Source organism: Engystomops pustulosus, chromosome 1 (assembly GCF_040894005.1).
Source record: "Engystomops pustulosus chromosome 1, aEngPut4.maternal, whole genome shotgun sequence".
Classification (NCBI taxonomy): domain Eukaryota; kingdom Metazoa; phylum Chordata; class Amphibia; order Anura; family Leptodactylidae; genus Engystomops; species Engystomops pustulosus.
The window spans coordinates 276,202,444-276,346,622 of NC_092411.1; the positions used below are offsets into that span (position 1 = coordinate 276,202,444).

The window sequence follows — 144,179 nt, forward strand, 5'->3', positions numbered from 1 at the left end:
CAAAGTTCCTCTGGTTCAACTTCGCTTGAAGACCGTTGAAGGCCAGGAGACCACATCAAAGGCCTTCTCTGTCTCAAAGCATAACAGCATGGAGACCTGCCCTTTGTTCTCCACTCCACCCACCAAATGTTTTTAGTCGCATGGCGCTCCTTTCTGGATACTGCCCGGGTTGGGTGTAATATATGAGGTAAGATTGATTGCAGACGAGAAGCTGAAATGGATGTCATGAGTTTATAATCATTATTGAGCAAAATCATAGGGCGATAGGAGTTAAGAGAGTCGGGGTCTTTGTTAGGTTTCAGTAAGAGTATAGTCCTTGCCTCTGTGAATCTATCCGCCATGATACCCTCCTCATATGTCAAATTCAATTGCTCAGTTAGTAGCGGGATTACTTCAGGGACTAATATTTTAAGGTATTCTGCTGATAGGCCATCTGGCCCTGGCTCCATGCATGATCCCGAAATAGAAGCATTGACCTCCTCCTCTGTTAAGGGGGCTCCCAGTACTTCCCTCTGTGCCTTTGCACCCTTGGTAAAAAGAGAGAATCAAGGAATGCCTTGATACTGGCTGTGTCTGTAGGTGCAGCTCGATAAAGGTCCTCAAAATAGTTATGTAACTAGCTGCCCTTAAGTGGATCTCTTGTTGTGCCTGCACCAAGAGGTGTGAAATATCTCAAATTTCTATAGTTCTACTCTGCGCTTGTGTGCTACAAAGGCTGTCATGTGGCCTTGTGTGCCTGAAATCTGGTGCTTCCCTTCTTTGTAGGCAGTTTTCAAAAAGCAGAAGGTGATTTGGGGTTGCTGCAGATGAGTCTTTGATACAGTTTGAGGTGCATAGAGACACAAAGAGAGTTATACAAAATTACAGACATGGTTGTAGGGACTGATGAGGGATGTTCTGCCTTACTATTCTTTGCAGGAGACTTCTGCATCCACAGATCTGCACAGAGGAAGCTCTTCAGCTAGCTACTTACAGAGATCATTGTATGACTTTCACTCCTTCCTTTCAGAGTGAGCAGGGAGCAGTAGACCCCACCCCTCTGTATAACTGTATCTGAATCCTTTGTGAAACAAGGTACAATTTTACAGGGATAAGCAGCACAGCCAAGGGAGGCAACTACTGCAAGAATAGACTAAACTGAGGAGGATAGCAAAGAAACTGCTGGACATGGTTAATGAAAGTAATTTTCAAAGCTGTCCTATATAACAAGACCTAATGATTTGTGTGTGTGTGTGTGGGGGGGTGGGGGGATATGGGAGTTGCACTTTAAAGGAAATTTACCATTTGTTTTTATGCATTGTGAACCAAACATACATTGATGCTGTAGCTACACTGATGCAGAAACATATCTTGTTTAATCCCTGAACTGAGTGGTTTTGCTAGAAAAACAATTATAAAATTCAGGACCTTGCTGCCGTACATAAACACATTACACCAAGCTTCCTGAATGGTCCAGACAGGACTAATCAACCTGCGCTGGATTGGTTCCAGCAGCTGGGGGATTACTTCTGCCTGTCAGGGAAAACACAGTGATGATGTATTCTCAGCTTATGCTGGGCGGGACAAGGCTGGAGCAGCGCATAATTAGGGTCATGAGAAGTGCAGGGGCAGCCACAGGAGCGACAGATCATCATTATCATAATTGTATAATTGTTTTTTAAGGGATTAAACACAATGGGGCAGATTTACTTCCCCGGTCCTGTCGCCATCCCGCGGTGCATTGTTCAACGAGGATTCGCGTTCGGTGCGATTCACCATGGTCGCGCGTCCAATTTCCTGCAGGTGTCGCTGCTGCGCTGAGGTCCGCAGGAGTTCACCTTCGTCTTCCTGATGCATGTGAGTGCGTGATCTTGCGACACATTTTGTTTTTTAAATTCCGCAGTTTTTCCGAATCCGTCGGGTTGTCCGATGGCCACGCCCCCCGCTTTGTGTTGCATGCATGCCGACGCCGATGCGCCACAATCCGATCACGTGCGCCAAAATCCCGGGGGAATTCACCGCAAAGCGGAAACCCGAATCGTGGACCCTTAGTAAATGTGCCCCAATATATTTCTGCATCAGTGTAGCTGCAGCATTTTCAAGGTATGTTTAGTTCATAATGCATAAAAGCCAAATGGTAGATTTCCTTTAATATATTTTGTTTCATAGATTCCTGTAACCTATTATCATAGAAAGATAAGCAGCCTATGCATAACAGAGATCTATGGATAACGGAGATCCTAGTGATCCATAGGTTCCAGAAACCCAAATAATGGTCCTTCTCAGAGATTCGAACATTTGTCCCAGAGACCTCAGTATTCTGCTCTATTAATCCTAGATATGGTCTACATGATGACATAATGCGCCTCGGCCAATGCTCCAGTCATTTGATCCCAGACCTACGTGTCGATGCTGATAGCTAACGCCGGTTAACGTTGGATAATTGCATATTATCTCCTCCATTATCTGTCCAATGTGTAAATTACTTCGGAAATCTGACTCGCTAACACAAAGCAAATATGGCCCCGGCTGCCCTGGACACAACTAATGACTCCCTATGGGTGCAGCTTATTACTTGACCTGTGCACATTACAGCACAATCATTAAATATACCGCCCCCCTGTGTGTAGTCACATCTTCCTACAGGATACTTTACTGTCCCAATTAATTGCTGCTCGTGCGGCTCATAAAGTGTCATTCCAGGGGATGGAGCGGGAGGAATTCCCAGCGCGACATTACACATCATCCAAAGCAAAGCCTTCAGACTGAGCTGAATATAAGGTCACAGTAGCAATGTCATACAGAAGGACAGCTCGTAAAGGGTGAACCGCGTGACCTCAATATGAAGCCTGCGGAAGAGGTTTGTAGGTTTTGGGAATATACAACCAATTATTTTTTTTGGACTAAACCAGAGATGAAATGTATCACTTTATTTTATTTTTATTTTTTCTTTTGTCTTATCCTTTTAAGATATCCTTGCCTTATCAATAGTAACTGCATCTAGAGAAATATTTTTAAAGGAAATCTACCACCAGGATGAAGAATTATAAAATCTGTGACATCATCTATTGTCAGTAGTGATGCAATGATGGGTCAGTGTTATCTATATAGAGGTCATTGTACAGGGAGGGGGGTGGAGATAAGCTGTGACATCATCTATTGTCAGTAGTGATGTAATGATGGGTCAGTGTTATCTATATAGAGGTTATTGTACAGGAAGAGGAGGAGGAGATAAGCTGTGACATCATCTATTGTCAGTAGTGATGTGATGATGGGTCAGTGTTATCTATATAGAGGTCATTGTACAGGGAGGGGGAGGAGATAAGCTGTGACATCATCTATTGTCAGTAATGATGTAATGGTGGGTCAGTGTTATCTATATAGAGGTCATTGTACAGGGAGGGGGAGGAGATAAGCTGTGACATCATCTATTGTCAGTATTGATGTAATGATCGGTCAGTGTTATCTATATAGAGGTCATTGTACAGGGAGGGGGAGGAGATAAGCTGTGACATCATCTATTGTCAGTAGTGATGTAATGATGGGTCAGTGTTATCTATATAGTGGACATTGTACAGGGAGGAGGAGGAGATAAGCTGTGACATCATCTATTGTCAGTAGTGATGTAATGATGGGTCAGTGTTATCTATATAGAGGTCATTGTACAGGGAGGGGGAGGAGATAAGCTGTGACATCATCTATTGTCAGTAGTGATGTAATGATGGGTCAGTGTTATCTATATAGTGGACATTGTACAGGGAGGGGAGGAGATAAGCTGTGACATCATCTATTGTCAGTAGTGATGTAATGATGGGTCAGTGTTACCTATATAGAGGTCATTGTACAGGGAGGGGGAGGAGATAAGCTGTGACATCATCTATTGTCAGTAATGATGTAATGGTGGGTCAGTGTTATCTATATAGAGGTCATTGTACAGGGAGGGGGAGGAGATAAGCTGTGAAATCATCTATTGTCAGTAGTGATGTAATGATGGGTCAGTGTTACCTATATAGAGGTCATTGTACAGGAGGGGGAGGAGATAAGCTGTGACATCATCTATTGTCAGTAGTGATGTAATGATGGGTCAGTGTTATCTATATAGAGGCCATTGTACAGGGAGGGGGAATAGATAAGCTGTGACATTATCTATTGTCAGTAGTGATGTATTGATGGGTCAGTGTTATCTATATAGAGGTCATTGTACAGGGAGGGGGAGGAGATAAGCTGTGACATCATCTATTGTCAGTAGTGATGTAATGATGGGTCAGTGTTATCCATATAGAGGACATTGTACAGGGAGGAGGAGGAGATAAGCTGTGACATCATCTATTGTCAGTATTGATGTAATGATCGGTCAGTGTTATCTATATAGAGGACATTGTACAGGGAGGGGGAGGAGATAAGCTGTGACATCATCTATTGTCAGTAGTGATGTAATGACGGGTCAGTGTTATCTATATAGAGGTCATTGTACAGGGAGGAGGAGGAGATAAGCTGTGACATCATCTATTGTCAGTAGTGAGGTAATGATGGGTCAGTGTTATCTATATAGAGGTCATTGTACAGGGAGGGGGAGGAGATAAGCTGTGACATCATCTATTGTCAGTAGTGATGTAATGATGGGTCAGTGTTATCTATATAGAGGTCATTGTACAGGGAGGGGGAGGAGATAAGCTATGACATAATCTATTGTCAGTAGTGATGTAATGATGGGTCAGTGTTATCTATATAGAGGTCATTGTACAGGGAGGGGGAGGAGATAAGCTGTGACATCATCTATTGTCACTAGTGATGTAATGATGGGTCAGTTTTATCTATATAGAGGTCATTGTACAGGGAGGGGGAGGAGATAAGCTGTGACATCATCTATTGTCAGTAGTGATGTATTGATGGGTCAGTGTTATCTATATAGAGGTCATGTACAGTGAGGGGGAGGAGATAAGCTGTGACATCATCTATTGTCAGTAGTGATGTAATGATGGGTCAGTGTTATCTATATAGAGGTCATTGTACAGGGAGGAGGAGGAGATAAGCTGTGACATCATCTATTGTCAGTAGTGATGTAATGATGGGTCAGTGTTATCTATATAGAGGTCATTGTACAGGGAGGGGGAGTAGATAAGCTGTGACAACATCTATTGTCAGTAGTGATGTAATGATGGGTCAGTGTTCTCTATATAGAGGTCATTGTACAGGGAGGGGAAGGAGATAAGCTGTGACATCATCTATTGTCAGTAGTGATGTAATGATGGGTCACTGTTATCTATATAGAGGTCATTGTACAGGGAGGAGGAGGAGATAAGCTGTGACATCATCTATTGTCAGTAGTGATGTAATGATGGGTCAGTGTTCTCTATATAGAGGTCATTGTACAGGGAGGGGGAGGAGATAAGCTGTGACATCATCTATTGCCAGTAGTGATGTAATGATGGGTCAGTGTTATCTATATAGAGGTCATTGTACAGGGAGGGGGAGGAGATAAGCTGTGACATCATCTATTGTCAGCAGTGATGTAATGATGGGTCAGTGTTATCTATATAGAGGTCATTGTACAGGGAGGGGGAGGAGATAAGCTGTGACAACATCTATTGTCAGTAGTGGTGTAATGATCGGTCAGTGTTATCTATATAGAGGTCATTGTACAGGGAGGGGGAGGAGATAAGCTGTGACATCATCTATTGTCAGTAGTGATGTAATGATGGGTCAGTGTTATCCATATAGAGGACATTGTACAGGGAGGAGGAGGAGATAAGCTGTGACATCATCTATTGTCAGTATTGATGTAATGATCGGTCAGTGTTATCTATATAGTGGACATTGTACAGGGAGGGGAGGAGATAAGCTGTGACATTATCTATTGTCAGTAGTGATGTAATGATGGGTCAGTGTTATCTATATAGAGGTCATTGTACAGGGAGGGGGAGGAGATAAGCTGTGACATAATCTATTGTCAGTAGTGATGTAATGATGGGTCAGTGTTATCTATATAGAGGTCATTGTACAGGGAGGGAGAGGAGATAAGCTGTGACATCATCTATTGTCAGTAGTGATGTAATGATGGGTCAGTGTTATCTATATAGAGGTCATTATACAGGGAGGGGGAGGAGATAAGCTGTGACAACATCTATTGTCAGTAGTGATGTAATGAGGGGTCAGTGTTATCTATATAGAGGTCATTGTACAGGGAGGGGGAGGAGATAAGCTGTGACATAATCTATTGTCAGTAGTGATGTAATGATGGGTCAGTGTTACCCATATAGAGGTCATTGTACAGGGAGGGGGAGGAGATAAACTGTGACATCATCTATTGTCAGTAGTGATGTAATGATGGGTCAGTGTTATCTATATAGAGGTCATTGTACAGGAAGGAGGAGATAAGCTGTGACATCATCTATTGTCAGTAGTGATGTAATGATGGGTCAGTGTTATCTATATAGAGGTCATTGTACAGGGAGGGGAAGGAGATAAGCTGTGACATCATCTATTGTCAGTAGTGATGTAATGATGGGTCAGTGTTATCTATATAGAGGTCATTGTACAGGGAGGAGGAGGAGATAAGCTGTGACAACATCTATTGTCAGTAGTGGTGTAATGATGGGTCAGTGTTATCTATATAGAGGTCATTGTACAGGGAGGGGGAGGAGATAAGCTGTGACATCATCTATTGTCAGTAGTGATGTAATGATGGGTCAGTGATATCTATATAGAGGTCATTGTACAGGGAGGGGGAGGAGATAAGCTATGACATAATCTATTGTCAGTAGTGATGTAATGATGGGTCAGTGTTATCTATATAGAGGTCATTGTACAGGGAGGGGGAGGAGATAAGCTGTGACATCATCTATTGTCAGTAGTGATGTAATGATGGGTCAGTTTTATCTATATAGAGGTCATTGTACAGGGAGGGGGAGGAGATAAGCTGTGACATCATCTATTGTCAGTAGTGATGTATTGATGGGTCAGTGTTATCTATATAGAGGTCATGTACAGTGAGGGGGAGGAGATAAGCTGTGACATCATCTATTGTCAGTAGTGATGTAATGATGGGTCAGTGTTATCTATATAGAGGTCATTGTACAGGGAGGAGGAGGAGATAAGCTGTGACATCATCTATTGTCAGTAGTGATGTAATGATGGGTCAGTGTTATCTATATAGAGGTCATTGTACAGGCAGGGGGAGTAGATAAGCTGTGACAACATCTATTGTCAGTAGTGATGTAATGATGGGTCAGTGTTCTCTATATAGAGGTCATTGTACAGGGAGGGAAAAGAGATAAGCTGTGACATCATCTATTGTCAGTAGTGATGTAATGATGGGTCACTGTTATCTATATAGAGGTCATTGTACAGGGAGGAGGAGGAGATAAGCTGTGACATCATCTATTGTCAGTAGTGATGTAATGATGGGTCAGTGTTCTCTATATAGAGGTCATTGTACAGGGAGGGGGAGGAGATAAGCTGTGACATCATCTATTGCCAGTAGTGATGTAATGATGGGTCAGTGTTATCTATATAGAGGTCATTGTACAGGGAGGGGGAGGAGATAAGCTGTGACATCATCTATTGTCAGCAGTGATGTAATGATGGGTCAGTGTTATCTATATAGAGGTCATTGTACAGGGAGGGGGAGGAGATAAGCTGTGACAACATCTATTGTCAGTAGTGGTGTAATGATGGGTCAGTGTTATCTATATAGAGGTCATTGTACAGGGAGGGGGAGGAGATAAGCTGTGACATCATCTATTGTCAGTAGTGATGTAATGATGGGTCAGTGTTATCCATATAGAGGACATTGTACAGGGAGGAGGAGGAGATAAGCTGTGACATCATCTATTGTCAGTATTGATGTAATGATCGGTCAGTGTTATCTATATAGTGGACATTGTACAGGGAGGGGAGGAGATAAGCTGTGACATCATCTATTGTCAGTAGTGATGTAATGATGGGTCAGTGTTATCTATATAGAGGTCATTGTACAGGGAGGGGGAGGAGATAAGCTGTGACATAATCTATTGTCAGTAGTGATGTAATGATGGGTCAGTGTTATCTATATAGAGGTCATTGTACAGGGAGGGAGAGGAGATAAGCTGTGACATCATCTATTGTCAGTAGTGATGTAATGATGGGTCAGTGTTATCTATATAGAGGTCATTATACAGGGAGGGGGAGGAGATAAGCTGTGACAACATCTATTGTCAGTAGTGATGTAATGAGGGGTCAGTGTTATCTATATAGAGGTCATTGTACAGGGAGGGGGAGGAGATAAGCTATGACATAATCTATTGTTAGTAGTGATGTAATGATGGGTCAGTGTTACCCATATAGAGGTCATTGTACAGGGAGGGGGAGGAGATAAACTGTGACATCATCTATTGTCAGTAGTGATGTAATGATGGGTCAGTGTTATCTATATAGAGGTCATTGTACAGGAAGGAGGAGATAAGCTGTGACATCATCTATTGTCAGTAGTGATGTAATGATGGGTCAGTGTTATCTATATAGAGGTCATTGTACAGGGAGGGGAAGGAGATAAGCTGTGACATCATCTATTGTCAGTAGTGATGTAATGATGGGTCACTGTTATCTATATAGAGGTCATTGTACAGGGAGGAGGAGGAGATAAGCTGTGACAACATCTATTGTCAGTAGTGGTGTAATGATGGGTCAGTGTTATCTATATAGAGGTCATTGTACAGGGAGGGGGAGGAGATAAGCTGTGACATCATCTATTTTCAGTAGTGATGTAATGATGGGTCAGTGTTATCCATATAGAGGACATTGTACAGGGAGGAGGAGGAGATAAGCTGTGACATCATCTATTGTCAGTATTGATGTAATGATCGGTCAGTGTTATCTATATAGTGGACATTGTACAGGGAGGGGAGGAGATAAGCTGTGACATCATCTATTGTCAGTAGTGATGTAATGATGGGTCAGTGTTATCTATATAGAGGTCATTGTACAGGGAGGGAGAGGAGATAAGCTGTGACATCATCTATTGTCAGTAGTGATGTAATGATGGGTCAGTGTTATCTATATAGAGGACATTGTACAGGGAGGGGGAGGAGATAAGCTGTGAAATCATCTATTGTCAGTAGTGATGTAATGATGGGTCAGTGTTATCTATATAGAGGTCATTGTACAGGGAGGGGGAGGAGATAAGCTGTGACATCATATATTGTCAGTGGTGATGTAATGATGGGTCAGTGTTATCTATATAGAGGTCATTGTACAGGGAGGGGGGAGGAGATAAGCTGTGAAATCATCTATTGTCAGTAGTGATGTAATGATGGGTCAGTGTTATCTATATAGAGGTCATTGTACAGGGAGGGGGAGTAGATAAGCTGTGACATCATCTATTGTCCGTAGTGATGTATTGATGGGTCAGTTCTATCTATATAGAGGTCATTGTACAGGGGGAGGAGATAAGCTGTGACATCATCTATTGTCAGTAGTGATGTAATGATGGGTCAGTGTTATCCATATAGAGGTCATTGTACAGGGAGGAGGAGGAGATAAGCTGTGACATCATCTATTGTCAGTAGTGATGTAATGATGGGTCAGTGTTATCTATATAGAGGTCATTATACAGGGAGGGGGAGGAGATAAGCTGTGACATCATCTATTGTCAGTAGTGATGTATTGATGGGCCAGTGTTATCTATATAGAGGTCATTGTACAGGGAGGGGGAGGAGATAAGCTGTGATATCATCTATTGTCAGTAGTGATGTAATGATGGGTCAGTGTTATCTATATAGAGGTCATTGTACAGGGAGGAGGAGGAGATAAGCTATGACATCATCTATTGTCAGTAGTGATGTAATGATGGGTCAGTGTTATCTATATAGAGGTCATTGTACAGGGAGGGGGAGGAGATAAGCTGTGACATCATCTATTGTCAGTAGTGATGTATTGATGGGTCAGTGTTATCTATATAGAGGTCATGTACAGCGAGGGGGAGGAGATAAGCTGTGACATCATCTATTGTCAGTAGTGATGTAATGATGGGTCAGTGTTATCTATATAGAGGTCATTATACAGGGAGGGGGAGGAGATAAGCTGTGACATCATCTATTGTCGGTAGTGATGTAATGATGGGTCAGTGTTATCTATATAGTGTACATTGTACAGGGAGGGGGGAGGAGATAAGCTGTGACATCATCTATTGTCAGTAGTGATGTAATGATGGGTCAGTGCTATCTATATAGAGGTCATTGTACAGGGAGGAGGAGGAGATAAGCTGTGACATCATCTATTGTCAGTAGTGATGTAATGATGGGTCAGTGTTATCTATATAGAGGTCATTGTACAGGGAGGGGGAGGAGATAAGCTGTGACATCATCTATTGTCAGTAGTGATGTATTGATGGGTCAGTGTTATCTATATAGAGGTCATTATACAGGGAGGGGGAGGAGATAAGCTGTGACATCATCTATTGTCGGTAGTGATGTAATGATGGGTCAGTGTTATCTATATAGTGTACATTGTACAGGGAGGGGGGAGGAGATAAGCTGTGACATCATCTATTGTCAGTAGTGATGTCATAATAGTCCACCTTCTTGCATGAATTGAAAAGCTGAATTGCAGGGAGCCATTTATCACTTAGACAACTCTCTAAAGTCAAAGTCAATCTAATGTGAAGATACTTTGGGACAGCATCAGCCCCTCTGTAGCCTATTTCCTAGTAAGTGATGCTTTTTGTAGCCCCTCTCACTAATATACGAGGGTCCTTCCTCCAGTAACTGAGAATGACATGATGATTACTGATAAGTCATAAAAAGCGGAAAATCTCCAGTGGATCAAGTCCTATAAAATACCAAAAAATAAAAAGGGAAGGAAACGTCTGGGAAACTCAGTGACAGTAATTGTATTTGTGATAGAGGAGCCGCGGGATAAGCCTCTTAAAGTTGGATTTATTGCACATTTCCAGAGAATTACAAAGTAAACCATGGGAACAATAGGAAGGAGCATTAGTATTCAGCTCGTGTGCGGCGGTCAGTGGCAGCACTCATGTCCCGGGGATTTGTGTAGATACAATCTCAGGGCACATCACAGGTAAAGTGCGGAGGTCACAAAGTCATGAAAACCCACCACAATGTCAGGGAGGTAGGAGGAAGTCTGTGCATCCGGCATTCCCACAGGATACCAGTCTATATACTGTCATAAGTGCCATGACACTAATAACAGTATATAGTATCCCGGGCACTATATACTGTATATAGACTGGAATAACCTCTGTCCCTGGCACTGATGACAGTATATAGACTGGTATAGCCTCAGTCCATGGTGCTGATGACAGTATATGGACTGGTATAGCCTCAGTCCATGGTGCTGATGACAGTATATGGACTGGTATAGCCTCAGTCCATGGTGCTGATGACAGTATATAGACTGGTATAGCCTCAGTCCATGGTGCTGATGACAGTATATGGACTGGTATAGCCTCTGTCCATGGTGCTGATGACAGTATATAGACTGGTATAGCCTCAGTCCATGGTGCTGATGACAGTATATAGACTGGTATTGCCTCAGTCCATGGTGCTGATGACAGTATATAGACTGGTATAGCCTCAGTCCATGGTGCTGATGACAGTATATAGACTGGTATAGCCTCAGTCCATGGTGCTGATGACAGTATATGGACTGGTATAGCCTCAGTCCATGGTGCTGATGACAGTATATAGACTGGTATAGCCTCAGTCCATGGTGCTGATGACAGTATATAGACTGGTATAGCCTCAGCCCATGGTGCTGATGACAGTATATGGACTGGTATAGCCTCAGTCCATGGTGCTGATGACAGTATATAGACTGGTATAGCCTCTGTCCATGGTACTGATGATAGTATATATACAGGTATAGCTTCTGTCATGGTACTGATGACAGTATATAGACTGGTATAGCCTCTGTCCATGGTGCTGATGACAGTATATGGACTGGTAGAGCCTCAGTCCATGGTGCTGATGACAGTATATAGACTGGTATAGCCTCTGTCCATGGTACTGATGACAGTATATGGACTGGTATAGCCTCAGTCCATGGTGCTGATGACAGTATATAGACTGGTATAGCCTCAGTCCATGGTGCTGATGACAGTATATAGACTGGTATAGCCTCAGCCCATGGTGCTGATGACAGTATATGGACTGGTATAGCCTCAGTCCATGGTGCTGATGACAGTATATAGACTGGTATAGCCTCTGTCCATGGTACTGATGATAGTATATATACAGGTATAGCTTCTGTCATGGTACTGATGACAGTATATAGACTGGTATAGCCTCTGTCCATGGTGCTGATGACAGTATATGGACTGGTATAGCCTCAGTCCATGGTGCTGATGACAGTATATAGACTGGTATAGCCTCAGTCCATGGTACTGATGACAGTATATAGACTGGTATAGCCTCTGTCCATGGTACTGATGACAGTATATGGACTGGTATAGCCTCTGTCCATGGTGCTGATGACAGTATATGGACTGGTATAGCCTCAGTCCATGGTGCTGATGACAGTATATAGACTGGTATAGCCTCAGTCCATGGTGCTGATGACAGTATATAGACTGATATAGCCTCAGCCCATGGTGCTGATGACAGTATATAGACTGGTATAGCCTCTCTCCATGGTACTGATGATAGTATATATACAGGTATAGCTTCTGTCATGGTACTGATGACAGTATATAGACTGGTATAGCCTCTGTCCATGGTGCTGATGACAGTATATAGACTGGTATAGCCTCTGTCCATGGTGCTGATGACAGTATATAGACTGGTATTGCCTCTGTCTCAAGCACTAATGACAGTATATAGACTGGTATAGACTCAGTCCATGCTACTGATGACTGTATATAGACCGGTAAAGCCTCTGTCCCAAGCACTAATGACAGTATGTAGACCGGTATAGCCTCTGTCTATGGTGCTGATGACTGTATATAGACCGGTAAAGCCTCTGTCCCAAGCACTAATGACAGTATGTAGACCGGTATAGCCTCAGTCTATGGTACTGATGACAGTATATAGACCGGTAAAGCCTCTGTCTATGGTGCTGATGACAGTATATAGACTGGAATAACCTCTGTCCCTGGCACTGATGACAGTATATAGACTGGTATAGCCTCTGTCCCTGGTCCTGATGACAGTATATAGACTGGTATAGCCTCTGTCCAGACTGGCATCTTTGCTGATATGATATATGCTTATGGTTTATTACTATTAATAGCCTGAAAAATCCATTTAACCACAGTAAATGTGCCCTAACCCGCCACCTCCCTGCAATGAAGCGGCTCAGTCAGTGATAAAATCTATTCCAGTTCCTCCACAGCTGGCCCACTGCCTCCCTGCTGCTCTCCATCTCTGCTGTGTATACAGGGGATAATGCTTTCTATACAAAGAACTAAACTATAATAGGAGTCCCACTGACTGCAGATATTTCCATGGCCTATTATTATCACAGCACATAATATCCTATTTCTCCATATATGTGCAGGTGTGGGTGAGCTGAGCCCATCATGGGGGGGCTTACATATATTTTGGGGGGGGGGGACAAAATAATAAAGTCTATGATGGATGTAAATTGAGATCCCTGACACATATATATCCCATATAGCCAGACCATGCTCCTATGCTCCCAGTGACTGCCAGCTCTCTAAGAATGAATGCCAGTAATATTATGTAAGCAGCAGCTGCTGTGGGGGATGTGACGCCCTCTTGTGGCCATATGTGCTATTGCTCCTCTGTGTGTTCCAGGAATGAGCCTGTGATGATGTTACTGCACAGGATCCTGCAGATTCTCTACCTATTTCCCAGTCACCAGCTGCTACCATAGCCTGCAGGGTGGCATCTTCCCCAGGTCCAGCCTTCAGCCTGTATGATCAGAGGATTGCCCCTGCTGCCTGCTGCCCCTGCTGCCCCTGCTGCCCCTGCTGCTGCTTCCTCTCTTCACATTTTTATCAATGGACTGGAAGTGCTGGAGCTGGCACTGCTCCATGTGTGCCCCTGTCACCCTGGCAGCCTGGCTGGAGTTGGAGTCTTTTCTTCTGGCATCATGAATGGAGGAGCTGACCCTAAAGAAGGCTGCAGGTGATGATGCCAGCTCTGCCCCTGCTTCACCCTGACTGTCTACTTACCCCCTACTGCCTGCCAGGTAGGTAGCAGATGTCATCTCTATGCTGGTTGTGTCCTTGAACTGTCTCTCTGTGCAGCAGGGTGGCAGTGTGACTTATAGGAGTTTACCTGCAGTCCTATGTAAAGCACAGAGATAATCGTGATAGCATAATCACAAACTCAGCTCTGCTACATAAGTGTACATTATACCTGTTCTGAGAAATCTGCTTATTTACTTTCCAAGGGGGGATGTTACTACATATTTGGGGTCTCCCCCCTTTCCCCTTTCTATTCTCTATGTAGCAAAATGTTTTTATAGCTGGGGGAACAGGGGAGACCAGCAGTCCCATGTAAATATGATTTACTATGAAACATCAGTATAAGTTTTGGGCAGCATAATGTACTTAAGAGATTTTTAACAACTGAATGGATTGTCTGAAATGTACAATGTAATGACACAACAATAATGATGACGAGTATAAATGAATAAATGGAAAAATGAATAATAGTGAAAATAATAATAAAAATAATCATATAATAATATTGATAATAATAATATGAATGATAATATCAATCATAATATTAACAATAAAATATAACCAATTATAAAACAACAATTTGTAATAATAATAATGTAGAAAAAAATAATAATAGCAATAATAATAATAATAATAATAATAATATTTAAATAATTAAATATGGAAAATAAATAAAATTAACAAATAATGTCGAACATAAAATATGAAAAGTAAATTTGACTACTTATAATACTAATAATATAAATTAATTATAAAAAATAAAATATATATTTTGAATTATTGTCATTATTACTACCATTATGATTGTTAATAATAATAATAATAATAATGATAATGATAATAATGGTAACCATAGTAATAAAAGGTAGAACAATAGCTTTCTTTCTACTATACATTCCATGTTATGCAGTTCTATGTTACATTTTGTGTGATACCAGGACAGTGGACATTACATCTCAGCTCTGCTACATCTGCATCTTGAATGTAATAAATGATCTATAGAAGAAATACAGGGGGCAGAGGGGTCCGGCTCTTACAAGGGGTCGTCTGTAAGTCGGGTGTCCTTAAGTAGGGGAATGCCTAATAAATAGATGCCTCCTTAAATGGGTGCCCTGACCTGTAGACATGTCCGGCACTGTAAATCCACAGAGCAGGTGACTTCTCCGTTATCCTTATAGACTTTAATTATCACTACAGGCTGGTATATGTAGGGTTAAATGAATACTGTCCATACAATGTGATAACATTATTACCAGGATCCAGTGTCCACATCCACCTCTGTACTTAAACAATCACTTATATGGGATGTGGGTCACACAATCATCTCTGGGGGTTTAATAAAGACAATGACACAAAGTTACATCCAATAATAAACAGTAACTAATGTCCTGATATACAGCTCTGTGTCCTATACATGTACAGCCAATTGGTAAGATCAAAAAAAGTTCTTGATAAGTATTCAGCCCCTGGTGATAAGTATTCAGCCCCTGGTGATAAGTATTCAGCCCCCGGTGGTAAGTATTCAGCCCCCGGTGATAAATATTCAGCCCCAGGTAATAAGTATTCAGCCCCCGGTGGTAAGTATTCAGCCCCTGGGGATAAGTATTCAGCCCCCGGTGATAAGTACTCAGCCCCTGGTGATAAGTATTCAGCCCCCGGTGATAAATATTCAGCCCCAGGTAATAAGTATTCAGCCCCCGGTGATAAGTAATCAGCCCCCGGTGATAAGTATTCAGCCCCTGGTGATAAGCATTTAGGCCCCGGTGATAAGTATTCAGCCCCTGGTGATAAGTATTCAGCACCCGGTGATAAGTATTCAGCCCCCGGTGATAAGTATTCAGCCCCCGGTGATAAGTATTCAGCGCCCGGTGATAAGTATTCAGCGCCCGGTGATAAGTATCAGCCCCCGGTGATAAGTATTCAGCCCCCGGTGATAAGTATTCAGCCCCCGGTGATAAGTATTCAGCCCCCAGTGATGAGTATTCAGCACCCGGTGATAAGTATTCAGCACCCGGTGATAAGTCCTCAGCTCCTGGTGATAAGTATTCAGCCCCCAGTGATAAGTATTCAGCCCCCGGTGGTAAGTATTCAGCCCCTGGTGATAAGTATTCAGCTCCCGGTGATGAGTATTCAGCCCCCAGTGATAAGTATTCAGCCCCCGGTGATAAGTATTCAGCCCCTGGTGATAAGTAATCAGCTCCTGGTGATAAGTATTCAGCCCCTGGTGATAAGTATTCAGCCCCTGGTGATGAGTATTCAGCCCCTGGTGATAAGTATTCAGCCCCCGGTGATAAGTATTCAGCCCCCGGTGGTAAGTATTCAGCCCCCGGTGATAAGTATTCAGCCCCCGGTGGTAAGTATTCAGCCCCCGGTGATAAGTATTCAGCTCCTGGTGATTAGTATTCAGCCCCTGGTGATAAGTAATCAGCTCCTGGTGATAAGTATTCAGCCCCTGGTGATAAGTATTCAGCTCCTGGTGATAAGTATTCAGCCCCGGGTGATAAGTATTCAGCCCCCGGTGATAAGTATTCAGCTCCTGGTGATAAGTATTCAGCCCCTGGTGATGAGTATTCAGCCCCCAGTGATAAGTATTCAGCCCCCGGTGATGAGTATTCAGCCCCCGGTGATAAGTATTCAGCCCCGGGTAATAAGTATTCAGCCCCCGGTGATAAGTATTCAGCCCCTGGTGATAAGTATTCAGCCCCTGGTGATAAGTAATCAGCTCCTGGTGATAAGTATTCAGCCCCTGGTGATAAGTATTCAGCTCCTGGTGATAAGTATTCAGCCCCTGGTGATAAGTATTCAGCCCCCGGTGATAAGTATTCAGCCCCCGGTGATAAGTATTCAGCCCCGGGTAATAAGTATTCAGCCCCTGGTGATAAGTATTCAGCTCCTGGTGATAAGTATTCAGCCCCGGGTGATAAGTATTCAGCCCCTGGTGATGAGTATTCAGCCCCCTGTGATAAGTATTCAGCCCCCGGTGATAAGTATTCAGCCCCCGGTGATAAGTATTCAGCCCCTGGTGATAAGTATTCAGCCCCCGGTGGTAAGTATTCAGCCCCCGGTGATAAATATTCAGCCCCAGGTAATAAGTATTCAGCCCCCGGTGATAAGTATTCAGCCCCTGGTGATAAGTATTCAGCCCCCGGTGATAAGTATTCAGTCCCCGGTGATAAGTATTCAGCCCCCGGTGATAAGTATTCAGCACCCGGTGATAAGTATTCAGCACCCGGTGATAAGTCCTCAGCCCCCGGTGATAAGTATTCAGCTCCTGGTGATAAGTATTCAGCCCCCGGTGGTAAGTATTCAGCCCCCGGTGGTAAGTATTCAGCCCCTGGTGATAAGTATTCAGCCCCTGGTGATGAGTATTCAGCCCCTGGTGATAAGTATTCAGCCCCTGGTGATAAGTATTCAGCCCCTGGTGATAAGTATTCAGCCCCTGGTGATGAGTATTCAGCCCCTGGTGATAAGTATTCAGCTCCTGGTGATAAGTATTCAGCCCCTGGTGATAAGTATTCAGCCCCTGGTGATAAGTATTCAGCTCCTGGTGATAAGTATTCAGCCCCGGGTGATAAGTATTCAGCCCCTGGTGATGAGTATTCAGCCCCCTGTGATAAGTATTCAGCCCCCGGTGATAAGTATTCAGCCCCCGGTGATAAGTATTCAGCCCCCTGTGATAAATATTCAGCCCCCGGTGATAAGTATTCAGCCCCCTGTGATAAGTATTCAGCCCCCGGTGATAAGTATTCAGCCCCTGGTGATAAGTATTCGGCCCCCTGTGATAAATATTCAGCCCCGGTGATAAGTTTTAGGCCCCTGTGATAAGTATTCAGCCCCTGGTGATAAGTATTCAGCTCCTGGTGATAAGTATTCAGCCCCTGGTGATAAGTATTCAGCCCCTGGTGATAAGTTTTCAGCCCCCGGTGATAAGTATTCAGCCCCCGGTGATGAGTATTCAGCCCCCGGTGATAAGTATTCAGCCCCTGGTGATAAGTATTCAGCCCCAGGTGATAAGTATTCAGCCCCTGGTGATAAGTATTCAGCTCCTGGTGATAAGTATTCAGCCCCTGGTGATAAGTATTCAGCCCCCAGTGATAAGTATTCAGCCCCCGGTGATAAGTATTCAGCCCCTGGTGATAAGTATTCAGCCCCCGGTGATAAGTATTCAGCCCCGGGTGATAAGTAATCAGCCCCCGGTGATAAGTATTCAGCCCCCGGTGATAAGTATTCAGCCCCCGGTGATAAGTAATCAGCCCCCGGTGATAAGTATTCAGCCCCCGGTGATGAGTATTCAGCCCCCGGTGATGAGTATTCAGCCCCTGGTGATAAGTATTCAGCCCCTGGTGATAAGTATTTAGCCCCTGGTGATAAGTATTCAGCTCCTGGTGATAAGTATTCAGCCCCCGATGATAAGTATTCAGCCCCCGGTGATAAGTATTCAGCCCCCGGTGATAAGTATTCAGCCCCCGGTGATAAGTATTCAGCCCCCGGTGATAAGTATTCAGCCCCGGGTGATAAGTATTCAGCCCCTGGTGATAAGTATTCAGCCCCTGGTGATAAGTATTCAGCTCCTGGTGATAAGTATTCAGCCCCCGGTGATAAGTATTCAGCCCCTGGTGATAAGTATTCAGCTCCTGGTGATAAGTATTCAGCCCCCGGTGATAAGTATTCAGCCCCGGGTGATAAGTATTCAGCCCCTGGTGATAAGTATTCAGCCCCTGGTGATAAGTATTCAGCCCCTGGTGATAAGTATTCAGCCCCGGGTGATAAGTATTCAGCCCCTGGTGATAAGTATTCAGCCCCTGGTGATAAGTATTCAGCCCCTGGTGATAAGTATTCAGCTCCTGGTGATAAGTATTCAGCCCCGGGTGATAAGTATTCAGCCCCCTGTGATAAATATTCAGCCCCCGGTGATAAGTATTCAGCCCCCTGTGATAAGTATTCAGCCCCCGGTGATAAGTATTCAGCCCCTGGTGATAAGTATTCGGCCCCCTGTGATAAATATTCAGCCCCGGTGATAAGTATTCAGCCCCCAGTGATAAGTATTCAGCCCCTGGTGATAAGTATTCGGCTCCTGGTGATAAGTATTCAGCCCCTGGTGATAAGTATTCAGCCCCCAGTGATAAGTATTCATCCCCCGGTGATAAGTATTCAGCCCCTGTGATAAATATTCAGCCCCGGTGATAAGTATTCAGCCCCCAGTGATAAGTATTCAACCCCTGGTGATAAGTATTCGGCCCCCTGTGATAAATATTCAGCCCCATGTGATAAGTATTCAGCCCCTGGTGATGAGTATTCAGCTCCCAGTGATAAGTATTCAGCCCCCGGTGATAAGTATTCAGCCCCCGGTGATAAGTATTCAGCCCCTGGTGCTAAGTATTCAGTCCCCGGTGATAAGTATTCAGCCCCTGGTGATAAGTATTCATCCCCTGGTGATAAGTATTCAGCCCCCGGTGATAAGTATTCAGCCCCAGGTGATAAGTATTCGGCCCCCTGTGATAAATATTCAGCCCCGGTGATAAGTATTCAGCCCCCAGTGATAAGTATTCAACCCCTGGTGATAAGTATTCGGCCCCCTGTGATAAATATTCAGCCCCATGTGATAAGTATTCAGCCCCTGGTGATGAGTATTCAGCTCCCGGTGATAAGTATTCAGCCCCCGGTGATAAGTATTCAGCCCCCGGTGATAAGTATTCAGCCCCTGGTGCTAAGTATTCAGTCCCCGGTGATAAGTATTCAGCCCCTGGTGATAAGTATTCATCCCCTGGTGATAAGTATTCAGCCCCCGGTGATAAGTATTCAGCCCCAGGTGATAAGTATTCGGCCCCCGGTGATAAGTATTCGGCCCCCGGTGATAAGTATTCGGCCCCCGGTGATAAGTATTCCTCTCCCGGTGATAAGTATTCAGCCCCCGGTGATAAGTATTCAGCCACTGGTGACAAGTATTCAGCCCCCGGTGATAAGTATTCAGCCCCCAGTGATAAGTATTCAGCCCCCGGTGATAAGTATTCAGCTCCTGGTGATAAGTATTCAGTCCCCGGTGATAAGTATTCAGCCCCTGGTGATAAGTATTCGGCCCCCTGTGATAAATATTCAGCCCCAGGTGATAAGTATTCAGCCCCTGGTGATAAGTATTCAGCCCCCGGTGATAAGTATTCAGCCCCCGGTGATAAGTATTCAGCCCCCGGTGATGAGTATTCAGTCTCCGATGATAAGTATTCAGCACCTGGTGGTAAGTATTCATCCCCTGGTGATAAGTATTCAGTCCCCAGTGATAAGTACTCAGTACCCGGTGATAAATATTCAGCCCCCGGTGATAAGTATTCAGCCCCTGGTGATAAGTATTCAGCCCCTGGTGATAAGTATTCAGCCCCCGGTGATAAGTATTCAGCCCCCGGTGATAAGTATTCTGCCCCCAGTGATAAGTATTCAGCCCCTGGTGATAAGTATTCAGCTCCTGGTGATAAGTATTCAGCCCCGGGTGATAAGTATTCAGCCCCTGGTGATGAGTATTCAGCCCCCTGTGATGAGTATTCAGCCCCCTGTGATAAGTATTCAGCCCCCGGTGATAAGTATTCAGCCCCCGCTGATAAGTATTCAGCCCCCGGTGATAAGTATTCAGCCCCCTGTGATAAATATTCAGCCCCCGGTGATAAGTATTCAGCCCCCTGTGATAAGTATTCAGCCCCCGGTGATAAGTATTCAGCCCCTGGTGATAAGTATTCGGCCCCCTGTGATAAATATTCAGCCCCGGTGATAAGTATTCAGCCCCCAGTGATAAGTATTCAGCCCCTGGTGATAAGTATTCGGCTCCTGGTGATAAGTATTCAGCCCCTGGTGATAAGTATTCAGCCCCCAGTGATAAGTATTCAGCCCCCGGTGATAAGTATTCAGCCCCTGGTGATAAGTATTCAGCCCCGGGTGATAAGTATTCAGCCCCTGGTGATAAGTATTCAGCCCCTGGTGATAAGTATTCAGCTCCTGGTGATAAGTATTCAGCTCCTGGTGATAAGTATTCAGCCCCGGGTGATAAGTATTCAGCCCCTGGTGATGAGTATTCAGCCCCCTGTGATAAGTATTCAGCCCCCGGTGATAAGTATTCAGCCTCCGGTGATAAGTATTCAGCCCCCGCTGATAAGTATTCAGCCCCCGGTGATAAGTATTCAGCCCCCTGTGAAAAATATTCAGCCCCCGGTGATAAGTATTCGGCCCCCTGTGATAAGTATTCAGCCCCCGGTGATAAGTATTCGGCCCCCTGTGATAAATATTCAGCCCGGTGATAAGTATTCAGCCCCCAGTGATAAGTATTCAGCCCCTGGTGATAAGTATTCAGCTCCTGGTGATAAGTATTCAGCCCCTGGTGATAAGTATTCAGCCCCTGGTGATAAGTATTCAGCCCCTGGTGATAAGTATTCGGCCCCCTGTGATAAATATTCAGCCCGGTGATAAGTATTCAGCCCCCAGTGATAAGTATTCAACCCCTGGTGTAAAGTATTCGGCCCCCTGTGATAAATATTCAGCCCCAGGTGATAAGTATTCAGCCCCTGGTGATGAGTATTCAGCTCCCGGTGATAAGTATTCAGCCCCGGGTGATAAGTATTCAGCCCCTGGTGATAAGTATTCAGCCCCCGGTGATAAGTATTCAGCCCCTGGTGATAAGTATTCGGCCCCCTGTGATAAATATTCAGCCCCGGTGATAATTATTCAGCCCCCAGTGATAAGTATTCAGCCCCTGGTGATAAGTATTCGGCTCCTGGTGATAAGTATTCAGCCCCTGGTGATAAGTATTCAGCCCCCAGTGATCAGTATTCAGCCCCCGGTGATAAGTATTCAGCCCCTGGTGATAAGTATTCAGCCCCGGGTGATAAGTATTCAGCCCCTGGTGATAAGTATTCAGCTCCTGGTGATAAGTATTCAGCCCCGGGTGATAAGTATTCAGCCCCCGGTGATAAGTATTCAGCCTCCGGTGATAAGTATTCAGCCCCCGCTGATAAGTATTCAGCCCCCGGTGATAAGTATTCAGCCCCCTGTGAAAAATATTCAGCCCCCGGTGATAAGTATTCGGCCCCCTGTGATAAGTATTCAGCCCCCGGTGATAAGTATTCAGCCCCTGGTGATAAGTATTCGGCCCCCTGTGATAAATATTCAGCCCCGGTGATAAGTATTCAGCCTCCAGTGATAAGTATTCAACCCCTGGTGATAAGTATTCGGCCCCCTGTGATAAATATTCAGCCCCAGGTGATAAGTATTCAGCCCCTGGTGATGAGTATTCAGCTCCCGGTGATAAGTATTCAGCCCCCGGTGATAAGTATTCAGCCCCCGGTGATAAGTATTCAGCCCCCGGTGATAAGTATTCAGTCCCCGGTGATAAGTATTCAGCCCCTGGTGATAAGTATTCATCCCCTGGTGATAAGTATTCAGCCCCCGGTGATAAGTATTCAGCCCCAGGTGATAAGTATTCGGCCCCCGGTGATAAGTATTCGGCCCCCGGTGATAAGTATTCGGCCCCCGGTGATAAGTATTCCGCTCCCGGTGATAAGTATTCAGCCCCCGGTGATAAATATTCAGCCCCAGGTGATAAGTATTCAGCCCCAGGTGATAAGTATTCAGCCCCCGTTGATAAGTATTCAGCCCCCTGCTGATAAGTATTCAGCCACCGGTGATAAGTATTCAGCCCCTGGTGATAAGTATTCAGCCCCTGGTGATAAGTATTCAGTCCCCGGTGATAAGTATTCAGCCACTGGTGACAAGTATTCAGCCCCCGGTGATGAGTATTCTGCCCCCGGTGATAAGTATTCAGCCCCGGTGATAAGTATTCATCCCCCGGTGATAAGTATTCAGCCACTGGTGACAAGTATTCAGCCCCCGGTGATAAGTATTCAGCCCCCAGTGATAAGTATTCAGCCCCCGGTGATAAGTATTCAGCTCCTGGTGATAAGTATTCAGTCCCCGGTGATAAGTATTCAGCCCCTGGTGATAAGTATTCGGCCCCCTGTGATAAATATTCAGCCCCAGTTGATAAGTATTCAGCCCCTGGTGATAAGTATTCAGCCCCCGGTGATAAGTATTCAGCCCCCGGTGATAAGTATTCAGCCCCCGGTGATGAGTATTCAGTCTCCGATGATAAGTATTCAGCACCTGGTGGTAAGTATTCATCCCCTGGTGATAAGTATTCAGTCCCCAGTGATAAGTACTCAGTACCCGGTGATAAATATTCAGCCCCCGGTGATAAGTATTCAGCCCCTGGTGATAAGTATTCAGCCCCTGGTGATAAGTATTCAGCCCCCGGTGATAAGTATTCAGCCCCCGGTGATAAGTATTCGGCCCCCAGTGATAAGTATTCAGCCCCTTTGTCCATTGTTTAGTAGAAGCAGCTTTGGAGCTGGTGCATCCAGGAGTCTTCTTGGGAAGATGCGATAAGTCCCCCCCAACCCCCCTGGATTTGGGGATCATCTGCCTCCTCCTTGCAGATCCTCTCCAGTTCCCTCAGGTTGGTGAACATTGTTGGAGGCCATTTTCATGTCTCTTCAGAGATGCTCCATTGGTTTTAGGTCCGGGCTCTGGCTGGGCCAGTCAGGAATGGTCACAGAGATGTTCTGAAGCCTCTGCTGTGTTATTTTAGCTGTGGTCTTAGGGTCATTTTCTTGTTGGAAGGTTCAGCCCAGTCTGAGGTCCAGAGCATCTGGTAAAGGTTTTCCCGGATATCTCTGTACTTGGCCATATTCATCTTTCCTTCCATTACAACCAGTGGTCCTGTCCCTGCCCCTTCGCCCCCCCCCCCCCATAGCATGATGCTGCCCCCACCATGTGTAACTGCTAGGATAAGGAAATGCTGGTAATACACCAATATTGGGGGCACATCTTAATCCCCCTTGGCATAGGGCACACTGTGATTGTAAAAATCGTAATGTGAAGGGAACAAGACATTGGTCATCTCGTACATCACTCATTGTAGAGAAGCAGAAATTATATGATGTATAGGAGGGAGAGATATTCATCGTGTGATTGTCCGTGCCAGGGAGGATGACACTCGCAGAGCTGATAGAAAATCAATGCTCCTGCCAATAACTGTGAGTGGCAGAGCCTGAAAGAGGATTATCTGTGCCGAGACATCTGCATCAATCCCACGGGAGACCTGATCCATCACAGAGATACAATATATATACAGAGGATGCTGACAAGAAGCACAGAGCCCCTCGCTGTACCTGTATGTAATGTAATAAACACATGGTAAACACTAGAGATGAGCGAACATACTCGTCCGAGCTTGATGCTCGTTCGAGCATTAGCGTACTCGAAACTGCTCGTTGCTCGGACGAATACTTCGCCCGCTCAAGAAAATGGCAGCCTATGGCATGACGTGGTACCCTTACACGTCGATAGCAGTGGTTGGCTGGCCAGATCAGGTGACCCTGGGATAGACTAGCCCCTGCCCGCGCTGCTCGGATCATTCTGTGTCTGGATGCCGCTAGGGAGAGAGCTGCTGCTGGTCAGGGAAAGCGTTAGGGTGTTCTATTAGAATAGTGTTAGGCAGGAGTGATTCTACAAGGACCCAACAGCCCTTCTTAGGGCTACAATAACGTTATACTTTTTTTTTTTTTATTTGCAGCTAGTACCATATTGTGAGGAATTTGCAGGGGGACTTGCTACCGTTGTGTTTAGCGCTTAGTGACACACATATCCACCTCAAACACCAAAGTGGGAAAATTTATTAGGGGTTTGATTTCAATTAGGCACAGTCTGCCATTTACTTTTTATTTTACGTTTATTTTTTCATAACTCAGCGTCATCTCATCTGGCATAGTAGTGTGCTTTAATACTTGGCTAGAAAATAGCCATAGGAGAATCCAAACGGCTTACTTACGCCTACAATAGCGTTATATATATTTTATTTCTGGTTGATCTGCTGGTGGCTGTCCTTGCTGCAGTGCATCTACTAGCAAATTGTCAGGAATTTGGAGTGAGACTTGCGACCGCTGTGTTTAGCGCTTAGTGACGCACATATCCATCGCAAAGACCGAAGTGGGAAAATTTATTAGGGGTTGGATTTCAATTAGGCACAGTCTGCCATTTCCTTTTTATTTTACGTTTATTTTTTCATAACTCAGCGTCATCTCATCTGGCATAGCAGTGTGCTTTCATACTTGGCTAGAAAATAGCCATAGCAATAGGATAGCATTGTTTGGCTTTAAAAACTAAAAAACACAAAAAAAAACAAAAAAAACTAAAAAACACAAAAAAAAGTTAAAAAAAAATTAAAGTTATAACTTTCATTTTCAAAATGTTTAACCCGAGGGCTAGGGGTAGAGGACGAGGGCGGGGACGTGGGCGTCCAACTACTGCAGGGGTCAGAGGCCGTGGTCCTGGGCGGGGTGAGACACCACCTGCTGATGAGGGAGCAGGGGAACGCCGCAGAGCTACACTCCCTAGGTTCATGTCTGAAGTTACTGGGACTCGTGGTAGAGCACTGTTGAGGCCAGAACAGTGCGAACAGGTGATGTCGTGGATTGCCGACAATGCTTCGAGCAATTTGTCCACCAGTCAGTCTTCCACGCAGTCCACCCATGTCCCCGAAATCGGCACTCCTCCAGCTCCTGCACCTCAGCCTCCTCCCCCCCAGTCTGCCCCCTCCCAGGAAAATTTGGCATTTGAACCGGCATACTCTGAGGAACTGTTTTCTGGACCCTTCCCACAGTCACAAACCACTTGTCTGGTTGCTGCTGAGCAATTTTCCGATGCCCAGGTTTTCCACCAGTCGCAGTCTGTGGGTGATGATGACCTTCTTGACGTAGGGGAAGAAGTGTGTAAAGAGGTGTCCGACGATGAGGAGACACGGTTGTCAGACAGTGGTGAAGTTGTTGTCAGGGCAGGAAGTCCGAGGGGGGAGCAGACTGAGGGATCGGAGGATGATGAGGTGACAGACCCAAGCTGGGTTGAGAGGCCGGGTGAACACAGTGCTTCTGAGATGGAGGAGAGTCCTCGACCAGAACAGGTTGGAAGAGGCAGTGGTGGGGCCAGACGGAGAGGCAGGGCCAGAGCAGGTGCATCAGCGCCAAATGTGTCACGTAGTGAAGCTCCCGTGGCGAGGGCTCCCGCGGCGAGGGCTAGATTTTCAGAAGTCTGGAGGTTCTTTAAGGAAACACCGGATGACCGACGGACTGTGGTGTGCAACCTTTGCCAAACCAGGATCAGCAGGGGTTCCACCACTACTAGCTTAACTACCACCAGTATGCGCAGGCATATGAATGCTAAACACCCCACTCAGTGGCACCAAGCCCGTTCACCTCCGGCCGTGCACACCACTGCTCCTTCCCCTGTTTCAGCTGATAGTCAGCCCCCTGCCCAGGACCCTGGCACAAAAACCCCATCGTCGCCTCCACGATCCTCCACAGCATCCAGCAGCGTTCAGCTCTCCATACCCCAGATGCTGGAGCAGAAACGCAAATATAGTGCAACCCACCCGCACGCCCAAGCCCTTAATGTCCACATCTCCAGATTGCTTAGCCTGGAGATGCTGCCCTATAGGCTAGTAGAGACCGAGGCCTTTCGCAACCTCATGGCGGCGACCGCCCCTCGGTATTCGGTCCCCAGCCGCCACTACTTTTCCCGATGTGCCGTCCCAGCCCTGCACCAGCACGTGTCAGACAACATCATCCGTGCCCTGACCAACGCCGTTTCTGACAAGGTCCACCTGACCACGGACACGTGGACGAGTGCTGCCGGGCAGGGCCACTATGTATCGCTGACGGCACATTGGGTTAACTTGGTGGAGGCTGGGACCGAGTCTGACCCTGGGGCTGGTCATATACTGCCGACGCAGAGGATTGCGGGGCCTACCTCAGTCCAGGCCTACTATACCTCCTCCTCCTCCCACCCCTCCTCCACCTCCTCCTCCTCCGAATTACCATCCGTGGCCATGGCGCCATCAGTCGGTAGCTCTAGGCACAGCAGCAGTGCCGTCGCTAACGACAGCAGGCGGTGCTCAAACTGCTGAGCCTAGGCGATAAAAGGCACACCGCCCTAGAGCTATTACAGGGCATTCCACATCAAACTTGTTAACTTTGTCGCCACCCTGCTGTGTAATCCCCAAAATATACTGGCAAACTTTTATCATTTACCGATATTATTTCAGCGCTTCTTGCGCATCTGTTTACATTCCCCTCACCTGCCATATCCCAAACTTATAAGAACGCTACTACACTTGATCTTATACAAAAGGTTCTTAGAAGTGCTGTTTGGGGAGTAGCCTAGAGACAGGGGCTTAGATTGGCGAAAGCTCGCCTGGCAGCGGAGCGCCAGCTCCATGCGCATCATGCGCTTCTTGCGCATCTGTTTACATTCCCCTCACCCACCATATCCCAAACTTATAAGAACGCTACTACACTTAACTTGGTGCAGGCTGGGACCGAGTCTGACCCTGGGGCTGGTCATATACTGCCGACGCAGAGGATTGCCGGGCCTACCTCGGTCCAGGTCTCAAAGGCCTACTATACCTCCTCCTCCTCCCACCCCTCCTCCACCTCCTCCTCCTCCGAATTACCATCCGTGGCCATGGCGCCATCAGTCGGTAGCTCTAGGCACAGCAGCAGTGCCGTCGCTAAGCGACAGCAGGCGGTGCTCAAACTGCTGAGCCTAGGCGATAAAAGGCACACCGCCCAAGAGCTATTACAGGGCATTCCACATCAAACTTGTTAACTTTGTCGCCACCCTGCTGTGTAATCCACAAAATATACTGGCAAACTTTTATCATTTACCGATATTATTTCAGCGCTTCTTGCGCATCTGTTTACATTCCCCTCACCCGCCATATCCCAAACTTATAAGAACGCTACTACACTTGATCTTATACAAAAGGTTCTTAGAAGTGCTGTTTGGGGAGTAGCCTAGAGACAGGGGCTTGGATTGGCGAAAGCTCGCCTGGCAGCGGAGTGCCAGCTCCATGCCAAGATCCAACTAACATAGTTTTAACTGCAGCACCTTTAATCTACTACTAGTTCACTGCCTCCATACATGGTCCCCTTATCAAACGAGCTGTGTCAGGCAGAATTTTGGGTTGTTTTCATGGCTTCCATGTTAACTTTGTCGCCACCCTGCTGTGTAATCCACAAAATATACTGGCAAACTTTTATCATGTACCGATATTATTTGAGCGCTTCTTGCTCACCTCCTTTGGTTCCTCTCTGCCACCCATTGGTTTGAAGCCTGAGTCCATTTAGGGTATGTCGCCATGCCACTCTCTAGCCTGCAGCTGCTGCCGCTGCCTCTGCATGCCGTCCCCTATAGTGTCAGGGTCAATTATTGAATTATTGGATGTTTTAGATGCTATCTTGCTTCATTCTGTCACTCTGTCATGGCCATGCTGTTGCCCATATTTTTGGCATAATGGTGCGATTAAGCAGCCTCAGAGGCATCCATGCATGCTGCCCCTGCTGTTTCCTGTCCATTTCCGTGGTGTTTCCATCCTTTTCTGAGGTTTCCAGGTGTTTGGCCAAGCTTCCCTGTGCAGAGCCTTGGTCCCCTTGAAAAATGCTCGAGTCTCCCATTGACTTCAATGGGGCTCGTTATTCGAGACGAGCACTCGAGCATCGGGAAAAGTTCGTCTCGAATAACGAGTACCCGAGCATTTTAGTGCTCGCTCATCTGTAGTAAACACATAAAACCACATTTATCAGGGCTTGTACATCTAAAATCTGGCATATTAGCCCAGAAATTGGCAAAATTATTTGTGCACAACCAGATATTTTCTATTTCTCCCATTACTTCACCTCCAAGTGGACGAGCAGGGGTATTAAGGGGGCGCAACGGGCGATGCAATGGGCTTGTGAAGTGTTCCTGTCTATAGCGTGAACCCGTTCAGGCGCAGGATAAGGAGAAATTCTATGTCAGGTCAGACCTGGAGTAGAAATGCCCCACCAGGAAAGCAGCTGCCTGTCCCAATTCATCAGGAAGCCACAGCCTCCTGAAAGAATCAGCAGGTGCCCTGGGGCGAGAGCGCCATCTAGCACACTGGACACATTAGGGGGCAAAGTTCACGGATTTTCCACCAGTTTTCTGGCAGATTTTTTTTCCCTTTGCTGCGTCTTATTTATGAAGTGTCAGCACCACATAATTTATCCTTTTCCAACACTCACACCAGTTCTTTTTTTGGGCACACAATTTGGGTGCAAATTTGAAAACCCAACACTTTTCCTACTCTTCTAGTTACCCGACACTGGGGGCATTTTTTGGCCCACACCAAAAAGCTGCTCCACCAAGTTCTATTTCATCTTCCTGAATGTGCAGACAGTTCTATCTCTTTGGCGGTCATGTGCCAATTCATTAACCCATTGAGCAACAAGCTAACATCCTGTTGTAAATTATAACTTTATGGGGCACATTTACTTACCCGGTCCTGTCGCGATCCCGTGGTGCGTTGTCCGACGAGGATTCGGGTCTGCCCCGGTTCACTAAGCTTGTGCGCCCGAGTTCCTGCATCCGTCGCTTCTGCGCCGAGGTCCGCCGGAGTTCACCTTCTTCTTCCTGGTGCATGTGAGTGCTTGATCTTGCGACACATTTCGTTTTTTAAATACCGCGGTTTCTCCGAATCCGCCGGGTTGTCTGACGGCCACGCCTCCCGATTTCTGTCACGTGCAAGCTGGTGCCGATATGCCACAATCCAATCGCGTGCGCCAAAAACCCGGGGCAATGCGGCGCAAAAGTGGAAATATTCGGGAAAATCTGACAGAATCGCGGACCGTCAACCCTTAGTAAATGTGCCCCTATATCTCAGGGGTTAGAGCACTGGTCTTGTAAACCAGGGGCCTGAGAATTTGAGAATTCTTTTTGATGGGCAAGCCCTTTTAAGGAAAAACATTCACCCTTGATGTGAGTATTTGCACAATAAAATTTGGGAGACTCAACCTTTTACACGGGTCAGGATGGCCGAGCCGTCTAAGGCACTCCGGTTTTAGCATATACTCAGCGAATACCTCAGGAAAGCTGCCGACGTATATATTTTGAGTATACCCAGTGATACATACTGGCAGACGGAGGCACAGTTATTGCCTCCGTCTACTCAATATATGATGTATCCAGTAAAAAAGACTAAGGAGGCCAGCTGTTTAGACAGCCGCAAAAAAGTGTGCAAGTACTCGCATGGTCTCAGGTGGCAAACTTGGCAGGAAGAAGCAGGATAACCAAATTTTGGGACTTTTAAAAAAAAAACAGGCAGTAATGTTAGACTAACAAGCACAGGTGCAATTTAACACAAGGAGAAATCACCTAAGACAAATTAGACTAAGAAACCAGATAAACGGAACTAGACTGAGAGGAAGACTAGGAAGAGACAAGATAAATCTCCCCCTATATCTTTTTATTCTGCTCCCTCCAGCTGGGCAACATAATACGTTCAGCGTAGGCAACATAAAATTTTGGGGAGTGGATGCTCCCTCCCCCATTCTCTTCTGAGCATATATGTTGCTCAGCAGGAGGGGGGGACCCTGTGAAGTCACTGTCCATATAAGGGCAGTGACATCACTGGGGAAACACCCCTAACATTGGCAGCAGCTACGCATTCTTGGGGAGGGCGAGTCACTGGGCGACGTCTCCCACTGTATAAGTATACAGTAGGATACATCTGTGCCAATTGTTGTACGGACACGTAGGGAATCCGCCGCACCTGTCCTTACAAAGAATGGACAAAACTAGTTGGGAACCCAGCCTAAGGACCTGGGTTCAGGTTACAATCTCTTCGGGGGGGGGGGGGGGTGCGTTCCCCCATCTATTCCACTTTGCTGCCATCTTTAAGTACCCGCCTTTTGTGATGATTTTTACCAAAACCGCCAGTTTCACACCAAGTTTCGAAAGACATGGCCACCACGTAGGTCAGGGTGACCAAACAATCTAGGACGCTGTGTTCAGGTCTCAGTCTCCTCTGCAGGTTTGGATTTATCTCCACTTCTCACAATCCGCTTTTTCTCAAATGGCTTTTTATTTCATGATTTAGTCCCAGTGACAATAAATCTTTTCTATTGTGCGATGTCATTGACCCTATTCATAGAGATTTATTACTTGTGTCTACATTTTTATGGCTGGACTCCATGAGTCGGATTACATCGTACGCACAATAGTATAAAAGACATCCTGATATAGACTAAAGAGGAATATACAAGCCGGGCCTTCACTCCATTGTGACATTCACAGAGCTGCTGTCTCTATTAGAAGATTTCACATTACTATGTGTACTTCATGTCATTGAGATTCCACTATTCAAGGCCTTCACTTTACTATTATATTACTCGCTCTGACACCTCAGGTTACATACAATAGACATTCATTAGACTGATATCTCTGTAATATGTCATTAACGTTCCATTATTATAAGAGATGTATAGAATATATTATTCTAGAAGGAGCATCTCTTGTGTCTGGCGGCTGTCTAGTGGTGACAGGTGCCTTCACATTTAACAATCTCTATATGTAACAGCTCTTGTGTCTGGATTAGGGAGACCCTGGCTGATATACACTTTTCTAAGGTTTTTTATTACCATTCTCCCTGGGACGTAGCTATTTATTTCACAGGAAGTGGCTAGATTACAAGTAATTTATCTCCAGAATGAGCTAAACTTCCCATCTTAAAGAAAGTTATTTGTTCCTTAGACGTAGCTGGCTCCTCCTCCAGAAGATGTTTCATTCTCCTCCAGGAATGTTTAATTTGAGATCCATAGATAGATACTGTAATTTCTCCCCTGGAAGTAAGTTGCAAACTTCTGCCACCGAAGTAGTTGATTATTTCTCCAATAGTTTCTTACTTGTCATCCGGAGGTGGCTTATTTTTTGTGGAAGCACATAATTTCTTCAGTGTAAGTTGCTAACTTCTCCACCTGATGTAACTAACTTCTATTGAAGGAGCTAATCTATCACTTAGAGAAATAGTTATATTCTCCTCTAGAAGTATATAACTTTAAGTATAGATCCTAGAAGTAATTAATTTTCCTCCAGAAGTTTTGAATACTACTCCAACTCCTTTCTCTCCTGGAAGTACCTTATTCGTTATCCAAAAGTTAGTTGACTTTTCTCTTCATGTAACTTCTACTTCCTCCAGAAATTTTTGCAATGGAAGTTGTTGAGGTCTACTTTGTAAGTAGTTAACCTGTTCCTAGAAGTAGATGAATTCTAGTATGAATTAAGTTGAAAAAAAAGCTAGTTACAGCGGTTAGTCATGAATATGGAAAACCCCAAGGATAAGAAAAAGAACACCCACTCCGGGTTCTTGTGTTAATTTTGCACTTCCGGTTTGGTCCCTGCTCCCGACCAGAAGATCCAGCGGTCATTTAATCCAATGAGTGGCCTCCTCTGCCCAGGGGACAAGACAGGAAGTGAAGTCCCTAGAAAATGGAAGTTCCATGTTTGAAGAGGTCACTCAGTGGATGAAGAAGATCCTGTGATGTCCTGGAACTTCTGGTTATATGAAGAGTCCAAAGCCAGAAGTACCAAAGGGACGTGGGAACCAGGACCGAGACTTGGGTAAGTATGTGTTCTATTTCATCCACCAAACCCCAGGAATATATTTTTCCCTTTAATGGAAGCCTTCTATCAGAAATCTACCTATTGAGGTACATTTAATGGTACATTCCTTTTAAATCCTAATCTATAACACTTAGCTGTGGCAATCCAGAAAAATCCATACACACAAGGCATCCTTGAGGGAGATATACAGTATAAAGTCGCTCAATATGCTCATGATCTATTAGTTTATGTCTCCAAGTCACACTCCATTTACTGCTCCAGAAGTTTGAGCCATTGTAAGTCGTAGGTTTGTAAGTCCCACACTTTCCCATTCGGTGACGCGCAAGCTCGATAAAGTATTTCGGTTTACAGATCTCACCTGATCCGGATTCTATTTACTCTCTTAGTTATGTCCCTCTACTCGATTGCATGCTGTTTGACCTCACCACTTGACGAGTAGAGGCTATTGTGTTTTGGGCGGATAAATGTTCTTAAAATGGATATCTTGCCCCGTTTACTTTACTCTACTCCCCAGTAGCCACTCCTGGAAATTAGCACACTAGTTAGATAAAGTTTTGTTTAGCTTAGAAAGTATTATAAGATTAGGTAACAATAAATTAGGGTTTAGAAGGTTACTAGAAACCTGCCAGATCTACTTTTCTTGTTGGATCTCTGATAGTAGGTTTCCTTTAAATTCCCTGCTGAAAGTATCTAACTTCTTTTCCAGTAGCTAATTTGCCATTTTGGACTCTTTTTCTGAAAAATGCTTAGATTTTTTAAAAATGTTCTCCGTATTCTCGGAGGTTGTTGACTACTCCTCCTGAGGGACTCAATTTTTTGGCAGCTTGAAGGCAACTTCTCAGCATGGATCGTGTAAGAAATGGAGTATCCTATCATAAATCCTGAGAATTGTTACATGGTGGTATGTTCCAGTCTCCACAAAACTAAAATGATATACAATATAATACCATGGATTGCAGCAGCGTAAAGCAATTGTCCTGGACTCCAGTGCTAGAAACAAAAGACAGGACGATACAATGGAAACTATTGGACACAAATTGTTTTCAGAAATTCATTCTTGGGTTCTCTGAAGCTGGGAATGTCTCTGCCATATATCCTATCGTCTTCTTGCAGTGTGACATTATGGCGGTGGATCCGTGTAATTTCTGTTCTGTCTGTGATTCCTGTACATTATCAGAACCACAATTATCCTAAACTGAAATGCCAGCGGCGGTGTAGATAATTGCCGTACATCACGCTACAATGCCCATTATATTGTGGCGCCCCACCAATAGACGCTGGAAAGATGTTGTGTGATGCTACGAGCTGCCAAGAAATTATAACACACTGACACGGAAAGTGAAGCAGAGACATTCCGCTATGGCAGACCGGCAGCGCTGTCTCCATGGGAGCGCCGCTTATTACTTGTATAACATATGTTTCACTGAAGCAAAGGGCAAAGCAAATAGGATTCCAAAAAACTTTGAAATGCTCTGGCTTCTAGGGGGAAGTGTGGATAAATCCCTATTTTTCAGATATTTTAGGATATGGCACCCCAAAATCATGGGTCCAGGATACACACTGTATCTGTTTCTCAGAGGTGGAGCAAAGTGTATATCAAGATCCCCTCAATTGCCAAATACTGGTATCTATTAGATATTGTCACGGTCGAGGGCTTACCCGTGCTTCTCTGCCCCTGCAAGCGTCGCCAGCGCTGCTTACCTTCCCCGGCTCCCGGCTCGCTCCCTTCCGCCATGGCCGTGCGCGTGCCCTAGCATTCCCGCCCGCACACGCGGCCACTTCTCAAAATTTAAAGGGCCATTTTGCAAAAATCTATTTAAGCCTGCCTCTTCCTGCACGCACCTGCCGGATCTTCGTGCCTAGCGCCCTAGAGAAAGCTTTTCTGATGCCTTGTGCTCTTCTTGTGAATTCCCGTTGTGACCCTGGTTCCGTTTCTGACTTCGCTCCTTTGCCGCCTGCCCTGACCTGTTGCTACGTCTCTGACTCCGATCCTGTGCTGCCTGTCCTGACCTCCTGCCTGTCCCTGACTACAAGATTGCCTGCCGTTTCTGTACCTCGACCCTCGGACAAGTCACGCCTGTGGAACGACCTGGTGGTACCATGCCGTAGCTTGTCTAACCCGCTTTGCGGCGGGGTCTGGTGAAAACCGGGTACCACTTAGACTCCGGTCCCAGGAAGTGGCTTGTGCCATCGTCCGCAGTGACTCAGAGGATCCACAACCTCTAAGCCTGACAGATATGTTGTAGAGGGGTTGGGTTTCGCTCTAGCTCCAGGGTCCAGTAGCGTCTGTTACCTCTGCACCCCCAATCCAAGTCCAAGTGCAACGTACTCATGAGCTTCTGCTAGATGTCCCCTGTAAAGAAGACTGCCTTTGGCAGAACATAGGGGCAACATGATGCAATTTTGACTCACTGGGGCACATTTACTATTTTGTAGGTATTTGAAACGTGTCTGCGGCGCTATGGTGTTGCACGTGACCCTTTTATGGTGCAGCTGCGCTGGCGTCCATGCGATACAAATTAGGAGGCGTGCCGGTGGTCAGTCCGACTCATCTCTTTTAACTTGTAAATAGTATTGCACGCCTTATGTTAAAGGTGCACCACAAAAAAGTTGGTGAACTCTGTCGGACCAGTGCGGGTAAGCGAATGATTTATGATTTCTGGTGCACCATCTTAATGAATCGGTCACACACAGCATTATACATGGGTAGAGCACTTTAGGGAAGTTTCTGACTTTCTAAGTAAATGTTCATCCCTTTCTCTACTATATCACCATTATTTACCATTGGTATTCTGATCACTGTTATGACTTGTTTCACCATGTACTTAGCTTTACTCCATCTCAGTTCCTGAACTTCTCTGTACTGGACTACTCATAGTTTTATAGAGTAAGGTCTGTAACATTACTCTACATTCTGTATGATTATTTATCTCTGGAACCAGGTGGCTCTGTTTGATTTCTAATAGCCACTTCTAAATTTCTACTACTTCTATCCCTGAACTTCAAAAACATCCACTTCTACTGCTCATCTACTACTTCTGAACCTTTAAAAACCTCTAATTCTGCACTTCTAAAAACGTGTACTTCTGAACTACTAATACATTGGTGTCCAACTTCTATAACTTCTATGTCTGAACTCAAAAACAATCTTGGTTCCGAATTTCTAACTCATCTACTTCTGGACTTCTAATACATCTGCTTCTTCTACTCATCTACTTCTTCTAAACTTTCAACACGAATATTTCTGAACTTGTATTCATCTACTTCTACTGCTCATCAACTACCGGTACTTCTGAACCTTTAAAAACCTGTAATTCTGCACTTCTAAAAATGTGTAATTCTGAACTACTAATACATCCGAACTTCTATAACTTCTACTTCTGAACTTTAAAAAACTCTTGCTTCTGATTTTTTGTTCCTCATCGACTTCTGGACTTCTAATACATCTACTTCTTCTAAACTTTCCAAAATGACTGTTTCTGAACTTTGATACATCTTCTTCTACCACTGCTGCACTTCTAGTACATTGCTCAGAACTTGTACATAAGTTCTAGCATTAGTTCTAATACATTTTCTTCTGATCTTCCTACACATCGGGGGGCATTTATTATTGACTTTCAAGCGGAAAACTGGTGGAAAGTTTGTTTTCTTCCCCCATTTATGAAGTGTAGACACCACAATATTGGTGCTTTTCTAAAACTCACGACTTGTTCTTTTTTTGGGCATAAAATTGTGGCACCTATTGTCAAGTCAACACTTCTGGGAGCATCTAATTTTCCGACTCGTTTTTATGGCGCAATTTGCGGCGCACAATTAGAGTTGCAAAATGCTGCTGGTCTAGGGAGTTCGATTTCACCTTCATGAATGGGGGGGAAAGTTCTAAACCTTTTTGTTTGTTCACCAATTTATCAATCCCTTGCTCCACATCCCAGTGAAAATAATAGCACACGTCCTGCACCGCTCTGCGCCCAAATTGATATATGCCTGCCATCTGCTTATAAACTTATAAAATCTTCTCCTTCTGAACTTCCACTGTGACTCCTCAATTTCTTCTGTACACCAATCACCTCCATTGTAGCAACCTAACATTTGTTGCCATTGCCTATAGCAAAAGAGATTCCAAACAAAACATCCCGGGAATCTTCTGATTATAAGTGGTTGGATAATGGTTGAGCCGTGTGCGGTATTACAAAGCTTTCTGGCTCATACCAGATGAGTTCTGAGCCACAGATCCCCCTCGATGATATTGTCCTAATAGGAAATTGTTTTTGTAAAATGACTGTATTAGAACTGTCTCTAAACTGTCTCTAATCGGCAAAAATTGTGGCACCAGGTTAGAACTTTTCATCAATGATCAGTCTGACTGTATGTCTCAGCATTATGGAAGCAGCGGGGGTATGCACTTCCCTCTGTTTTAGTTGCCCATCTCTTTGATCTGATTGGGTCAGACTGGCTTTTGGTTCCACCTCCTCTCTCTCTCCACTTCCTGTCTGACCAAGGTCTAGCGCCCTCTACTGCACTTTGCAGGTAAATATCATGTTATTACAAAAAGGGGCTGCTACTGGTTGGCTAATGTTAGTGGTACATTGTAGGACAGTATTAATAGGACACTAAAACATTTAAGCCCTGATTTTAGATTTCTGTAGTAATTTCTGTAGACATTTTTTTGAGTTTGATTCTACCACCATCATAATGACCCTCCATCTCTCCAGACATGTCTTTTTAAATGAATAATTATTCGGGAGCACTCCATTCCTGACAATTGGGTGTTTGTTAAACGGGCGGGTCCCTACACAGCACTGATTGGACACGGATTATGACTATGTAGGGACACGCCCCCAACTGGTAACACTTAGTTCCCAGGAGGAATCACAGAAGTGATACATTCTATTCCTCCTAAAATTCTATTCCACCGCTTTGTCCCATCGTTTTTATACATGTGGGGGAAATGCGGATCTGAATATCAATGTATCCACTTACCATGCATGTCACATGTTACATATAAGACACATCATCATGTGAACACAACCTAAGGCCGGCGTGATAGATCTCTACCATTCTGTGATACCAAGTCATGATGAGGTATAAATGTGACTTATCTCTTACACATCGGATCCCATAATCACCTACTATATATGGGAGCCATTAAAGGAGACGGCGAGATAACATGACAGTCCTTCACACATGGCGATGGATAAGTGGAATATAATTAGAAAAGAATCTCTTCCCTGTCATGTAGGCGGCATATGATGTATGACTGCAGGTAAACTGCAGCGAGACATCATTATAGAACATCCACAGTTATTTCCTCAATGTCTCTACTACAGACGCACGTTTGGGGGCACCAGTACAACAGTCAGGTGGGCCGGTAGAGAAATTGGTGCGGACAATGACATGAATCTATATAGGGTTAAGCCATAAATGAGTAATATAGTACAGGGAGGAAAGGATTGTCAGTAGTGGATTATAATACAGACGGTTTGTGCGGTAGCCCGGGGCCCAAACCGTCCAGGGGGCCTGTGACCACCCAAATTTTGATACTAAGAAGGATCTTCACCCATGAAATCCTTATATCTGTTCCTGCTTTCAGTACATATGTACACAAGACAGGCCCGAGTTTAGACTTTTTTGCAAAAATTTAAATGCCCCTCCACCAGAACCCGCCCCTGCCAACCCCCCCCCCCCCCCAGCAGCCAGCCCCTGACCCCCGTCTATATTCGGCTCATCAAAACTTAACGTAAATCTATAAAAAGCATTTACAACCTGATCAGAAGATACTGAGGACATTACTAATAATTGAGAACATCCCCACACAGTGTCACCGGCTCACTGACACTACACAGGCTGACACTGTCTCACACACTGAGGGGAGATTTATCAGGAGAGTCTGAGAAAAAGACTGTTGTAGTTGCCCATGACAACCAATCAGAGCACAGCTTTTATTTTCCCACAGCTGTATGAAAAAATAAAGCTGAGCTCTGATTGGTTTCCAATTCTGTAAAATTTCCCCCCCTAGGCTCCATCAGGAAGAGGACTTCATTACAATTTCTCCTGGCTGTGACTTATCACTGCTGAATTCGCCGGCCAGATGTCTCCAGCTCAGTGCAGCAAACGCAAACCCCCACACTGTGCACCTAAAAATACCACAGTTACTTACAGTATAATTTCACCTGGATAACAGGGCTCCTAAATAATTAATAATTAACACAACCAGCAAATAAAAGATTATATATATAGTCCTGAGAATAAATTAAAGGGTATACAGCACCCAAAATTTATTATATACACCTAACTCCCCCTAATTAATTTAAAGATCTATTTAAAGTCTATACAGCTAGACCCCCCATAGATAGTATATACAGGCAGGACAACCATATAAATAGCATATACTGACAGGAGACCCAAAGATAGTATATACAGGCAGGACCCCCTATACATAGTATATACAGGCAGGACTACCCCATAGATAGTGTATATACAGCCAGAACACCCCCATAAACAGTATATACAGAAATAACACCACCATAGAAAGTATATACAGACATAGCCCTCCATAAACTGTATATATATATATTCTTAACACCCCATAGACTTAGACTGTGTATACAGACATGACCCTCCCCCACTTAGGACAGACAAACAAAAAAACAGGCAGGTGAGTTCTGTTACACAGCCCCGATATAGTGAACTTGGTGGCAACCAAGCTCATAAGGGATCCCACAGACACCTGTCAGAAAAACTTAATTTATCTAGACTCATAAAATTCAAGTATCTTAAATCCTTCACTCTTAATCTGCGCACTGATATTTATGACACCAGCTCCCACATTAGGATTCTCATGAGATTATATATGTCTCATAGAAGTCACAAAAGCCATGTATATGGTATATTTTATAGAGGAGGGAGTACACAGTATAGAACTTTATAAATATTTCCTGTCTCCCAGTGCCAATTGTTGTTTGGATACAAAATTTTCATCTTCTTTAAAGTAGAATTGAAAGGCAAACTGAGAGATCCCTGGGGCGGCGTTCCTATTCAGTAATCTCTGTTCTGCAATGTATCGCTAGGAGCTTTGCCTTTACAATAAGAACCCTACAAAGACTCGCTTCCCTTTGTTGTGCGCCGTCTTCGTCTGAACAGAGGAGCGACTTCATTTACTGGATACTGATTACATAAATATTTATACAGGCAGGACTAGAAATGTGGAGCGGCTCCGCATTATACTGGAGCTCATGTACCTGTATACAGAGAATGAGAAGATGGCTGGGGGGGTATGGAGCATTCATAACATATTCATCTCTATACCGCTCCCTGACTACAAATATCTATTAAATCTCAGTAAATTATCATATAAGTATTATACCTCCATATATGGCTGGCCCTATAAGGGTCTTATATTTGCCCCTGTTAAGGTTCTGTATAAGTGGCCAATTCCTTTACATATTCTCATGAAAAACCATTAAAACTCCATATAACACCATGTACCTCAGATATAACCTCCATATACAACCTTTTATACCATTATATAGAAAGTCAATGGGGTACATTTACTTACCCGTCCCGTTGGCAACGCCGATCCAGGAATGTCCGACGAGGATTTGGAGCTGCCGAGATTCACTAAGATCGTGCGTCCAATTTCCTGCATGTGTCGCTTCCCCCGCTGAGGTCCGCCGGGGTTCACCTTCTTCTTCCCGCTGCATGTATGTGCATATTCTTGCGACACAATTTGGTTTTTAAATTCCGCGGTTTGTCCGAATCCGTCGGGTTGTCCAGCGTCCACGCCCCCGATTTGTGCTGCATACAAGCCGGTGCCGATGTGCCACAATCCAATCGCATGCGCCAAAAACCCCCCATGCAATTCAGGTCTAATCGGAGAAAATCACGAAACCCAACGGACCCTTAGTAAATGTGCCCCAAAGAGTCCTATAACGCAACATCATGAATAAGCAGTCAATGCACAGATCTCAGAGCACAGCAGTGTGAGGACACGTCTCCTGTGCGACTTACAAAAACTACAGCACTAAAATATAAACTTGTTCTCTTTATTGATATTATAGTTGTAACTTTCTGGAACTTTGCTCTTTGATTTCCTGCATGGCTGATGCTGCGCTCATTTCCATAGTATTACCCCAGGAGCGGCTGCGCCTCTGCGCTTACCTGCCGCTCATTGTTTCTGCTTGTTTTGACATAAGCAAACAATTCAGTAAAGCAGCGGGTCATAACGTTGTTTAGAGTGAGAGGCTTCCAGCTGAGATTGTGTATAATAACTGGGTATACATTATCTATAGCATCTCAGCCGCGCTGCTGTGTGCGAATAGTTAATGGAGCGTTCTATCAACCGTAGACGTACATATACCGGCACAGCGCGGAGACAATAGCGTAGGAGGAGGGGTATGACGCCCTACAATATCTCCAGACCTGAACAATATCACATTGATTTTCCCCAAGCTGAGAGAAAACTGCATCTTTACTCCCCTATGAATAAACATCCATCTCATAGTGACAGAAAAGATGCAATTACTGAGCACTTTTATTTATTTTCTACATTTGTAATTTTGACTACAGACAGTGTTATGTAACATCCCCGGAGACCTGTGTGTAACACTTGTGACTACTATAATACTGCCCCCTATGTACAAGAATATAATTACTATAATACTGCCCCCTATGTACAAGAATATAACTATTATAATACCGCCCCCTATGTACAAGAATATAACTACTATAATACTGCCCCCTACGTACAAGAATATAACTACTATAATACTGCCCCCTATGTACAAGAATATAACTACTATAATACTGCCCACTATGTACAAGAATATAACTACTATAATACTGCCCCTATGTACAGGAATATAACTACTATAATACTGCCCCCTATGTACAGGAATATAACTACTATAATACTGCCCCCTATGTACAAGAATATAACTACTATAATACTGCCCCCTATGTACAGGAATATAACTACAATAATACTGCCTCCTATGTACAGGAATATAACCACTATAATACTGCCCCCTATGTACAAGAATATAACTACTATAATACTGCCCCCTATGTACAAGAATATAACTACTATAATACTGCCCCTATGTACAAGAATATAACTACTATAATACTGCTCCCTGTGTACAGGAATATAACTACTATAATACTGCCCCCTATGTACAGGAATATAACTACTATAATACTGCCCCCTATGTATAAGAATATAACTACTATAATACTGCCCCCTATGTATAAGAATATAACTACTATAATACTGCCCCCTATGTACAAGAATATAACTACTATAATACTGCTCTCTATGTTTAAGAATATAACTACTATAATACTGCCCCTATGTACAGGAATATAACTACTATAATACTGCCCCCTATATACAGGAATATAACTACTATAATACTGCCCCCTATGTACAAGAACATAACCGCTATAATACTGCCCCCTATGTACAAGAATATAACTACTATAATACTGCCCCTATGTACAGGAATATAACTACTATAATACTGCCCCCTATGTACAAGAATATAACTACTATAATACTGCCCCTATGTACAGGAATATAACTACTATAATACTGCCCCCTATGTACAAGAATATAACTACTATAATACTGCCCCCTATGTACAAGAATATAACTACTATAATACTACCCCCTATGTACAAGAATATAACTACTATAATACTGCCCCCTATGTACAAGAATATAACTACTATAATACTGCCCCCTATGTACAAGAACATAACCACTATAATACTGCCCCCTATGTACAAGAATATAACTACTATAATACTGCTCCCTATGTACAAGAATTGATAGAATTTACTCACGAAATTCTCTTTTCCTGGAGTCCAAAGGCAGCACAAGAACAATGAGATTATGGTCCCTAGGCATAATCACATAGAGACAGGTTAGCACAGCAATGACTAATCACCATGGGGTGGAGCTAACCCCACCCATATAAGCTCCCATAGGTGCATGGGCACTTTGTAATATTAAACAGCAATAATTTCAAACATATTAAGAAGGGAGGGAGTCTTGTGCTGCCTTTGGACTCCAGGAAAAGAGAATTTCGTGAGTAAATTCTATCATTCCTGATCGTCCTTAAGGCAGCACAAGAACAATGAGACTTACCAGCAATACCTACTGTGAAGGGTGGGTCAAGCACGCCAACTGCAACACTCTTTTGCCAAACTTAGACCCCTCTGCCACTAATGAGTCAAGCCTGTAGTGACGAATAAATGTAGAGGTGTTTGACCAGGTTGCAGCCTTGCAAATGTCATCCAGAGGAATATGGCCCATCTCGGCCCAGGAGGTCGCTGTTGAGCTTGTGGAATGGGCCCTGATCTTCAAGGGAGATGGAAGTTTCGCTAGAAGATAACATTTTTCAATGGCAGATCTAATCCACCTTGCTAGCGTGGCTTTGCTGGCTTTTTGCCCCTTGTTGGGGCCTCTTAGCTGTAAAAAGAGTGCTTCGGACTTACGGAAGAAGTTCGTTCTTTGGATATATATCAGAATTGCTCTTCTGACATCCAGCAGATGACCTTTTTTCTGCTCCTCATCTAGTGGATTTGGAAACAAAACTGGTAGACAGATTTCTTGTGTAATGTTCTTGAAAGATGGAACTTTGGGAAGAAATCCTGGCATGGTTCTTAGGATAAGGCATTCTCCTAAGTCCCTTAGGTATGGATCCCTATGGGACAAGGCTTGTAGCTCGCTAACGCGCCTTGCTGAAGAGATAGCCACTAGGAAGAGAGTTTTCACTGACAACCACTTGATTGGAGCCTTTTGCAAAGGTTCAAATGGTGCACCTACCAGTTGTTCCAGAACCGTGGGTAAGTCCCAGGAAGGGGCTGGAGGATGAGGATTTGGATCCATTCTTGAGAGAGCCTTGAAAAAATTTCTTATCAAGGGGTTACCTGAGAAGATATTCTGCAATTGTGCGTTTATCGCATTAAATTGGACCTTAAGAGTATTGATCTTAAGGCCTTTTTGATATCCTTCTTGCAGGAACTGAAGTACTGAATTCAAGGAATCCGGAGTAGTGGTGTTTTGAGCACACCATGACTTAAACAGAGACCAGACTCTATTGTAGACTTTCACTGTAGAGGGTCTTCTTGATAATAGTAGAGTGTTTATGACTTCCTTTGAAAATCCTAAATTTTTCAAGTTTTCCCTGTCAGTCTCCAAGCCGCTAGTTGAAGCATTCCTGGGTTCGGGTGAACCTGACCTCTCTGCGAGAGTAAGTTGTGGGAAACCGGAAGTTTGATAGGATCTTCTTTCGAAAGCGACCACGCGATTGAGAACCAGGCTCTGCGTGGGCGAAAAGGAAGGATGGCTATGGCTTCCGCCTTGTCTTCTCTGATTTTCGTCAGGACCCTCGGGATGAGAACCACCGGGGGAAATACATATATCAGGTGATGTGACCAACTGATTGAAAGACCGTCCAGAGCCAGGGCTTTCGGGGAGCGAAATATCGTGCAAAAGTGAATGCATTTTGAGTTCTCCTCCGTCGCCATCACATCTATCAGTGGTGTACCCCATCTGCTTGTCAATAGGGAAAAAATCTGATGATTTAATGACCATTCCGCTTGGGGAAGACGATTCCTGCTGAGGCTGTCCGCCAAATGATTCAGACGACCTTTGATGTGGACTGCTGTGATGGACGGGACATTGAGTTGTGCCCAGCTCATGAGCTGGTTGCACTCCTTCATCATGGAGCGACTTCTGGTGCCGCCTTGTTTGTTTATATAATAAACCGTGGCTAGGTTGTCTGACTGCACCAGAATCTTGAAACCGCGTAATATTGGCTGGAAATGTAAGAGGGCCAATCTGACCGCCTTCAGCTCTTTGAGATTCGAGGATAGGTAAGAATCTTTCTTCTACCATTTGGCCCGGAACTGGAGATGATCTACATGGGCACCCCAACCCCAGGAGGATGCATCCTTAGTGAGGACCTTCTGTGGCCGGGGAACCAAGGACACCCCTTTGAGGAGAAAGGACGGCGTCTGCCACCAGGAGAGATCTGTGATCGTCTGTGGAGAGACTGTTAGATATGATTGTAGATCCTTTTTGTTCCGTCGCCAAGCCCTCAAAAGATCTCTTTGGAGGGACCTCATTCATGCTCTGGCCCAAGGCACTGCGTCGATTGTCGAGGTCATCTTCCCCAGGACTTTCATAGCGAATCTGATAGTCACTGTCCGTTGACTTTTGAGATTGGACACTATTTGTTGGCTAGACTGTATTCTTTCTGGAGATAACGTGATTCTCCAGTTGACAGAATCTACGATGAACCCTAGAAACATTATGTTGCGAGAGGGTATGAGGTGAGACTTCCGATGGTTTATGAGAAAACCGTGATCTAGCAGTGTCTGTAAGGTTCTCTGGAGTTGAGACTCCAAAAGAGCTTGGGATGAGGCCTTGACCAGCCAGTCGTCCAGGTATGGGATGATGCATATATTCTGTAGTCTTAAGACTGAAGTTAGCACTATTACCACCTTGGTGAATACTCTCGGAGCCGACGAGATTCCGAAGGGGAGGCACGTGAATTGAAAATGATGAATCCCCAGTCCATCTTTGATGGCAAATCTTAGGTACTTCCTGTGAGGAGGAAAGATAGGAATGTTTAGATATGCATCCCGGAGGTCGATTTTGGCCATGAAATCCCCTTTCTGTAAAGTCGTCATCACTGAACGAATGGTTTCCATGCGAAAGGTCTTCTGGACCAGAAAGCTGTTGAGTAATGACAGGTTGATCACTAGTCTCCATTTGCCTTCTGGCTTTGGAACTGGAAACACACGAGAATAAAAGCCTTGTCCCCTTTGATCGGCGGGGACTGGCTCCAGGGCTGCCTTGTGGATGAACTCTTGGATCAGCTGCCCAAGGACCTGATTGGATCGTGTGTTGTACACAAACCTGTTCGGAGGGAACTGTTTGAACTCCAGTTGATATCCTCTGCGTATCACTGAGGAAACCCAGGCGTCTGACGATGTTTCTGACCATTGACGCCAAAAGTTTCCCAACCTTGCCCCCACCTTCGGTAAGGGACTCCCGGCGTCAAAGGCCCGACTTTGAGGCAAAACCGGCTTTCTTACCCAAGAAGGGTTCCTTTCCCCTTCTGAAGGAGGGTTGCTTAGGAGGAAGTTTCCCTAATTTGGCTTTTGGAGATTTTCTCCTTTGCGAACGGAAGAATCTAGTCGTTTGTTTCTTCTTTTCAGGGAATTTTGCTCCTTTGTTTCCTTCTAGCGATTCCAATATTGTGGATAGCTGAGGACCAAACATCGAAGCCGGCTGAAAGGGTAAATTGCAGAAATTAATCTTAGATACCACATCACCATTCCACATTTTGAGCCACAGGGCTCTTCTAGCTGAGTTTGAGTTTGCCAGGGATCTGGATGAGCACTTGAGGACCTCAAGATGAGCATCAGCAAGAAATTCTACTGCGGATTTCAGTATCGGCATAGTGTCTAATAACACCTCTCTGGGGGTTCCTTCATCAATACTAGTGGTAAGATCACTTAGCCAGACCCTGAGGGCTCTGGCTACTGGAATGGAAGCCAGGGAAGCTTTACAAGCGCCCACTGTAGATGTATATGACTTTTTCAAACTAGAATCTGCCTTGCGGTCCATTGGATCCGACAAGAGAGAAGAATCTTCTGTAGGGAAGATAGCTTTCTTGGATAATTGAGCAACTGCTAAATCCACTTTGGGGATATTCTCCCAATCTTTATATGCAGACTCTTCCAGCTTGTAGAGGCTCTTAAACCTAGGACCTAAGTCCATCCTCTTATCTGGCTTAGCCCAATCCCTTTTCATCCAGTCTGATAGAACGGGGTGACTAGGGAGAACCTTGTTTTTCGACACAGGAAAATAAAACAGTTGTTCCTTTTTGGATTTATGATCTACATTTCTGTCAGATTCAATTGTATCCTTAACGGCTTTAAGCAAAGCTGGGAACTTCTCCTTATTTAATAAGTAAAAGTCCTCTGGATCTTCCGCATCAGAGGAAGATACATTCATATCAGAATCATTATCAGATGAATCATATAAAACAACTGAACCAGAGGGGGATCTCCCCGTTACCTTCTCCCTTTTTGCATCATTGAATGCGTTCGCAAGTTGATGTTTAAACCATGCAAAGAAATCTGCCGATGGGTTATTGGTATGAGGAGGTTGAGGAATACAGCCGTTACACAGATCGCCATCCGTGTCATCTGACAGGGGTTGCTGGCAGTTGGAGCAGAGTCTATGATGAGACTTGCGGGATCTCTTGCGGCTTGTTCCTGAGTTAGAGGCTGAGACTAGGCTCAGGTGAGTTTTTAAACTTACCGCTCCTCCCCTTACTTCCGGTCATGCTGAGCGTGTGGGACGCCGATCCGGAACCTTTCTGCATTGTCTGCAGGGGAACACAAAGGGAGATGCACATACCTGCCAAACCGGAAGTCGCGCGGGGCCGCGTGACGTCACTTCCGGTCTGCCCGGGATACCATCCAGCCTGGCGCCTGAGAGATGCCGAGGTCCCCAGAGGCCAGCCCACACCCGGATTGGTATCAGGACTCCCACGGCATGCGACCACCGCAGCCGGATAAGGGAGGAAAAGGGGGGTATTAACCCGTGTGCCCCTCCGTTGCCCAGGAGGAGCACACCTTCGGAGCGAGGGACGCTACTACACAGCGTATACAATCCGGGTGTTAGGGCTCTGAACCCTTACTGCGTCTTACGTCTTGTCTCTTGGGAGACCTAGAGAAAATAAAATACAAAGTGCCCATGCACCTATGGGAGCTTATATGGGTGGGGTTAGCTCCACCCCATGGTGATTAGTCATTGCTGTGCTAACCTGTCTCTATGTGATTATGCCTAGGGACCATAATCTCATTGTTCTTGTGCTGCCTTAAGGACGATCAGGAAATAACTACTATAATACTGCCCCCTATGTACAGGGATATAACTACTATAATACTGCCCCCTATGTACAGGGATATAACTACTATAATACTGCCCCCTATGTACAAGAATATAACTACTTTAATACTGCCCCCTATGTACAGGGATATAACTACTATAATACTGCCCCCTATGTACAAGAATATAACTACTATAATACTGTCCCCTATGTACAAGAATATAACTACTATAATACTGTCCCCTATGTACAAGAATATAACTACTATAATACAGCCCATATGTACAAGAATATAACTACTATAATACTGCCCCTATGTACAGGGATATAACTACTATAATACTGCCCCCTATGTACAAGAATATAACTACTATAATACTGCCCCCTATGTACAAGAATATAACTACTATAATACTGCCCCCTATGTACAAGAATATAACTACTATAATACTGCTCCCTATGTACAAGAATATAACTACTATAATACTGCTCCCTATGTACAAGAATATAACTACTATAATACTGCCACTATGTACAAGAATATAACTACTATAATACTGCCCCCTATGTACAAGAATATAACTACTATAATACTGCCCCCTATGTACAAGAATATAACTACTATAATACTGCCCCCTATGTACAAGAATATAACTACTATAATACTGCCCCCTATGTACAAGAATATAACTACTATAATACTGCCCCCTATGTACAGGAATATAACTACTATAATACTGCCCCCTATGTACAAGAATATAACTACTATAATACTGCCCCCTATGTACAAGAATATAACTACTATAATACTGCTCCCTATGTACAAGAATATAACTACTATAATACAGCCCATATGTACATATGTATATAACTACCATAGTATGTACAATATTGAATAAAATGACTATACATCCGTAATTTTAATCTTTGAAGGTAACTAGGACACATATGGTTATATCATTCTCTATTTTATCCTCCTCAGAGCATGTGATGAATGTCTATGTAAGACCGGAGTTTATTACCCATTCTCTATCTTTTTGTGTATTCTAGGAACCAAGAGCTGAAAATGCCGATGGACAAAAATGTGTCGCTGACCTCCAACTTCTCGATGATGAGAAGAGATTGGAATAAGACGTCGGAGATCTCTTCTCAGCAGGTGGCGGTCGGGTTGTTACTGACTGTTATCGATCTTGTCACCTTTTTGGGAAACACGGTTGTGTTTATTTGCCCGGCGGTGGAAAAGAGGCTACGGACCGTCACCTATATGTTCATCATGTCCCTGGCTATGGCTGACCTCCTGGTGGCTTGTCTGGTGATGCCGTTTAGGTAATAACTTTGCTTCCATTATTTGAAAGTAATGTTAACTTGTCAAAGAGTAGAAAGAAAATCAGGGTTGTCAAATTTTTGGAAATTTTATTGTTACAAAAATGCCACATTTGCATAAGTTTTCATGCCCTTTTAAAGTGATTACAAGCTTGGTACATCCAGGGACCGAATGAGCATTCTGAAGGCCGGAAGCATTGATGTGTTTCGAGCCCCTTGGTGGTATATGAGTCTTCCTGGTGCTGTTCTCTTCCATCTCCTCTCGGTCTAATTTCTTACCCAATCAGTATCCGGTGGCAAGTAAACTAGACCAAGTGGAGGATCTGGAGGACACCACCACCGAGCACTGGAGCTTTACACCAATAGGGGAACCGAGGCGATGAAGTCCTTCATTCATCTCCTTCCTGGTTCTCTGAAGGTCTGGTGATTTTTTATCCCACCACTGTGTGAAGCCCTTCTGGTCTCCATGGTCCTGTGCAATTACTTGGGATGTTTTATATCCAAATCTGCCTCTTTCTACTTCTATATTTCAGAATTTTCTCCTCTACCTTTTTGAGATTTAAAGAGTATGAAAAACATTGACACCAAGAAGGTTTCGTGTCCTTTTGGAGATGGTTGATAAGGTTCATGTCTCATCTCTAGAGGAACCACTGAAGGACATTTATAGATGATTAGAAGCTTCTGCATTGTTCTAGCTTATAGGGTTTGCCCAAGCTAAAAGTATTGATAAATTATCCATAGATTAGGCTAGGCCTAAACAACTTGACAGTAGCTTGGGAAATTTATTCAGCTAGCCTACTTGGGTCGCAGGTTCAAATTACCACTTTACCCTTCATCACTTTAAACGGTCTACAGCAACAAACCCTTAAGGCCGGGTTCAAGTCTACTCTTCTTCACCACTTCTTGAAGCCTGTGCCCAATACTACCTGCTTGGATTCTAGGGGCCTACAGACTTGCCTGACATTTTATATATATATATAGTACAGGGATCATTTCTACAAATGCATTGGAGGGTTGAACGCATGCAAGCAAGTGATAAGCCCTGCTGGTGGCCTCCAGAATGCTAAGCTGGCAGGCTGTATATTGAGCAGGAAAATATAGTTCCCCAATATCAGATCGGACCCGGTCACAGAACCTGATGCCCCCATGGATCAGAAATTCTCTCCAACTGGTAAGAATTTTTTGCGTTTTTGAAGCGTTCGTGCCTAGTCACTATGTGATTGAAAGGAAGCTGATCTGCAGTTACCTGGTCTGACCACTACACTGAGACCAGAGCTGTTTGCTTCATTCTCCTTCTGGGAGCAGCTGGTCTATGAGGGTGACTGTAGTTAAACAAACCTGGTATTAAGGACTTATCCATATTGACCATATTCTCCCATTTTTTTGACCTGTAAAAGCCTTAAGAGGAGTATTTTAGGATATTTAAATTTATTGCGTAATGAAAAGATCTGCCATTTTGAAGTGAAACTTCTTTCTGTGATTGGTGCCTCCTACTGCTCAGATCTAACCCCGCAGTCCAAGCATAGTGACGCACAGCACAGACATATTTTTAAACTAACGTATTGAGTCCCCTAAATTGTATGTATTGTCCATAGTACTAGTCTCCTTATATGGCGAAAAGACACTTACCGGTTCCTTTAGCTCTCTGGGTAAAATTGCGAGCGCACCTTTAGTGCAGAACAGAAAATTGTGGCAGGACAAACCAGAAGGAGATATAAGGTACATGCAAGGAATTTTGGGGCTTGTAGGAAACAACCATAAAGTTTGAAATGCTTGATCCCGCTCACTTTCTCCACTTAGATTATGCCCCAAGGGGGTATAAATAGCCAAGTACAGGCGGTCCCCTACTTTAGGACACCCGACTTACAGAGGACCCCTAGTTAAGGACAGACCCCTCCGCCCGCTGTGACCTCTGGTGAAGTCTCTGGATGTTACTATAGTCCCAGACTGCAATGATCAGCTGTAAGGTGTCTGTAATGAAGCTTTATTAATAATCCTTGGTCCCATTACAACAAAAAATTTTTAAACTTAGATTGTCACTGGGGCAAAAATATTTTTTGTCTGGATCTACAATTCTAAAATATACAGATTCAACTTACATACAAATTCAACTTTAGAACAAATCTATGGACCCTATGTTGTATGTAACCCGGGGACTGCCTGTATCTGTAAAAAAAAAGTATACTTGTCAAATAATATGTACCTCTACCCTTTCCGATCAACAATAGTAGCTTTCTGGAAAAAATCTAGAACCCATGGAACATTGTGGCCATGTTCAATCGGATGCTGCTAACCTAATTCCTATATGGCCAGTCCTTCCTTGCATCCTGCTGATTCATCTTGAATACATCTAGGTACATTTTGAGCAGCGCACATCACAATTACCTTTATAGGTTTAGGGTCACTATCAATCCCCTCCAGTTTACACAAATTTACTTGTCAATTTACTATGGATACGATGACTAGTTGAATGGAACGTGACTCATCGCAAACTACAAGGAGAGATAAAAGATTGTCAACAAGAACGTCCTTGAAATGAGTAGAGCTTTGTTCTTGTGCTATTTGCGTACAATGGACCACACACATATAGAGCAGCACTTATCCAAGCCCCTCGTCTGATCTCTCCGCTATGTTAATGAAATCTACTGAACCAAGACGTACTTTCATATGAATAGTTACAGTGGCTTCTCGGCCTGATGAGGCGTCTCACTTTACGTTATCCATCTATTGAGGTGGGTGATTCTGCTTGTAAGAGCCTAAAGGGGACACTTTAGACACCACCTTCTCCATGTGTTACTTGATCCTTATAGTCCCTCAACAAGTTATCAAAAAAATTAACATTAACAAGAAAGTAGAAATTTAACGAGAAGTTTATTGACTACAGGACGATGCCAAACAGTCCATCAAGTCCTCCTTTTTTTAATTATTGTATGATTTCTTTGATTGTGGATTCAGTAATTTAGGTTATTTTCAACTCTTATGATTGATTTCTGTCTCCTGAGGAAGGGGTATTTAACCTGATAGATGCCACAGTGAATTAGGAGTAATCCGGAGCCTTAAAGGAAATTTACTACCAAGATGAAGGATTCTAAACCAAGCACACTGACATACTGGTGTGTGCCCCCTCTGGCAGGATCCGCTCTTATTTTAGCTTCTTATGCCTTTATTTTTGTGAAAAAAAGGCTATAAAATTATACAAATGAGCCTAAGGGACTCCGGGCTCAATAAACAGATACAGAGCCCAGAGACTCATTTGAATATTGGCATGAGAAACTAAAGAAGAGCAGATCCTACCAGAGGGGGCGCACACCTTCATATAAGTGTGGTTGGTTTACAATCCGTCATCCTGATGGTAGATTTCTTTTAACAAATTTCCCTACAGACTTCTTCAAGCTTTTCAGAAGTTCCTGCAGTCTCTTCATAGTAGTGAACAGCAGGAAGCAGTGATATCTTCATCTCTGTTCTGATAGACCCTCCAGGAGACATGAGCCTATTACATCCAGTATTTTCCTCCATAGCAGAAATAATAGCCGTGTATGGGCTCCCACAAAGACGCAATATCGCAACAATGAGAAAGCCTTGGCGTGGTTGTCCTTGGCATAAGCTTGCTATACTATGTGCTCTCTGGGCTTGACATGTCGGAGGCTTTGTGAACCCCTACAGGTTCTGCAATTGGTGTCAGGCACAAATTTCACATTGTGCAGCTCAATAGTCTCTTCTGCTACTGTGGCTAATAGACCCATGCGGAGAGAAGGAGAAGGTTTCTAGTTCTGTCAACCATCTCCATGTATCATTCTACAAACCACTGGGACTTCTTTGCCTTCCCACAGTGATCGTGGTTATTGTTCTTTGTTTCATTATCTTATGGTCTGCTCCATAGTCTAAAATCATGGAATTAAATCAACCTGTCATCGTCTTGTCAAACGAGCCGACGGGTCATCTGAGAACTTCATGTTAGGGCAGCTACTTCTAGTCCCTATACTTATACTTCGTGATGTAGCAAGAGTAGAAAATTGAAGGAAGTCGGAAACGTTTTCACAACTGATGGTTTATAAAGTAGAGAGTCTTAGAAATCACCTTGGTGTAGTAGATGGCAACAGGTGTACTTGATCTGGACTTCAGCGTGTACGGATCAGCAGGATGACACCTCTCGGAGTAGTCCATGTATAAATATGCAGCTGACCTGGGAAGGTCAAGAGATGGTCAAATGATTGACCATGAGTTGGAGAGTAGTAAGAAGTAAGCCAGGATCAAGGCAAGCTAAATTCTAGCCTGGTCAATATTCAAGCAGTAGGTCAAGGCAGATTTATAGTCAGAGCAAGGCAAAGTAATCACAAGAGAACTTCAGAAAAAGATTGAGATTCATAGAACAAGTTGGGGTCCGGAATACGGGAATCAGTCTTTAAGCAGGAACACAGAGAACCATAATACTGGGCACCTTCCTGTGACCACTCAATATTGTGTGTGCTAGCCTTTAAAGTATGGGTCGGTACATGTACGCTGTGGTCCAGAACAGCGAAGGAGCAGCTGTGATCTGGATTCCTAGTCCATAGAGGAGGAGTACTGAATGAGTCGGGGATCGGAGTGTATATAAGATTCATGTGAGAAAGACCTTTATGAAGTCTACATCACATGGATAGTCACTAAAGAAAAACGGTAGAGATAAGACCGGCACTCCAATCTGCTAAAAAATCTTGATGCTTTATTTCATTTCCATAAAATAAGGTGGGTGCATAATATACATAGACTATGGGGGTCATTTACTAAGGGCCCGATTCGCGTTTTCCCGACGTGTTACCAGAATATTTCCGATTTGCGCCGATTGTACCTGAATTGCCCCGGGATTGTGGCGCGCGCGATCGGATTGTGGCGCATCGGCGTCGGCATGCGCGCGACGGAAATCGGGGGGCGTGGCCGAACGAAAACCCGACGTATTCGGAAAAACCGCCGCATTTAAAAACCGAAAAAGTGTCGCTTGGGGAGCGCTTACCTTCACCTGGTCCGAGGTGGTGCATTCCGGCGCGATGAGATGCTTTTCAGCGCAGCAGCGCCACCTGGTGGACGGCAGAGGAACTACCTTCTTAAATCCCGTCCGGACCCGAATCCAGAGCAGAGAACGCGCCACTGGATCGCGAATGGGCCGGGTAAGTAAATTTGCCCCTATATATAGTGTATACATAGACTATATGGTCTATGTATATTATGCACCTTATTTTATGGAAATGAAATAAAGCATCAAGATTTTTTAGCAGATTGGAGTGCCGGTCTTATCTCTACCGTTTTTCAAGTTTACATGGCTCGATAAGGTTGTAGAGATATTGTAGCTGGATAGATTTACTATAGAAAGAGATTTGCATGAATGTGAACCAGGTAACCTAATTGCTTCACTGGATCTGCCATAATACCATCAAAACCCCCTTAAAAGAAGGGATAAGATGGTGAGGCCGTGTTGACCTGCTCATCCTTTAACCAGGCACAGTCGAAGTGAATGTACAATGTACGGTCCCTAGCACGCTATCCTTGTTGTTACATAGCAACCGGCCGTATGTCGCTTATTAAAGCCGGTCTCTTTCCAGATGAATTTTAACATCTCAGAACATTGAGTCTGAGCTGGAGCACGATGCTGGAGGTTAACACCTTGAAAGGGAATACACAAGAATAAAAGGAAGCAATTTAAGCCTCTACAATGCCTCCTCAATGACTCCTCTACTTTGTATCCAGATGCCGGGAGACTGGCACGGACTACCGTCAGTACAACGACGGCCTCTGCTCAGCGGGAAAGAGGGGGGGGGCTGACGGGGCTTTCATCTTATGGCAATATGTTGATTTTCTTGAGAAACAAAATAGATCACTGTGATGAAATGAAGTTTTTGAGCCAAGAAATATAGTCAAGGATAAATATAAGACATGAAATATTAATGGAGGAAGAGGATGAAATATAATTGATTAATGTTTGAATAAGAGTCTTGATGAAAGACCCCCCGATGGGTGGCGGATGCTGCAGAGCCGTTATCAGGAAATCAAATGAGGAGCCTATAATCCTGCAAATGTATTAACTCCATAAGCTACAAAGGGTGAAGATGGTGGGGAAGTATATACAAAGCTTGGTCTTATGTTCACACTTGCAGGGGAGGTCTTGGGCCGTTGACCGATAATTCTGGTGAAGGTTGAAGAGTCTTGTGTAACAGAAATGGCTTGGACTTTTTCTTCTGTGTAGATTTTGTTATTACTGCCCTGCTGTGGGTCCTGTCCCTATGGACTTCCACTGTGTGGACACAATCCCTATGAATTACAACAGAGTAGGTGTCAAGCCTGTGGATTACGGCAGTGTTGGTATCCACTCATCGGAGTGATGTTCTACACTGGAAGAGTTTTATGTATAAAGGACTGTATTCTGTAATTGTCCTATAAAAGACTGTAAGGGAATTTATCATGTACCAGTTTTTTGGGGTACAAGCTTTGAAATCGGCACAATTCCTGGCATATGGCCAAAAGTTGCGCCTATTTCCCCCCCTATGTTGCCTCTACATGAAGTGGGTGTGTGCCGGGAAATCAACGGAGCATGCCTGGAGGCAGAGTGGGCGTTCCGGGCCCACAGTTACATACCACTGCTTGCCTGTGCATGGAACTGGCATAGAATTGACTGGAGGTGCTACCCCGCCGATATCGGAGCCTCCAGATATATCTAGAAGGTGCCAGGAAGTGGCGATTATATCAATCTCTCATGCACCAGCGAATGATATATCCCCCATGGGTCCGATAAGAGACTGTTTTCTGCTCTTATATGTAGAGGCTGAAGCCAACATTGAGAGACTCAGTAACTATCAAGCGCAGTCCCTATGTAACCATTATGATAGTTTCATTATGTGAGACACTTTTTTTTACAATGATGCTATATGATTATTTATAAGTTATGACTTTGTTTCACCATAATCGGAAAGTCCTAACCCCCTCACATGACTTCACTGTCCTTCCAAGAATAGGCTTTCGATTCTGGACCCTGTTCTCTTGAAATCCTTGGCTGCACTGGACTCTGGTCTGAATCTGCCTGATCCAATCTTTGCTGTAGACATTGGAATCTGTCCGTTCGACCTTGACATACAGTAATTTGGATTTGTTGGTTTATCACCAGCCCAGAACTCAGACGGACTCAGACTATGCTGGGGTATTCTGACCTGTCAGGGCCATAAGTCCTCATTATGACTGCTACGGGCCCTGGGCTGTATGAATATTATAGCCTGGGATTCACTTAATTTTTGTGATACATTTTTTATTGGTTTTAAGAAATGGCAACAAATACAAACATTATATGACATAGGCCAGGATGTCCGGCCCTGCAAAGCCTGGGATTTACTTCCTATATATGGTATTAGAATCGACGTCCCTTCGTCTTCTTTTAATCTATGGTTTACGACCTTTAGAGGACCTTCAATGGTCCTGAAATGGCTCTTGTGTACATGTGTATTGAGAATATGAACAGATGTATGAGAATTTCATTGGGCCTTCTTAGTATAAAATTTGGTGGGTGGTTTGGATGGCCATGTGCCCCCAGGAAGCCTTGGGCCCCTACCGCCTATATTATAACCCACTACAGGTAGTAGTGATAATGTCGCAGTGATAGGTCAGAAATTAAAATAGGCTACAGACTTGTTGATTTGTCCCTGTGGTTATGATTTCAGACAAAATTGATAATTGGTGCCGTAACCGGAACAAGGTCTTGTGTAGTCGTCTCCCATTGCAGAGAATCGCACAGTGTTGGATATTAGCATAAAGGATGGTAACAGACTGTGCCCCTCATAGGATATAAACCTAGTCCCCTCCCCCCCATCTATAACTATTATGGTCTGCCATACACAGGATATCTTCTTCATATGTAAAAGACACACATTTCCTCTATTTATCCTATTATTAATCTGTTACATTCCGCACAAAAAGTAAAACTCCTAATTACTATTTATGTGTCAAATCTGTCAAAACAGGAACTGAGTGTTTTCCAGACGATGAGGTAACTATTATCTAACAAATACTCATTAATATTAATGGCAGCCCAGGAAACTGTTAGTAGACGAGCTCGAAAATTATCTTCTCTATTCATTCTCCAAAAAGTAAATGTATCAGAGAATTATTTGCAAGTCATAGATTTGGTGATTTGATTTCTACTCACACACAAAAAAATTTTTGTGGAAGAACAATTTTTCCAGGGATTTCTATGCATTTTTTAACAAGTGATGAATAAAGTGCCTTAGTTTTTAAAGGATCTAGAGCAGTGATGGCGAACCTTTTAGTAACCGAGTGCCCAAACTGCAAACCCAAATCCCCTCCATTTATCGTGTGGTGCCAACCAAAATTACAGCAGTATCTTATTGCTCCCTGTTCTTCAACAACATTCAATCTTCCTGGCCTCCTTAGGACACCAACACAGTGGAAAGAAAGAGTGAAAATTTGCATCATTGTAGCTTCTTTCCTGTTTCCCTCTGTACACAAAGAATCACGGGGCCAACAGGAAGTCCTTAAGAGATAATCTGGCCCTGTCCACTCATTCTCCCTCTTCCTACAGTCCCAAGTAGCCAAGTAAGTCACTTTAAAATGTCACTGAAAGCAGCATCTTTGCTTCCAAGTTGCTTGGAAGTGCACAAAAATTCTTTGAGTCCTGTCTGGTGTGCTGAGGCGATGGCTCGGGTGCCCACAGAAAGAGCTTGGAGTGCCACCTCTGGCACCCGTGCCATAGGTTCGCCACCACTATTCTAGAGGATTTGTGTTGATGTTATATAATGTGAACAAGGTCAGAATACATATCCTAACATGAGTAATATTGAAGTTTTTTAAGTTTATTTCATAAATTGTATATATTCTAAAGCAAAGAATAAAAATCTAAAAGACATTTTTTGTAAAATAAGACAAATCGAAATTAGATACCTTCAAGTTATTGGTGTTAATCTGGTACCTGGTGCTAGTTTCCCTAATTTTCTGACAAACCTTATTTAACTGGTGCCAAACTTTTCAGTTGTGCCATTCCAAAGTGACTGAAACCCTCCACAGCAGGTTGTCCAGATGAAGGCCAAAGGGATGACATTATCAGCCATGGCAAGAGTTGTCCAAAGTCTATGATTTATAGAATATTGCATCTTGGTCACCAATGAAAGACAAATGCAGGAGAGGAAAGGATAATGTAGAGAATCTCCATGGGTAATTGTTTCTACACTGCAGTTGGAATTGCTCGCCAGTTCAGCATTGAACAGGGTAGGGATCTGTCTCGTCATACAGTGTCTTAATGTGTAAGAGCATTTGGACTGAAAGTCCACTCTGCAGTGACCAAACCTCTTTTTAGCAGAAAGAATCAAAAGGCTAAGCTCCCCTTTACTTTGGAGGAGAAGTCATCCACAGTTCATGTTTATATTATGTGGATCTGATGGGAAATATTTGCCCATATTTATTCAAGTGCTTGTGCCAGTTTTCTGTCTGACTTTGGACTGAAAGGAATGTGCAAACTGTTTGTACATGTATTTATGCCCAAGTATTGCATCATACTATCTATGTTAAAGGTGCACCAAACAAAAGTTGGTGCCCTCTCCCAGAGCAGTGCAGGTTGCACCATATTAAGGAAGGCCGTGCACCACTCTTTATTTATCTGGTGCACTCTGCATACTCCACAGGCAAACTGTACTAGTACTTTTGTTAAATGTGGCCCATTATGTTTGTCAACAAATTGGGAAAAGACTCAACACAAAAGTCCACGTTTATTAAAGTGTTTGCACCAGTTTTCTGTCTCAAATTGTGCTGCAAAGAATGCGCAAACTGCTTGTAGCTGTATTTATAAAGTATTTGCGCCAGTATTGTGTCGCGGCTGCACTTTGTCCCCTGCGGCACAAATTTCTGCACTTAAAACGGAGTTCTGGTGCAGAGTCAGACCATGCGCCACATTTGTTATAGCGACAGAATTCTGTCACACCCTTCATGTTAAAGTGTGTAAAATGTGTAAAGAAGTCAGTGGAAGGTGGTGCAGGAAGTGCCATGCTTTGCGAAATGTTTCCTGCAGCAGTAGTTGGATCTCTCGTTCAGCTACAAGGCAGAGTGAATGCAAGTGTGGGGGTCATTACCTAAGGGCCCAAATCACGTTTTTTCCATCGGGTTTCCCGAATATTACCGTTTTGTGCCGAATTGCCCTGCATTTTTGGCACACGCGATTTGATTGTGGCGCATCGGCCCCGGCATGCACGTGATGGAAATCAGGGGGCATGGCCGTCGGAAAACCCGACGGATTCGGAAAAACCGCTGTATTTTTTTTAAAAAATGTGTCGCTCCACACGCACTTACCTGCACTCAGGAATAGCTTGGTGAACTCCAGTGAACTCCGACCGCCTGGAGAACCCGCCGCTGGATCGCAAATGGACCGGGTAAGTGAATCTGCCCCTGTGTGTTAGAACCTTCTTCAACAACACTTTGTTCCTTTCATGCCTTCTTCACTCATGCAAGACAATGCCCCCTGTCACACAGCAAAACTGGTAAAGCAGTTCCTTGAAACAGAAAACATTGAAACAATGAAAGGACAACAACCCAGATTCCTGATCTAAACCGAGTAGAAAACCTCTGGTAAATTTTTGGTGACAAAGTTCTGGCCACGAGACCCACAGCAGTCACAGAACTGTGGAAGAGACTGGAAGCAGAGTGGGGCAGATCCCAGTAGAGCCAGGTGAGACACTAGTGATGTCCTGTGGCCGGTGCAGAAGTTATTCAAAGGAAAGGTCTGTGCACTCCCTACTGATTGGTGACCGGTGGGACTTTCAGCAAATGTCATTATAATCTTTCTCTTTGCTACAGTCATTGCTGTTCTCAATTTATTATCTCAATTTATTATCATGACATATTTTTGCATAAATAAGGTTTTATGTTGATACTTTGGTCATTTTTTAAAACCCTGTTCTATTGGCACTGACAAATCTCCATGAAATGCTCATCAATGGAGATTACATTGTTTCTGAAAAAAATCAGGTGCTTATACATTGGAGGTCATTTACTAAGGGCCCGATTCGCGGTTTCCCGACGTGTTACCCGAATATTTCCGATTTGCGCCGATTTCCCCTGTATTGCCCCGGGATTTTGGTGCACGCGATCAGATTGTGGCGCATCGGCGCCGGCATGCACGTGACGGAAATCGGGGGGGGCGTGGCTGAGCGAAAACCCGACGGATTCGGAAAAACCGCCGCATTTAAAAAAAGAAATGTGTCGCTTACCTTCACTCAGCCCGAGCCGGTGAACTCCAGCGCGTTCAGATGCTTTTCAGCGCAGCAGCGCCACCTGGTGGACGGCGGAGGAACTACCTTGATGAATCCCGGCCGGACCCGAATCCACCGCAGAGAACGCGCCGCTGGATCGCGAACGGACCGGGTAAGTAAATCTGCCCCACTGTTCTCTAGTTTTGATGTACGGTGTATACTGGAAATATGGAGGCAAAACTTATGCCCCGTCTGCCGGAATATGTCTATTTATACACTGAGGGCCACATTTATCACTTTTGTGCGCCTAAGTGTAGTAGTTGCGCCTAAATTCGGGCGCACTGTTTTGCCAGAATTATCACAAGCTACAACCATCTGTGATAAGTATATTTTCTGCCTCTTATTAATCACTTTACTTTAACACAGTTTAGGCGCAATGTTAGATTCAGGCAGTTACATGTGATCCTGCTACAAGCTCCTCTCTGCTTCTCCCGCACCCCAGCATGAGAATGACCCCCACAGCAGCACCCAGGTGTGTGACACCCAGCACCCAGTGACCTCCTCAGCAGGGGCTTCTCCTGGAGGGGATCCCCCAGACCTAAGTGAAGCTGGCCCCCCCACCTTGTTCAAATCAAACAAAATTGGTGTCAAACGTTTGTGCTACGTTTGTGCTGGTTTGTGCAGCAGAAATTTTCGTTTGTGCCGCTATCGTTTTTAAGATTTTAATGAAAGTTTCCAGAGGTCATCAGAGGTCAACCAGCCCCCCCACATCGCCCAAATCAAACAAAACTGGTTCCAAATAATTCTGCTACGTTTGTGCTGGTTTGTGCTGTGCAAATTTTTGTTTGTGCTGCTTTTGTTTTGAATTTATGAACAAAAAATTAAAGTTCAAAAGTTCAAGCAGCCCCCCCACATTATTGGAATCAAACAAAACTGGTGTCAAACGTTAGTGCTACGTTTGTGCTGGTTTGTGCAGCAAAAATTTTCGTTTGTGCCGCTATCATTTTTAATATATTCATACTTTTTTGCAGAGGTCATCAGAGTTCATTTCTTCCAAAGTACAATGTGTTTGCTAGCTCCCCCTGGTGATCAAACCAGGGAAGTGTCACTAGGTTTGTTTTTTACCAGTTCATCCTAAACACCTCAAACACCTGAACATAGCTTAAAAATTATAGCGGCACAAACAAAAATTTTTGCTGCACAAACCAGCACAAACGTAGCACTAATGTTTGACACCAGTTTTGTTTGATTCCGTTAATGTGGGGGGGCTGCTTGAACTTTTGAACTTTCATTTTTTGTTCATATATTCAAAACAAAAGCAGCACAAACAAAAATTTGCGCAGCACAAACCAGCACAAACGTAGCAGAATTGTTCGGCACCAGTTTTGTTTGATTTGGGCAATGTGGGGGGGCTGGTTGACCTCTGATGACCTCTGGAAACTTTCATTAAAATCTCGAAAACGATAGCGGCACAAACAAAAATTTCTGCTGCACAAACCAGCACAAACGTAGCACAAACGTTTGACACCAATTTTGTTTGATTTGAACAAGGTGGGGGGGCCAACTTCACTCAGGTATCCCCCAGTGCTGGTCTCCTGCTGCACCCCTGTAATTCTGCACAGTATCCCCCTCAGACACTGTGCAGAATTACATGGGGGACACTTGTTTGTAGTATCTGCAAACTTCTGCAAACTTGTGCAAACTTCTCTTGCTCTTGCTGTGATCTCAGGGTTTTGCAGAATATTTTGTAAATAGAAGGTGATGAACTGTTAATAGAGTCTGCAGCTCCTGTCTGTAATGTATCTAATGTATCTATTATATGTTCCAGTGTCTGTAATGTATCTAATGTATCTATTATATGTTCTAGTGTCTGCAGAGTATCTAATGCATCTATTATATGTTCTAGTGTCTGCAGTGTATCTAATGTATCTATTATATGTTCCAGTGTCTGGCTGAGCTCTGCTGCTAGAAATGAGCTCTTCTGCAAAGGGGCTCAGTGCTTTCTTCTCAGATAACGCCACCTTCGGGCTGGAGTGTTTTTGCGCCCGTTTTTGCGCCTAAATGCAAAAGTCGCACGTGATGAATATCATTAGGCGCAGCAAAACATCTGGAATTGAACGATAGATGAGGGAAAGGTGGTTATTTTAGCTGCGCGGCTAATTTGACGTTTAATCGCAAAAATGGCGCAAAAACGGTGCGCCTGAATGAAAAGGCGCAAAAACAACAGAAAAAAACAAGTGATAAATGTGGCCCTGAGTGTATACTCCAGGAGCTTACCTGGTGTTTATGCTGAATGTATCCATACAAGGAGATGTGGATGGAGCTGAATATTGTAGATTCTTTATAAGTCCAGCATCAGCAGTGCGTTTCTTTTGTTTCCCCCCTTCATCCCATTACTACAGTCACTATATGACTACTTAGTATGCTGCTAGAGCCTTCTTCATCCCTAAAAGCGCCTATGCAATAAATTGCTCTCCATCCCCAGCTGTTCAGTTCAGTTCAGCGGAGACTTCTTCTTTTCCCACCCTACAATATTAAAATGGAACAGATGTAAAGAGCGTTCATTAGAAGAAGCCTCCAGACTTCATTCACCGCGAGGTCGACCTATAAAACGGATTACGTGGATGGCTATACAGTCAGGCAGGCTTTAATATCCGCGCCGGATGAATGGCATCCTCAGACGCATTACCATATTGTTTTACGGTGGAGAATTCAATGCAAAATACAACATTAAGCAATAAATGTTCACCAGTCTAGACGACTTGGGATGAATTTTTACATTTGCGTGAAAGAAGCAAAATATGGAAAAATGTAATGATTTCTGAGGAACGAGCTGATGTATTCACCGGGTGGAAATTATTCCGAATTCTGCTCGACCACCTGTGTAATTCTCTCTGATGTATGTTTTGGGAAGGTTTGGGTTATGAGTGATTGCCTCAGAGATAACTCTATAGGTCAATGGTGGCGAACCTATGGCACGGGTGCCAGAAGTGGCACTCTGAGCCCTCTCAGTGGGCACTCAGGCTGTTGTCCCAGCACAGCTTTCACCAGACAGGACTTGAGGGATCCTCCTGTAGACCCAGGTAGTCCAAAACGTGAAGCATCTTGGTCCACATGAGACTGCAAGAAGAGAAGGCAAGGACATGCTCAGATTATCATTGGAGCCATGAAGCTCCTGCTCTTGGCCCGACAATTTTTCATGTTCAGGGAAGCTCCAGTGGCAATCTGAATTTTTCCACCTTCTGTCAACGATATTGGTGTCCTCAGGACCCTTGAAAGCTGTGCTATAGAACGGAGCAAGAACATTTTAATAATTTAATGCTAGAATTGCCGTGTTGGCACTTTGCAATAAATAAGTGGGTCTGGTTTGCATTTTGGGCACTCGGTCTCTAAAAGGTTTGCCATCACTGCTATAGGTTGTAGCTTGTGATTGAAGCCGGATAAGAGATTCTTTGCTTCTTACTAGATCAACGCATCACGTATCCTCAGAAATTCCTTCTTAATTATCGGTAAATTTTCTTATCACCCGAAACTAAATGAGACTGTAATGTTCTCCAGGCATAACAAGAAGACGAGAGAAACTGTAGTATTCATCCATAGAATCCATCATCTGGAGACCTTATATCAGAAACAAGGTCAGGACCAATGATCGGCCAACATAAGGATTATGTAATATACTTTTTTGGTCAGTCTGGACACGTGGAGCTTCAGTTTGTATCGAATTCAATAATCATTGTACAAATCACCAATATTGTGTGAGCACATGAGCTGGTGGCTGCTATGATGTCTCCCTTGCACTTCTCACAGCAGGTAGAGGAGAGCTCGTACATGTATTTATAAAGTGTCTGCGCCAGTTTTGTGTCGTGGCTGCGCTGTGTCCGACAAGACAGAAAAAAAAAAATGTCACCAAAAGGGGTCGGCAGAATTATGTTGCACGCTGTATAGTAAAGGTGCACCGAAAAATAGATGATGCACACTACCTGAGCCGTGGAGGGGTCTTACTTACCTCACTTTTGATGAATCTAAGCCAAAATGTCCCTACAGTGAGACCACGGTGAATACAGCTCATGCCTGCAGCACCATGGACAGCAGCTCTGCCCAGACAGCGGGAGCAGAAAGGCTACAACGTAAATGGGTACTCCCACTGCAGCAAGACCCCTTTAACTTTATAATAGAGATGGTTCATTATCTTATCTACAGATCTAGTTCTTTGTGCCAGATATTATACATCTAATTATTATCTACAAACCCATAAAGATACCATCTGCTGCACAGAGGAGCGGAGCATTGTGTACTCTATAGTATGTACAGCAAGGCTACAGCACATTAATGGTGCCCTCCTGTAATAGGGAAGCTGCAATACTAAGGCTACATGAGAGAGAGAGAGATAGATAGATAGATATGAGATAGATAGATAGATAGATAGATAGCTATGAGTTAGATAGATATTAGATAGATAGATAGATAGACAGATAGGAGATAGATAGATAGATAGATATGAGATAGATAGATAGATAGATAGATATGAGATAGATAGATAGATAGATAGATACATAGATAGATAGATAGATAGATAGATAGATAGGAGATAGATAGATAGATAGATAGATAGATATGAGATAGATAGATATGAGATAGATAGGAGATAGATAGATAGATAGATAGATAGATATGAGAGATAGATAGATAGATAGATAGATAGATAGATAGATAGATAGATATGAGAGATAGATAGATATGAGATAGATAGATAGATATTAGATAGATAGATATGAGATAGATAGATAGATATTAGATAGATAGATAGATAGATAGATATGAGATAGATAGATATGAGATGATAGATAGATAGATAGATAGATAGATAGATAGATAGATAGATAGATAGATAGATAGATAGATAGATAGGAGATAGATAGATAGATAGATATGAGATAGATAGATAGCTATGAGATAGATAGATATGAGATAGATATGAGATAGATAGATAGATAGATAGATAGATAGATATGAGATAGATAGATAGATAGATATGAGAGAGATAGATAGATATGAGATAGATAGATAGATAGATAGATATGAGATAGATAGATATGAGATAGATAGATAGATAGATAGATAGATAGATATGAGATAGATAGATAGATAGATATGAGATAGATAGATAGATATGAGATAGATAGATAGATAGATAGATAGATAGATAGATAGATAGATAGATAGATAGATATGAGATAGATAGATATGAGTTAGATAGATGATAGATAGATAGATAGATAGATAGATAGATAGATAGATATGAGATAGATAGATATGAGTTAGATAGATAGATGATAGATATTAGATAGATAGATAGATAGATAGATAGATAGATAGATATGAGATAGATAGATATGAGATAGATAGATAGATAGATAGATAGATAGATAGATAGGAGATAGATATGAGATAGATAGATAGATAGATAGATAGATAGATAGATAGATAGATAGATATGGGACAGATGGATAAATAGATAGATATAGATGGATACAGTATATAGATAAAAAGCCAGGCAGCACTCCAATTCTGATCCAAGTTGGTCTGATGCAACATAGGTGCCAGGTCCACCTGTGACAGGTCAAAGGTGCAGTGGCCTGTGGCCCGAGATGACCCACTGCAACCAGATGATTGATGTCACCGTGCGTCCCCTGCAACACAGCTCCAGCATCTAAATAAAGAAGGGGCCAAGAAAAGATAGAAGGTGCAAAGTGGAACAAGGTAAATATTTTTTGTATGCCATTGGCTACTCTAGGACATCAAGGTGATTACTGGCTACTGTGGGACATTATTGTGACTACTGGCAACTAAGGACATCAATGACTTCTGGGTACTGGGGACATCACTACTGGCTAAGGCGGCAGGCAATGGAGCTACTGTGGGCAAGCACTGGGTCTACTAGCTATTGGGGCAAGCACTGTGACTACTGGCTACTAGGGGCAGGCTCTGTTACTACAGACTACTCGGGAAGTCTCTGATTACTGTCTACTGTGTTTACTGGCTACTTGGGAAGGCACTTTGGCTAAAGGGAGCAAGCACTGTTACTGTTGGCTACTGGGGACAAGCAAAGTAACTAATGGCTACTAGGGACACGCTCTGTGACTACTAGCTACTGGTGGCAGGCTCAGTATTTACTGGCTACTAGGTACAGCCACTGGGGCTGTTGGGGGCAGGCTCCTTGACTACTCGCTACTGGGGGCAGGCGTAGTGTTTACTGGCTACTGGAGCAAGCACTGTGACTACTGGCTACATGGGCCATTACTGTTACTTCTGAGGGCATCACTGTGACTACTGGGGCAAGCATTGTGACACCTGGGGGAAAGCACTGGAGTTACAGGAGGCAGCACTTTTGCACTCAGACTACTGAGGGAAGACACTTTGACTAGTGGGGACAGGCATCCAGGCTCCTAGCTAATAGAGACAAGCACTGTGGTTACCTGGGTTAGTCACAGCAACTATTGGCTACTGTGGGGCAGGCACTGTGACTGATGGCTGCGGGTGTGACTATTTGCTATTGTGGGGCCGGGTTATAACTATTCATGGCTGCATGCAGCACTGTAACTGTTGAGTGCCATTTTCAGGCACTGTGACTAAATTAGCTAGTGTTGGTGGGCAATGTGACTATATTGCCTACTTGGTGAGGGCACCATTATTATATTATAGGTTACTGGTAGGGAAATGTTACTATATTGGATACAGAGGGGACATAATAGCAATCTCTAGGTCAGGGGTAGGGAACCTATGGCTCGGGAGATCGTTAATAAATAGTGATGACTGCTGTGTGTCTTAGACTGATCTCTGGACACAGGCAGCGATGTTACTACTGCCTACGGCCTTTGTGCGACCCGGGCACCATCGCCGCCATCGTATAAGCCTGGGTCAAAGAGAAGAGTGTGGGAGCGATGAGGAGCTGGCTGGAGGGAGTGCAAGTAGGTGAATATTTTTTTTTTGCTGTGGCTAGCTATCTACTGGGGGGCATGTGCTGTGACTTGATATCTACTGGGGGGCATGTGCTGTGACTAGCTATTTACTGGGGGCATGTGCTATGGCTAGCTATCTACTGGGGGCATGTGCTGTAGCTAACTATCTACTGGGGGGCATGTGCTGTGACTTGCTATCTACTGGGGGGCATGTGCTATGGCTAGCTATCTACTGGGGGGTATGTGCTGTGGCTAACTATCTAATGGGGGGCATGTGCTGTGGCTAACTATCTACTGGGGGGCATGTGCTGTGACTTTCTATCTACTGGGGGAATGTGCTGTGACTTGCTATCTACTGGGGGGGCATGTGCTATGGCTAGCTATCTACTGGGGGGTATGTGCTGTGGCTAACTATCTACTGGGGGACATGTGCTGTGACTTTCTATCTACTGGGGGGTATGTGCTGTGACTTGCTATCTACTGGGGGGCATGTGCTGTGGCTAACTATCTACTGGGGGGCATGTGCTGTGACTTTCTATGTACTGGGGGGCATGTGCTGTGGCTAGCTATCTACTGGGGGACATGCGCTATGGCTAGCTATCTACTGGGGGGTATGTGCTGTGGCTAACTATCTACTGGGGGGCATGTGCTGTGGATAGCTATCTATTGGGGGACATGTGCTATGGCTACCTATCTACTGGGGGGTATGTGCTGTGGCTACCTATCTACTGGGGGCATGTGCTGTGACTAGTTATCTACTGGGGGCATCTGCTGTGACTAGCTATCTATTGGGGGGGGGGCATGTGCTGTGACTAGTTATCTACTGGGGGCATCTGCTGTGACTAGCTATCTATTGGGGGGGCATGTGCTGTGACTAGTTATCTACTGGGGGGCATTTGCTGTGACTAGCTATCTGTTGGGGGGGAGGCATGTGCTGTGACTAGTTATCTACTGGGGGGTATGTGCTGTGGATAGCTATCTACTGGGGGGCATGTGCTGTGGATAGCTATCTACTGGGGGTATGTGCTGTGGATAGCTATCTACTGGGGGGCATGTGCTGTGACTAGCTATCTGTTGGGGGGGCATGTGCTGTGACTAGTTATCTACTGGGGGGTATGTGCTGTGGATAGCTATCTACTGGGGGGCATGTGCTGTGGATAGCTATCTACTGGGGGGTATGTGCTGTGGATAGCTATCTACTGGGGGGCATGTGCTGTGGATAGCTATCTACTGGGGGGCATGTGCTGTGACTAGTTATCTACTGGGGGGTATGTGCTGTGGATAGCTATCTGTTGGGGGGGCATGTGCTGTGACTAGCTATCTGTTGGGGGGGCATGTGCTGTGACTAGTTATCTACTGGGGGGCATGTGCTGTGGATAGCTATCTACTGGGAATTGTGCTGTGGCAAGCTATCTACTGGGGGTATGTGTTGTGGATAGCTATCTACTGGGGAGCATGTGCTGTGGCTAGCTATCTACTGGGGGGTATGTGCTGTGGCTACCTATCTACTAGGGGGCATGTGCATTTTGAAATATGTGGCGTTCATGGCTCTCTCAGCCAAAAAGGTTTCTGACCCCTGCTCTAGGGGAACAACAGAACTTTATTAAGTTTGTGATAAGAAGGTGTCACCTCCGATCAGACATCATCATCACACTTAAAATAACAAATGTGCACTCAATACTTTTTTACACTTGGTTCCGGTGCTTTTTTTTCCCCCTCTGATCACAGTTCTGGTGCTGTTTTTATGTACTGAATTTTGTTCTGGTGCTGTAAATATGTACAAACTTGGTTTTAGTGCTTTATTTACTAGCACCATTCTTGACTTTATTTACAGCACCAGTCTTGGTTCTGGTTCTGTACTTATGTAAATAGTTTGTTAATGAGTCTGTATTTATGGTATGGTCTTGGCTCTAGTACTTTTTTTATGTTATGATGTTGGTGCTGGTGCTATATTTATGGGATGATCTGGGCTCTGGTGCTTTATTTATGATATGATCTTGGCTCTAGTGCTTAATTTATGGTATGATCTTGGCTCTAGTACTTTATTTATGGTATGATCTTGGCTCTAGTGCTTTATTTATATATGATCTTGACTCTGGTGCTGTATTTATGGCATGATCTTGGCTCTGGTGCTTTATTTATGGCATGATCTTGGCTCTGGTGCTTTATTTATGGTATGATCTTGACTCTGGTGCTGTATTTATGGTATGATCTTGGCTCTGGTGCTGTATTTATGGCATGATCTTGGCTCTGGTGCTTTATTTATGGTATGATCTTGGCTCTAGTGCTTTATTTATATATGATCTTGACTCTGGTGTTGTATTTATGGCATGATCTTGGCTCTGGTGCTTTATTTATGGCATGATCTTGGCTCTGGTGCTTTATTTATGGTATGATCTTGACTCTGGTGCTGTATTTATGGGATGATCTTGGCTCTGGTGCTGTATTTATAGTATGATCTTGGCTCTAGTGCTTTATTTATATATGATATTGACTCTGTTGCTGTATTTATGGGATGATCTTGGCTCTGGTGCTGTATTTAGGGCATGATCTTGGCTCTGGTGCTTTATTTATGGTATGATCTTAGCTCTGGTGCTGTATTTAAAATGGTTCGGGAGTTGTAAGTTTTCTATCTTCTGGATCTATATGATTAACACAATATTTTTGTAGTTATTGGTTGGTATAGGGGCTGTATATGTCTATATATAAGTTAATGGGGGTCATTTACTAAGGGCCCAATTCGCGTTTTCCCGACGTGTTACCCGAATATTTCCGATTTGCGCCGATTGTACCTGAATTGCCCCGGGATTTTGACGCACGCGATCGGATTGTGGCGCATCGGCGCTGGCATGCACGTGACGGAAATCGGGGGGCGTGGCCGAACCAAAACCCGACGGATTCGGAAAAACCGCCGCATTTAAGAAAAAAAATGTGTAGCGAAAATTACACTTACCTTCACCAGGTATAGGCCGGTGAATTTCAGGGCATTCCAGCCTCTGGGGAACTTCAGCGCAGCAGCGCCACCTGGTGGACGGCGGAGGAACTACCTTAGTGAATCCCGTCCGGACCCGAATCCACCGCAGAGAACGCGCCGCTGGATCGCGAACGGACCGGGTAAGTAAATCTGTCCCAATGTGTTAATTGATTTTATATACAAATAAAGAGTTGTAATAAATAGTATAGTAATATAAAGTGCATTTTAAGTATTGGAATTGTTCATTAGAGTTGGTAGCAATTTCTCTCTCGCGCCGTACTACAAAACCAACTTCTCACTCCCAAAGTAGAGAACCTGTTGTTAGAAATTTTACTCCCAAACCTGAAGGAGAGCCATGTAATTGGTGTTCCGGGGATTAATTTATTCTGAAAGTCCCATCGTCTTCCCGATCATTAGTAAGCGAGAAGACACTTGTACTCTGAAGACGTCCACCAGGAGTCTAACAAGTCCTCTGCTTACAGTGCGCTGAATATTTCATCATATCTGGCAGATCTTTGATATCTTAGTGCAGCCGTTGGTTTCTCTAATAATTTCATGCTGCTTTTATGTGGAGCCGGAGCTCCTCACAGCGGGACAGGCTGCAGATCATTACGTATTTGTCATGGATCTGCTCCTTGTACAAGACTCATGGAGGGGCTTAATGTGTCGGAGGCTCGAATGGAAGAGGGAATGATATACTGGTGCATAGTTTTCAGCAAGTCGATAGTACAGATGTAGCAGAGCCGGGTTTGATTGAGCTCAGTCTCAGGTGTTTCAAGGGATTGGAGGAAAATATTCAGTGTTCAGCTTTGCTACATCTGGATTTTCGGAAAAAGGACATCAAACAGAACTCTCGTCATAGGTATGAGGGATCTATTTCCAAGACCTCTACCTATCTTGAGACTTTCATCTTTGGGTTGGATTGCGGATTCTATTTCCATGGGTTTGCCAAAATTAGCCAACGCTGTTGTCAGATCTCCATTTAGCCTGGTTGAGGGACTAATGAGGAAACCACCTTTTGATGAGACCACGGGGCACATTTACTTACCCGTCCCCACGCGATCCCCGATGTGCGTTGTCCGATGAGGATTTGGAGCTGCCACGGTTCACTAAGATCGTGCATCCACTTTCCTGCATCTGTCGCTTCCCCCGCTGACGTCTGCCGGAGTTTACCTTCTTCTTCCCGGTGCATGTGAGTGCTAATCTTGTGACACAATTTCGTTTTTAAATTCCGCGCTTTGTCCGAATCAGTCGGGTTGTCCGACAGCCACACCCACCAATTTGTGTCAAATGCCGGCGTTGATGACCCACAATCCGATCGCATGCGCCAAAAACCCGGGGCAATGCAGCGCAAAACGGTAAAAAGTTGGGAAACCCTACAAAAATGCGCTGATCAGAGCCTTAGTAAATGTACCCCATGTGTCATCCAACATGGCTGCCCCTATAACAGGAAGGTGAGCTTCTGAGGGACCCTCTAACGATCTTCTCTAGAACGATCCCTATCAGCAAAGGAGAGATGTTGTATAGCAGATCACTGCAGCTTCAAGGAGAACCATCACTGGGTCATACATATTTTTAATCTGTCATTGGACCAATTTCTTATTGATTTTACCACTGACGAGCCACATGTTGTAGATCACTGACTTAGAATAGTTGTCCTTTCCAATGACGGAAAACATCTAGTCCTGCCTAAGTTATTCTGTCCTGAGGGTCTATGTATTCATATGAACTGACGGATATACAGTATGACACTCTCAAAATCGTGGTATGGTAGATGAAGGAGCAGGGGGTGAGACAGTGTATCAGCCTGTGAAGCTACAGCACAGAGGTGCTCTGGTAACGCCTCTTGGGGGCCTTCATGCTCATTAGCATAATTATAAAAGTTGATTTTGGAAGGAAGGAGACCATGGATAACCAATATAAGAAGGTTACCACAGTCAAGGTGCCTGGATCTATGAGTAAGAGCCCTGATTTACCATGATGGATTCTGGGGGCTTATTTTCTTTGGTTAAATAGGATTTTTGTGTAATAAAAAGTAGAAATAGGTAAACAAATGTAACATTTAGATTTCTATGTTGGAAATTTTTTTTTAAAAAACACCCCCCCAAATTGTGAAAAAGGAAGACAAAATAGAAAATAAGACAGTTGATACTGTACGTCTTGATCATGGAGGAGTATTATGTGTATCCTTGTGTTATACCGGAGCTGATGTTTTATTTTGCAGCATCATCTATGAGGTCACCGGGATGTGGCTGTTCGGGAGACAGTTCTGCAAGGTGTGGATCTCATTCGATGTCATGTTCTGCACGGCCTCCATCGTCACCCTGTGCTTCATCAGTCTGGACAGATACTGCTCTGTGGTCACCCCCTACCACTACTCCAAGAGGATGTCCCGGCGCAGGTGGGTGCACCTTACTCTCACTTATCTGGGCACAGGCATGACTCGTGACAAAGATTATGCCAGTTGATTGAGCTGATCTGGTCGGTGACCTTTGGTTGCGTACGAACGATCAAGAAGGACTCGAAAAGTAAAGACAATCCACTAGTCATTTACATAAATGTATTGATGATAGTAGCAAACAGGGTTGGGCCTAACCATAGAACCAGATGATCCTCCAGTGAGTTCAGGCTCTAATGCATTGATGGGCCTCCAAGACCAACCAATTTTATTTCTAGAGAATGATTAATGGCCTCCATTAAAATTTTACCTGGTGGACCCAAGAATCCCCAGGCATTGGTGTAGCTTGAAGCTGATGGACCCCAGTTCAGAGTCTGTGCCAGACCCCTGACTATAGTGTATGGTATATAGTACTAGTCTTCTCATATGGGAAAGTGACACCATATGGGCTCCCTAAACCTCATGGGCCCGGTTGTGACTGCAAGTTACGCCCCCTTGCATGGTTATGTTGGTGAGGAGATGATTACATCTCACAGAGACATGGAAGGAGGTAATAATGGTGCCAGTCAGATGACAGGGAATATTAGTACAGCAGGGGAGGAGTATGCTGATTTTGTGGATGGCAATGACCTGTATCCTCATGTGATGGTAGAAGTCAAGACAAGTCTGGATCTCAGAGGGGCGGTGTGAATAGCATATCCAGTAGTCAAGGTCTTGGGAGAGGTATGTGCTGATCTTGTAGGCAGTGACAGATACAACTGTGTTTGTGAAGACTGTAAAATGGTACATAATCATGAAGAAGGTGTGAATGGACCACAGTGTAGCCAAAATATGGAAGGGGTGACAGCAGCTGAGGAAAAGGTAATGATGAGTAAGGTTGGGAGTACAGGGCTATGTTTACTTGGGCTCAGGCATCACTCAGCCCATGCCCTATGAGACATATGGGCTAAGGGAAAGAAAAGCCACCACCATAGCTCCATTAGTAACCAGCATAACCATGATATCGTTAACGGGGGCAAGTGACCCCCATTACTTGTGATCCCAGTGGATAGGCCACCACCAATCTACTTTACGCCCCATATAAATTGTACAATACTCCATCTCCGTTGGCCGTGATGCTGAAATTTGTGGTCGATCACTAATTTATAAGAAAAACTTATTTATAAGAAAAACAGCAAAAACAGACCCACTCCTTCGAATGAAAAGGCAGTATTACCAATTCCTACGAGTTAGGGTGATGCCACACATGGCATTTTTGGTCCATTTATGGTCTGTTTTTAGGCCGTTTTTCCCAATTATCTTAATAGATAAACAGGTTTTAAGCAGCCAAATGCATGGTAAACTTCCAAAAACGGACTGAAAACCGATGTTTAAAAACGGACCAAAAACGCCATGTGTGACATCACCCTAAATGAGAAAACTAAAAATTAGTGTTTAAGAAAAAAAAAATTAATACAAATTAACTGCAAAAGAGGAACCCAAATTGTAAAAAAAAAATAGATCTTTTGGCAATGAAAACCTTCTGTGGATTGTAGCGTGTCTCCACAGCCAAGAACGTCTCAAGAAATCACAACTTCTGCTTCTCTGGATCCGTTCCACAACACGTTACTGCTCTATTTTTGGAATTTTTATAAACCGCTTACATACAGTTCTTTGATGATGGAGGTGATCCGAAGGCTACTATGTCAACCCTACGTCCTTCGAGGGGTGTTGTTCCACCGTCGGTGGCACAGTCAGGACTTTTATCTCTGGCTCTTACTTAAAATGTAGATGACATGGCAGAAATTCCATAGATGATAATACATCCTCATCCACTATACGGCATTAGCGATCCGCTGAAAGAGACGACTCCATTGTTCCTGATCACTTATTTCTCACTCGGAGGAAATATTATAATGGAGAGAGGACAGAACAATCACCTATAACTGCGTTTTTCAATCCAGCATGAAGATATTTTTATCATCCATACATTATGTTCTGCGTGGATTGATGTGCTCATTATCAGATAGTGGAAGATTGCTCATCTCTGCCGCACGTACATCTGCTCCATTCTATAAATTACTCAGGTGACTGCTAATGTGGCCAGAGATGAAGCTTGAAATTACAATATAATGGTGACTATAGAGTACATAATCTATGTGTTCTGAAGTATAAAATATGATTGGTCCACCTGAGTTGCCATACTTCCTTATAGAATTTGCTATACTGTCTACACAGATATATTGGGAATCCATTTTATAGTAAACTTTCACAGAGTTCAAAGATAAAAGAGGACAAATCTGAAGGCACCCTTGAGAGGTTCCATCAGGAGGATCATCTATTAATGCTGAGAGCACATTTGTCTCTGGAGGACCAAATACATCTACATGTTACATAGATATATCTTTGATTTCAATTTAGAATGGTGTAATACCTCATTTCTCCTGTGGGGGCACTGCAGCGTAATGAAACACCTGCTTCTTCCATTTCTAACAAGTTAGAACTGATCGCTGCAACGGCACATGTTATAATCAGTGTATTTTGGAGGTAGTCTTCTAGTTTTCAGCCAGTCTCTTAAAGGACATCTACCACCAGGATCAAGAATTGTAAACCAAGCACACCGGTGTGTGCCCATTTTGTCAGGATCTCCTCTTCTTTTACCTTCTTTTGCCTTGGTTTTTACAAAAAAAAGTTGTAAAAATTATGCAAATGAGCATGAGGGGCTCCATAGCTGTTAATTGACCATGGAGCCCCTCAGACTAATTTGCATAATTTTTAAAGCATTATTTTGAAAAAATGGACTAGGAAGGTAAAAGAAGAGCGGATCTTTCCAGAGAGGGCACATACCAGCATGTAAGTGTGCTTGGTTTACAAACCTTGATGCTGGTGGTAGAAGGTGACACCAGGCTCATGCATCATGAATATTGCCTAGAATGTCGAAGAAAGCTTTAGATAATTTTATGGTATAATGTTGGGTTGACAAAAATATCTTTAAAAGCAAAAAATGTTCTTTTTCCACATACAAAATAATTTATATTTCATTGTTGAATCTGTGTTTTAAGCAATACTTTCTTTTCCTCATTCCTCTTCAGATGCATCATCATGACGGTGACCATATGGGTCTACTCCTCATTAATCTCCTTCCTCCCGGTCATGCAAGGCTGGAACGAAATACCAGGCATAGATTTCGACAACGGAAAAGAGTGCATCTTTGTGACCAACTGGACCTTTGCGATTGTTGCATCTTCTCTGGCCTTCTACATCCCATTCATGATCATGTGCAGTATGTACTTCTTCATCTACAGAGCTTCCCGTTTAAAGGCCACTCGAATTGTCTCCCAGACCTTGGATCTCCATTACCATCCGAACAGCAAGCGTCAAAACAACTTACAACTAGAACACAAAGCCACCAGAACCATGAGTATCATCATCTCCGTGTTTGTCATGTGCTGGCTTCCTTACTTTGTCTTGAATGTTTGGATAGCCGCAAAGGGTTCCAGTTCGGCCAGTGGTGTTCTGGTCAACGCATTTAAGTACATGACCTGGTTGGGATACTTTAATTCCACCATTAATCCCATGTTGTATGCTTTTCTGAACCGAGACTTCCAGAGAGCTCTCAAGAAGCTCCTCATCTGTAGACGTTGGAGATCACAGGTCGACATTGGAGAGGACATGGTCTCCATAGTCACTTTCTCCAAGACTGCTCAAGATCCCGAATACAACATTAAGTTGCCAATGTCGAACTGTGTATTAAAGACTAAGCAAGCCATGAAATGTCCACCTACAGTGCACTACTAACCTGGACTTATATGATTATAGCCTCAAGACGGGTCCTCTTCTGGTGCCCCCATGATAATAATGGTGAGGTACCACCAAAGAGAAGAAGACCTCATGAAACTATGTTGCAAAATTATTCACGGTCTGAACTGGATTTACAAACTGGAATGTTCCTGACCTGGCAAGTCTATACTGTATTTGGAATCATTTTATATCAAAGAAAAATAATACAATTTTTGCAAACGTTTTCCAAGAAAAATGTAAAATTAAAGAACTTAAACTTTTTATAAATGATAAATGATAAAACTGAGATGTCAGGTTGGTTGTGCTTTGAAGCTGGGCCTGTAATCTTATCTTCTTCCACTGGGAATGTTGAAGCACTTAGGACAGTGATGGCGAACCTTTTAGCGACTGATTGCCCAAACTGCAACCCAAACCCCCCTTATTTATCATGAGGTGCCATCCAAAAATTAAAGCAGTAAGTTATTATTGCTCTATGTTCTTCAACAACTTTCAATCAGATTGGCCTCCTGAGGACAGCAACACAGTAGAAAAAATTTGGATCATTTTAGCGTCTTTCCAGTGTCCCTCTGTACACCGAGAATCATGGGGCCAGCAGGGGGTCCTCCACAGATAATTTGGCCCTTTCTACTCATTCTCCCTCTTCCTACAGTTCTAAATAGAGAAGCAAGTATCAAAATATATCTGAAAGCAGCATCTTTTAAGTGGCTTGCAACTGCAGGAAGATTCTTTGAGTCCTGTCTGGTGTTCTGGGGCGATGGCCCGGGTGCCCACAGAAAGGGCTCTGAGTGCCGCCTCTGGCACCCGTGCCATAGGTTCGCCACCACTGACTTAGGAGGTGTTTGCTCTTCTAACTCATTCAGAATTTTTAAAAAATGTCAAAAACATTTTTTTTTTTCTAATATTGTTCTGTGAATTTGTCATAAAATATACAATCACATCTTGATGGGTTACACAATGTTATATAACCTTTACTATCATTTGTAATGGAACTTTTTACTTCTACTTGTCACTTTACGGCATGTTACTGGAGGCGGAGTGGTGTTACTCCATAAAGTATCTATATGGACCTATAAACATATAAACTCATATCAAATCTGTACATAAAGGCATTTCTCCTACATTCTGAACCTGCTCAGTGCAAAGAGTCCTTCCATATATATTGTGTGTTCGTTTACTTATAATTTGCCTAGCCGACAAAAAAAAAAATCCCTCACTAGTTGTGAATTTGCTCGTATTAGCCAAATGGGTGGTAACGTTATACTTTCAACCCCCAAAGTAAAGGTTCACCAGCTCACTTTTTACCACTGTGGATTACTGGATGTTCTGGGCTATGCTGAAGATTGTGGGATTGGGTCCCCTAAACCGGACTTGAGCCGGCATTAATACCTGTGATCTGTGCTGCTGGGAAAATTGGTCTGCACCAACATTTAAGAGGTTAATGCCCTCAAGTGTGTTAAATTATGATGAGAAGACCATGTGCAACATCCCCCACCATTGGCTAGAGGAAGCCGGGATCCTGAATACCGGAATGGCTGGCTAGTGCAGCCTAGTGCAAGTCGGTGGTCACGGTGCTTTGTATCTGGAGGCCTCGTCCACAGCCTGGCCGGTCTCCAGCAGGTGGTGTGCGTAAGAAGTATAGAAGGAGAGGATGACAGAGTAGGTTTATCCCTGGGGCAACTCTGGTGTGTAGATAGGGATTCCTGGGGATGAAGGATGGGGCGCCCGTGATGGTGTGCAGCGGGAGCCAGGGATCACTCAGAGGCAGGTTGGTGAAGTGTAACTTACAGTTCTTTATTGTAACAGGCAACGGCCTTAACAGCAGCAAAACTTCATCTGAGGTGGCCGGTTGGAGCTCAGGTCCTCAGGAAGGTGTGTACAGCCTGGTAAATAGCTTCAGGCTGGCCTAGTGGTGTAGGAGCAGAGTCCGTGTGGTGGAGCTCTGCTTTAGTCAGACACTGCTTCTTCGTGGACTGCCCTCTGGGCTGACTGGCCTCAGAAGAACCTACTGGTTAAAGACCCCTGAGAAAGACCTGGAACTTTCCAGCCATAAGGGGCTATATAACCTCCCCTTGTGAATAGGCAGCTCCCTTGTCCAACCAGCTTGCCCACAGTGCATACAATTGGATAATACATTTAACTCATGACCTCCCAGGCAGAATCTTACAGCTGCAATTTCCAAGTTTCTCATGCTGGAGACCTCCTAGTGAAGTGATCAGGCTCTCCAGAAAGCTACTGACGTGGAGAGGGACACTCTCGCAACACCTACCTATCCTATGCTTTGGCAGGGGTGTTGCACATGCCACCGGCAACTGGTGCCAGCACTGATCACAGGTATTAGTGGTATCAGTAGTGGATTATAATAAAGACGGTTTGGGCGATAACCTGGAGCCCACGCCTTTTAGGTGGCCCATGGCCACTCAAACCTCCAGCAAATGTTATACCAAGAAGGGACTTTACTCATGACCTCTGCTCATATAAAACTGCAGCTCCGGCTGTTACTGGAGTAAAACACTCTACAAATATCCAGCTAATAATTATCCTCTAACAGATTTCAAGTCTTAAACACAGAGGAAAAAAAAACAATCGGTCATTGTCTGATTAACTCCGAGCAGGGAAGGATCTGGAAAACAATGTTTCCTACGGACGGCAATTTCTCAGCTCCATGAAATAGCAAATATGATTTCACTTCCAATCACTGTGACAAGCGGAGGAGAGTGCTGGAAATATAGCGCAAGGGTCGGCGCTGGTGCAGAATGAAACAGCTGGACTCATTGGCACGTACACATCCAGATGGAAGCGTCTTCCGTGTAAACATCGGCAGACCGAGGTGTTTTCTCTTCTTTTTCCCCATCTCTCTCTCCAATTTTTACATTTGAGCTTTTATTGTCATTTACCTGCTGAGCCCCGTTTACGAGGAGAGGAAACAAAGAACACGAGACAAGGACAATGGGGGTCATTTACTAAGGGCCCGATTCGCGGTTTCCCGACGTGTTACCCGAATATTTCCGATTTGCGCCGATTTCCCCTGAATTGCCCCGGGTTTTTGGCGCACGCGATCGGATTGTGGCGCATCGGCGCTGGCATGCACGCGACGGAAATCGGGGGCGTGGCCGAACGAAAACCCGACGGATTAGGAAAAAACGCCGCATTTAAAAAAAAAAAAAATGTTGCGAAACTTGCACTTACCTTCACCAGGTATAGGCCGGTGAATTTCAGGGCATTCCAGCGGGCCTCGGCGGACTTCAGCGCAGCAGCGCCACCTGGTGGACGGCGGAGAAACTGCCTTAGTGAATCCCGGCCGGACCCGAATCCACCGCAGAAAACGCGCCGCTGGATCGCGAATGGACTGGGTAAGTAAATCTGCCCTAATGTCTCCAGTTATTCCTACATCCTGCTGAAAGTTACAGCAAAACTCAGATTTTGACATCAAGGTCTATAGAAATTAACCCTAAGCGTAAAAAGGGGACCAACCAGAAGTCATGTTTTTTATTATTCTTTTATAATAATAATTCCTTTATTCATATAGCGCACGCAGATTACACAGCACTAGCAAAATCAATCCCTGTCCCCATGGGGCTCACAATCTAATCAACCTACTAGTATGTTTTGGAGTGTGGGAGGAAACCAGAGGATCTGGAGGAAGCCCATGCAAACACAGAGAGAACATACAAATCTTTGCAGATGTTTACTCCAGGTCCCCAGCGCTGCAAGGCTGTAATGCTAACCACTGAGCCACTGTGCTCCCCCCACTGTTATCCGTATTTTGAGAATAGAAATATCTAAGTTACATTCCCTCTAAAGGGAACCTGTCACCAGGGACCTCATTTTCACTAAAGACTGGTTGCAGAAGCCCATGATACCTTCAGTGCAAATCTGCCTCCCTGCCTTTTCTAAGCATTTGCATTACAATATAATTGTGTGTTATATCTTAACTTTCACCCTAAAAAAATCCAGGGGTAGTCACAGGGGTTGGGCTTTGGTTTGGATGCATTTCAAAAAACAACATGTGACTTGTCTGTGTTACTCACTCCTCAGCTCTTGGCCCCCACTTTGTTGTCCTGTACAGCTTCTCCCTCGTGCTCTTTCACAGAGCTCACAGCCTGGAGGGGGTGGGAAGAGCTGTACAGGAGCACAAAGGTGGGGGCTGAGAACTGTGGAGTGAGGAGCACAGACACTTTTTGAAATGCCAAGCCCAACCCTCGTGACTACCCCAGGTTTTTTTTCCCAGGGTGCAAGGTAAGTTATAACACACAATTATATTGTAATGCAAATGCTTAGAAAAGGCAAAGAGGCATTTTTGCACTGCAGCTGTCATGGGCTTTTACAACCTGTCTTTAGTGAAAATGAGGTCCCTGGTGACAGGTTCCCTTGAAGAGGGGAGTAAAGGGAGAAACAGAGCAGAGGCTATGCACTTTTATAAAGCCTTGGTGACTAGAGATGAGCGGACCCAATGTTTATGTTTCAGTTCGGGTTTACCGGTGCAACCTGCACAAATTGTAGCCAAACAGCAAATCAAGCAAATTCATGTGCAGCTTCTCCCTCCTGCTCCTTCACAGAGCTCACAGCCTGGAGAGCTGACATCAATGGGGAGGAGCTGTACAGGAGCACAAAGGAAGGGGCTGAGAGCTGTGGAGTGAGAAGCACAGACACTTTTTGAAATGCCACCAAAACATGGGGGATTCCAACAGGCCAATCATAGCGATGGCTAGTAACTAGGGTCTAGGTGTCTCCTTGGCCAATCTTAGTCATGGATAGTTGCTAGGGGCGTCAATTTCAAATATTTGCTGTAAGCAGACAACCCCTTTAATTTCATTCTTCTGTAAAGAGTTCATAGAGCATGCCCTCTACACTCTACCATACTGGCCATCATGATAAGTGATATATCCATCATACATCGGGCGATAAATAACAGGATGATATCATTTATAAGGGAAGATGAGGATGATACCCTTCCAATATCACGTGACTGCTAGTGAGATAACGTTGGATCGAACCACTAATGAACGGTGATGGGGGACGGTTCACATCAATTCCTCAAGTGTTCCCACAATATTAATCTACTGGCAGGAAACAGATACCAAAGGATCAGAATATTGGTGAAAGGTGATGTCAACAATACACTTTCTCTTCCTCTTCCTGTCGTCTCTAAGGAGTTCATTGAGCATGCCCACAACACTTCATAAAAGTCAATCAGTTGTGTTCTGACTTTTTATAGACATGTGGCTGCACGAAAAGTAATCACTATTGAGGCAAGATGGCCACCTTCAGACATATTTATTACAATTTTGTGTACAGGCGGTCCCCTACTTAAGGACACCTGACTTACAGACAACCCATAGTTACAGACAGACCCCTCTGACCTCTGGTGAAGCTCTCTGGATGCTTTACTATAGTCCCAGACTGCAATGATCAGGTGTCTGTAATGAAGCTTTATTCATAATCCTTGGTCCCATTACAGCAAAAAATGTTTAAACTCCAATTGTCACTGGGGCCATCTGGATCTACAATTATTGAATATAGAGTTTCGACTTACATACAAATTCAACTTAAGAACAAACCTCCGGACCCTATCTTGTATGTAACCCGGGGACAGCCTGTATTAGATAACACAGGATCGCACAATGATGAAAGGCGTTGTCTACTTTCTCTTCCTGTAATCTCTATTGAGCTCATATTGAGCATGCCCACAACACCTTTCAATGAAACTCAATGGGGGTCATTTACTAAGGGCCCGATTCGCGTTTTCCCGGCGTGTTACCCGAATATTTCTGATTTGCGCTGATTTTCCCTGAATTGCCCCGGGATTTTGGTGCACGCGATCGGAGTGTGGCGCATCGGCGCTGGCATGCACGCGAAGGAAATGGGGGGGCGTGGCCGAGCGAAAACCCGACTGATTCGGAAAAACCGCTGCATTTAAAACCAAAAATCTGTTGCGGAGCTTGCACTTACCTTCACTCAGCCCGAGCCAGTGAACTCCAGTGCATTCCGATGCTTTTCAGCGCAGCAGCGCCACCTGGTGGACGGCGGAGGAACTACCTTAATAAATCCCGGCCGGACCCCATTGGGGCAGATTTACTTACCCGGTCCATTCGCGATCCAGCGGTGCGTTCTCTGCGCTGGATTCGGGTCCAGACGGGATTTATTAAGGTAGTTCCTCCGCCGTCCACCAGGTGGCGCTGCTGCGCTGAAAAGCATCGAAACGCGCTGGAGTTCACCGGGCTGGGCTGAGTGAAGGTAAGTGCAAGCTCCTCGACAGATTTTTTGTTTTAAATACGGCGGTTTTTCCGAATCCGTTGGGATTTCGTTCGGCCACGCCCCCCGATTTCGGTCGCGTGCATGCCAGTGCTGATGCGCCACAATCCGATCGCGTGCACCAAAATCCCAGGGCAATTCAGGGGAAATCGGCGCAAATCGGAAATATTCGGGTAACACGTCGGGAAAACGCGAATCGGGCCCTTATTAAATGACCCCCAATAAGTTATTTTTTCACTTCTTTATATCCATGTGGCTTTTGTAAAGCAACTCTCTAAAAGTGTTAAAAATGTAAGTAAATGAATCAAGATGAATAAATGTATGAAATAAGAAAAAAGTAAAATCAAAACAATAAAAAACATAAGAAAATATATTGTTTACAAATGATAGTGTAGTATATTAGGTAACACAGGATCACACCCCTGATGAAAGGCGTTGTCAGGGGCTTAACTACAGGGGTAGCAGCCACAGCAGCCGCCTGGCTGGCGTCTGGAGTATAGGGTGTGTATTTGTGTGTATATGTTGTATGTCTGTATATGGTATTTTATATATGTGTGTATTTGCTGTATGTGTGTATATGTGATGTGTATATGCTGCATGTAAGGTCGGCTCCAGGTTTTAGTAGGCCCCTTGGCGACAGAGTCTCAATTGGCCCAGAAGGGACTAAAACAGTCTCTTGATCCCTAGTTTATCATACCAAACAGCCCAATCGTGTTTATTTTATACAAGTCCCCTCACACCCTATGGATTCATTATCTACAGCCTTATGTGGGACCCTTGCCCAGCAGCTCTGGGCCCAGGCACTTTGCCCAGGTAGGCCGAGTGCTGGCGCGGGCCTTGGCTGCATGGGTGTATATGGTACTTTATGTATATGCTGTATGTATGTATATGTGGTGTGTGTATACTATATGTATTTTTATGCTGTATGTGTGTATATGTGGTGTGTGTATACTATATGTATTTTTATGCTGTATGTATGTATATGTGGTGTGTGTATACTATATGTATTTTTATGCTGTATGTGTGTATATGTGGTGTGTGTATACTATATGTATTTTTATGCTGTATGTGTGTATATGTGGTGTGTGTATACTATATGTATTTTTATGCTGTATGTATGTATATGTGGTGTGTGTATACTATATGTTTTTTTATGCTGTATGTGTGTATATGGTGTGTATGTGTATGTATATAAATATAAGTATATAAATATGCTATGTGTGTATATATATATATATATATATAGACCAAATTGACATGCTTTGTGCAACGCTGCGTAATCTGTGTGCGCTGTATAAATAATTATTATTATATATATTTTAAGAGGGACATGGGGCCCCTTTCTGAAGTCTGTTATGGGACCCTTCCTCTCCTAGTTACGCCCCCATGTGTTGTCTACTTTTTTCTCTTCCTGTAATCTCTAATGAGCTCACAGAGCATGCCCACAACACTCTACAATTAAAACCTTTATTTTTTTGACTTCTTCATAGCCATGTGGTTGCTGAGCCATGATGGATAAATTAATGAAATAAGAAAAACGTAAAATCAAAACAATCACATAGGAAAATAATTTTAATTAAAATGATGTGTAGCATTTCCAGTATAAAGCTGGACACAGATAACACAGGATCACAGATTGATGAAAGGTGATGTGCAGGTGGAGCTGATGGATAAGGCTGCGGTAGCTTTGGCAGGGTCACAGGGGTCAACTGCAGATTGTAATGACGGAGGGTTCTATAGTAGGAGTTGAAGGTAAGAGAAATTGGATGATTATATAAGATACAAGTTATCTGATCTATGAGTTCCATTACCAGATTGCTGAAGGAGGCAGAAACCAGTTCAGACTAATACTACCAGGTCAAAGGGGCATCACGCGGTGCCCATGACAAGCAGCGATGGTGTCCGCTACCTGCAGAGCCGCTCTCATGGCTTATAAGCCGTAGCTATGGATATGACAAATATGACTCAATTGTTGTCCGTATAATTGTTTGTGTGACCTCTCAGTGACATAAGAAATTATCCAGACAAGAATTCTATTATGTCTTGTGTCGATTTCCAAGGATCTGACGTTTCATCATCTTCCTGGATCATTTTTGGCTTCTCAATTACCCCCCACTGAATTATGCTGTCATTTATGCCCTTGATACATTAAAACAAAGACCCCCTTGACCCCCACTCATTCCTAACCAGCACAGTGTGGTGTATACAGGGAATGAGGATAGATGGGGATAATACAAAGGCACAGCAGTGAAGGGGTTAAGGGTTATGAACTTGCAAAACTAGAGACAGTGTAAGGAATTGTTTCTTGGAATTTCATTGTGGGTGTTGATATTAGCAGCAGGACTGTAAAAATTAATTTATATTCCAGGATTGCAGCTGGACTTGCGTAAAACTGTAGCTTAAGGAAATAGCCCTGGGGAGATTTTTTGTTAATCATTTGTTGAATGTTGTTAGTGAAAGCTGGGCTGTGAAAAAATGGATTTATTCCAGAAACTTCTGTGCTCTTAGCTCCCAGTCGCGAACTATTCATCAGCCCCTTCTCTCTACTGTCTCGTATCTGGTTTATGGTTGATTACTACAGAACTTATATACAGTAGACAGCAGTGTGAGGACAACCCCCAGAGCTCTTGAAGAAGCTGAGAATCTTGGAATATATATGTATACTAGCTATAGCCCCTGGCCGGGATAGTCAATGACTGCTCTTACATACACTCACCGGCCACTTTATTAGGTACACCATGCTAGTAACGGGATGGACCCCCTTTTGCCTTCAGAACTGCCTCAATTCTTCGTGGCATAGATTCAACAAGGTGCTGGAAGCTCCTCAGAGATTTTGGTCCACATAGACATGATGGCATCACACAGTTGCCGCAGATTTGTCGGCTGCACATCCATGATGCGAATCTCCCGTTCCACCACATCCCAAAGATGCTCTATTGGATTGAGATCTGGTGACTGTGGAGCCATTTGAGTCCAGTGACCTCATTGTCATGTTCAAGAAACCAGACTGAGATGATTCCAGCTTTATGACATGGCGCGTTATCCTCCTGAAAGTAGCCATTAGATGTTACAGGGTACATTGTGGTCATAAAGGGATGGACATGGGCAGCAACAATACTCAGGTAGGCTGTGGCGTTGTACCAAGGGGCCCAAAGAGTGCCAAGAAAATATTCCCCACACCATGACACCCCCACCACCAGCCTGAACCGTTGATACAAGGCAGGATGGATCCATGACACCACCACCACCAGCCTGACCCGCTGATACAAGGCAGGATGGATCCATGCTTTCATGTTGTTGACGCCAAATTCTGACCCTACCATCCGAATGTCGCAGCAGAAATCGAGACTCATCAGACCAGGCAACGTTTTTCCAATCTTCTACTGTCCAATTTTGATGAGCTTGTGCAAATTGTAGCCTCAGTTTCCTGTTCTTAGCTGAAAGGAGTGGCACCCGGTGTGGTCTTCTGCTGCTGTAGCCCATCTGCCTCAAAGTTTGACGTACTGTGCGTTCAGAGATGCTCTTCTGCCTACCTTGGTTGTAACAGGTGGCGATTTGAGTCACTGTTGCCTTTCTATCAGCTCGAACCAGTCTGCCCATTCTCCTCTGACCTCTGGCATCAACAAGGCATTTCCGCCCACAGAACTGCCGCTCACTGGATGTTTTTTCTTTTTCGGGCCATTCTCTGTAAACCCTAGAGATGGTTGTGCGTGAAAATCCCAGTAGATCAGCAGTTTCTGAAATACTCAGACCAGCCCTTCTGGCACCAACAACCATGCCACGTTCAAAGGCCACAAATCACCTTTCTTCCCCATACTGATGCTCGGGAGAACTGCAGGAGATTGTCTTGACCATGTCTACATGCCTAAATGCACTGAGTTGCCGCCATGTGATTGGCTGATTAGAAATTAAGTGTTAACGAGTAGTTGGACAGGTGTACCTAATAAAGTGGCCGGTGAGTGTATAACGAAGTTAAAAGGGTTAACAAAAAAATCTTTTGCACATAAAGATCCGTCTGATCTGCAGACCTTTCTTCTATAGTGAATATAAGCCAGACTGTTGGAGAAGACTTTGTTACTCTCCCCCCATGGCTAAGCACTCTTTTTTTTTAGTTAATCGGAAGGTGGGGAGTGAAAATTTCCCATCAAAACATAGTGAATGACGTCACCTGAGTAAGAGGAGGTGTCTTTGTAAAATTTCGGGATGTGACATTGCAGATTCATTTACCGGACACAGAGAACAATATGTATATGATTGGAGAACAGGATGTGACTGGAGTATCATAGATTATCTAATGGCAGATTGATATTCCAGATAAATGTTTACAGCTCTGGATGTGACTGTAATATCAGAGATTATCAATGACATCTATCTACCTTTCTATCTATCATCTCTATCTCTATTTATCTATTTATCTATCTCAAATCTATCTATCGATCTATCATTCTCTATCTATCTCTAACTATTTCTATCTGTTTATATCTATATCTATCTCTATCTACCTATCTATCTGTCTATTCATCTATCTAGTTATCATCTTACCTCACACATAAGCATCTTATACTCATTGTCTAAAGTAACCAATCAAAGCTCAGAGCTCATATTGATGACTTGGTTCAAAAACTGAGCTGTGATTGGTTGCTTACCGTCTCAGCAGACAATGGCTCCTGTATATGGTGGTTAATAAGTGAATTTTGGAAAGCACGGGTGGAAAATTTCGGCTCAAAACTGAGTCTATGACGTTCCCTGAGTCACAGAGAGCGGCTGTGCAAAAATTGGTGATTCGAAATGCAACAGTGAAGATTCCTTTTGTGGACACACATACATACATACATACATACATACACACACATATACATACATATAAACATACAGACACACACATAAATACATACATAGATACATAAAAATACACATACAAACACACATATACATATAAACATGCAGACACACACACACATACATAGATAGATACATACATACATACACACATACATACATGCACACATACACAAATACACACACATATACATACATATAAACATACAGACACACACACACACATACATACATACATAGATACATACAAATACACATACATACATACAAATACACACACATATACATACATATAAACATACAGACACACACACACACACACACATACATACATACATAGATACATACAAATACACATACATACATACAAATACACATACAAACACACATATATATACATACACACACACATACACAAATATACATATATATAAACATGGAGACACACACACACATACATACATACATACATGCACACATACACTCAACTTTATACATTAGGTTTTTCACAGTCCTGCTGCTACAACACAAACTCGTCTGGCAATGCCCTGCTCCCCCCATGATACTGGGCAGCAGAAAGTGCACTGAATGTTATGGACACACCCTTAGTGCACTGAAATGATCATTTTATATGTAATGTGAGAACGGGCAGAATAGGAGACGTGTCAGATACATCCCTGGTCTGGATAACATTCGCCAGGCTCCAGCGCCTTCACATTGTATCGACTTATAATTCACTGATTAAGATGGAAAACAGGAAAGCAATGGGCGGCTCCCCGATCTCTCCCCGCTGACCAACGCTGAATTTTCCGCTGTTTATCCTAATATAATTATAAGTAGTTTTTTTTCCTTCCAATTCCCGCTTCTAGAGCTGCCAGCGGAGAACTTAATAAGGCTGATGCATGGAGCCGAGCCTCCGCAGAGCTGGTGGGTGTACTCAGCCCGGCTCCTCCATCCAAGGATGAAATTGCTACTCACAAGAGAAAAGCCACAAAATTAACTGATTGATTTTATTATTATTATTTTTAAGTACAGTCCCTAAACATCAGGTTATCACACGTGTTACATTACAGTTATATCAATACCTTATAGTGGATGTGTTTTTCAGCAGCTCTCACTCCCTCTCGCAGCAGGAACTCACAGCATTATTGCATACAGCCAATCAATATTCCAGTCATACTCTGACAGACGACATCTAGCGAAGATGAGTGGACCCGATGCTTGGTTTCGGCCAACTGACCTGGACACATCCTACAGTCTATGAGGATGAGGGGGTGACACAAGAGCTTACAGTCTATGAGGATGAGGGGGTGACACAAGAGCTTACAGTCTATGAGGATGAGGGGTGACACAAGAGCTTACAGTCTATGAGGATGAGGGGGTGACACAAGAGCTTACAGTCTATGAGGATGAGGGGGTGACACAAGAGCTTACAGTCTATGAGGATGAGGAGGTGACACAAGAGCTTACAGTCTATGAGGATGAGGGGGTGACACAAGAGCTTACAGTCTATGAGGATGAGGGGGTGACACAAGAGCTTACAGTCTATGAGGATGAGGCGGTGACCCAAGAGCTTAGAGTCTATGAGGATAAGTGGGGGGCACAAGAGCTTACAGTCTATGAGGATGAGGGGGTGACACAAGAGCTTACAGTCTATGAGGATGAGGGGGAGACACAAGAGCTTACAGTCTATGAGGATGAGGCGGTGACCAAAGAGCTTAGAGTCTATGAGGATGAGGGGGTGACACAAGAGCTTACAGTCTATGAGGATGAGGAGGTGACACAAGAGCTTGCAGTTTATGAGGATGAAGGGGGGACACAAGAGCTTACAGTCTATGAGGATGAAGGGGGTGACACAAGAGATTACAGTCTATTAGGATGAGGGGGTGACACAAGAGCTTAGAGTCTATGAGGATGAGGGGTGACACAAGAGCTTACAGTCTATGAGGATGAGGGGGTGACACAAGAGCTTACAGTCTATGAGGATGAGGAGGTGACACAAGAGCTTACAGTCTATGAGGATGAGGGGGTGACACAAGAGCTTACAGTCTATGAGGATGAGGGGTGACACAAGAGCTTACAATCTATGAGGATGAGGGGGTGACACAAGAGCTTACAGTCTATGAGGATGAGGGGTGACACATGAGCTTACAGTCTATGAGGATGAGAGAGTGACACAAGAGCTTACAGTCTATGAGGATGAGGAGGTGACACAAGAGCTTACAGTCTATGAGGATGAGGGGAGGACACAAGAGCTTACAGTCTATGAGGATGAGAGAGTGACACAAGAGCTTACAGTCTATGAGGAGGAGGGGGTGACACAAGAGCTTACAGTCTATGAGGATGAGGGGTGACACAAGAGCTTACAGTCTATGAGGATGAGGGGGTGACACAAGAGCTTACAGTCTATGAGGATGAGGGGTGACACATGAGCTTACAGTCTATGAGGATGAGAGAGTGACACAAGAGCTTACAGTCTATGAGGATGAGGAGGTGACACAAGAGCTTACAGTCTATGAGGATGAGGGGAGGACACAAGAGCTTACAGTCTATGAGGATGAGAGAGTGACACAAGAGCTTACAGTCTATGAGGAGGAGGGGGTGACACAAGAGCTTACAGTCTATGAGGATGAGGGGGTGACACAAGAGCTTACAGTCTATGAGGATGAGGAGGTGACACAAGAGCTTACAGTCTATGAGGATGAGGGGGTGACACAAGAGCTTACAGTCTATGAGGACAAGGGGTGACACAAGAGCTTACAGTCTATGAGGTTGAGGGGGTGACATAAGACCTTACAGTCTATGAGGATGAGGGGGTGACACAAGAGCTTTCAGTCTATGAGGATCGGGAGTGACACAAGAGCTTACAGTCTATGAGGAGGTGGAGGTGACACAAGAGCTTACAGTCTGAGGATGAGGGGGAGACACAAGAGCTTACAGTCTATGAGGATGAGGTGGTGACACAAGAGCTTACAGTCTATAAGGATGAGGGGTGACACAAGAGCTTACAGTCTATGAGGATGACAGGGTGACACAAGAGCTTACAGTCTATGAAAATGAGGGGGGTGACACAAGAGCTTACAGTCTATGAGGATGAGGGGGTGACACAAGAGCTTACAGTCTATGAGGATGAAGGGGTGACACAAGAGCTTACAGTCTATGAAAATGAGGCGGGTGACACAAGAGCTTACAGTCTATGAAAATGAGGGGGTACACAAGAGCTTACAGTCTATGAGGATGAGGGGGTGACACAAGAGCTTACAGTCTATGAGGATGAGGGGGAGACACAAGAGCTTACAGTCTATGAGGATGAGGGGGTGACACAAGAGCTTAGTCTATGAGGATGAGGAGGTGACACAAGAGCTTACAGTCTATGAGGATGAGGGGGTTACACAAGAGCTTACAGTCTATGAGGACAAGGGGTGACACAAGAGCTTACAGTCTATGAGGTTGTGGGGGTGACATAAGACCTTACAGTCTATGAGGATGAGGGGGTGACACAAGAGCTTTCAGTCTATGAGGATCGGGAGTGACACAAGAGCTTACAGTCTATGAGGATGAGGAGGTGACACAAGAGCTTACAGTCTATGAGGATGAGGGGGGTTACACAAGAGCTTACAGTCTATGAGGATGAGGGGGTGACACAAGAGCTTACAGTCTATGAGGATGAGGGGGGGTGACACAAGAGCTTACAGTCTATGAGGATGAGGGGGGGGCACAAGAGCTTACAGTCTATGAGGATGAGGGGGTGACACAAGAGCTTACAGTCTATGAGGATGTGGGGGTGACACAACAGCTTACAGTCTATGAGGATGAGGGGTGACACAAGAGCTTACAGTCTATGAGGATGAGGGGGTGACACAAGAGCTTACAGTCTATGAGGATGAGGTGGTGACACAAGAGCTTACAGTCTATAAGGATGAGGGGTGACACAAGAGCTTACAGTCTATGAGGATGACAGGGTGACACAAGAGCTTACAGTCTATGAAAATGAGGGGGTACACAAGAGCTTACAGTCTATGAAAATGAGGGGGGTGACACAAGAGCTTACAGTCTATGAAAATGAGGGGGTACACAAGAGCTTACAGTCTATGAGGATGAGGGGGAGACACAAGAGCTTACAGTCTATGAGGATGATGGGGTGACACAAGAGCTTACAGGCTATGAGGATGAGGGGGTGACACAAGGGCTTACAGTCTATGAGGATGAGAGAGTGACACAAGAGCTTACAGTCTATGAGGATGAGGGGGTGACACAAGAGCTTACAGTCTATGAGGATGAGGGGGTGACACAAGAGCTTACAGTCTATGAGGATGAGGGGGGTGACACAAGAGCTTACAGTCTATGAGGATGAGGGGGTGACACAAGAGCTTACAGTCTATGAGGATGAGGGGGTGACACAAGAGCTTACAGTCTATGAGGATGAGGGGTGACACAAGAGCTTACAGTCTATGAGGATGAGGGGGTGACACAAGAGCTTACAGTCTATGAGGATGAGGGGGAGACACAAGAGCTTACCGTCTATGAGGATGAGGGGGTGACACAAGAGCTTACAGTCTATGAGGACAAGGGGTGACACAAGAGCTTACAGTCTATGAGGTTGTGGGGGTGACATAAGACCTTACAGTCTATGAGGATGAGGGGGTGACACAAGAGCTTTCAGTCTATGAGGATCGGGAGTGACACAAGAGCTTACAGTCTATGAGGAGGTGGAGGTGACACAAGAGCTTACAGTCTATGAGGATGAGGGGGTGACACAAGAGCTTACAGTCTGAGGATGAGGGGGAGACACAAGAGCTTACAGTCTATGAGGATGAGGTGGTGACACAAGAGCTTACAGTCTATAAGGATGAGGGGTGACACAAGAGCTTACAGTCTATGAGGATGACAGGGTGACACAAGAGCTTACAGTCTATGAAAATGAGGGGGGTGACACAAGAGCTTACAGTCTATGAGGATGAGGGGGTGACACAAGAGCTTAGTCTATGAGGATGAGGGGGTGACACAAGAGCTTACAGTCTATGAGGATGAGGGGGTGACACAAGAGCTTACAGTCTATGAGGATGAGGGGGGGGTGACACGGGAGCTTACAGTCTATGAGGATGAGGGGGTGACACAAGAGCTTAGTCTATGAGGATGAGGGGGTGACACAAAAGGTATATGAGCTTGTATAAAAGTCTAGCCATTTTTTTTTTTTATAAAGGAACAGAATAAAATAATTTGATAAATACATATTCTGCTGCTTGATCCAGCCATCAACCGCATCTTATATACATGGTCCAAGGTGAAAGTGACTGCAGAGAAGCCTGGAGCTTTGTATATATCTGGTGTTTGCTGGATAACAGACGGGAGATAGGATGGATTAGTAAAAAGTTAGTGAGTGTGATAGGCTGCCTAACGAGATGGGATTTATGAGCATGTGTGATGTTTCAGAGGTTGGGTATTAATCTGATAGGGCATTCCAGAGAATTGGTGCAGTTCTGGAGAAACCCTGTTCAAGTGAGTGAGAGGTTCGATATAAACAAGAGAATAATCTAAGATCACTTGCAGATTGAAGAGCACGGGTTGAAGTGAGATGACAGAGAAGTAAGGAGGTGCAGCATTGTGCAGAGCTTTGTGGATGAGGGTTATTATTTGAAACTGTATTCGGAAGGAGACTGGCATCCAGGGCAGTGACTGGCACAGCGCTTCTGCATTAAGAATAGATTGTGAGGGAGAGAGTGTAGTAAGTGGAAGGCCGATTAGTACAGGAGTGAGATCCCTTGGTGCAAGGGGGCAACAATTTAGTCAATGTGACCTGTGACCCCCTGGAACTTATGGCCCAGTGTAGTGCCAAAAATCAGAAATGCTAGAGTAACCCAGGAACCGGAGGAGGGTAAGTTTTTAATGGGTGGATTGTGGAAGTGGAGCAAAGTCTTCCTTATAGGACATCTACCCCTAGGATGAAAGACTGTATGCAAATGAGCCTGAGGGGCTCCAGGCTCCATTAACACCACCATTACCCGTTTGCATACAGCCTTTCATCTTGGTGGTAGTGCCCTTTAAGGAGGGCCTGTCACCTAGAACTCCCTTGTTTAAGTGAATTCTCATCCATTTACCTATAACAAAAAATCTCCTCCAAAGGCAGGAAAATACGACCGCCCACTATGCCTTACATATGTTAGAAGAGTTGTCATAGGGACGTTAGGAGGGAACGTGCAGGAATAGAGCAGTAGTCGGATGCTACAATGTGTTTCCATCCCTTTTATGTTCCTCTTCAGATTTCACAGCCGAGTTCCTGACACTCACGTCACAGTCTCATGGAAGAGACCGCCGGACTCTTCACACCTCGGGACTAATTAGAGGGTTATTAGCACCGCCCACCTGACACATTCCCCACTCGTAGTGGCTGTACAATGCAGCTGGCAGACAATCAGAGATCACACATCATTTATACGAGGTTCTCCCTTCGCTCTGGTGAGAAGCTGATAATAGTCTATATCACACGTACCGCAACAATCTACAACACTTACACCCCGAGCAGAGACCCGGCGGGTGCTGTGATAAATACTTAGTCAGCTCTTAAAGGGGTTGGCTACTTTACCGCAGGTTTTTGTAAGTTTAGGGGCAGGATATTGGGTAATTTACCAATATACATCCATTAATAGTTCTGCTCCGCTTTCCTGATGTGTAAAGTGAGGCCTCCTCAATTGCCCTGCCTGGACCTTATGAAAGTATTCATAAGATTGGCAGGGTGATTGCTCATGGACAGCCATATTTGTCCATATGCTGTTTCTAGTACTGCAGTTTGTTTTTTTAGGTCATCAATGTCAGATTCCCACCGAAAATCCGATTTGTGCCAGAGAATGCAGTTTGAAGAATATCCTCATCCGCTGTTTAGTGGACAGGAAAAGCCACTGCAGCTGAGCCCTAACTTAAAGTGAACCAGTCATCAGGAGTGTCATTTTTAGCTAGTGACAGCATAGCATAGGCTATTGGAACCTAATTTTAAAGATATCTTTGCAGTCTTAATAATTTCATTACTTTATAAAAGTTTATTTCACATTGCTGGTCTCCTCATGCATTCTTCACCTACTCCACACCATCCCCCACCTGCTCAATAGACATGTCAGGAAGAGCGGAGGGAGCTGGACGATTGTGGACGAGAGGAGAGACACAGGTTGCAGCTGTCAGGGAGACGGGTAATGCGAAATAAACTTTTATAAAACTATGAACATGAATCAGAATGTCAACAAAGGCATTTTTAAAATAAGCATAGCATAGGGTAGGGTAGGGTATAAGAACCAGTCACCAGGAATGTAAGTAAAAAGGAGATGAGCTGCAATAACACAGCTTGGCCACTATACAGAGAATGGAGCTGGGTTTTTTTTTTTTTTTAGCTCTGTATTCAAATGGATAAATAAGCAATGTCAATCAGATGAAAAGTGCCTTTAAACTGCTGGCTGCATGCTCCCAATAATTTTAACAACCAATAATATTAAAAAAAAAAAAAAAAAAAAAAAAAAAAAAGAGGCTCACACAAGAAAAAAACCCAAGTGAGACATTTCCGACCCTGTTCAGGATCTATTCTCAAGCCCTGGCTTAAATATTTGCACTCCAGCCCCCAAACCCTGTGGGTTAGGAGTATGAGGACACCCGATGAGTCATTAGCCCCAGCCCTTTTCACTAGCCATCACACTTAAGTTAACAATAGAAATGGCGCTCCCAAGGCGCAGTGCCCAGGTGTCTCCATCAGGAATATATTAATAATCACTACACGACTACGGCCCCAGGACAAATCACGGTGATCGCTGAGCGAGTGGTGCAGCTGCTTAGGAAAGATAGTACAACAGCGACACCTGGTGCCCACAGCAAGGTACTGAATATCCATTCATAAAATGCTATGTATAAGGATCAGCGGCCAGAATCACAGGCGTCTTGGATGTGGAACCTGGGACGGGTTGGGTCTCTTGCACAGAACGCTGGGCAGGGAGCGGATACAACATGAATATCACATTTTACCAATCTGTGCCCCTCCCTGCAAGAGGAGTTACCGTACACATACACATACCACACAAGTATATTGCACTGTAAGTACACAAATCATTCCATGCACACATTGGGGTGACGCTGGATTTATAGGTTTGGGTTTCCTCCCCTACTGTTGGTGTGTAAATGAGTCTCTATAATCAAGTAGTAGTAAAACAAGTCTACACTTTGTCCATCACCAGCCACCTCATATCCCAGGATTGGAGGAAGAACCATATAAACAGAATACATTGTATCTACTCACTCCCTCCACCTCTCCTGTATGTTGTGACAGAGCCACTTACTCTTAAAATGTAATTTAAGAGAAACACAAGCAGGAAGCAATGGGGGTGAGGGAATGGTAAAAAGTCATCTTCCTCCTAGGTCCTCTCATGAACCTCTACCTAACCATTCTGGCCACCCTCCTCCTCTCCTGCATGTTGTGACAGAGCTGCTACCTGGTTCTGGTTACAGACGTTACTTGAAGGAGCTCCTATAGGGGAAAGGTTGTAACGTCAAGATCGTGTAGCTGAACCTAATCACTGTGCCATGGCTATCCCCTGCCCACTTTGGTATGGTCTTTACTCTCTTCCTGGATCAGGTAACAACTGTCAGAAATTTGAAGGAACACTGGAAGGAGAATTATTGGGGAAAGGAGGAATCGCTAGACTACCCCCCCCCCCCAATGCAACTCTAACCAAAAAAAAAAAAATGGACCTCTACCTTACCAATCACTTCCCATCTATTCCTCCTCCTGAATGACAGAGCTGCTGATCGGTGCTCCCTACTTTCTTACTACACCCCCTTCCTCTCCTGTATGCTATGACAGAGCTGCAGAACGGTGCTCCCTGCTTTCTTACTACACCCCCTTCCTCTCCTGTAGGCTATGACAGAGCTGCAGAACGGTGCTCCCTGCTTTCTTACTACACCCCCTTCCTCTCCTGTATGCTATGACAGAGCTGCTTTCTGGATCAGGATACAGACTAAGTAGTCAAAGACCAACAGGAGAGAAATAGGAAGAGTAGAAAATTCGTAGACCGCCCCATCGCTTTCCTGTTGGTCTTTGACTACTTACTGGCTGTTATGACCTGATCAAGAAAGCAGCTCTGCCATAGCATACAGGAGAGGAAGGGGGTGTAGTAAGAAAGCAGGGAGCACTGATTATTTAGGTAGTGTTGCATGGCATGAGAGGGGAGGGAGTACAGGAATTTTGCTCCCACTCTTTAAATGACTGTAGTAGCCTGATCTTCTAAGCAGCTGTCACAGCCATCAGGAGAGGAAGGGGGACAAGCCAGAAGTTAGAAAGTGATTGGTAAGGTAGAGGTGCATGGGTGACCAAATTTTTTTTTTTTGCCAGCGCTCTATTGAATTGGCTGATTAATGTTGTAACCTGATCCAGGAGGGAGTGGAAAATTCCTTGCCACCCTCCATCTCAGATAGCAGCTCTGTCATAGCGCACAGGAGAGGAAGGGGGTGTAGCAGGTGGGCACTGAGTAGTTAGGTGGATTTGTATCATATGACTTGGGAGAAATGGAAAATTCGTGGACACCTCCCCTCCCTAACTACTCAGTGCCCACCCGCTACACCCCCTTCCTCTCCTGCGTACTATGACAGAGCAGCTTTCTCCATCAGATTACAACAGCCAGTAAGATGTCAATGAACACTAGAAGGACAGGGATAGGATAAGGGTGCTGGGGCATCTCTACTACCTACCCCCAGACTAATCCCCACTATCCCTCCCCATACCACAAGCGCGCACGGACACACCCTTAGTAAACAAAACAAAAGACCGGTAAATAAAACATTTTTTTTTATTAAATCACATAAGACTTGAAAAAAGTCACATAATGTAATGCACTTAACTGTCGCGGAGCTGTAATAAGTGCAGCACCAACCCAACGGATTGACTGTGCTTCATAAATAAAACATATGTACACAAAACAAGCACAATTTGACCCCTCAAAAAAATGATTCTTCACAAGCCTGTAAGTGGCGCTCACACAACTCGTAGCACGTAAAAAAGACATTAATAGAGGAAAATCATCGTAAACTGATAAAATCATTAAAAAAAAAAAAAAACAACGTACGAGAGACGACCACCATCATTAGGGAACGGTGGCGAGGGCAACGACCACATCCTAGTGCAAATGAGAGACTATTTGTGTGCAGATTGCAGGTAAGGCAAGAGACGGGTCACTTTATTGTGCAAAAGCGAAGGATCATGGGTGCCCTGCAAGGGGGGGGGGGGTTGTTGGGTGTCGAGAGGGTCCCAGATCAATGTCTTGAGGTACAAAGTCTAAATTAAGTCTTACATTACAGGTTATGAACGGTCATAGAAAACAACAGAGAGAAAACATTCATAAAAGATTTATAGGAGTACAAGGAGTTAAATTTCAGCCGCCGATTCTCAATCCATTACACCGACTCTCCGAGCCAGAAACGTGAGGGCCTCACTCACGACGATCAATCCATAGTTGTGTCTATAACAGCGCTGCTCTACTTCTCTTGTAAATCGATCTCCAGTCACAAGTTGAAGCTTCATTCGTCAATTCTAAACGTCACGTCCGGTGACACCCCCTGCTGGTTCAGCGTCAGGATTGTCAAAATTATAGGAGTAGGTTAAAAAAAAAAAAAAACTTGCACATGGAGAAACTAGGACAGTAGCTTTGTAACCTTCTGTTAGAGGGTTAGGAAGAGAGATTTCCCCACCACCACTCTTTAAGTAGAACATTTAACATGTCTCAACTCTGAGTTCACATTTGGAGACACCCCCCTGCTGGTTCAGGGTCAGGATTTCCAACTATAAAAGGAGTAAAAACCGTAAAACTAGGACAGTAGCTTGTAACCCACAGTTAAAGGGTTAGGAAGAGAATTTTCTTCTTCTACTTCTCTTAAAATTGGAATAAAAAAAAACACACAGCGCCCCTCTAAGAACACGAGCGGTATTGCAGTTTATTCCAATAATGAATCAAGTCACAACGGACTCAAAGATAACGCGCCTTTTCAATTTGATAAAACTTATGTCCGGATGATTCCTCCAACAAAAGTTTGGAAGAGAAAGACCACCACGTGGACTGGACAGATGCCAAGACAACCAACCAATGTCTGACATGTATTGCACATGGGTCCAGTTCCAACTCGGGTGCACAATACTAGCTGGACTCATGTGGTAACACCCTGCAAAAGTCCCATCCAGCTCCGAATGTAGAAGTCTCCCAACCCAAAAGCCAGATCAGACAGTAGTCCATGTCTGGACAACCCCTTTAAGGCTCTGCTAAAAAACTTCCTACTGGAATACACTACTAAGACGCGTTACCTCGGCCAACTAGATGATAACCGCAAGATCTGTGGGGGTCTCCTACATCACATAAAGGGGGATCCCAGAGTCCCTCCCTAGGGCTTGTTAGATTAGTAGTCCCAGAGGTCACAGCAGCAAGAAGAGGATTCATTATTATAAACGGAACACTTCCTATAAGAAACAATCATGGCATCCGACACAATCTAGCGGAATTCTGGTAAATATTTGAATTCACCCCAAGGAGAATTCCTTAAATTCCTCTGCACCAAATAAAGAGCTCCTGCCATACGGAGGTTGTTTGCACACAGCCCAAAAAGCCGCGGCCGGAGACCCCAGAGCCGCGGCCGGAGACCCCGAACACAACTGAATAGTAGCAAAACAGATGATCTGGGTAGTTACACAATGTTACATAAGAAGATTGAGGTTGTATCAGGGTGAATTCATATCTGTCCCCAATATCTGGGGACACAGGACAGTCTTGTAGTAGAAAAGCCGATTTCACCCTCTTACTGGAAGAACCTTGGTCAAAACGATATATAAAACCCTAAAGTTTATGTAAAACCTTCAAAAAACATAGAAAAATATTTGTTCTCTTAGAAACCATCAGCCCCCCCCTCCCCCTCCGTCATCTCCCGTCTGTGCTTAATGACAGGTAAAAATATAAAACAAAATTCCTGCTACACATAATCCTCTAGAAGACTACGGAGAACATTATTAGGTCCCAGAGGACATGAGCTCCGGGGGTCTTCAGAATCCCACCAGATACATTGTGCTCATGGTCATCACAACAGTATAAAACGCGCATTGTGCCAGTACAAAGCCGGCCCGGACCCCTGTGTGAGCGGAGGCGTGCAGGAGGGGCGCAGGGCGGGTACAGTCATTCAGGTAACAGGACGTCACTTGCTGGATTGCTTCAGGTTTTTCAGGCCGGACGTGCTCAGTGTCCGCGATCTCTGCCGCAGCATCAGCTTCCCGGGAAGTTCAATGTTCTCAAATAAAGGACTGTCTATAATTTCTTCTGCTTCAGGACGCTCGCTGGGGTTATGAGAAAGCATGTGCCGGACCATGGTGTGCTACACGAGACACAAGCAATACTGGTTACATCCTGTATTATACCCCAGAGCTGCACTCACTATTCTGCTGCTGCTGGTGCAGTCACTGTACATACATGACATTACTTATCCTGTACTGATCCTGAGTTACATCCTGTATTATACCCCAGAGCTGCACTCACTATTCTGCTGCTGGTGAAGTCACTGTGTATATACATGACGTTACTTATCCTGTACTGATCCTGAGTTACATCCTGTATTATACCCCAGAGCTGCACTCACTATTCTGCTGCTGGTGCAGTCACTGTGTACATACATGACATTACTTATCCTGTACTGATCCTCAGTTACATCCTGTATTATACTCCAGAGCTGCACTCACTATTCTGCTGCTGGTGCAGTCACTGTGTACATACATGACATTACTTATCCTGTACTGATCCTGAGTTACATCCTGTATTATACTGCAGAGCTGCACTCACTATTCTGCTGCTGGTGCAGTCACTGTGTACATACATGACATTACTTATCCTGTACTGATCCTGAGTTACATCCTGTATTATACTGCAGAGCTGCACTCACTATTCTGCTGCTGGTGCAGTCACTGTGTACATACATGACATTACTTATCCTGTACGGATCCTGAGTTACATCCTGTATTATACCCCAGAGCTGCACTCACTATTCTGCTGCTGGTGCAGTCACTGTGTACATACATGACATTACTTATCCTGTACGGATCCTGAGTTACATCCTGTATTATACCCCAGAGCTGCACTCACTATTCTGCTGCTGGTGAAGTCACTGTGTATATACATGACGTTACTTATCCTGTACTGATCCTGAGTTACATCCTGTATTATACTCCAGAGCTGCACTCACTATTCTGCTGCTGGTGCAGTCACTGTGTACATACATGACATTACTTATCCTGTACTGATCCTGAGTTACATCCTGTATTATACCCCAGAGCTGCACTCACTATTCTGCTGCTGGTGCAGTCACTGTGTACATACATGACATTACTTATCCTGTACTGATCCTGAGTTACATCCTGTATTATACTGCAGAGCTGCACTCACTATTCTGCTGCTGGTGCAGTCACTGTGTACATACATGACATTACTTATCCTGTACGGATCCTGAGTTACATCCTGTATTATACCCCAGAGCTGCACTCACTATTCTGCTGCTGGAGTCACTGTGTACATACATGACATTACTTATCCTGTACTGACCCTGAGTTACATCCTGTATTATACTCCAGAGCTGCACTCACTATTCTGCTGCTGGTGCAGTCACTGTGTACATACATGACATTACTTATCCTGTACGGATCCTGAGTTACATCCTGTATTATACCCCAGAGCTGCACTCACTATTCTGCTGCTGGTGCAGTCACTGTGTACATACATGACATTACTTATCCTGTACGGATCCTGAGTTACATCCTGTATTATACCCCAGAGCTGCACTCACTATTCTGCTGCTGGTGCAGTCACTGTGTACATACATGACATTACTTATCCTGTACGGATCCTGAGTTACATCCTGTATTATACCCCAGAGCTGCACTCACTATTGGTTTCTCACAGTAGAGTTATTTGACTAAATCTTGTACGGAGTTAGAATATACAAGACTGAGAATATACTAACCTCTTGTGGATACTGCTGTGTGAACAGGGCTGGAAACTTCAGGTCCCGCAAGTCTGTCAAAATCTACAGGAAAACATCCATTTATTAAAACAATACAAGAGTTTGGAATCTGCCTTCCCTTCTAAAACGTATTCTCCTCTTTGTCTTGTGTATCGCTCACTCATAATCTGTATCCAGTTATACAACGTGTCTGAGCTATAGGAAATCCATGCTAAAATTTTTCAATGAATTTGCAAAGTTTTTTTTAGCTCCTGACTTCAAACTCATGGTTTAGGACAGTGCCCCCTAGAGTACAACCTGAGTATTACACCTACTAAAAGGAGCATCCAATAATTTTTCTAATCCCCTGACAACATCATATACAAGCTGGACAAATATTTAACCAGAAATACAAGATCTGGCCTCCTGCACACAGGAGAAGCTTCCAGGTGATGGATAGCGGTGAGAAGTTTCTCACGTGTGAAGGTCGGAGGTCACGGCCACTCACCTGCACTCTCTCCATGTTGGTACCAAACGGATACAGCAGCTCAAAGAGGATGAGCCCCAGGGAGAAGATGTCCACCTTGTGAGAGTAACTTTGGCCAAACATCTGGAGAGAAGCAGAAGACGTCTTTATTAGGGATGAGATGGGTCACGCCATGGAGCAGCAGAGGAGGACAGCGCCACCTACCTGTTCAGGGCTCATGTACAGCTTGGTCCCCACCTGCCCCGTGTGTCGGGCGTAGGCAGGCATTGGGGTCAGAACCATTTCTTCATCTTCTTCTTGGTCCATTTCGGTCACCAAACCAAAGTCTCCCACCTTCACTACATCGTCTATGGTGAAAAAGATGTTGGAAGGCTGCAAGGCAAGAGGGGAGAACGGGGATCAATACACAAAACCAGCTGCTACTTCCAAAAGGTTCTGAGCCAATTGGCAACACCCCAGCGTGGGCCTTGGCACCCCCGGTTACACTCAGTTCCCACTGCAGTAAATAGCAGCCAGACTGCAGTACCCAGGAACCACCACTATACACTACATAGAGCCCTCTGCTCTGGATCCATTTATGGTACAGCTACAGCACCCAGGGGATACCTGAGGAGCTGATGGGTGCAGGAGTCTGGATGTCTGCCACCCCCCCCCCCCCGATTCACATATTCCTTACTGACCTCTATGAAAAATGGATGTGGAGTGTGGGGTGCAGAAATCTCTTTATAGAATAATTTTAGAACACTCATCCCTTCCCATCACTCTTTGCAGCCAAAGCTGAGAAATACATGAAGGGTTAGGAGAAGGAGATGATTGATATCTCAGACGATCTACCCCCGTCCTGCATCCAGCTGAAAGCTTTCGTTTGCAAACCTTTTTTTTGCCTACTGACACTCCCTTTAAAACCATAAAAAAGCTGTCTTTGCTACAATACTTCCAGATCAGTAAGCGGCCAAAACATCTGCCTTTATACAGGTGGTCACACTTACTGCTGAGGAATTAAGTAATGGCTTTTGATTAGCAGAAGCTGGCAGCTACTTTACCCTCAATTCCTACTGTCATACCAAGGGTGTTTAACACAAAGCAGTGTTAAGACCTTTACCCTCAATTCCTATTGAAGTAATAAAGCAGCAGCCAGGTTCAAATGCCAAGTCCACCCACCCTACTTTGTTCTAGATATCCCCTTTAACAAAAAAGTTAAAACTGGCTTTGCGACCAGAACACATCTCCATAACAGTATGGGGCCAAAACAGCTGCCTTTACCCAGGTGGTCACACTTGCCGCTGATCAATTAACCAAGGTTTTTTTTTTTTTCATTAGTAGAAACTGGCAGCTACTTTACCATCAATTCTTATAGTAGTAGTAGTAAAGGTGTATAAATCTGTATGCAATGTGTAAAAAGCCAAGTCCACCCTTCCTACTTCAATCGTAATGGAGGGTAAATTAGCTGCCAGTTTCTGCTAATAAAAAAAAAACACACCTTGGTTAATTGATCAGCAACAAGTGTGACCGTCTGTGTGAAGCCAGAAGTTTTGGCCGCTGGTCTGAAGGAGTGTTTTCGCACGATGCCAAGGAGGAAAGAAAATCATTGTGGACGTCTTTCCTCTTTGTGTGTTCCCACAGTTCCAATCTTTGAGAAGTTCCTGATTGTTAACCAACCTACAGCTCCATAAATAAGACTGTGGCTGTACCAGGTACTGCAGATCAGTCTCATATAAGCAGTCTCTACACATCTCATGAGTTTGTACCTTCAGATCCCGATGCATCAGGCCTTTGCTGTGTAAGAACTGGACGGCCTCTGCGATCTGCAGGAATATATTGAGGCTCTCAGCCCTGGGCCGGTCCTCCAGGGTGCAGCGCGCCTCCATCCAGTCTTTTAGGTTCTCCTTGCGGCACAGCTGCATCTGTATGTAGAGGTACACCTTAGGAGAGCCGGGGTTCAGCTTCTCAGCAGTATTTTTGGTTAGGTCCAAGTTCAATGTTTTTGGTCTGGGAGGGGATATAGACAAAGTGCTTGTGGATGTAGGTTTACTCTCGCTGGAGGAGTCTCTCAGAGAAAACTCACTGGTGGTGACCACAACGGACACATCCGTCCTGTTGTCCGCGTGGTTGGAGGCGTTGTCACAACCAGAATCTTCGAAGATGATGGAGGAGGAGGTTCTGTCATGTAAGTCCAGATCCCGAGGCTGGTAATGAGCCCCAGTGTCGTCCTCCTCCATTGTGCTGTGCTCCAGATCACAGTCTGTAAGGAAACTGTCCTGCAGGTTCACCACAGCATCGTCATCGTCATCTACAGAGAAGCGCGAAGGGAACGAGTGCCTCCGGCGTCCGCCTGCGTCCACAACAATGTAACCAGGGGTGCTCCGACTCTCCGTGGATGGGGTGAGGACCTCCACATGCTCCATCATCGAGAAGGCGTCTGCACTCCGAACCTTTACGGAGAGGCCATCCATAGGGGTGGGGGAGCTGAAGGCCCACTCCGTGCTAAAACAACAATTCATAGAAATTAACTGAGGGGTCCAAGTAAAACTCATTATCTTCACACGTAGACCCCCCCCCCCCCACCCCCCAGGACTATTCATGTCCAATGTGTAGTTACAGAATAACTAAGGAACGTACCAACCATCCTTCAACCACAGCTCATCCATCTTCTCCTGCCACAGCTCGGGCGGCTCTTCACGCCAAGCATTGAAATAGCGCACAATCCCAGGATGCTCCAACTTGGCAAGAGCCTTCACTTCTCTCATCACCTTCTCTCTGGCCAATTTCCTAGGCAGAGGGGTAAAACAGATCTACGTTACCCTCAATCGAGCTACAACATATACAAGTTATAAAAGATTCCTTGAGCTGCAATGATCAGATACTTGGTATAAAGTGTTCCTGCAGCGCCTCCACAGGAGAAAATAAGCACTGCACCCTGTGCTCACATCAATGGTTTGCCAAAGTGTAGCAGACACCCCTTGTAACCTCCTCTCCACTCCAGATAGAGATAAGAATCTGAAAACTGTTCAGCTACAATCACGTTCTATGGATCCACTCAGCATATACAAAGCTATTAGCATATACACTCAGTGTATACATATACTAGCTGGGGGAGGTATGCGTTTTGGTTCCGAATGAGCAGTGTATGTTGTATACTGTGAGGAACACAGGATGGACATAAGTAGAAAACTGCATCCATCACCAGCCTCCGCTGAGTGCATGCTGTGGGAGGTCCCCGGTGACGTACCTGTCCATTTATGAAAAGTGACATCACTGGGAAACACCTTGAATATTTGCAGAAGCCAATCACTGCCTGTTGCTTTTGGCTATTAAGCGGGGAGGGCGAGGAACAGGAATGAGTATATGACTATGTGAATAGAGCAGAATATCACGTAGCCCATTCTGATGCATCAGTAAAACAGGGCGTTAATGAAGCCTTAAAGGGGTTCTCCAGATGTTGAAAAACAACATGGCTGCTGTCTTCCAAAAACAGCGCCACACCCGACCATGGTTTGTGCAGGTATTGCAGCCCAGCTGTATAGAAATGGATGGAGCTTAGTTGCAATACCACACACTACCCATGGTGAGGTGTGGCCCTGTTTTTGGAAGAAAACCGCCATGTTTTTCAACCTTGGGGAAAAACCCCTTTAAGGTACCTGACAAAAGCTTTTCTAAATTAAACAATCCTGGCCACACAGACGCCATTGCATTGATCTGCAGTATCGGACAGACCAAGGACAAGAGTGATGCTGCAGTAAGGGGAGGAGGGACCAATTGTAATAACTTACTTATTGGGTAGGCGGATTCTCTTGACGGCATAGTTACAGTCATCAACCTTATTTCTGGCTTCAAACACCACTCCAAACCCCCCGCGGCCCAAACACCGGATAGGTTCAAAGTCTGTGAGATACCTACATAAGGATATGAAGGGTTAATGGTCTACATTATTACGCTGTGCTGAGAAAGATCCCCCCCAAGAAAACTACCATTAACCAATGACTGATGTGTCCAACATGAAGGTGGAGCTCCTGGGAAGGAAACCAAGGTAAAAATATACGGTATAAGAAGGATACCGACTACTATGACTGCAGCCTTACAGAATTAGTATATTTGGCAATGGCTCAGTAGTGCCCCCAATAGGCAAGAGAAGCATAATGACCCTTCACTCCATCCTTGGTAGATCTGCTGATGTAGAAGGACTATGGGACATTACCGGGACACGTATCCGTAGCTGCTGGAGTCGCTCCGGTTCTCCGTCAGGTCTCCGCTCACAGGCTCGTACTTATTATCCGTCTGACACTGGGTCTCCGACTCCTTCCTCTTCTACCAGGACAAACGAGAGATCAGGGAACACGTCAGATGAATACACTGATAGTGGGAAATACAAGAGGATCATCATAGCAGGTGGTGTCATGGCGGCACCCTCACGTACCCTGGCGCTATATGTGGGCTGGAAGAGCTTGCGGACAATGTAGGTGGTGGCGGTGATACACAGCAGGATGGTGCCGATAATCTCCTTCCACCAGGGGAGCAGCACCACCGGATCCTTCTTGCGAATGTTCTTGTAATTTGGGTTCTCCAGTATCCCAATGGTGATCTGCGTTCCTCGCTTGTTCCGCTCCCTCTTGTAGTAAGGCAGGTAATAACCATTATCTACAGAGGAGAAAAATATATACATCATAAATCATTATGTATACATAGTGAGTGCAGCTCTGGAGTATAATACCGGATGTAACTCAGGATCCGTACAGGATAAGTAATGTCATGTATGTACACAGTGACTGCACCAGCAGCAGAATAGTGAGTGCAGCTCTGGAGTATAATACCGGATGTAACTCAGGATCAGTACAGGATAAGTAATGTCATGTATGTACATGGTGACTGCACCAGCAGCAGAATAGTGAGTGCAGCTCTGGAGTATAATACAGGATGTAACTCAGGATCAGTACAGGATAAGTAATGTCATGTATGTACACAGTGACTGCACCAGCAGCAGAATAGTGAGTGCAGCTCTGGAGTATAATACAGGATGTAACTCAGGATCAGTACAGGATAAGTAATGTCATGTATGTACACAGTGTAACAGAAGAAATGATCACCAACCAATTTACAAAACTCCACAGGGGAACACACTGAAAATAAAGGACAATGACAGGAAGGAGGGTGAATGGGGTGAATATCTACAGCTGCCCAGCGATAGTCATTACATTACTGCAGCCGTCATCTCATCATAGGGGAAGGTGATACACAGTTGTAGATTAGGAGAGGTTATAGTAGCGATCAGCCCCCATACCCCGAGTGCTATACACAATGAGAATGCAGTGACTGGGCACAGGACAATGGCAGGAGTGATGGGGTGTCACACAGCACAGCCATGTACCAGTATTCAGAGGAGACGGGTGCTGCACAGGTAGTGCAGACAGGTGGACCGCCACCACATTGGGAGGTGGAGATTTGAGATTCTCATGTTTGGGCGCTTCTCCGATGTTCGCTGGAAACAAAGTATAATATCAGGTAGATAACACATTCTAGGTGTGATAATCAGGGGGTACAAAGACACGAAAGGCCCCTCTAGACCAGGACCCTGGGGTTCAACAGTCAGCCAATAGTTGACACCAGTGCACAGATTGGAGCCACACGTCCAGTATTCTGTGTAGTGGCCGCTGCTGGAACTGCAGCTCATCCCCCAACTAAACTAAATAGGAACCATTTAGTTTATACCAGGCAGTCACTGGGGCCTGAAGTTGAGCTACTTAATCATTGCAATGTATCTTATGTTTTTTTCCCTTTGTCATGCATGTGATGAGTCTCACTTTTGCGACTTTTTGTAGTGCGAGACTCTTTAGTCCCAAATAATACAGTATTTTTTGGACGACAAGGCGCACCGGATTAGAAGGCGCATTATCAAAGGCCTGCTAAGACGTCTAGGTGCATATATAAGGCGCACCGGATTATAAGGTGCTGGCAGTTTCTTGGTAGCTGCTTGGGTTAGAATGGTGTTCATGCGGGTGGCAGCTAAGGAAACCACGTGGTTCACAACCCGCGTGGTCTTCAGTTCCCGCTGAAGATTTGCTGTGAAGGGGCAGTCTCCGGTAGTGGGGACCCTCGTAAGTATAGTCTGCTGCCCTCCTCCTCAGACTGGTCTCCCTGCCTCCTCCAGTCACTGTTGGTTCCCCGGCTGGTACTGCCGGGCATGCAGGGTTGCAGCGGGGCACGATGTTGGCATCACGGTGCCAGAGAACTTCCGGGGCCGGTGTGGGGTATCGAGTCTGTCTACAGTGCGTGCAAGATATTGCTGGCATGGCCCAGAGCTCTTGTTAAACACGCCCGTTTCAACTATAAGGCGCACCAAACTATAAGGCGCACCAAACTATAAGGCGCACCAAACTATAAGGCGCACCAAACTATAAGGCGCACCAAACTATAAGGCGCACCAAACTATAAGGCGCACCAAACTATAAGGCGCACCAAACTATAAGGCGCACCAAACTATAAGGCGCACCTTTGATTTCTAAGTCCGAAAAATATAGATAGCTCCCAAAAGCAAGTCTGGGTCCAACATGTCCTGATTTGGGACTTGTTAGGTGTAAGAATTGGACAATTCCAAACCCAAAAGTCGCACAAATTGAACAAACATCTGGGCTACAAGAAGAAATCCGGCCACTGTTTTACATCCTTGAGGCAGATAACTTTGGTGCGCTGCTCGATTGTGCACCTAAAAAGTCTCAAACTGCAATAAGTCTCACAAAAAGTTGGAAAGGAAAACAAAGCAATACTAGTGATACATGCCCCATTGAATAAAAATGGATCCTAATATAAGTGACCCTGCAGCGCACACTTACCGTAGGGGTACTGCAGCACAGACAGCGCCCCGTTGCTGTACTCCTCATGGGAGAACTTGTCATTGCTAAGACATTTATCAAACTCGTCAGAACCGACCAACACGGGCGTCCGGGAAGGGGAGTCTGCGGAGGAGACGAGGAGAGGGGGTGAGATACTACAACTCCCAGCGAGTAGGAAACAACTACATAGGACATAATAGAGGTTAGAGCTTACGGATTAATGGCTTCCACTTGATCCTGGGCAGAGAAATTATGGCGTTACCATCAATCCTGGTATCCAAAGCCGTTGGATTAACCGGAAACTTATCGGATGGGTGGACAGATGCCTGTAGATACAGCTGTCCCCGGTACATCCCTATAACACAGGCAGAGGAGATGGTCACACAATCTCCTCCAATACTTAAAGGGATATTCCCTCTTCTGCCGTTGATGGGCCTCACCCCCCCTCCAGTATCTGCATCCTACATACCCAGGTAGAAGCTGGACTCTGTGGCTCCTCTAGCAGCCTCCACCAGATCCTCCTCATCCTCCAGGACGTCGTCATCTGCAGAGTAACTCGTGTCATCAAACAGACTGATGGGAACCACCTTCCCATCTCTGACTAACCAGGCCGAGGCTATGGGGGTGCAGAACTGCGCGGAAGAGAAGAACAAGGGCCCAGATTAGCAGATCCCCAATGGTCACAGAGAGTTTCCCCTGTAACCTGCAAAGAAGCCTGTTACAGAGCGGTCATCATCCTGCAGCTCCCCCCAGAGGGGATATAAAGCATTGCAGAGCGTACTTCTACATCAATAGTTTATAACTAGATCTCCAGAGATGAGGGTTTGCTACAATGTATCACTGCAAGAACAAACAAAAAAAAAACACCTCTGCTTTGATCCTGGATAAACTGTAGCAAATCCTCAGCTATAAACAGTATTGGATCTATAGAACCGATCAGGCAAATGACTACTAGGTACCTGGTGCTCCCACTCCAGGTGCCCGAGCTGGCGGTTGAAGGCCATGACCTTCCAGTCGGCTACGGACACCTTGATGAGGACGTCCCTGGTGCCCACTTCTTGTTCATCCACATCAGCGATGATTTTGGAGTCATCTGTGCCGCCGCTGGGTTCTACGTGACCTTCTATAAAACCCACTCCTGGTTCTATGTCCGGGATGTAACGAAGCTCAAAGTGACCAACACTGAAGTTCCACCTGACGGGTAAGAGAAGAACAACGAGAAGAATATCAGATATGTGGGGGTCCTCTTTATAGGTTGAAACCAAAACGACACAGCCAGAGCCTCCTGGTGCACACTATGATGGTGCTGCACCATATAAAGGGGCACTGCCCTCTGATTTAATCCCAAATTAAAAACTACCAGTCCCCAGTCAGTTATGAAATGTCCTTTTAAGAATTCCCTTTTATGTGAAATATCACCAATTTACCAGTAAGCCTGGGACAATGCGCAGAGCGATTGCCCAAGATGAGTCAAGTTTAGAGGCTGCAGTGGGAGCAGCATTTTAGATTCCCCTATAGAAGCTAGAAACATCTTTAATATGACACAAGCATGTAAGAGGAATGTCTTATGATGACAATGTAAGATACAGAATGTGTGATACAGGCAGTTCAATGGGTAAAGATTCAGTTCGAAATGTGCTCCTGTCATCTACAGAACTGAGATAACAAGCCCGATGTTATATACAACATGTGATTCTTAACTTTATTATGACACCAGCATCATGTGTCTAGGTACTATAAAACAAAAGATAGGAGCGTCTGAAGAGACACTACACCTGCAGCACCTAAACTTGACTCATCTCTGGTAAAATATGACTCGCCTCTGTTCTTTTTAAATCGGTAAACAGGTGACATTTCACATAAAAGGGGCATCTAGTGAGAACATTTCATTCTGTACCTGAGGGGACTAGTAGCATAATGGGTTAAAATCTGCTGACAGGTTCCCTTTCATCCATCGCTCAGGTCTAGGGTGCACTTACTTTTCGCTCCCGCTGCGTGGCCCCACGGCCCGCACAGTTTTCTGCTTCCGGTGTAGTAGGAGGATATCGTCCTGCTCGCCCTCCTCTTCGCTCCAGCGCCGGCAGCCCATGGCGGAGCAGATGTATTTGACCTGTGATGCAGATACAGGGTGTGAGTATTTTACACCCCCCGGGGGTAGGAGCCGCACAATAGCCGACCTTATTACTGGCCCATGATGAGACGCACCTTCCCGCTGCTGGCGCTCAGCCCATATGTCGTCAGGGACTTTCCTCCGACTAACACCACGTCATCGCCAAACTTGTAGGACGACTCCAGGAGGGACTCCACCGTGAAGGGGACGGCCTCCATACTCTCCCTGTCCCGGTCCCACTGAAAGAGGTCTCCATCCAGGGAGGGGATGATCATCTTATTACCAAACACCTACGGGAAGAGAAAGCCATCACTCAGAGCAGTCCTCACACATACAGGATTATAGCAAGAGGGGGGGGGGGGGGGGGAAGGTTACACAAGGAGGAAGCCAAATCAGACCTGACCCCAGAGGACTCGCCTGAGCGGCCATTTTTGTTTCTTATAGCAAGAACTTCCCATAAGAAGAAAATATTTGGGGTAACTTAGAACTTTGCATTAAGCAGAACCTCCATCGTTCCTCCTGGAAATGCAGAAATAATATCGGACAATGGGAAATCCCCCAAACTGTCCAACATCCTCCTCTGTGGAGGATTACACTGCTCTTAAATGTAGCAATAACTCCAAGCTTTTAATATATACATTTATTTCCAGGAGAAATAACAGAGGGACATTATCAATTTATAATGGACTGAATCTGTGGAGTCGTAGTCACAGGAAATGGAAAGTGTCTGTTCCATAGAACGGGGTCTCACAGAATTTGTAAAGCCTTAAATATTCTGAGTACATTCACTTCTATGGGGCGCAGGTCCAATAACCCCAATTTTGCATGGGGGACATACACGAGTATGGGGGGTTGCACATGTCACAATGCGGGTCACGTTGCCCCCTGCAGGTTACTGCGGTCACTACATGACTGAGAATTGATCACGGTCATACAGCAGAGGAGGCGTTAGAGGCGTCACGTCCTCTGTAGTAGGTGATGAATATTCATGAATGATCCGGAGCTGAGCGCAGGCCCCGGTGGGGGAGGATGAAGGACACTAGTACAGGACGGATGACATCAGCCTCCAGCGCAGGGACATTACCTCATCCTCTCATGGACGAGCGGCCGGGGCGAGCGCACATCATCATGGAGGGGATTATCCATGAGGTAGTCTCCCTGCAATAGACGGCTGATGATAAAGAGATAAGGACGCGGCTAATCCTGGACAATCAGGAGACGGTATAAGCCGACAAACGAGGACGGGATCCATCACTGACCCAATACTCCAAACACATCCCCCAAATATATAACTGCCTGACCCCAAGGCACATCAATAACGCCATTACACAATACGGGGTCCCTATTCTTCCTCACCAGACATTAACAAGGGACACAGTTACCAGATCTGACACCATTATACTACCAGCCTCCCCAAATATCCCTTCTGGAATTACCTCTTATGGAAAACCTCATGTGAAAAATGAGCAGAGAAGAGTCATTTTGCCCGAGAAGTTTAGAGGCTGCAGGAGGAGAGTCACTATAGACTCCCGTTCTATAGCACCTAGATATAATTCAATCTGTTTAAATCACAGGATTGTGGTTCTGAGATCTGCACAACCAGAGAGACAGATCAAGACATCGGCAGAAATGGGATCTTCATCTGCAACTCAAATTGCCAACTAGATCTTTAACCTGTCACCAAATTTTCCCTATATACAGCTAGTGACAGGTTCCCATAGAGCCCTGATAACCAATTGCCAGGTTTTTGGATAAAAATAGTTTCCCTTACATTCCCACAAAATCAAGTTTTTTGCCTTCCCTGGCATACAAGTCCTGCTCAGGCAAGTCCAGTGGCTCCGGTCTATGCCTCCTCCTCACCAGTGCAGTGACCAGGGTGATGGCATCTAAGGTCCTTTACCCAATAACATTTGCAAAATCTCCCCCATGTCTGTATCTGATCACATGAAGTCAGAGCAGCCTCCATGGAAGATGCGGAAGGCTGCTGTGATCAGATACAGACATGGGGGAGAATTTGAAAATGTTAGTGGGTAAAGGACCTTAGATGACATCACCTGAATGGGGAGAAGGAATGAGGACTAGGCCGAGCAGAACACATCGTACCAAAAAAATAAATTAATCTACGTGAACCGGTGACGAGTTGTATTTGATAAAATGTGGCGACAGGTTCCCTTTAACATGACAGCAGCTCAAGTTTTCAGGCTCTACAGAACAGAAGATAGGGAGGGGCGTCTGACTCCACACTACCCCTGCCACCACTAACTTTTCTCTTCTCAGGTAAAACATGACTCTTCTCATTGTCACATGACAGGAGTGTTTTTTTTTTTTTTTTAATAGGTAAACAGGAGAAATTTCACATAAAAGAGGCAACTGTGTGGGGGATGCTAGTTTAATTGGGTACAATTTGGAATTTACAAGATCAAATGGGAGCATAGAAAACAAAAAGGGAGGCCTAATCAAGAGAAATGGAAGGAGAAACAAAGGGGAACAAGTGAGAAGTAAAGATAAGGAGAGATGGGGGTGGACAGAGATTGAAACAGAAAATAGTCTTATTGTTAGGGATTTTAATCTCTCAGTCCCAATTCACAGGACAGGGGAGAAGTGTCTGATTGTTTCATGTTCAGCCATGTGGACCCCTAGTAATTGGGAGCTGGAAAGTCCCCATAGAAAGATAACTGAGGGTGCATATACCCAAACTGCTCCCCACTCACTGCTATGGGCACCGCAGGGGGACTTTCCGACTCCCATCTCCCAGGACTAGAAAAGCTTCCCAGATCCACAGGAGAGAGAGAACACTGGACGGTCACGGTCATTCCCCGTCCTGCCTGATAGGGGGCGCTGCAGCCAGAGGCATGGGAGAACATGATGCTGCACATAATGACAGCTATCACCATCAGGTCACAAAAGACATAGGAAAATAGTCACACGCATGGACTGTGCTTTTAACTGCAACAAATTGTATGAAAAGGCAAAAAAAAAAAAAGAAACAATTGCAGAGAAGTTGGAATAGATCACAACATATACAACCCAACCACAAGCCAGACTTAAAGAGAACCCGTCATGCAAAATAACCCCCCTAAACTAAATATATTTTCATATTCTGCCATTAGAGAGCATTGCCTCAACCATTACAGTATGAGGACATGGGGGGGGGGGGGGGGTCATGTATGGTACATCATACACAGTCCTGCAGCGCACACTTACCTCTGGTTTACTAAGGCTGGAGGACACCAGGGACCCCGAGCCCACATCCAGGTCCCACTGCTTCCTCCCATGGTTCTCTGCATCCAGAGCCGCAATCCTTCCATCCAATGTACTGATTATCACCAGAGACCTGAGGAACCGGGAGACCAGGGGTTAAATGATGCAACTAATATATGCAATCCATAAAATCTATAATAGATATGAAAGATGTAGAAATATTTTCTAAAATATAACCAAAGTTATCAAATCTAAAATTTATAAAGCCAATGGCTATACATACAGGAAATTTTACAAAATATTTCTCAATAAACCTAAAATACCATATATGTAAAAAAAAATAAAAAAAACACACAAAAAAAGTGAAACAACAAATGTTTAGCATTTCTAAAACTGCAATATAGAATTATACAAATTTTCACATTTTAAATTTACATTCTACAGCTCTAAATTATTAGCATTTATGAAATTAGCAAAATGAAATTTAAAAAAAAAAAAATAATCTAATAAAATCTAGCAGTCTAAAATTCTCCAAAAAAACAAAACAAAAAAAAACCATATATATATATTAATAATTGAATTACTCATCAGTGAATTAGAATTATAGTTCCAAATATGACAAAACCTATAGACTAAACCCAGAGCCCAGAGCCGCGGCCTCCTCCTCCCCCTCCTGACATCCCAGCACAGGGGGGAATCCCATCAGACCTGGACCGGTGCAGGAGGCTGAGGGTCTGGATCATGGCCGGGGTCACAGTGCGGCTCAGCTCCGGTGTACACAGAGGAGACTCATCCCACAGCCAGGAGGAGGTGACCGGCTAATAGGATACAGTCACCTGATCCACCGCGCAGCCGGATAATCTGGGGACTACAAGTCCCAGCATCCTATTACAGGTAGAGAGGATTCACATAGAAGCATTGGGTCCTGGAGTCATCTATCCGGCATCAGCGGCTGCTATGGAGACATCACTGGGGACCCCCCTCCTCCTCCAGCCGCTCTTACTCCACCTCTGGATCATTCACTAGCCCCGGCATTAACCCTCCCACCGCCAGCCCAGCCGTGGGATCAAAGGGGTTGTCTGGAAGTTAAAAAACACAATTCTTCCAAAAACAGCACCACACCTGCCCATGGTCAGTACAGGCATTGCAGCTCAGCTGTATATAGATTCAGGTTGCAATACCATGAACCACCTACAGTCAGGTGTGGCGCCATTTTTTGGAACAGTGCAGCCACGTTATTCAATCTCCAGATAACCCCAGAAACCTTGGATTACAGCACTACTCCAACAACCTGGGTGACTTGTCAATGGCTGATGTTTAGGGTTAAAATGACGAAATTCTCAAGAAACAAACACTCAGAGAAGTCACTCGTTTGTGTGCAGGAGACTTGGAAATCCCCAAAGACTGAATCACGATACACAACCCGACACCCAAATCTGCAATGTGTGAACTTGGCCTAAAAGGGGGAAATCACATTTTTTTTTGAAGATTAACAAAATTGCATCATTTTGCCCCAAGACATGACAGAACCTGGTGGTGTAGACGCGGCTGTGTTATGTTGTGCTGCAGTATGTGACACATATACACACACACACACACACACGTATATAGCCTGGACATATTCAGACACCTCCTATAGCTACCACCCTCCCCGCTCTGCTCCACGTGTGGCTTATGAGGTTTCATGACTTTTTTAAATTATTTTTTCCCCAAAAAATACAGCAAGACTGACAAGAGCACAGGTTGAAAGAAAACACATTAAAAGAAAACTACACATACTACATACACCACCTTGTATACACACGAACGTATGGACATATACAAGAGCGAAAATTCCGTAAGATCGGCCGTGCGGCATTATTTTCCCTGGAGAGGGGTGCTCACCCCGCCTCCTCCGCTCCAGGGTGCTCAACGTGTGCCAGCCCTGCCGTGGTGTAAATGCACCCCTGTTATAGGGTCCTGACAAGTGACCGGCTGCAGGGGGTGGGGGGGGGGGGGGGGGGGGACACCGTTTACACCAATCTGAAGATTAAAAAGCAGCAGCCAATAATCTTATACTGGACTCTCAGAACCAGACAGGGAGGTTACAGGAAATCTACCATCAGGATAAACCAGGGACATCACTCATAGATCCAGGCACCGGTACTGTGGTTATTTGCTAATAAGGGCGTTACCAGAGGCTCTCATGCTGTAACTTCACAGGCTGTTACACTGTCTCCCCCTGTGCTCCATCAGCACTTCCTCCTTCCTCTGCCTGATGTAGTCTCACTGCAGCAGAATAAGTAGGAGGGGGAAGTGCTCCTACACAGTGTAACTGACTGTGAACCTGCAGCACAGAGGGGCTCTGGTAAGCCTCAAATGACGACAAAGTATACACCCCCCCCCCCCCGCTGCGTATTGTAATCGGTGCAATGACCTGGTTGCAAGTGTTCAATGTCATTGCAGCGTCCCCGGAGGTGGAAGAAGGTATTGCAGGCGTCCATTCACATCACTGGGTTCATACAGCAGCGATGCCCCAAAGCAAGAGACTCTGCAAGCAACCAATGAGGACCCAGAATAAAAGGTTCTGCCTATCGGGTGTAAGTACATGTGCTGTATAAACTAGAGGACCCCTTTAAATCCGGAATGTTCCATCATTAACCTATTTCAAGTCATCCCAGATCAGTCAGTATCTGGGAAAGATGGGTGACCACTTATGTGATCTGCCTTGCAGACATGCCCCATACTGGACAAGGCTGTCAGGACCCAGGAAAAGCTGGGTGACCACACGTCACAAAAACAGGCCCAATACTGAACGTGGCAGTCAAGAAAAGCTGGGTGACCCTTTATATGGGTGTGATCACAAGTTTCACAGACATCCTACATACTGGACATGACTGTCAGGAATCGGGGAAAAGCTGGGTTACAGCTGCCCAGGAATGGCGGCTCTGATGGAAGTGCGGAGATGACTGAAGCTGCGGGGAAGCGGTTGCTAGAGTGAAGGAGAGGAGGTGACAATTCCCAGCGCACCCCGCTCCTCGCTGACTGTGTACACTAATTGCCCCCGAGGGGCAGCACCAGAGCAGAAATAGCCCCATCACACACACAGCCGCAATGTCAACACCGCCGAGTGATAACACCGCCATTTACATGGGACTGACACCCTGGCGCTGTAACCTGCTGGATGAGGGATTACTGAGCACTACGGAAACATCAGACCCCCGACCTGAGCAAATATTTGTCCTGGGGACAGAGGAACGGAACAAAGATTTACTGACACCGAGCCGCAGCCAGGAGGAAGATACACAGACACAGCCGGATTATCAGATAATCCGCAATATCCACAGAATAGAGGAGACCACATAACAGATCAGGGATTACAGGGACTACATTGTAAAGATCCAACACGGGGAGTAAATCCTAATGTAAAAACCTCTATAGGGGCACCAAACGGGTAGAAAGACCCCAATAAAGATGGTCATGTGTTAAAGGGGCGGTCCGGGACCAGAAAAACAGCGCCACATCTGTCGCTCTAATCTAGTGGAGCTGTAATACCTGTGGGCAGGAGTGGTGGAGTTTTTAGAGGAAAGCAGACATTTTTCTAATCCTAGACAACGCCTCCAATTGCCTTAAAGTCAACCAGGTTTCACCCCACAAAAATACCAGCGCCCTCAGGTCAGGTGTAAGATGTCCTTTCTAAAGTTCCCTCTTATGTGACATCTCATCCACTTACCCATTAAAAAAAAATCGCTTCAGAACCCCCCTACCTGCTGTTCTATAGCACCTAGAAACATGCGCTTGATATCAATTTAAAGATAAGAATCTCATCTTTCTTGCCTCTAAACTACAGAACTGGACAGACAGGGAGTAAGAAAACACACAGGAACTGGATCTTTATCTGCAGCTTGCATTTAAACTGTCGTAAGCTGCCGGTTCTGTAGATCACAAAGCTATAACCGGTGATCTGAAAGAGGAGATTCTTATCAATAATATAACACCAGCACCACATTTCTAGGTGCTATAGAACACAGAATAGAGGCATCTGAACGGACACTAACCCTGCAACCACTAAACTGACTTTGGAGAAGATTTTTTTTTTCCCATAAGTAAACAGATTAGATAAAAGAGGGAATTGTAGAAAGGACATTTCATCTATGACCTGAGGGGGCTGGTAGTTTAGTGGAGTAAAACCAGGTGACAGGTTCCCTTTAAGATAAGATTCTATTCAACATGATAAGTTGCATGGAAGACAGATCCTTTAAAAGGACCATCCACATTACAAAAAACTTGGATGTGTTTGTCTTGGAACAGCACCCCCGCCTCTCTGCAGGTTGTGCCTGGTATTGCAGTTGAGGCCAATTTCCGTCAATACCAGACGTGTTCTATAGGTGCAAGGACAAAAAAAACTTTCTAATCTTGTTCAATACCTTTAAGAGATGCCAGTACTTACTACCACATGAGCTGGCACCACCCTGGTGTAGAGATACGAGGCACAGGCCTTGCTAAGTAGTGGGAGGGAACAGGACACCATCTAAATCCACTGCACGGTTAGCACTGCACTGGCACAGTGGGCAGGATCGATGCCAACACACCAACAGCTGAGAAAAGCAGACCGTGCCAAGCAGGCATGTAAGCGGACCCTTGTCTGGTAACCGGGCCAGAACACAAACCTACCGAGCCAGCTCTACATGGGCACATACCTACAGTCACCAGCTTACTGTACCCACAGCACTGGGCATATACATGGAGGAGACCTCCTGCAGGCGCTAGGACTGGACTAATCCCTACACAGATAACTTTGTGTTGTTTCCCTGCCAATCCCTTGTGGTGCCAGGTACAGCCAGGCGAGCCCCGGCCAGGAACCTGGCGACATCCTGATAGGGGTTGTAGTCAGATCCAAAGTTATAGACAATATCTAGATGGCACCAGGACAGTCTGGGCATGACGCCTATCGATACCTTTGCCAACAAGGTCCGGTATAGGAAGGAAAGCACGTGATTGGGTGATAGATGCATCCTGCTGGGGGTTGTAGTCTGCATAAAGTTTGGAGCCCAGGTAATCCATAAGTAAGAAATTATTAGATGGCTCCATGGCATGTGCCACCAATACCACTGCAGAGCTATGGTGGGGTACATGTCAGGACAAGTCACTGCTGGGAGTTGTAGTGCTACACAACACAGCAACAAGCTGGAATCAGACAGGGCCAACTGGGAGTAGTAGTTCACCATGTAATAAGGGATCAGTGTTCCCACTAGCCTCCGGCAGGGAGTAGTAGTGCACCATGTAATATGGCATCTGTGTTCACACTAGCCTCCGGCTGGGAGTAGTAGTGCACCATACACTATGGTATGAGATTGACCGCTAGAAAGCTGCTGGAAGTAGTAGTGCACCCTATCACATTCCCCAGGATTACTGCTGGGAGTAGTAGTGCAGCACGTCACACTCCCCCGGACTGCTCCTGCTGGGTGTAGTAGTGCACCATATCACATTCCCCAGGGCTACTACTGGGAGTAGTAGTGCAGAACATCGCATTCCCCCTGGGTTACTGCTGGGAGTAGTAGTGCAGCACATCACATTCCCCCTGGATGCTGGGAGTAGTCGTCCAGCATGTTGCTGCTGGGAGTAGTAGTGCAGCGCGTCACACTCCCCCGGGCTGATGCTGGGAGTAGTAGTGCAGCATGATGTGCTGGGAGTAGTAGTGCAGCACGTCACACTCCCGCGAGCTGATGCTGGGAGTAGTAGTGCAGCACGTCACACTCCCCCGGGCTGATGCTGGGAGTAGTAGTGCAGCATGATGTGCTGGGAGTAGTAGTGCAGCACGTCACACTCCCCCGGGCTGATGCTGGGAGTAGTGCAGCACGTCACATCCCCAGGGCTGATGCTGGGAGTAGTCGTCCAGCATATTGCTGCTGGGAGTAGTAGTGCAGCACGTCACATCCCCGGGCTGATGCTGGGAGTAGTAGTGCAGCACGTCACATCCCCGGGCTGATGCTGGGAGTAGTAGTGCAGCACGTCACATCCCCGGGCTGATGCTGGGAGTAGTAGTGCAGCACGTCACATCCCCGGGCTGATGCTGGGAGTAGTAGTGCAGCACGTCACATCCCCGGGCTGATGCTGGGAGTAGTCGTCCAGCATGTTGCTGCTGGGAGTAGTAGTGCAGCACGTCACACTCCCTCGAGCTGATGCTGGGAGTAGTAGTGCAGCACGTCACATCCCCGGGCTGATGCTGGGAGTAGTAGTGCAGCACGTCACATCCCCGGGCTGATGCTGGGAGTAGTAGTGCAGCACGTCACATCCCCGGGCTGATGCTGGGAGTAGTAGTGCAGCATGTTGCTGCAGGGAGTAGTAGTGCGGTCACCTGGGTGTGCTCTGCTCCCGTCCGCTCTCCTCGGTCTCGGCTCCGGTCTCGTCGTCCTCCACGATGACATCTCCTGTGGGGAATGCTGCGGCCGCCCCGAGCCCGGGCGCCAGGGAGCTGAGCCCCGCTCCGTCCTCCTGCTCCTCCCAGGGGTATCCCGCGTCTCTCCCCGGAGCTCCCTGCTCCACCAGGCCGCCAGCGGCCACTCTGATCAGCAGCAGCGCAGTGAGAGACAGGCCGAGCCGCCACCAGCCCCGGGCCGCCATAGCCAAGCCAACATCTGCACCGCGCGCCTCCGCCTCCTCACACGTCCTCCCTCCGCGCCGCCATGACACCTTTATACATAGAGCTGGCTCTCCGCGAGCGCGCTGTGACAGTCCCGCCTGGGAACGAAGATGACACATCGCACGCCTACTGGCTTAGGATACTGTCCATCACTTTACAGCGATCCCGCCCACCAACAAACACAGCCTCACTCTATTGGTGAATGAGTCAAGCGCTGTCAAGCGAGCACGCAAGGCCTCATGGGACGTTCCACACTTCTCAGCCAATCACGTCTCGCGACTCCACTTTCTCCTCAAAGCACGCACAACCTATAGACTTTTCCTGACGCTGATTGGACGAGAGTTTGATTGAGTGGTTCACTTTTTATTGGTTGATAATAACGTCAACATGGGGAGGAGGCGGGGCTGTGAGGTAGGACCGAGCTGTGATTGGCTAACGCCGCCAATAGATACGTGGCTGGTTTTGAGTGTCTCATCCTCCGCCATTGAATCATGGAAGTGTGGAGAGGAGACCAGGGGGCGGGGCTAAGGGTCACATGGCGTCACCACGTTATCAAAATAAACACACGTCACCATTAACCCTTTTCTTGACGGCTCATAACGGTGAATGGGTTCTGCAGCAGCTGAGGTGTGTAGTATGAGATTCTGCAGTAGCTGAGGTGTGTAGTATGAGGTTCTGTAGCAGCTGATGTGTGTAATGATGTTCTGCAGCAGCTGAGGTGTGTATTATGAGGTTCTGCAGTAGCTGAGGTGTGTATTATGATGTTCTGTAGTAGCTGAGGTGTGTATTATGATGCTCTGTAGTAGCTGAGGTGTGTTTTATGAGGTTCTGCAGTAGCTGAGGTGTGTATTATGATGTTCTGCAGTAGCTGAGGTGTGTATTATGAGGTTCTGCAGTAGCTGAGGTGTGTATTATGAGGTTCTGCAGTAGCTGAGGTGTGTATTATGAGGTTCTGCAGTAGCTGAGGTGTGTATTATGAGGTTCTGCAGTAGCTGAGGTGTGTATTATGAGGTTCTGCAGTAGCTGAGGCGTGTATTATGAGGTTCTGTAGTAGCTGAGGCGTGTATTATGAGGTTCTGTAGTAGCTGAGGTGTGTATTATGAGGTTCTGTAGTAGCTGAGGTGTGTATTATGAGGTTCTGTAGTAGCTGAGGTGTGTATTATGAGGTTCTGTAGTAGCTGAGGCGTGTATTATGATGTTCTGTAGTAGCTGAGGTGTGTATTATGAGGTTCTGTAGTAGCTGAGGTGTGTATTATGAGGTTCTGTAGTAGCTGAGGTGTGTATTATGAGGTTCTGTAGTAGCTGAGGTGTGTATTATGAGGTTCTGTAGTAGCTGAGGTGTGTATTATGAGGTTCTGCAGTAGCTGAGGTGTGTATTATGATGCTCTGCAGTAGCTGAGGTGTGTATTATGATGTTCTGCAGTAGCTGAGGTGTGTATTATGAGGTTCTGCAGTAGCTGAGGTGTGTATTATGAGGTTCTGCAGTAGCTGAGGTGTGTATTATGAGGTTCTGCAGTAGCTGAGGTGTGTATTATGAGGTTCTGCAGTAGCTGAGGTGTGTATTATGATGTTCTGTAGTAGCTGAGGTGTGTATTATGAGGTTCTGTAGTAGCTGAGGCGTGTATTATGAGGTTCTGTAGTAGCTGAGGTGTGTATTATGAGGTTCTGTAGTAGCTGAGGTGTGTATTATGAGGTTCTGTAGTAGCTGAGGTGTGTATTATGAGGTTCTGCAGTAGCTGAGGTGTGTATTATGAGGTTCTGCAGTAGCTGAGGTGTGTATTATGATGTTCTGCAGTAGCTGAGGTGTGTATTATGAGGTTCTGCAGTAGCTGAGGTGTGTATTATGATGCTCTGCAGTAGCTGAGGTGTGTATTATTAGGTGTTGCGGCAGCCGAGGCGTGCGGAGTGAGGCTCTGCGGCAGCCGAGGATTTGGACAAACCACAGGATTTAACTTTAAAATGGGAAGAAGTAGGTGAACTCCGCAGCACAATCAGGTTCCTCAGACATTCCGGATCGGGGATCGCGCCGTGGACAGGTAAGTAAATGTGCCCCATTGTGTTTTAGCAGATGCAGTGGAAACGCAATGTAACCTCAGCATGTGATCAAAGCTGAAACCTTTGGAATGCATCGAAAACGTATCAAAAAAAAAAGTGACGCAATCTGTGGGACAGATTTACTTACCCGGTCCTGTCGCGATCCTGCGGTGCGTTCTCCACGCAATTCACTAAGATCGTGCGCCCGAGTTCCTGCTTCCGTTCCTTCTGCCCCGAGGTCCGCCGGAGTTCACCTTCTTCTTCCCGCTGCATGTGAGTGCTTGATCTTGCGACACAAATTCTTTTTTAAATTCCCAGTTTGTCAGATGACCACGCCCCCCCATTTCTGTCACGTGCAAGCCTGATGCGGCAAAATCCGATCACGTGCGCCAAAAATCCTGGGGCAATTCAGCGCCAAGTGGAAATCTTCGTGAAACCTGACGAAAATGCGTCCGCCGGACCCTTAGTAAAGAGCCCCTGTATCTGTGTCCGGAGAATTACACTGTATCTGGGTCCTTGGGTATACATTGTATCTGTCTATGAAGGTGTGTGAAGGTTGGGGAGAAGGGTGTACGCTGTATCTGGGTCCCGGGGGGGGGGGGGGGTATACGCTGTATATGGGTCCCGGGGGGGGGGGGGTATACGCTGTATCTGGGTCCTGGGGGGGGGGTATACGCTGTATCTGGGTCCCGGGGGGGGGGGGTATACGCTGTATCTGGGTCCCGGGGGGAGGGGGGTATACGCTGTATCTGGGTCCCGGGGGGGGGGGGGTATACGCTGTACCTGGGTCCCGGGGGGGGGGGGGTATACGCTGTACCTGGGTCCCGGGGGGGGGGGGGGGTATACGCTGTACCTGGGTCCCGGGGGGGGGGGGGGTATACGCTGTACCTGGGTCCCGGGGGGGGGGGGGGGGTATACGCTGTACCTGGGTCCCGGGGGTGGGGGGGGGGTATACGCTGTATCTGGGTCCCGGGGGGGGGGGGTATACGCTGTATCTGGGTCCCGGGGGGGGGGGGGGGGGTATACGCTGTACCTGGGTCCCGGGGGGGGGGGTATATGCTGTACCTGCCCATTGAGTATGTACATTGCCCTGTCTGCTATGTGCTGACTGGTGTGGTGATGTACACAGTCTGTGTTGGTACCTGGGGCTCACTATGAATGGCTATGAATGAGGTCATCCTCTATAGGACAGGAGGGGGGGGGGGGTAGCGCGGGCTGTGAGGGATTCTCTTGTCTCTGCGGTGTCTGACCGGCCTCATATAAGATGCATAGAAACCATCCTGTCACGTGCTGTGATATCCGATGATCTCATCCGCCTGCGCTCCCCGGGGAGGCTTCATCCTTAAACATCTTCATAGCTTTCACTTATCCCTGATGTCATCTCCAGGTTTTCATTCATAAAAACCATCTTAGAGACGCAGCAATTGGCGCCAAGGTGAAACGATTGGCTCCCTGCAGGTTGTACACCGCGTCACCGGGGGTCAGAGCGCTCCATCCTGACCACAGGGCGATTACCTCACATCCATATCAATGGTATACATAAAAGAATAAAGCTATACAAATATATACACTGCAATCTGATTGGTTATCGCTGCATAGGCTTCAATAAAATGGACATGGTGTTTCCCATTTTTTATCAAAATTGACTGAAAATTTTAGAAAATTGAGATGTTCACCGTAAAAAAACATTTATACTACAGTCACAAACATAGCGACCTTCCAGCCCCGGAAACTAGTGGGAAAACATTGTAATACGGTAATTAAAATGAATTTATTAATAAAATGCTCCTCAAAAAGCACTTAAATGCTACACAGATTAGAGGAGGAGTCAGTCAGAGGAGGTAAGTCGCTGTTTCCATAGATTACGAATGGAGCGTTGGGACAAGAACACAACCAGAACCCCCAGTTCTGAAGGGATTCGGGGTCAATTATCCCTTTCTTGTGATCAGCCGTCAGAAGTAGTATTAACCCCTAAGCTAGTATGGATCTTAGTATTAACTGCCTGAATACCCTAGACCAGTGGTGGCGAACCTATGGCACGGGTGCCAGAGGTGGCACTCAGAGACTTTTCTGTGGGCACCCAGGCCTTCACCCCAACACAGAGTCTGCCAGCTAGGACTCAAGGTTTTCTCCTGTGATCCAATACAGACCAGGACGTGTCATGCTCAGTGCTATTTGGCTGCCAAGACTAAAGGAGGATCAAGAAGGTGTGGATAGAGATGGATTGTTATTGGACCTCCTGCTCTGGGTGCGCTCATCCTTCCTCTTCAGGGGACTCTGGAGGGAAGTTACAATCCAAATTTCTCCATCTTTCTATTGTATTGGTGAACTCAGGACACCAATACGATTAAACCTGTGATACAGCAGGGATCAATAAGTTACTGCTTAAATTGTCATGTTGGCACTTTGCAACATATAATTGGGTTTTGGTTGTAGCTTGGGCACTCTGTCTCCAAAAGGTTCGCCATCACTGCCCTAGACCACCAGGGATGTTAGTATAGCTATATTCCATTCATCAATCCTCAATACATTTAATGCCCCCAAAAACCAAATACTTAATTTGCACAATAACTAATAGACCCCAGAGAAGACGACAAATACAGAGCACAAACCCGATGATAATAATAATAGAGACCCCCCCCAGAACAGATTTATATTGGAGGAGATCCCCCCACCAGAGCAGACGTATAATAGTGAAGACCCCCCAGAGCAGACGTATAATAGTGGAGACCCCCCAGAGCAGACGTATAATAGTGAAGACCCCCCAGAGCAGACGTATAATAGTGAAGAAAAAGGTAGACAGAAAAAAATCCTCTCCTTTCCTGGCTCCTACTCCTCCTTGCACTGCACTGCGGCGTCTTCTCCCCTCCATGTGCCGCTCTGCTCTGTGTCCTGCGCTGGTTGTATGCGGCATCAGGACCTGGAAAAGTACAATGCCAGGAGCAGGAGAGATGAAAAGTGTTCGTCTGCACTGGGTCCTCTCCTGCGGGTGCTCTGCTCTGGGTCCTCTCCTGCAGGCGCTCTGCTCTGGGTCCTCTCCTGCAGGCGCTCTGCTCTGGGTGCTCTCCTGCGGGCGCTCTGCTCTGGGTCCTCTCCTGCGGGCGCTCTGCTCTGGGTCCTCTCCTGCGGGCGCTCTGCTCTGGGTCCTCTCCTGCGGGCGCTCTGCTCTGGGTCCTCTCCTGCGGGCGCTCTGCTCTGGGTCCTCTCCTGCGGGCGCTCTGCTCTGGGTCCTCTCCTGCGGGCGCTCTGCTCTGGGTCCTCTCCTGCGGGCGCTCTGCTCTGGGTCCTCTCCTGCGGGCGCTCTGCTCTGGGTCCTCTCCTGCGGGCGCTCTGCTCTGGGTCCTCTCCTGCGGGCGCTCTGCTCTGGGTCCTCTCCTGCGGGCGCTCTGCTCTGGGTCCTCTCCTGCGGGTGCTCTGCTCTGGGTGCTCTCCTGCGGGTGCTCTGCTCTGGGTGCTCTCCTGCGGGTGCTCTGCTCTGGGTGCTCTCCTGCGGGTGCTCTGCTCTGGGTCCTCTCCTGCGGGCGCTCTGCTCTGGGTGCTCTCCTGCGGGCGCTCTGCTCTGGGTTCTCTCCTGCGGGCGCTCTGCTCTGGGTCTTCTCCTGCGGTTGATCAGCTCTGGGTTCTCTCCTGCGGGCGCTCTGCTCTGGGTCTTCTCCTGCGAGCGCTCTGCTCTGGGTCTTCTCCTGCGGTTGATCAGCTCTGGGTCTTCTCCTGCGGTTGATCAGCTCTGGGTTCTCTCCTGCGGGCGCTCTGCTCTGGGTCTTCTCCTGCGAGCGCTCTGCTCTGGGTCCTCTCCTGCGAGCGCTCTGCTCTGGGTCCTCTCCTGCGAGCGCTCTGCTCTGGGTCCTCTCCTGCGGGCGCTCTGCTCTGGGTCCTCTCCTGCGGGCGCTCTGCTCTGGGTCCTCTCCTGCGAGCGGTCTGCTCTGGGTCCTCTCCTGCGAGCGCTCTGCTCTGGGTCCTCTCCTGCGAGCGCTCTACTCTGGGTCCTCTCCTGCGAGCGCTCTGCTCTGGGTCCTCTCCTGCGAGCGCTCTGCTCTGGGTCCTCTCCTGCGGGTGCTCTGCTCTGAGTCCTCTCCTACAGGCGCTCTGCTCTGGGTCCGCTCTGCATATAACCAGTGTCAGGAGTCAGGACACAACAGAGTGGCAAGAGAGGACCCAAGCAGTGAGAACTTCTCAGCTGTACTACCCGGGCCCGCTACCCAGCCTCTATCACTAATAATCTGCCATCAGTTATGGAAGAGCTCATTGGACTGACTGTCAGGAGGGTGTGGACCACAACTCACGGCTTGAGAGGCTGCATGTGGCCCTGACTTGTGCACCGCTCATCCCCTGTTTAGTTGATATGAATGTGGCTGCACTTTATGTACATGCTCAGGAGTGAAGCTCCTCTGCTATAGATCAGAGGAATAAGGCACTGGGAAAGGATGTCCACATTTATCCCAGCACTAGAGGGACCAGGAAAACAGGACTGTGGAGTCAGTTTAGTGGAGTCTGAATCGGTTACGATTTTGGTTGAAGATCGGAAGTTGGAGTGGGAGATGTGGTTTATGGACTCTATACTTACCAGTACTCACTGCTCGGTCCCCTCTTGCTCGTGCCACTGGACTACCCTGCAGGAGGTGAGCACTTATTGGATAGTGTGGGCCACAACCTTTCTCCCAAAAATCAGCGCCACTCACTATAGTGCTGCTATTACATCTCAGCTGTAGGGGAATAAATGTAGTTCGGCTGCAATACCGCGCACTACCCCTGGTCAGGTGTGGCGCTGTTTCTGGACATAACCTGCTCTGATACTGGACGACCCTTGTAACTACCTCCATATTAACTCAATACTTTTGATCATCAATGCTGGTAGTAGTAAGTACTTTAATACCCTAGCTTCCCAACCGAGTATCTTGGCATTACCCTACCTCAATGCCCTAGGCCACCAGGAATATGGGCATTAGCTACGTCACTACACTAGACCACCAGGGATATTAGCCTTAGATCATCATTGATCTTGGCTCTAAGCACTTCATTATCACAGACCACCAGGGATGTTACCACCTAATAACATCATAGGAAGGACCGGGCTTAGGATAAGGTAAAGATGATGTAACCTACCCGAAAAGAAGAAGAGGAGGTGCGGGGGGGGGGGGGGGGGGGCGGGTTCATTCTGCAGTACATGTACATGATGTAGGGTTATGCACCTACTATGGATTTGGCTCTGTTATTATGTCTCCATGTTCTTTCCATATTTAGTTTTTCCAAACTTATAAACAAAACTTTTTATCATTTTTTATGATTTTTTTTACTTGTATATTTTCTGCTCCTCACATCCAGGAATCCATTGATGTAACACAATCCTCCTGTAGATGAGTCAGTGACTTGTATCGGGCTCCGGAGACGCTCAATACTCCAATCACTTGTCCATTCATTTCCTGAGGTAAGTGCTTCCACCTAAATATTGTCAGGAGCCGAGCGCAGGGAATCGAGGATTACACAATCCTCTCCTGAATGACCCGGGAAACTCTCCAAGACACAAATCAATCTCCATTGTCAGATCTGTGAATGGAGGCAGTCAGGGGGGGGGGGGGGGTCATGGAGGACCTGCTAATGTGACGTTATGGAAGTACCTGCTAATGTCCCCTATAGAAGGTCTTCTACCATTTTTAGCAGCGTTATGACCTCACCCTGTGGCTACTCCATGCCTATAGTACTAGACAGCCGGAAGATGTGACCAGCGCTAGGTATCCACCTTGCAATAGTCCTCACTATTTTTGGCGCAGCTGCGCTGCTACCAGTCCGGATCAGTCGGATCATCTGAAGGCACACCACTCAATTTCTGTTGCATGAAAATCAGTGCAGCCGCCACCACAATCCGATTGCGTGCGACACAATTCCAGCGGAAACCCCTGTTAAATACCTGTCAGAATACCTATCCCGAAAACCGTGAACAGTCCAACGAAAGTGCGATCCGCGACCCTTAGTAAATAAGCCCCACAGTGTGCTGCCTGTGGGTATCCTGGTGCGGTGCTTCCACTCCATGGCTGCAGGATAAAGTTTTTGTGGTTGAGGAAGGTATTGGCCCTGGAGTGATGTGTAACCATACCTTTCCGAATATAGTTTAAATTATTTACTCTCATCCACAAACGGGCACGGAAAGCAGCGCTCAGACCATTTTCCGGCCAGCCAAGGTGGCTGGCCACGCCCACACGTTCCCATATCCCAGCGTCTGATACAGCAGGCTTGTCGGGCCTCCTCAGCAGGCCAGGTTGTTGTCATTTAACTGCTTGGTAACGTAGTTTACCATTACAATGTCGGTTTGATATACCTATAAAAAAATCTTCTCCAAAGTCATGTAATAATGAGCAGAGAAGAGTCATATTTGCCTGAGATTAGTCAATTTTAAGGCTGAAAGGGGAGTCCCCTATCTTCAGTTCTATTGTAGATATGTATTCTTGGTGTCATATTAAAGATAAGAATCTCATCTTTCAGATCAGGTTTGTGGCTCTGTGATCTACAAAACCCGAGATACAGACAGTTAAAAAAATAGCCAGGAACTGGACCTTTATCTGCAACTTACGGTACATTTGCAACTATGTCTTTAACTGTCTGTATCTCTGATAATTCTGTAGAACTCAAATCCATGAGCCTAATGTCATCTGAAAGTTGAGATTCTTACCTTTATCATGACACCTAAGGCCCCGTGTGGGATCTCACTACTGTTTTCAGTCCGGGGACAATCTCCAAATTTCCCGGATTCTAGAATGTGCGCGGCATTTCTGTGGGGACACGTCATCGCCTCATGACACGGCTAGAAGTTACCAGTCTCGTGTTGACAGCTGTTAACAAACAGTCTTATCCAGCGAGAAAATCGCTGTTTACCCAGCTGCGGGAGCGCCGACTCTCAAGGACGCACTAGGGGGGCGGAGGCTTTACAGATATCCCCGAAATATATCATGTTCCCTTCCAATCCTTATCACTCGCCATAAGGGGAATAACCAAATGAACATAGGATGACATAGGACACCACTTGTTCCTGCCATTTATAGATCAGGGTTGCTGGTACTTGTAGTTCTGCTGCTAGGGATGTCCTTGTTATAAGAGGTTATCCCTGTAATTATGGTACTTATCTTATGTCACCTATCACCCCTCTATGGTGGGTGTAGGATTTAGCACTATAGCGGTGAGAAGGGGCGCAGGGTATTACAAAAAAAGACAAAACAGACTTAGACCCGACCCCATATAGATACATATAGATACATTACAGTTCCAGGAATGATGGAAAATAATAGTAAACCAATAATCCGTCGTGTAATGTGATCGGCTCCAGAGGAAGGAGTAATAGTCAGAACGGGTTGTGTACATCTGGTCTGTAGTGAGGGAAATCTGATCTGAGATCTACATTTGGAGGGCAGAGGTTTGGTTTGGGACCTTTCAGATTTGGTCTGGGGGCTGTATTAATATAGATTTGATCTGGGGGCTGTATTAATATAGATTTGGTCTGGGGGCTGTATTAATATAGATTTGGTCTGGGGGGCTGTATTAATATAGATTTGGTCTGGGGGCTGTATTAATATAGATTTGGTCTGGGGGGCTGAATTAATATAGATTTGGTCTGGGGGCTGTATTAATATAGATTTGGTCTGGGGGGCTGAATTAATATAGATTTGGTCTGGGGGCTGTATTAATATAGATTTGGTCTGGGGGCTGTATTAATATAGATTTGATCTGGGGGCTGTATTAATATAGATTTGGTCTGGGGGCTGGATTAATATAGATTTGGTCTGGGGGGCTGAATTAATATAGATTTGGTCTGGGGGCTGGATTAATATAGATTTGGTCTGGGGGGCTGTATTAATATAGATTTGGTCTGGGGGGCTGAATTAATATAGATTTGGTCTGGGGGCTGTATTAATATAGATTTGGTCTGGGGGGCTGAATTAATATAGATTTGGTCTGGGGGGCTGTATTAATATAGATTTGGTCTGGGGGGCTGGATTAATATAGATTTGGTCTGGGGGGCTGGATTAATATAGATTTGGTCTGGGGGGCTGGATTAATATAGATTTGGTCTGGGGGGCTGAATTAATATAGATTTGGTCTGGGGGCTGTATTAATATAGATTTGGTCTGGGGGCTGTATTAATATAGATTTGGTCTGGGGGGCTGGATTGATATAGATTTGGTCTGGGGGCTGGATTGATATAGATTTGGTCTGGGGGCTGGATTAATATAGATTTGGTCTGGGGGCTGGATTGATATAGATTTGGTCTGGGGGCTGGATTGATATAGATTTGGTCTGTGGGGGCTGGATTAATATAGATTTGGTCTGTGGGGGCTGGATTAATATAGATTTGGTCTGGGGGGCTGTATTAATATAGATTTGATCCGGGGGCTGAATTAATATAGATTTGGTCTGGGGGCTGTATTAATATAGATTTGGTCCGGGGGCTGGATTAATATAGATTTGATCCGGGGGCTGTATTAATATAGATTTGGTCTGGGGGGCTGTATTAATATAGATTTCGTCTGGGGGCTGGATTGATATAGATTTGGTCTGGGGGGCTGGATTAATAAAGAACTGAAGTTCTGGGGTCTATATTAATGGAAAACCCACCTGGAGTCTGTATCAATAAAGAACTGGTCTGGGGTCCAAATTACTTGACAACCGGTCTGGGGTCTGTATTAATATGGAACTGTTTTCTGGTCTGTATAAAGAGACAATTGGTCTGAGGTCTGTATTAATTGAGAATTGGTTTAAAGTATAAATTTTGATAAATGATGTTTAATGGTTTAGTAAGTTGAGTGACATTTAGTGGTTGCAGGGGTAGTGTCACTTTAGAAGCCCCATCTTCTGTTCTATAGAACCTAGAAACATGCTGCTGGTGTCATATTAGAGATAAGGATCATATCTTTCTGATCACACCAGGCTTGTGGCTTTGTGATCTGCCTGTATGTCTAGTTGTGTACCTAACAGAACCGTCAGCTTGATGTGAAGAATATCTGAATGCTGAGATTCTTATCTTAAATATGACACCAAAGCCTTGTTACTAGGTGCTATAGAACCAAAGATGCAGGCTCCTGAAGTGATACTCCATCTGCAACCGTCCGACTTGTTCTGCATCACCCCTGTATTTATTGCAGCCTAAGGCTAAAGTACAGTAAATTACCAACATTCAGAGGTCCGTTAGTAACTAGGGGTCGTCTGAAGTCAGGTGTTCTTAAGTAGGGGACCACCTGTATAAAGTTTTCTACAATCCCGGACAACACCTTTAAGGATTCAGTCTTTATTTACTGGGTATGATTGAGTTTGCATGTGTTTAGCGTTACTTGCTGAGGGGGCTTTATTAATTCTGTGCCCTGTTCTAGAGTCTGTGTCTGTTTGGATCGCCTGGGGTTCAGATGTATCAGAATAAGCTTATGGAGTCCAGTTGTCTGGTCAGTATTAGTTAACTTCCCATTGGCAATGGATCCATATGGACTTGTTGGCTATAACTTTCTTCAACTCTGTAGTGGCACCAGCCATCTTCTTTGGCATAGTCTGTTGTGGAAGCAGCATCTCAGCTCGGGAGAGGAGCAGACTGGACAAACTGATTAGGAAAGCCAGTTCTGTCCTGGGGGGTCCTCTTGACACAGTGCAGGTGATAACTGAGAGGAGGACACTGTGTAAGGTGAAGTCTATTCTGCAGAATAGCTCCCATCCCTTGCATGAGACTGTGGTGGCATTGGGGAGCACCTTCAGTGACCGACTGCTTCACCCCAAGTGTGAGAGGGTGCGTTATCGTAAGTCATTCCTCCCCGCTGCCATCAGGCTGTTCAACAAACAAGGCCCAAACAGAAGTAACCTGCGCCCCCCACCTAACCAGTCCCTGCAGGTCCCATCCACAGACTAAACATCAAACTGCCGATCATTGCGTGTCTCTTTGTTGTCTTTTTATCCCCCTTTTTCTTTTTGTGCATTTATCCCTAATATTATTGTTGTCATAGTTTGTCCTGTCCTCTCTGTACCCTCTCTGCTGCTGTAACGCTGTGAATTTCCCCACTGTGGGACTAATAAAGGATTATCTTATATCGCTGGATGTTGTGTATTATATGGATTGCATATATGTTTATATTTGAATAATTGGAGTTTTACACTTGTTATTACATCTATGGAAGGATTTTTCTATGTCATGGAAAGAAAATCTTATGGACCCATATACCTCAATGGGAGCCAGATAATTACTGCTGCTCTGCAGAACCCTTTCTCATGTGTATAGTCTATACTGCCCTCTAGTGGTCAAACTCTAAATTACAGTTACGTTAAACAAAAGGAACAAGGAAAACAAATTGCTATAATTAAAATTCCTTTATTTATATAGCGCACACAGAGCTGCACGGAGCTTGCCAAATCAGTCCCTGTCCCCAATGGGGATCACAATCTAATCAACCTTCCAATATGTTTTTGGAGTGTGGGAGGAAACCGGGGGAACACGGTTTCCACGCAAACACGGAGAGAACATCCAAACTCTTTGCAGATGTTGACCTTGGGACTTGAACCCATGTCCCCAGCGCTGCAAGGCTGTAATGCTAACCACTGAGCCACCATGCTGCTGTGATAACTAAACTACAGCTTATGAGTGATCCGTGAAAAGGGGTTTTGACAAGGAAACACTCCGTCCTTATCTTCTCCATGTGACCAGTGATTCCATTTCCCACCTCAGAATATGTAAGACTGCTCAGACCAGGGATAGACTCCGAGGTCACATGATAAGTGACTGTGATTTCACCACTTCCGGCCTTACTTTTAGGGGCATTGGTAAAGCCCTTCCACTTAGGCTAAGTTCACAATTCCGCTCAACTCTTCATTCCTAACCAATGTGAAAAAAAGTAAAGAAAGGATGTTGAATGTATCAAATAGAAATCCCATTGACATCAATGTAAATTCTATGTCACCCGTTATGTTCTGTTTAGGCAGAGATCTGTTATCCAAGGAAAAGTCCTGAATTTCTGTCCAAAAAAACCGCATGGACAATGGATACTTCACTAAACGGAACATAACGGGTGACATAGAATTTACATTGATGTGAATGGGATTTTTAATTGATACGTTCAACCTCTGTTCTTATTACGGTGGAGCTTTGAAGAATAGTGTGAACTTCGCCTTATCTGAACATTTCTATAAAACAAATTATTGTCTCCAAGAAGCCCTCGGGGACGGTTCCATTTACGATGTGACTTGTAGATGTTTCCTTCCTAGTGTATCTGTGACTCCGCGTCCTCTCACATCTCTCACTGGTCACACATGAATGGCGGATGTTGACTTTGCGTGTGGCACTGGCCGCTAGTGTGACGGAGAACATGCGGAGGAGGTGACTGTCCCCGGGGGTTGTGTGGCACATGATAAGCACCTGACAGGTAGGTCACACATCACCACTGCTACACCCACAAACCTTGTAGATATAGTGACAACCACTGGGCAGCAGAGCTGACAATCTAATGTAGAGACAGGGAGTATAACAGACGGATAAGGCGTATCCTTATACATCTCCATGGGATATATAATGGATACATTTGTCTTTTATTCTATTCCTAATTGTATCCTTGTTATTGTAGCGCTGAGAGTTACTGCCTCATATGGTTCTAGGGTTAGAGATCAGGGTAGATAAGGTAGGAAACCGGAGGGGGCTGAGGCTTATGGAGGCCGGATACAGGCACCCAGATGGGTCATGTCTTATATATCATATATGGAAAGCAGTATACAGCCACATCTTAAGTTGCCTCTGAAAACTGTATAAAGTTTCTGGAACTTCTTTTTGGCCATACACATATTATTTTTGCTTTAGCTGAAAAAAAAAACCTAATTAAATTAAAAGTAAATCAACTTGTCCAGTGAAGGAGAAGAGTTGCTTGTGCTAAGGTCAGTAACCCTGTACACAGATCCGAGAAGTCTGGACAATGCTCCGTATTTTCTTTGGATTTTAATGGGAATCCCCCACCAAATGATCCTGAGGGGCTCCAGGCTCCATTGGTGATAATGAAGCCTGGAGCCCCTCAGGCTCATTTGCATACAATCCTTCATCCTGGTGGTAGATGTCCTTTAAGATCTCTGCTTGCTGTCAGTGAAGGAGAAGAGGTGCTTGTGCTCAGAGTTAGTGACCCTGTACACAGATCGTCCTACTCTCATCTGAGAAGTCTGGACAATGCTCTGTGAGCCGTAGAGAATGGACTCTAGATTGAAACACTGCAGCAAACCATCAGAGATCTGTGTGCAGCTGCTTCGCGTTTGTTTAGCTCAGGCCGCGGTCACACGTACTGCTAGGCGTCCGTCATAACGCGATGCTAGCGCACAGGGGGATGTCCTCGGCCGAACGCATGCGATTGATAAGCCGATCGCATGCGTTTCTCTGGAAACGCGCGTGCGTTCGGGTCGAGGACCTCCCCCTGTGCGCTAGCGTCGCGTTATGAACGGACGCCTAGCGGTACGCGGCCTCACAAAGCATTGTATACACTGAATACATTTGTATCTCCTCTGCTGACTGTGGGACTGAGGCGTTTTGAATCCGTTTTTGGCCCGTTTTTAAGCAATGTGTGGCATCACCCTAACTACACACTCACCAGAAGTCCCAATTTTTTTTTTTTTACGTCTGTGCAAACTAAAATTGAGGGCGGATTCCCACGTGGCGTTTGGGCGGAGTCTACATGGGGTCTAATCAGACCACATCCACCACTGTTAGGGCGCTCACACTGGGGTTGAGTCTCACATCCGCGGTTCAGTGATTTTCACGGATGCCTCACTGAGCTATTGATTTCTACAGGTGTTCTCATATTGGGGCATATGTACTAAGGGCTTTGCGACACTTTTTTGTCGGACTTTGCAAATTGCGCAATTGTGTCACACGCCCCATGTTAAAGGAGCACCGAAAAAAAGTTGGTGCACTCTGTCGGGGCAGTGCATGGGGTATCAGATTCATGAAGAACGTGAGACACAAATCCTGAATCTGGCGCCCCCTGCACTATGCACAGGACACTGCACTGTTCGTAGTACATGTGCCCCATTGGTTTTTTTCACTGATCCGTTGTCCATGGAAAAAATGTCACTTATGCGGATCACAGAAGGCAATAGAAGTCTATGGATCCGTAAAAAAACAGTGACAGGTCAGTATTTTTTTTTTTTTTTTTTGTGATGAGGCTGAGAAACCAGGTCTTATGTTCTCAAACTAAGGTCAATCCTTAATTATTTTTTTTTTGCGGAGACGATATGGAAGCATCACAGAGACAAAACGGGTGGGCAATGCACTCACCAGTGGGAAAACACTCTTAATTCCCTGTTTTCTGTTGATATCTCAAAGCCCCCGATGAATGTCCATGAAAGTCAGTTTTGTAGCACCATTTTTTTAGTGCTGCTTTTTCTTTTACCACCTCCAACCCTACCACACACATACACACACTTACTTATACACATACACACACTTACTTATACACATACACACACTCACATACAGTACATAAAGACATATTAACATACACACACTAACATACAAGTACTCACGCATTCACACATATATACACACACAACCACACGCATACTCATACTCATATAACCACACGCATACTCACATACTCACACTCACATAACCACACGCATACTCATGCACTCACATACTCATACTCACATAACCACACGCATACTCATGCACTCACATACTCACACTCACATAACCACACGCATACTCATGCACTCACACTCACATAACCACACGCATACTCATGCACTCACATACTCACACTCACATAACCACACGCATACTCATGCACTTACACTCACATAACCACACGCATACTCATGCACTCACATACTCACACTCACATAACCACACGCATACTCATGCACTTACACTCACATAACCACACGCATACTCATGCACTCGCATACTCATACTCACATAACCACACGCATACTCATGCACTCACATACTCACACTCACATAACCACACGCATACTCATGCACTCACATACTCACACTCACATAACCACACGCATACTGATGCACTCACATACTCATACTCACATAACCACACGCATACTCATACTCACATAACCACACGCATACTCATGCACATACTCACATAACCACACGCATACTCATGCACATACTCACATAACCACACGCATACTCATGCACTCACATACTCATACTCACATAACCACACGCATACTCATACTCACATAACCACACGCATACTCATGCACTCGCATACTCACATAACCAGACGCATACTCATGCACTCGCATACTCATACTCACATAACCAGACGCATACTCATGCACTCACGTACTCATACTCACACAACCACATGCATATTCATGCACTCACACACTCATACTCACATAACCACACGCATACTCATGCACTCACACACTCATACTCACATAACCAGACGCACTCACACACTCATACTCACATAACCAGACGCATACTAATGCACTCACACACTCATACTCACATAACCACACGCATACTCATACTCACATAACCACACGCATACTCATGCACTCACATACTCATACTCACATAACCAGACGCATACTCATGCACTCACATACTCATACTCACATAACCACACGCATACTCATGCACTCACATACTCATACTCACATAACCACACGCATACTCATGCACTCACATACTCACACTCACATAACCACACGCATACTCATGCACTCACATACTCATACTCACATAACCACACGCATACTCATGCACTCGCATACTCACTCACATAACCACACGCATACTCATGCACTCGCATACACATACTCACATAACCACACGCATACTCATGCACTCGCATACTCATACTCACACAACCAGAGGCATACTCATGCACTCACATACTCATACTCACATAACCACACGCATACTCATGCACTCACACTCACATAACCACACGCATACTCATGCACTCACATACTCACTCACATAACCACACGCATACTCATGCACTCGCATACTCACTCACATAACCACACGCATACTCATGCACTCGCATACACATACTCACATAACCACACGCATACTCATGCACTCGCATACTCATACTCACACAACCAGAGGCATACTCATGCACTCACATACTCATACTCACATAACCACACGCATACTCATGCACTCGCATACTCACATAACCAGACGCATACTCATGCACTCGCATACTCATACTCACATAACCAGACGCATACTCATGCACTCACGTACTCATACTCACACAACTACATGCATATTCATGCACTCACACACTCATACTCACATAACCACACGCATACTCATGCACTCACACACTCATACTCACATAACCAGACGCACTCACACACTCATACTCACATAACCAGATGCATACTCATGCACTCACACACTCATACTCACATAACCACACGCATACTCATACTCACATAACCACACGCATACTCATGCACTCACATACTCATACTCACATAACCAGACGCATACTCATGCACTCACATACTCATACTCACATAACCACACGCATACTCATGCACTCGCATACTCATACTCACATAACCACACGCATACTCATGCACTCACATACTCATACTCACATAACCACACGCATACTCATGCACTCGCATACTCATACTCACATAACCACACGCATACTCATGCACTCACATACTCATACTCACATAACCACACGCATACTCATGCACTAAGGTTGGTGGCACACATGGCGTTTTGAACCTGTTTTTGGGCCGTTTGTAAGCAGCCTGTTAAAAAATCCATGCGGTTTTGGCCAGTTTTACCAATTATCTTAATTAAAACAGGTCAACAACACATGTGTTTTTTAACGGGCTGCTTAAAAATGGCCCAAAAACGGGTTCAAAACGCCATGTGTGACGCCGGCCTTACACCGTGTTTACGATGCGTTTTGTAAATGGAATGTAATTAGTCAAATCGCCTCTTCTCAGCTGTTGTAATGCGTTTCAAACGCAATGAAAACGCAATGCAAAATGCAATGTGTGAACGCGCCCTTAGATTTGTTTAAAAATGAGACAAAAATGCTATGTGGAAATCCTCCCTTCTCTCTTTGTGGCTGTAAAGTAACCCACATAATCTACGCTGATATAAGGCATAAGGACGCATAGTAAGAATGGGGCCCTATGGACATGTGTCTGGAGCTTTCCTGGGATGGAATTTGGTTCCTTTATGATATGTCAGCAGCTGTGCTAGTGATTATTTTAGGATTTTCCTGCCAAATTTGCATTCAGAAAAAGATTAAAGTGCATTACATCAAGTATGTCACTATAACCCTCCACTGCAGCATTAACAATAATGATAATAATAAAATACAACATAAAATCATCCAAAATAACTGTATTAAGAACCGTTTAACTAGCACGCAACACGTAACCAAAAAGCTACGGGTCATTATGGGGTTAATCCAATCCCCGCCTACAGTCTTAAGTGACCCCGCCCCCTGGAGTGTCATACTGGTGCCCCAGTGCAGTACTGGGAAGGGAGCATGCAGTGAGTGGTGTGCAGCCTGCAGTGAGTATCCTCGTGCTATACATTGTATCCAGCGCTGTATATACATCATATTATTATTACTATACATTGTATCCAGCACTGTATATACATCATATTATTATTACTATACATTGTATCCAGCGCTGTGTATATACATCATATTATTATTACTATACATTGTATCCAGCGCTGTATATACATCATATTATTATTACTATACATTGTATCCAGCGCTGTATATACATCATATTATTATTACTATACATTGTATCCAGCGCTGTATATACATCATATTATTATTACTATACATTGTATCCAGCGCTGTGTATATACATCATATTATTATTACTATACATTGTATCCAGCGCTGTGTATATACATCATATTATTATTACTATACATTGTATCCAGCGCTGTGTATATACATCATATTATTATTACTATACATTGTATCCAGCGCTGTATATACATCATATTATTATTACTATACATTGTATCCAGCGCTGTGTATATACATCATATTATTATTACTATACATTGTATCCAGCGCTGTATATACATCATATTATTATTACTATACATTGTATCCAGCGCTGTGTATATACATCATATTATTATTACTATACATTGTATCCAGCGCTGTGTATATACATCATATTATTATTACTATACATTGTATCCAGCGCTGTGTATATACATCATATTATTATTACTATACATTGTATACGGCGCTGTGTATATACATCATATTATTATTACTATACATTGTATCCAGCGCTGTGTATATACATCATATTATTATTACTATACATTGTATCCAGCGCTGTGTATATACATCATATTATTATTACTATACATTGTATCCAGCGCTGTATATACATCATATTATTATTACTATACATTGTATACGGCGCTGTGTATATACATCATATTATTATTACTATACATTGTATCCAGCGCTGTGTATATACATCATATTATTATTACTATACATTGTATCCAGCGCTGTGTATATACATATTATTACTTATACATTGTATCCAGCGCTGTGTATATACATCATATTATTATTACTATACATTGTATACGGCGCTGTATATACATCATATTATTATTACTATACATTGTATCCAGCGCTGTGTATATACATATTATTACTAATACATTGTATACGGCGCTGTATATACATCATATTATTATTACTATACATTGTATCCAGCGCTGTGTATATACATCATATTATTATTACTATACATTGTATCCAGCGCTGTGTATATACATATTATTAATAATACATTGTATCCAGCGCTGTGTATATACATCATATTATTATTATTATTACTATACATTGTATCCAGCGCTGTGTATATACATCATATTATTATTACTATACATTGTATCCAGCGCTGTGTATATACATCATATTATTATTATTATTACTATACATTGTATCTGTTACTTTAGATTGTATCCAGTGTTGTATATACATATTATTGCTACTACAGACTGTATGCAGGACTCTCTCTGTGTATCACACTATGTATCCAAGCCCAGGCAGCTCAGATACAATGTTGCGCTGTGTGAGAGATGTGATACAATGTATCTTATTACTGGGAGGTGGAGTCTCCAAATGATTACATTATATTATACTTGTAGATCATGTTCTCATGGCTGTACCCAGATTAGATCCTGCACCTCTTAACCCTTTACATACAGTGTAATTCCCTTCTATATAGCTGTAGCTTCAGGCTTCTGGAGCCTTAAACGACGTCTCATCCAATGATGCAACTATTACCGCAAGATAGACCTGCACTTTTTGGTCTTATTGATGATGATGTACAGAGAAGGATGGGGCACGTAAGGTTTCACTATGTTTGAAAGCAAATCTACCATTTGTTTTATGCATTGTGAACCAAACATACCTTGAGAATGCTGTAGCGACACTGATGCAGAAACATATCTTGTTTAATTCCCAAATTAAGTGGTTTTGCAGAAAAAAACTATTATAAAATTATGATAATGAGGCTGTGTTGCTCCTGTGGCTGCCCCGGTGCTTCTCCTGACCCTAAATATCTACTGCTCCAGCTTTGTTCTGCCCAGCATAAGCCGAGAATCACTGTGTTGTCCCTGACAGGCAGAAGTAATCAATCACTGCACTATCCCCCAGCTGCTGTGTATGAGTTATCCAGCTCAGCTTGATTAGTCCTGTCTGGACAGTTCAGGAATGTAATGTGTTTTATAAACGACAGGCTGAAGGCAACCCAGCTTTCCCAAGGTCCTGAATTTTATCATTGTTTTTTGAGCAACACCACTCAGCTCAGGGATTAAATAAGATATGTTTCTGCATCAGTGTAGCTACAGCATTCTCAAGGTATGTTTGGTTCACAATGCATGAAATCAAATGGTAGATTTCCTTTAAGGAAAAACAGCCTTGGCTAGTGAGGTCTGATATCTTAGGGTGCGGTCACATGGTGCATTTTTGCATGTTTACCCTACGTTTGGCTGGTTTGAATCTGTTTTGTCTTCATTTCTCATAGTGTAAGCAGCTGTATTAACATGTTCACAGAAGCTTAAATTTCCACAAATGAAGAAAAACCGATTCAAACTAGGCAGATGTTTGGTAACTTGGCAAAAACACACCAAGATCTGTCCAATAACACACCGTATTACTGCACCCTTAGGCTGTGTTCACACTGCGTTTTGAAACGCAATAATACAGATGAGGAGCGGAGATTTGCCTAATGACGTTGCTGTTAATGTTTGTATTTACCAAACGCAATGTTTGTGTTTTGTAAACACAACGTTAAAAGCACGTTTATCCATTGTAAATGTTTACGTTAACATTGTGTGTAAATGAAAATATTAACAGCAATGTAATTGGGCAAATCTCCTCTCCTCAGTCATTGTACTGCGTTTTAAAACGTAATGTGAACGCTGCCTGACGCTCATCCACCTGATTGCAATTAGGCTGCTACTACTTATATTCCATTCATTCATATACTTCATGTTGTAGTATAGCATAAAGGGTCCCAGTAAGTAATACCGCCACATGGTGCCCAATCCGTGACGTTTATAATGCAGGTACAGCTGCCTTTTCATAGGTTATTGCTCCAAATTTTGAATGCAAGGATGATCCCCATCTATGTCCTATCTTATGCTATATAGAAGATGTTACCCTGCACTAATATCTCTATCTCTTCTAGTATTTATTTTGGATGGAGTTGCCCTTTAAATGCAGATTCTATCAGTACCGGGCCTCAACTCTTTCCTAAATATTAAGGAAGTTTTGAAACAATTTACAAAACTTTACTGAGGAAATAATGTGACCCTAACAATTTAGGAAGTAATGTGTGGACGATGGGGTCTGTATATTAATCTTTGCAGATGAGTGCAGCCCCCCATGTAGACCCCCTATTGGGATTCTTCATAGTATCCCCTGGGTATAGTATGGAGCAGTAGTGGCGGGCATGTGACCGGGTCACAGATGAGGCGGAAGTAATTGGGAAATGTTCTGCAGACCCCGTGATGCTGTTCTGTATCCCGGTAGGTTTGACCCCTTCTATGCCAGATCATTGTGTTGTGCATGCTCCACCGCCGGCTGCTCACTACAATCTGCAGGATGACCGAGGAGGCGAAGAGACTGGCCGGGTGCGCAGCCGTGGACAGTCATGTCAAGGTACAGGGGTCACCGGGGCTGTAATTCTAAGGGTCATTGCTCTGGAATATAAAATAGTCTGGTCTGAGTATTATGTTATAGAGCAGGAGGAGCTGAGCAGACTGTATATGGTGTCCTAAATGTAGGCAGTATGTTATAGAGCAGGAGGGGCTGAACATATTGTATATAGTGTCCTACATGCAGGCAGCATGTTATAGAGCAGGAGGAGCTGAGCACATGTTATGTAGTGGCCTATCTACAGGCAGAATGTTATAGAGCAAGAGCAGCTGAGCAGATTGTACATAGTGTCATATCTGCTGGCAGGATGTAATAGAGCAGGAGGAGCTGAGCAGATTGTACATAGTGTCCTATCTGCAGGCAGCATGTTATAGAGCAGGAGGAGCTGAGCAGATTGTATATAGTGTCCTATCTGCAGGCAGCATGTTGTAGAGCAGGAGGAGCTGAGCAGATTGTACATAGTGTATAATCTGCAGGCAGCATGTTATAGAGCAGGAGGGGCTGAGCACATGTTATGTAGTGGCCTATCTACAGGCAGAATGTTATAGAGCAAGAGCAGCTGAGCAGATTGTACATAGTGTCCTATCTGCAGGCAGCATGTTATAGAGCAGGAGGGGCTGAGCATATTGTACATAGTGTCCTACCTGCAAGCAGCATGTTATAGAGCAGTAACGTGGGACTAATACATGATCTAGCATTGAGGTATATAATATTGGAGTGTACCTAGGGAGTGCCTGAGATTAGGTAACGCTCCTCATCCTGGTGCGGCCTTCTGATTGGCAGAGATTACTCTATAACACAAGAGCTGTGAGTTGGCAGTAATGTGTTCTGTATGGATTAGACTTTACTGCCACAAAGCTCCGGTGCCGCCCACAAACCCAAATACAGGATTAACTTTCCAGCTTCTACAAATACCTTGTGCTTCTTCTCTTCACAGAACAATCAGGTGCTCGGCATCGGAAGCGGCTCCACCATTGTCCACGCTGTGAACCGATTGGGTGTGTAGTTTTCTAATCCATGAGTTGTGTGAGCTGCAATACCACATGTGCTACAGGTGTGGCGCTGTGGCCATGTTTTACTAATGTTATGGATTATCCCTTTTAAATATGATCAAATAATATGAACTCAGCAATGATAAAAACTCCAAAATGTCCGTCTCCTCTTCTGTTTGGAAACTACAACCCCAGGTATGCAGACTGTAGACATGCTGGGGGTTGTAGTTCAGTGGGAGCAGCTAAAAGAAATCTACCACCATAATAAACCAGGTACATTACTTATAGCTCCAGGCACCGTGACTGTGGTATCTTCTTATTATTGGTATCCATGGCCTCTTTCCTTCTAAATTCATCTTTTGTAATTATCCTAATGAGCCTGAAGTACTCTGGGGGTGTTACCAGAGCCCCTCCTTTATGCGTTTTCAGACTGTTACAATGAGCAGAGC

The 144,179-nt window shown here is 44.9% G+C and overlaps 3 protein-coding genes across 10 annotated transcripts in view; 2 read left to right on the forward strand and 1 right to left on the reverse strand.

Moving 5' to 3' along the window:
- The first annotated feature begins 13,720 nt into the window (after positions 1-13,720).
- LOC140082007 (histamine H2 receptor-like) lies at positions 13,721-77,296 on the forward strand. The gene is made up of 4 exons (XM_072126298.1): positions 13,721-14,127; positions 48,598-48,873; positions 72,241-72,417; positions 75,486-77,296. The coding sequence occupies exons 2-4, from the start codon at positions 48,614-48,616 to the stop codon at positions 76,189-76,191; spliced, it is 1,143 nt and encodes a 380-aa protein (XP_071982399.1). The 5' UTR covers positions 13,721-14,127; positions 48,598-48,613; the 3' UTR covers positions 76,192-77,296.
- A 19,789-nt stretch (positions 77,297-97,085) lies between these two features.
- EIF2AK3 (eukaryotic translation initiation factor 2 alpha kinase 3) lies at positions 97,086-120,650 on the reverse strand. Of its 4 annotated transcripts, none has more exons than XM_072126299.1 (18): positions 120,237-120,650; positions 113,903-114,032; positions 110,794-110,988; positions 110,568-110,698; positions 109,548-109,782; positions 109,058-109,220; positions 108,803-108,943; positions 108,589-108,711; positions 107,127-107,237; positions 106,179-106,399; positions 105,960-106,069; positions 105,535-105,657; positions 104,384-104,533; positions 103,513-104,248; positions 101,969-102,136; positions 101,786-101,887; positions 101,299-101,361; positions 97,086-99,663 (listed from the first exon to the last, which is right to left on the reverse strand). In XM_072126299.1, the coding sequence occupies exons 1-18, from the start codon at positions 120,638-120,640 to the stop codon at positions 99,487-99,489; spliced, it is 3,483 nt and encodes a 1,160-aa protein (XP_071982400.1). In that variant the 5' UTR covers positions 120,641-120,650; the 3' UTR covers positions 97,086-99,486. The 4 variants fall into 4 exon arrangements, with proteins under 4 accessions (XP_071982400.1, XP_071982403.1, XP_071982402.1 ...); XM_072126302.1 differs by lacking the exon at positions 120,237-120,650 and adding an exon at positions 118,837-118,858; XM_072126301.1 differs by lacking the exon at positions 120,237-120,650 and adding an exon at positions 114,608-114,708.
- Positions 120,651-121,101: 451 nt separating this feature from the next.
- The window catches only part of RPIA (ribose 5-phosphate isomerase A), a 39,286-nt gene continuing 16,208 nt past the window's right edge, over positions 121,102-144,179 (forward strand). The window contains exons 1-5 of one of the 5 annotated variants that reach the window (XM_072126307.1): positions 121,102-121,148; positions 127,878-127,980; positions 133,779-133,936; positions 142,613-142,741; positions 143,676-143,736. In XM_072126307.1, coding sequence (XP_071982408.1) covers positions 142,649-142,741; positions 143,676-143,736 — 154 coding nt within the window. In that variant the 5' untranslated portion in view covers positions 121,102-121,148; positions 127,878-127,980; positions 133,779-133,936; positions 142,613-142,648. Of the gene's footprint in view, positions 121,149-122,288; positions 122,558-127,877; positions 127,981-133,778; positions 133,937-139,007; positions 139,087-142,612; positions 142,742-143,675; positions 143,737-144,179 lie in introns of those variants that run through there. The other 4 variants (XM_072126306.1, XM_072126304.1, XM_072126305.1 and 1 more) reach the window with 4 other exon arrangements.

Excerpts from the sequence above, each read along its gene's own strand:
- EIF2AK3 (XM_072126299.1), bottom strand. The coding sequence starts at position 120,640 with ATGTGTCATCTTCGTTCCCAGGCGGGACTGTCACAGCGCGCTCGCGGA. Across the intron at positions 105,658-105,959 it reads AGCTACGGATACGTGTCCCG|GTATCTCACAGACTTTGAAC; the intron begins GTAATGTCCCAT and ends ATCCTTATGTAG. Across the intron at positions 101,362-101,785 it reads CCAACATGGAGAGAGTGCAG|ATTTTGACAGACTTGCGGGA; the intron begins GTGAGTGGCCGT and ends GTTTTCCTGTAG.
- LOC140082007 (XM_072126298.1), top strand. The coding sequence starts at position 48,614 with ATGCCGATGGACAAAAATGTGTCGCTGACCTCCAACTTCTCGATGATG. Across the intron at positions 48,874-72,240 it reads TGTCTGGTGATGCCGTTTAG|CATCATCTATGAGGTCACCG; the intron begins GTAATAACTTTG and ends TTTATTTTGCAG. Across the intron at positions 72,418-75,485 it reads AAGAGGATGTCCCGGCGCAG|ATGCATCATCATGACGGTGA; the intron begins GTGGGTGCACCT and ends ATTCCTCTTCAG.